The sequence below is a fragment of the Perca flavescens genome, chromosome 1, assembly GCF_004354835.1.
Source record: "Perca flavescens isolate YP-PL-M2 chromosome 1, PFLA_1.0, whole genome shotgun sequence".
In the NCBI taxonomy this organism is placed as follows: Eukaryota; Metazoa; Chordata; class Actinopteri; order Perciformes; family Percidae; genus Perca; species Perca flavescens.
In genome coordinates, this window is record NC_041331.1 from 12,028,784 (window position 1) to 12,172,962 (window position 144,179).

Below are 144,179 nucleotides of genomic sequence, written 5' to 3' on the forward strand. Positions count from 1 at the left end.
GAGCCACGGTGAAACGTTTTTTCGTGTATATGGTTGAAATGACAATAAAACACTTGTTGAGTTGATCGTCTCACTGTCTGTCTGTAAAGGGCAGGCGTGGCTTGGGAGTGGCCTCATACAGCAGCAAAGTAAGTGCATTCTGGGATTTGGTGTCTTTCATCCATATGAGCCAAAAACACATTTTCTGTCTTATCTTGGCCTAGAAGGCACCACTTTCAATTTTTTTTTTCACATTTCTACTACATAAGTGACCCAATTTAAAGATATATTCAGCTTTCCAGCGGTGAAATTTCCCTTTAATTTCACAGGAAAAAACAGTTATTATTAGACGAGGAGCCTAGGATCAAAATAATGAAGTTACTGTCTGTGTCTGTGTCTGACCTGGGCTGGCACATGTTCACGTTAAAAAGCGTGTGCGTGCACAAACACACCACGGTCACGCGCAAAGTGTCCCGGTTTTAGCTCCAGGAAATCTGGTCACCCTACTGTTCTCCCGAGCTCATGTAGCTAGCTGTAATAATGGATATAGCTAATGGTTGTAATTCACCATGTGTTCTATTAATACGTCCATTGTATTATCTTATGAAGTTATGATACATCCGAAAGATGTATGTATGTTGTAAAGCCTGTTATGTGGATGTAACGTCATTAGTGTTTCCCAAACTGGCAGGGCTATCGGCTAGCTAGCTAGTTGCTAACATCAGGGTTAGCTAGCATGGCTATGGTATTAAGATCATGCCTACATAACGTTACAACAGACATAGTGATGACATCGCCTTGGTTCTCTCCTATGATACAGTACATCTGAGGGCTGTATGCTGTAAAGCTTGTAACGTGGATGAGAGATGAAGCCATGGATGAGCTCTGTTCACCAAACTGCAGGCTAACTGCTAGCGCTAGCTAGTAGCTAGCTAGCTAGTAGCACAACATAATGATTAAATCTCCTTGGTTGTCTAGCTAAATACATCTATCGTTTATTTAGCTCAGCATGTAAACGATCGGGAACAACGAAAACACAATGTTCAACGTTTTAGACAATGAAAACGGGGAGTTCATGAGTTTGCCACTTGTAAGAGACACGTGAGATAAGCTCATGAACGAGCATGTTTCTACCGGTTGCTACGACAACACAAACAAATTGTTGCTAGTGCGCGTGTCCACCGTGACGTCATAGGCCAAGAATGCGGAAAAGCCGAGCTCCATGTTGTCTTAATGCGCTTTTGAGCACTCTCATTGGAACGTACGGGGCTTCCCGCCGAACACTGTATCCAGTTCTCTTAATACATCCATGAGCTCCACCTACATGTCAACGGTCCAGTGAGTGAGTCAGAACTAGCAGCAATAAGGACAAGTAGCCTAGCCTATAGCGAGTGGTGGCGACCCACAAGAGTTAGAAGACCCACCGTCCTCTTTAAGATCGCAAGTTTGGGAATGTGAGCGGAAATGCATCTAACATGCTAACGCATATCCGACGCCATCACAAGCACTAACCTACAGTAGCTGAGAAGCTACAGGAGGTCGTGGCAGAGTGGAAACTAGAAAGGTATGCCTGTCGCACTTAATAGCAAGAATACTTTCTTTTATCTTTTGTGGGGGAAGGTCTCGCCTAAGTAGAATTTTGTTTTATGTAATTTTCACATTCATAAATAAGATGCTGTAGTTTTATAGCTGATTGTCTTATTTTTTTTTTACAAATCACAGATGGAGTCTGGAGATGATGTGGGGTGCTTATTGTTTACTGTTTACATGTTACTTTACATACTTCAGGCTGTTGCAGCTAGCTCAGGGGAGAGACTGTATGACACTAGGTGGTACAGCCTGAGACATCCACAATAAAAAAAAATTGCCTTCTGCATTTTTGTTTTGCTTTTCCCTCCATTGTACCGAACCAAACTTATATACTAATATATATATATATATTTTATTATATTTTATTATTCATTTCTGGATAAATAAACACCACTTTTAAACAATGCATTCCATTAAATGAGGTGATTATTCTAAGTGTTGTTTCTTCCAGTGCACCACTGAAACATGACTTGAATTAATCTTGAGGCTTTGTGAAACTGGAGAAAGTAGCATCCCTAGGGTGCCTGCTTTTAAACAGCCTGTTTATCGGAACATATTAAAAAGAAACACCTATTTATTTTTCACTGTGTTGTGACAATAAAGAGCACATAAAAAACAAAAGTAATGAGACAAAGTGAGTTGACTTTTTTTTTTTTTTACTCTGAACTCACTTCCCAGTGGAATTCCATGGTAATTATGATGATGGGGGTGTATAATCACTTTTTAAGTGGTTACTCACATCAGCATCAGTTACATTATTAAATGTCCATTAAAACATAGTTTTCATTTCAGACAGAGAAATGATTAATGGAAAAATTGACGAACAATAATCAAAGGCCAGTGGAGACTTTTGTGTTAAAAATTTGGTATCAGGCAGCCGTCTCCTGTGCCTTGGCCGTGTGGAAAGCAACAAACTTAAAATGAAAATTCCAAACCGGCAAGTGTCAGCAACATCTTTGTTATTAAACGTCGTCAAGGTAACATGTGATCTCGTGAAGTGCTGTCCCAATCCCATAATACCTATCTGAGCCCATGTGGCCTCACACACTCACTCACTTAGCACCTGAGATCAATTAAGTCTGTGAGTCTTTAGTCGTTAGTCCTCAGGGCTCACTTTGGGATCGAGCCATTGTGTCATTTCATGGTTGTGAATCTGTGTCCATTAGTCACTTCTAGATTAATGAGAAATAATTGTACCGAAGACTAACCCTTGCAGCATAGAGGTTTCAAGAACACTTCTGAAATTGAAGAGGTAAATATAGAAATGCCAATCCAATTTCCAGAGTGCTATTCCTTTTTCTGAAAGGTGTAATTATTGCATGAGGAAGTCAAGTGCATTTTAATCAGATGTAGACGTATTGATGCCTGAACATGTCAAAAGGGTATTTAGTTTGGAAGCTCAAATAACAAATGAACGTAATACCACTTCACGGACTGTTGATGATTTCACAGAGAAAGTGTGGTCCAAGGGAGAACTTCAAGTGGTCTTTTTCCATGTGTGGAATGGTGGCAGGAGTGCTGGTTAGCACAAAAAAAATAGTAATCTGATGAACCGATTCCTCAGACAAGAAAATGACTTTGTGACCCCTGTGGATGGTGAGAGAAAGCTTTTGCAAATTATAACATGCAGGCAGGAGTTTGTGTGCTGAGAAGAAACAGAGAGTAACAATTCAATTCCACCTACACTGGAGGGGTGTTAGGTCAAAGTTCAACCTGCAAGGATGGAAAACAAGCACTCGTGTTGGGAAAAAGTCAATTTACTTAGCTGTCAGACTGTGATATGGTCTTAAATTAGGCACTGGAATAAGACAGGGGGAGTAATAGTTAAATAAATAACACAGGACGTTGCATACCCACAGTAAAACATAAAGGTGCCCAGTATAATTGCGTCTTCGTCTTAACACTTACTAATAAATTGTCTTGTTTGTTTTTCTTTTATTTTGTTTTTCCCTGTTTTATATAACAAATGTTATTACTGTGTATATTTTGTCTTAGAGCTAACCAAGCGTGGGTTACCTCTACTTGTATGCTGTACCGTATTAGCTCAGTAGAGTATATGTATGTTGTGTCTCTGTTTTAACATATACTAATGAATTGTCCTGTTTTTCTTTTCTTTCGTCCTGTTTTACTCTGTTTTATATAGCAAATGTTACTAGTGTATATCTTTTGTCCTTTTTATTGTAATTCCTACCTGCCAAATGGACTACAGATGGAAATTAGCCTTTGGGCTACAATCTGGCACTTTTACGTGTACTGTTCATCAAATGTGCATTGTCCTGAAATAATAAATAAAATAAAAAAGTATATCATTGGAAGGAGTTTTAATTAGCTTACTTTTTCACTTGTCTTCTAATTTTTACAAAAGCCAACTCGCATCTTTTTTCTGCAGGCTTATTTTAGGATACGTAATACATGCCACCACATATACCTAACACCGGTTGGAGTTTGTGAGCTTCAATAATGATCTCAGCTCCTCTCATTTAACTGTCAAACAGCAGACAGTTGTATAGTCTGGGAGGAAAGTCCAGAATATCATTTCTGGAAATAGCTGTTCTTCTTATTCAGTATGCACAGAATATACAATATATTACAGCACCCCACATCTGATCTGAGGATATATCTCTCCTCCATGTCCCCTAATCTCGACTTAAACTAAAAGGTGACAGAGCCTTTGTTGCTGCTCCATGACGGTGGAACAAGCTGCCTTTAGATATCAAAGAAATCTGGCCTTTGTAACACACTAATCGCTCACTCTGTTATTGCTATAATTCTATATTTGTGAATTGCTGCTTATTGTTGTTATTGGGATGCTTTATTCTATGTATTTTGTTTCTGTTTTTATACAGCAACTTTGTGCTTCTTCGTATAGCACTTTGGTTTAGTTCAGCTTAAGCTGTGTTTAAATGTGCTCCATAAATAAACTGTACTTACTTACTTACTAAGGTCAGACAATGTACGTTTTTGAATGAATGCTTAAAGCTGCATTCATTTTTTCTTCGCCTTTTGGGGGCAGCAGAACCAGCTGCAAACACAACATCAACATATTATCCTGCAGTGTTTTGTTTCAGTACTGTAGTTGCAATGTGCATATCCTTTAATTCATAAAATAAACAAAAACAATGAATGTTAAAAAAATGTAATTACTGATCATGGGATCAGGGTTTTGCAAAATGGCCCATGATGTGTTGGCAAGTCGGCTACCCTGTGAATGCACCTTTGAGATGCATCAATATTAACTCTTGTAATTGAAAATAAAGGGAAGGAAGGCACAAGGACAAATGTTTGGCTGGTCAGCTAAAGGAGAGACCTTTTTTTTTTTCTTTTTTTTTACCGTTGTCCATCAGTGGTATGGAAGAAGTATTCAGATCCTTTACTTAAGTAAAAGTACTAATACCACACTGTAAAAAATACTCGGTTACATTAAGTTAAAGTCCTGCATTGTTCCCTAAGTAAAGGTATGTAAGTATCATCAAGAAAATGTACTTAAAGTATTAAAAGTAAAAAGTACTCAATGCAGAAAAATGCGCACATTTTAGAAAACTGTAAACGATAAAAACAGTTCTGTCAATAAACTAAGTGTTTAATTGGCTAATCATTTCAGCTGGATTTGTAGGTGTTTATTGCTGGGTAGTTTCATTCATACTAGTTTATACTACAATACTACAATAACAAATGTGTGGTAACTAATTTATCCATCCATCCATCCATCCATCTTCGTCCGCTTATCCGGTGTCGGGTCGCGGGGGGAGCAGCTCCAGCAGGGGACCCCAAACTTCCCTTTCCCGAGCAACATTAACCAGCTCCGACTGGGGGATCCCGAGGCGTTCCCAGGCCAGGTTGGAGATATAATCCCTCCACCTAGTCCTGGGTCTTCCCCGAGGCCTCCTCCCAGCTGGACGTGCCTGGAACACCTCCCTAGGGAGGCGCCCAGGGGGCATCCTTACCAGATGCCCGAACCACCTCAACTGGCTCCTTTCGACGCAGCGAGCAGCGGCTCTCTCCGAGCTCCTCACGGATGACTGAGCTTCTCACCCTATCTCTAAGGGAGACGCCAGCCACCCTCCTGAGGAAACCCATTTCGCCGCTTGTACCCTGGATCTCGTTCTTTCGGTCATGACCCAGCCTTCATGACCATAGGTGAGGGTAGGAACGAAAACTGACCGGTAGATCGAGAGCTTTGCCTTCTGGCTCAGCTCTCTTTTTCGCCACAACGGTGCGATAGATTGAATGCAATACCGCACCCGCTGCGCCCGATTCTCCGACCAATCTCCCGCTCCATTGTCCCCTCACTCGCGAACAAAACCCCAAGGTACTTGAACTCCTTCACTTGGGGTAAGGACTCATTCCCTACCTGGAGAAGGCATTCCATCGGTTTCCTGCTGAGAACCATGGCCTCCGATTTAGAGGTGCTGATCCTCATCCCAACCGCTTCACACACTCGGTTGCGAACCGATCCAGTGAGTGCTGAAGGTCGCAGGCCGATGATGCCATCAGGACCACATCATCTGCAAAGAGCAGCGATGAGATCCCCGCCCACCAAACTGCAACCCCTCCCCACCCCGACTACGCCTCGATATCCTGTCCATAAATATTACAAACAGGATTGGTGACAAAGCGCAGCCCTGGCGGAGGCCAACCCTCACCTGAAACGAGTCCGACTTACTACCGAGAACCCGGACACAGCTCTCACTTTGGTCATACAGAGATTGGATGGCCCTGAGTAGAGACCCCTCACCCCATACTCCCGCAGCACCTCCCACAGTATCTCCCGGGGACCCGGTCATACGCCTTCTCCAAATCCACAAAACACATGTAGACCGGTTGGGCATACTCCCAGGCTCCCTCCAGGATCCTTGCGAGAGTGAAGAGCTGGTCCGTTGTTCCACGACCAGGACGGAACCGCATTGTTCCTCCTCAACCCGAGGTTCGACTATCGGCCGAACCCTCCTTTCCAGCACCTTGGAGTAGACTTTACCAGGGAGGCTGAGAAGTGTGATACCCCTATAATTGGCACACACCCTCTGGTCCCCCTTTTAAAAAGAGGAACCACCACCCCAGTCTGCCACTCCTTTGGCACCGTCCCAGACTTCCACGCAATGTTGAAGAGGCGTGTCAACCAGGACAGCCCCTCCACACCCAGAGCCTTGAGCATTTCTGGACGGATCTCATCAATCCCGGGGCTTTGCCACTGTGTAGTTGTTTGACTACATCAGTGACTTCCGCCTGGGAAATCGACGACAATCCCCCGTTATCCTCCAGCTCTGCCTCTAACATAGAGGGCGATTAGTCGGATTCAGGAGTTCCTCAAAGTGCTCCCTCCACCGCCCTATTACCTCCTCAGTGGAGGTCAACAGTGTCCCATCCTTACTGTACACAGCTTGGATGGTTCCCCTTCCCCCCTCCTGAGGTGGCGAACAGTTTTCCAGAAACACTTTGGTGCCGACCGAAAGTCCTTCTCCATGTCTTCTCCAAACTTCTCCCACACCCGCTGCTTTGCCTCTTTTCACGGCAGAGGCTGCAGCCCTTCGGCCCTTCGGTACCCTGCAACTGCCTCCGGAGTCCTCCGAGATAACATATCCCGGAAGGACTCCTTCTTCAGTCGGACGGCTTCCCTGACCACTGGTGTCCACCACGGTGTTCGTGGGGTTACCGCCCCTTGAGGCACCTAAGATCCTAAGACCACAGCTCCTCGCCGCAGCTTCAGCAATGGAAACTTTGAACATTGTCCACTCGGGTTCAATGCCCCCAGCCTCCACAGGGATGCACGAAAAGCTCCGCCCGGAGGTGTGAGTTGAAAGTCTGTCGGACAGGGGCCTCCTCCAGACGTTCCCAATTTACCCGCACTACACGTTTGGGCTTACCAGGTCTGTCCAGAGTCTTCCCCACCCCTGACCCAACTCACCACCAGATGGTGATCGGTTGACAGCTCTGCCCCTCTCTTCACCCGAAAGTGTCCAAAACATACGGCCTCAGATCAGATGAAACGATTATGAAATCGATCATTGACCTTCGGCCTAGGGTGCTCTGGTACCAGGTACACTTATGAGCATCCCTATGTTCGAACATGGTGTTCAAGTTATAGACAATCCATGACTAGCACAGAAGTCCAACAACAAACAACCACTCTGGTTTAGATCAGGGAGGCCGTTCCTCCCAATCACGCCTCTCCAGGTGTCTCCATCATTGCCCACGTGTGCGTTGAAGTCCCCCAGCAGAACAATGGAGTCCCCCACTGGAGCCCCATGCAGGACTCCAGTCAAGGTCTCCAAGAAGGCCGAATACTCCGAACTCCTGTTTGGTGCATATGCACAAACAACAGTCAGAGTTTTCCCCACAACCCGCAGGCGTGGGGAGGCGACCCTCTCGTCCACCGGGTAAACTCCAACACAGCGCGCCAGCCGGGGCTTGTGAGTATCCCCACACCCGCCCGGCGCCTCACACCCTGGGCAACTCCGGAGAAGAAAAGAGTCCAACCCCTATCCAGGAGTATGGTTCCAGAACCGAGACTGTGCGTAGAGGTAAGCCCCACCAGATCTAACCGTAGCGCTCCACCTCCCGCACCAGTTTCGGCTCCTTCCCCACAGAGAGGTGACGTTCCACGTCCCCAGAGCCAGCGTCTGCCGCCCGGGTCTGGTCCGCCGAGGCCCCTGACCTTCACTGCCACCCATGTGGCATCGCACCCGACCCCAACGGTTCCTCCCACAGGTGGTGGGCCCATGGGCTGGAGAGATGGGAGCCACGTCGCTTGTTCGGGCTGTGCCCGGCCGGGCTCGTGGCAAACCCGGCCACCAGGCGCTCGCCCGACGAGCCCGCCGTGCCTGGGCCTGGCTCCAGACGGGGCCCCGGCTTCCTCCGGGCAGGGTCACTCCATCTCTACCTTGCTTCTTCATTGGGGTTTTTGAACCATTCTTTGTCTGGCCCCTCACCTGAGACCACTTTGCCTTGGGAGACCCTACCAGGAGCACAAAGCTCCAGACAACACAGCCCTCAGGTTCACAGAGACACACAAACCTCTCCACCACGATAAGGTGATGGTTCACGGAGAAGTGAACAAAAAAGTAACTAATTTAGAGGAGTAAAAAGTACAACATTTCTCTCTGAAATGTAGTAGAGTAGAAGTAGAAAGTGGCAAGAAAAGAAAAGACTCCCATTAAAGTACAAGTACCTAAAATGTGTACTTAAGTACAGTACTTGACTTCGCCGCATGATGCTCCCTTTTCTGGCTAAACTCAACATCCACGGCCCCTGAAAGGACTGTCATTTGGCCTGTAGCCGGCTCACAGTCACCTATTGGCGGCTGAACAACTGCTGCTGGTAGCTGGTGTCCTGGAGCTCTGATTTTATCGTTCTATCGTACTATAGACTGTTTACGTTACATCGCTTTACTTAGTTTAAAATAGTTCTATGGTAAAGGTATATAATATATGGTCTATTAATGAAGTAGCATTGATCACTTTGTGGGGGGAATACATTTTGTCCCCACCATGGATTAAAATAATTCAGCCCAGGCAGGGACCAGAAAGGGGGAAATCCCATGAAAATCGCACCCTGAGATAATGTACCTAGTAACATTCCACCACTGATATGGTGGTACACATGTTTCTTTCTTACAATTGTTTTCTTCTTTTCTTTTTACAACATCTGAAAATCATGTGGTTTATAATAATACTTGATATACTCTTTTCAGTATACTTTTCAAGTATGACATCTAGTGGCAATACAACATGTCCAAAGGACATCCAGCTCACAGAAAAAAAAAGAAAAACCAAGCTATTAAGACAATTCTCTGCTTCTAAATCATGTCTTGGGGTTTAGGCAAAAGGTCTGTTGGTTCCAGATGCAGAACATGGTTATTTTCTTTAAATTGTGACAAGAATTAACACACTGTCCAGATTAACTAAACATCTGACCTCTAACCCCCCTCTGAGACCTGTTACTGTACAGTCCTGCTATTTTCATAATGCCCTTATCGTTAGCTAAGCTTGGCAAGGTGTAAAGCCTCCCTGGCTTTTGAACCATTGTGCACTTAAACCGGTTGCATCCAAACCAAGAGTTTTAAAGAATTGCTGCATTTAAATTGACTAGTGTTGACATTTGAATACAGACATCACTACTGCAAGCCTTCTTCTCTTAATGTATCCATTCATGTTTATGTTTACAGAAATAGATACATAAGCATGGAACATTCATTATATAGACTTATGTCACTACTGTGACACAGGATTTAAGCTCTACAGTAAATGGTGTGATATAGCTAAGCTAATGTGTTGGCAACTTGTTAGTGCTAACTTGGCATGGTGTTTGCAGATGTTTAGCTCTGCATGTGTCATCTGATAAATCTGCTGCCTCTCTGGCAGTGAGGAATTTTGGCTCCTCTCCATGTTTTATCATGGGGAGGCAGCGCCGACAGAAAGTCTGAAGAAGAAGGTGAAACCGCATTCACACATTTCCACATTGAATTAATGTGGAAAAGAAGTAGGGGAATGAACCATCACAACAAAGATCAGTTCTTATTATGGATCACTAATACAGATATCTTTTTACAGTTTGGGGACTGGTGTGCCTTTTGAAAACGTGTATAGGGAGAATGACACTTAGTTAACTGTAGCACTGCAATGGTGTAACCTGTGAGTTGGAGTAGCTGCATGGAGAGGGATGCCTAAGAAGAAACAGAGATACTGGCAGAATATAAAAAATGTGAGTCATCCATGAAAGGCAGACTAGCATGTACTATTCAAGAAATTCTTTTAAAATTCCCCAGATCTCTCTTTCTTCACTATTCTGGGTCTTAAGTTTGCAGAGTCTTCAGACCTTTCTACTCGCACAGACAGACAGACAGACAGACAACATAAATGTTTCCTTTTGATGTGAACACAGATAAACAGTTTAGAGAGAGATTTCAAGGACATTCTAAGAAAGTATACAAATACATACACAGTATAGGATGCACCTTAACAATACTTACTGACTCAAAATATTACACCCTACAAATTATGGGGTTTTCATTATCAACCACTAACAAGTCAAATATGAATGCACTACTTATGTATAAAATCATACAGTGACAGTGACTATAGTCATATTTCCATATCTTTTCAATTAGAAATCACTGTTTGAAAGCAATACTGTTGGGAAAAAGTCGTAAAGACCTCCTCTTAAATTCCCATAGGATTAGGTCTCATAATGCTTATAATGGTCTAGAAGTTCTAAAATCTTAAACATCCTTTAATTGGATGTTTTAACAGAAGTCTTCATGAACACTTGTCAAATAGCTTCTTAGGTGGTCAAATGAGTCTTGTATTAGAGAGACATGCTGTACGATTGCACAAGAACTGTGTTCAGGTACTTGGAAATGAGCTCCATCATGTTATCTTCTACATACAGGAGCTGCTCATTACTCTGCGGCAGCTGAGCGGAAACAAATGCAATCTGTATGTAAATGCATGCGCACAACACTGCCTGTAGGTAATAGCTTATCTTCTCTGTGCTTACGCCATGTTCACATCATATCAGAGGACGTCAAAGAAAGGGACGACATCTCACTGCTGCAACTTGGAAGCATTCAAGTGTTTAACTTCTTGAAAGGTTCACATTTTAAATACTTAGCATCTGTGGACTGCATTTGGACTGTATCTCTGAACTCAAATAAAGCAGAGTTACTCCAACAGAAATCACTGGAAATTACTGTGAACATAGCCCAGTAAGCATGATAATCTCCAGCTGAAAGAAAAATCCATCAAAAGCATACACAATTTGGATTTGGATTTTTATCTCTACACACTCAAAAATAGAGGTACCAGTTTGTACCTAAATCGGTACAAATGCTTGTCGCAGGGGAGGTACCCTTTTGAGAGACAATTGTGTACCTTTCAGTGGTGGTCCATTTATGTACCTTATCAAACTGTACCAGTTTAAGTACAGTTGTGTACCCTGCAAGACATAAATGTACCTTTTAATCTATAAGGTACAGCAATGTACCTCATTGAAAGGGTACTTTTCTGTACTATATAATAGTACCCCCCCAGTGACAAGCTATTCTGGACTTTAAGGAGACAAAAATGTACCAGAATTGTCTACACAATAATTGCTTCTTTACCATTTATTAACATCAATGAAAATATGTTTTCAGATAAACATGGCAGCATTTAAGTTGTAAAAATGTTAATTCATCAATTCAATATAGTTACATATAAAATGAATCAATGTAAATGCATAACATAACAAGATGTAAAGATTGCAGTCACATTAACCATAAGGCAGAAAACCTCAAAGTAACACACATATTTAGATAGAACATATTTAAACAGAAACCTCAAGGAAACATACAGTCTATCATCAACTAAATGTGTCGAGAACTTGAAGGTCTACTCATTTCCTGGACTGAGCAGAATCCAGTCATTGTCAACTGTGACATGGTAAGCATGGAAGTGATTGTAATAATAAAAGTAAGGATATAACAGTTTTCCACACAACACCCAACAAGTCTCAACATTCAAAATGGACTTAATTTTCAAGAATAAAAAGGGGTGGCTTCAGTGTGTACATGACCTACTACAAAAACATCCTCAAGGGCCTATTTGACACCATTGACAGATCTTTGAAAAAACACAATAAAAAATGTAGGTCATCAACAATATCATGTTGGACAGAGAGGGAGAGATTACTTTTTTCGGTACACTTGAGAATGAAACTAAATAAATGGTCTCTTGAATTTTCAAGCAAAGTGTCTATACTTGGTGGTGTGGGCTGTTCAACTGCGTGTGTGCGTTCAACTAGTTCTTCAAAATGTTCTTCAGTTACTTCGGAGCAATCAGAAATGTTGCGTTTGTGTTTTCGATAAACATGCCGCCTAAAAGATTGATACTTGGAAAAAGCAGACTGGCAGTTACTTATCCCACAGCTTATGTTGAAATGAGGGTCGTGTGCATGTACAAGTCCAATATGATGAATCAGTTTTCTAAGAGTAAAGGTCCTCTTTGAGCATTTTGTACACTGATGCAGTCCAAGCATGATCAGTGAAGAAGGTTGACACTTCGAGTTACAGTTACCGGCAGAGATTTGTCTCCATCCCCGTGATGTTTGCGATGCGTCTCTGGAGAAAGGTCAGTGTCTTTTTCAAGTATCCAGGATATGCCATGTTGAAGACAAAGTACATGCAGAAGGCTGCAATGAAGACCTCATCCACCGAAGTGCAAGAACAAACCTCAGTTCCCTCGACATTGACCACACTCTGGCACTGTCTGGAGAGGGCATATTTCAACCCTTGTGCTTTCAGTTGAACGGTTGGATATGGAGTTTGAGGATAATTCTACATAAGAGAAAAAATTGTTAGCATACATAACAAGATCGATATGATAAAGTGTGCACAGTGATCTAAAAGAACATTAACTTATGGCTAGTGGCTATGCAGGACACAAGGTATTTACCTGTCCAAGGATAATGAAATCCTCAATCTTCTCCTTGAATATGGATGGCAAGAGAAGTCAATTCCTAGGTCATACAGATTTTACAATTTTAATGCATTTCAACGAATGTTGGTTGATACTAATAACCTGCCAATTCCCATAGACAGGCTACAGCATGTAACTTCATGTTCAGTACATTAACAAACTAAAATGTATTAGCTTTTAAAATTAATGTAAGAAATAAACAAATTAAACATCATTAAGAAGATAATGTTGCATTATACACCCACTATGTGCCACAAACAGATTAACACACTAGACAGGTATAACAGCCCTCTAGCAGTATTATTAGTGAGGATGGGATTGAGCAAAAATTCCATGGGAGAAAATAGTGCCTAATTTGAACTATTTTATAAACCTTGATACTTAAATTTAAAAATGTAACATCTCAAAAACAAAATGAGTATTAAAGCTGCAAGCAGCGTTGGGCGGGATTTTTTGCCAGACCTGATGTGCCTGCCAAATTTGGCGAGTTATTGAGCAGGTTTAGGGGGTCAAATTGAGGCGCAGAGGCAGTAGAATAATTAAAAAAACAAAACACAAGAACAATAGGGTCTTTGCCTCAAAATTAACTAGTTGTATGGGCTCAAATCAGTACCTTTAATATCCTCAGCCAAGGCATCCTCTCTTGCTTCCATGTAGTTTTTTCAGTGGCGAATCCTTGACAAGTTTCAGCATATTTGGGAGAATAGATGTGAAGTTCTCACTGATGCGGTGGCATATGTTGACTGGAGAGGGGTGCATGGCATAAACCTCATCGCACAAACCTCATCGCACAACTGAGATTTTAAAAAGAAAAATAGGGGACAGAAAGGCATATTTTATTTAAGTATTAAGTATATAAACAACCTTTGTCAACACTTTGATGTATGTATTGGTATTTACTTGCAAAGGTTTAATTGCATTAAAGTGCACAAGTGTAGTTGTCATCAACTCGAGTAAAATGTTATCTTCACTGCACCTGGTTCACTCCGTGCATGTGTTATCGTGTGGGTGTGTACCAGGGTGACAATGTGACAAGTTTGCATGCGTGCATCTTGTGGAAAATTATAAAAACTATACATATTATGTTTTTATCTTTAAAAAACGATTTATGATATTACGGTATGATATTTGGAAAGGAACACTTACATTGTACACTGTGACAGCAGATCATACAGAGCCTTCTGGTTCTTGTGGACCGGTTCTTTAGCATCTAAGCGGCTCTGGACATCTTGTAGGAATTGTGGAATGGAAATGACTGCAGGCAGTCTGTGGCAACTAGATTCCAAACTGCAAAACAGCAGAAGAACAGCTTTATCAGATTAGGACAACACCACCTCAGTGCAAGATAAAAAGAGAAAGAGAAATGGTGATAAAAATAGCATTATTACCTCTGGTTTGCTGGGACACAGGAGCTTCACACGTTTGTTGTTCTGGGTTGACCACTTCCAAAGTAAGGGTGACCTTCTTCTAGCGGTGTGTGAAGTGTATATTTTCTCTGAGTCTGCAGTCTACGGTCTCTCCATCCACATCATTGTCTGAAATGTAAATGAAAAAGCTATTAAAAGAAGCACTGAAACTCTGGACATACAGATAGTGACTGACACAATTCAAAAAAAAAAAAAAAAAAAAAAAAAAAAAACTTTTTGCAACTCGCTGTGATGTGGTTTGTAAATACATTTAAAAAAAAACTCTTTATATAATCATATCTCAGCAGCTGTCTTGTTATTAACATTATATCTCCAGCAACTGTTTTACTCTTTCAAATAATCAACGAACTACAGAACTTTTTAGTACGTTATTTTTCTACTTCTTCTCATTATCATCACTAATTATTATTAATATTGTTTAAAGTGAGCCTCTTATCGTTTAACAGAAAAATACATCATACAAACAGCAACTTTTGCAGCCTCGTCAGTCTGATGGCGAGTTATCACTTTTCTGTCATCACTAACATCCTGTTAATAACCAAAGCTCTGAGGCTTTACATTTGTTCTATATGTTAGAATACAAGATTTCAGCATCAAGCTACAATCAGGCTACATTCATGATTTTGTACAGTCAAACTAACCAAACACTTCTTATTGATCATCATTATAAAGTTTCGGCCGTTCCTGTAACCATGGTAACTCACGGAGCCAGAGGGGAGGGAAAGACGCTGAATGAAGCCGTTTACACAGACACACCCCAGACAAAGTCCAGACTATAGCTAGTTGTTATTTCACACATGTAGCCCACAACAGGTTACTCTCGGTGTCAGACGAGTTATCACGTGTTGACTAAAGTCAAAAACTAATTGATAACGTAGCAGCGCGACGAGTCCTTGCTAGCTAAGCAGCTAAACTTTAGCGCCGCTCCGTGTGTGGGTCACTACACTGTCATTGGTCAGGCGCGCACACGCTGTAAACAAGTCTATTGGCTGTAGAGTGTGACAATCTCAATCAATAAAAATCAGCCAACACTTTTTTATTCTCCTCCATCTACATTGATCTCATAACATAAGTCGCCTCTGTGAACTCTGAATGACGGAAATCCGTCGTAGCGACGGACAACTTTACCGTGTGTAAAACAGTCAGAGTACAGCAGGTGTCCCGCAGTTGGGGTCCGACTTTAAGTGAAAACACAGTGACGCACCGGATGCAAAATGTTTTTAACTGTAAATAAAAGTGCACTCCTGTAGTAAAGCAGAAGGAGGTCTTGAAGTCCTAGATTTCAGTGACACTGTGAACACCTTTAAAATTAATTGGTTAAAAAGATGTCTTAAAAACCCTGAGTCAATTTGGTACTTTATCCCAAATTACATTTTTAACAAAATTGGGGGGCTTTCCTTCATTTTAAAATGTAATTTTATGCCAAATAAATTGCCAATTAAATTATCAAAATTCCATCAGCAAGCCCTTTTAGCTTGGAATTTTCGCACAATTTTTCGCCGCACAAGACATTCTTCTGGAACAATTGTAACATAGTCATTAGGAACAAATCCTTATTTTTTCCTAATTGGTTCCATAGAGATTTAAACCACAATCTTAATCTTTTCGATGAATCTGGTGATATGCTGTCCTATGAACAATTTATGAATGTACACAATTTTCCAATTCCTTTCAGAGAATTTAATTCCTTAACTCGTGCAATCCCAAATGGTTTAATTCTACTTATAAAAAATTACTTAACCTATGATGCACATGTTATATCACAGCCTTTACTATCATTGGATGGAATTGAAGTAACACACATAAAATGTAACAATAAGCATATTCGCCAAATTTTCCAGAGAAAGAATGCTGTTGTACCAAGGGGCAAGTTTGTGTGGAGTTCCAAAATTATAAACATAAATTGGAGAAAGGCTTGGCTTCTACCGTATAAGTATTGTGTTTCTAACAAAGCTAAGGAAGTACACCTCAAAATTTTACATAACATATACCCTACTAATCACCTTGTTGCTAGATTTACTGACATTGACTCCTCCTGTACATTTTGTAAACATAGTAGTGAAACAATATCTCACCTTTTTTTTGATTGTGAAATTTCCAAAAGATTTTGGACAGATTTGGAGTCTTACTTTTTTTGAACCCACCAACTCTATCTACTCCTTTAATCTTAAAGATATTATCTGTTTCTACAATAATTCAGATAATGGTGCTCTTGAGTATCTTATAAATTTTGTTATTTTGTATGCAAAATTCTATATTCACAAGCAGAAATTTTCTAACTCTTCTCCTAACTTTGTACCTTTTCTCATAGAATTTAAATCTCTACTGAAGTCACTTAGAACGTTGGATAACAAAAAAAGTATTAAAATTGTAGATACTGTAGAGCTGTTTTTCCCTGAAACCTCTGACTAAATTGATGTCTTCCTGTAAATTTTTTTTTGTTTTGTTTATATTGTGTATATGTATGTATGTGTGTATGCATGTATACTGTATATATGTATATATATATATATATATATGTGTGTGTAAGTGTGTGTGTATATGTATGTATGTCTATATGTGTAATTTTTATCTCTCCCTTTGTATTGCTTCGTTTGTTTCTATACATGTATTTTTTAAAATATTTTTTTTTTTTACAAGTTTGTAAACTTGTTGTTCACGTGCTATCAATGCTTACCTGTTTTTTGTAAAAAAAAAAAAAAAAAAAAAAAAAAAAAAAGTAAATAAAAGTGCACAGTTTCAAGCCTGCTTCAGACAATGCTGAGTTTACTGACTAACTATTAAAAACCAGGATGTGTTGCATGAACTATCTTAACCTACTCAGCACTAATATTCCCGCACATTTTCTGCTGTGTGATGCGTTAAGCGGCAGATAAAAGGCTGCTACTTGGAGAGAAAATTAATTAAGCCAATTCAAAAGATTAAATGTGACAAAGGTTTTTTTTTCCTTTTACATTTGTTTTTACCACAGTATTAAACTGTGATGTTCATGTTTTGCTGTAATAAAAATGGAAACATGAATAAATAAACACCAAATTAGATAAACACAAGTGAATAAGATAAATACCAAATAATAACTTGTATACTTCAGAGTGTTTTCGCGGGCGTTGGTGATTTCTTTTGTTTGTTGGAGCTATGAGCGGGAGACCATGTACCTTTGCTAGCTTGACATTAGCATGGCTAATAACGTTAGCTGACTTAATTATGTGAGCTAACTAATATTTTCATAACTACATTTACTTACTACGTTTTTGGCAGTTCAAGAGACAGTATTGTATAGCTTACAGTTAAGTGAATTAACGTTTGTGATATCAGAACAAACTTAGCTAGCTAGCTAGCTAACTAGCTAACTACTGATAGCTCTGATGTTAGCTAACTACATTTTCGTCTTTGGTGATAGTTATGAAGTTCAAACTTTACTTACCTCTAAATTTTGGAGCATCCTCCTCTGAAATTTCGATTCCTCCTTCCACCACCAACTTCTGTAAAAGTTCCTCTGTGGACAGACCCCTGAGCGACATACTGAATGATGAACGGACTCCTGTCTGTCCTGCTCAGCAGCACTAGTTTGACGTCTCTGGTATTAGTTCGCCGCTGTTGCTGGGCAACCAGTGTGCTATCTTGGGGAACTATATTTCGGCGGAAGAATTAGGATTTGTTTTCAGTAAATAATCACATTTTATGTTACTGTGTGTTTATTTCCTGAACTATTACTAGGTTGTTTACAGTAACCGTTTTAGCAACCGTTTAATAAGAGCTGACTGAACCGTAATTTACCGTGATTTTAGAAGACAGTTCAGGTGGGTAATGGGACCCATTTATCTGCACAGGAAATTATCTGTCTGTCTTCAGAAATGCAGGGACAATGTATTAAGCTGAACAGTGATGGCAGGTTAAAGCATCTTTTTGCCACTTGTTCTCTTGTGATCTTCTGGGTGGCACTGATGAGGGACATCCGGATACGGCCTTAAAACTTCTCCTTCCTTTTGCCTCCACATACTTGTGTGAGGCGGGCTTTTCCAAACTGAATGAGCTCACAACAAAACACCACGTTCAAATGAGGCTGTAAATCCAAAACTGAGCTGAGAATTCAACAGATTTGTAGAACAAAGTAGTCTCATGTTTCACATTGAGCTAAAACTTAGCATAAATGCAGTCTTTGTAGAAATGATGCCAATAATAAGAGGCTAACAACAACAATATAACAATAATAATAATAATAATAGTTCTAAATACCTCAACTATAACTGCTAATAGGCCTATAATACTACAATTACTTCAATGCTGCATGTACCCCTTCAAATGGTACAAATTTGTTCTTTAAAAACATAAAACCATTAAGAGAGCAAAACCCTACAAAAACTCATTAAACTTTAACTTAGCTCTGGAGAGCTTATTCCCCAGAGTCCTTATGTTTTTTCGCCCTGCAGTTTTTCTTGGATTAGGGTGGCACCTAAATCATGGTTGCAGCTGTCGCCGTGGTCCTGCTCTGCACCCTGCTATGCCCTGCTACACCCTGCTAAGCTCTGCAGTGCCCTGCTATGTCCTGCTATGCCCTGCAGTGCCCCGCTACACCCTGTAACGTCCTGCAGTGCCCTGCTACGACCATTAATTACTACAACTTCTATTTCTAGTCATAGTTCCATTATCTTTATTGTGACTATTATCGCCACTGTTCATCACACCCCCAATCGGTACCGTCAGACACGCCTACCAAGAGCCTGGGTCTGTCCGAGGTTTCTCCCTAAAAGGAAGTTTTCCTCACCACCAAAGGTTTCTCCCTAAAAGGAGTTTTTCCTCGCCACTGTCACACTAAATGATTACTCCTGGGGGAATTACTGGAATTGTTGGGTCTTTGTAAATTATAGAGTGTGGTCTAGACCTACTCTATCTGTAAAGTGTCTTGAGATAACTCTCGTTATGATTTGATACTATAAATAAAATTGAATTGAATTGAATTAAAAAGCCTATTTTAATGCCAGCTACAGCTATTTTCTTTTGATCCTATGTTTAGTTACTGAGTTATGACTCACATCATGCAGTATCTTTGCCTCACATTTAATTCTCCCACACCCCTGTGGGAAGGTTTTGTCCTGTGGTGTGTCTTTGTCTGTTGGAAAACATTTTGTGCAATATCCTGATGGTTTCAATGCCGTCCATTTAGAGAGGAGTGCAGTAAATATTTAATTCCCCAAACTCCCTCTGTAATGTTAATCCTTCCGAATGGGGCTTAAGTTGAAACTGGATAAAATTGTGTATTTTTATTTGATTTTTTTTATTTGGCCTTGGTTAACCATTGTATCAACATAATTTCAATGACTACATTTAATTATGTATGCTGCACACTGAAATAAAGTAATTATGCTTTAACCCTTGTTTTGTCCTTCGGGTCACGGGGACCCGAAGGACAACACAAGGGTTATAAAAAACTAGACTATATAAAGGTTAGTTACCGAAATTATCTTCGACTGTTGCATTGGTTAACTTTATTTACTGTCTGATGCTTGTGTTGACTTGCGTCAACAATTTTAAACACCAACTAGAAGAAAACATGTTAGGCGCCAACAAATTACTACAAATATTATCCTACTTGGAATTACCACCTTTTCACAGTCAGCAGGTTGTACTCACAGTAAATCCAATATGACAACACTGCAGCAATAGGTCCTCTTAACTTGCAATTCACTGCATCCCTCAAGTTCTCTATGTGCCTCACTGATGTAGTATGAACTAAGGATTTGTTTTTTTGGCTCTCTCTGTAGCTGTTCTGAGAGCTCTCTCCATACTGTAAAGTGTGGGATTTGTGATGGCCTTGTTATCTGAACAAAAGTGTGGAGTCTATCAACAATTTTTCTGCAGGAAAAGTAAATTTTAACAATACAAGTGTTACCAATTCCCTGCACATGTTTTTTTTTTTTTTCTTCATTCTTTATCTTTAGACGTTCCATGGTTGAAAGGTATTGTGTTTAAATATATATACAGTATATATGTATACAAATATATGGTCAGTTGGTGATTTAAAGGGGGATACTAGCACCCTTGATAGCAAACCAGACCACAAAGTATGCCCCTTGTTTACCTGCTCTGAAATATCAATAGCCTAACTGTGTTGTATGTTGATAAATCCATGGCACTGTCCATGGTGCTGAAGTAGCAGACATATTTGTAATTGTGACTTTTTCTCTGAGTTTTGTCTTAATATAATATAATATTCTCTAAACTATATAGCTAGCTTTAATGGTATTAGCAAAATAGTCTTTCATGAGGCGGTTCGCTAGTTGCAGGTGAACTAAATGAACCAGGTCCATCCCTACTGTTAAATAACAAATCACCTACTGGATACAATATAATTTATTACATTTTGTGCAATATGTTGGATTTAACTTGTTCAGTTAAGTACAGAGTATGCTAAAATCTGAATGAGTATTTGTATTTATTGTGTGTATTTATTGTAATGAATTGTTGCTTTTTTGTGACTGTTTGAGATTTGAAACTTTTAATTATCCTATCAGTTTATAGTACCAAGATAGCCATTAGCTGTTTGAGGCTAATGTGCTGCTGCTACAACATTCTGGGTAGGGGTTACACTTTACTTGAAGGTATCTACATAAGAGTGACATGACATTGTCATGAACGTGTCATAAACATTATAAACAAATCATACACGTTTATGACATAACGCTTCATTTAGTAAGCGTCATTCGGTTTTTGTCATGACAAGTTATGGTTATGGTTATGGTTAGAGTTAGGGTTAGGGTTCATGTGTCATGACTTTATCATGACAGTGTCATGTATTCATGACAGTGTCATGTCACTCTTATTTAGATACTTTCAAGTAAAGTGTTACCTGGGTAGGTAACTGTTAATTTACTGTTGGGCTACCTGTTATGTGTTTTATTCTTTTTACTATGATTCTTGTGGACTCTGTTGTATAAAAAAAAGTTTAGGTTTGTTTCTGTCAAAAAAAAATGACAGCATATTTTTTGTTCTGATCTTATGACCACCTTCCTCTCTTTGATACTCTCAGGAAGTCCCTCTTTCAAGTGATAATTCTCTTCTGCGAGTGCATGTAAGATGTTGTAGGAGTGGATTTATTAGACTAACAAAACAGTGAACCTCGAGAGAAATTAATATGAAATTGATTTAAATAAATCTTATTATCGGGGAATGCATTCAAGCTGCAAGAAAATGCAAAGAGGTGGCGGTGATTTAAATTGTTGCCAGCAGAAATGCTATTTTAGCATAATTTGTCAAATCAGAATGGAGGCACTTAATAACTTTGCTCTGAAAAATATGACCTGACAATCAAATTAATTTAATGTGCAAGGAAACAGATATGTGTGCTTGGGAATACCTTAGGTTTAAATCAGCATCTGCATTACATTCAAAGTACCAGTCAGTTTTATCACTGGGCTGCAGGCTTTCTTTCTCTGATCCAGAAATGGCTGCTTTACCCTTATAAATATGAAGGTTCACAAAGTGGTATTACATACTGAATTAGCAAACATGAATATTATGTGTCAGAACTACAGGAACTTCTGCACCTTGTGACACGGTGTCATACATCAACTGTAGCTTTGAAAGTGGTTATTGAAGAAAACCATTATGAAGTAAACCAGTGCATATCCTAGAGCACAGAGTAACTGGGAAATATAGACGGAAGATCAAACCACTTAAGGTGAAGCATAACAGACATGTGGAGGTTAGCTGGTTGATTTACTGATTTAATGCAGCGTTACATACTGTAGGGCAAACCACACCCATGTACAGAATGCTTGTAATGCTTACACAACTGAGAAAGGGAATTTCATTAAAACAACCAGTGTAATGAGTCAATCGTGATAATAATGTGGAGTATGTGGATGTTTTTCTTATGCTATACTTATGGATGTGGTCTGAAATTAAGTACATTGAATTGACATCATTCCTGCTGTAATTCATATGGACAAAAGCTCTGTATTGATGTCGGGGGATATTTGTATTGATGCAGTACGTTACAGTAATACATTAATATTAACCTGCCATGTTGATTCTTCGAGCACTGATCTAGAAAAGGCTGATCTTCTACATATCACTTTCATGCCATGGCTACATTGTTTGTACATGCATTCATGCATAATTATTCATTTGAACAAACATTTCCAAGTAGTAACATGCATAAAATATATCCATCATCAAGTCAGATGGGCTCAGGTTTTTAAAAAGATAATTTCCCACAATGTGATGTATGGGATGAAAACAATGCAAATAAGAATATATCAAGAGAGAACAAACAATTCAAGATCAGAAGCCACAGCTCATGTACTGTGTGTGAGTGTGTGTGTGCCTGTGTGTGTGTGCCTGTGTGTGTGTATGATATACATATGCAGCCCATGCTGAACAGATCACATTAAACATAATCTTGGGAAGGAAACAACAGACAAGGAATCTGTAGGTACAGTTGATGTAACGTGTAAACTTGGTCTTTTAAATCTGTGGCACACTTGGCAGTTAAGGCCACTACAGACAATGTCCTGTCAGTGAGAGTGAAGTCTGCCCTGCAGGAAGGCTTACATTTCGCTCGATTTTCAAAGAGGAAGTAAATCAGGGACATGTTGGGATGTAAGCCATGGAATTAAAACAGATTGAGACTGATGTGATGCATTTATTGTGGGTTATTGAGTTATATACAGTATGACTTCTGTGACTACTACATTTAGCAGTAGATCTTAAAGATAGTCTGGTAATTTATACATTTCCTTTTTTCACACAAAAGCCTTGAAAAATAAGCCACATTTAATGTTTCCATTGTGTTTGTATTATATTTACAATGTACCCAAACGTAGTTTCATTCTCACATGTTTTCTTTCTCACTGTTCCTTAAGTTCCCTAATGTTCACATTGATCATAACATCCAGGAGAGAAAATATTCCTTTTCTTTCCGACTCTTTTAAAATGATCCCTTAATGCTTCGACACTGATTAGAAATGTTTTTTTACAGACATGCTGAGCAAAAGAAAAGTATCCAGACTCAATCTGAGTGCTGCAGTACCCTAAAGTATAAGAGAGAGCAGCATCAGACATCAACAGCTCCAACAAGTAATCCATGGAGAGTAAAGACGTGACACGAGAGACCTTCTGATTCCGTACAGGACTGTCTTAATAGCAGCAGAAATGCAGGCGGAATAAAAGACAATGACTCGTGTAGAACAAATTGGCTGCGTTCCTGTTCCTCCTTCGTGATTTTCACTTAGATGTGAATGTTTTTGTTGAATTAAATTGATCTGCCATATGCATTTATGTCAGAGGAAATTATTTTCAAAGTTTTCTTTTCCTTCTGAACAGCAGCCACATTACCATAATGCGTGCTGGACTGTTTCCATAGAAACCGTCTTACTGAAATTCCCTGTGTGTTTTTTTTCATACATACCATCTGAGTTTTGTTTATTAAAGGTAAAAAACACTGGCAAAGCAAATTTTAGTCAATGAAGGAACAGTAATTAACTGTAATGACGCATTTCATATTTGATTATTATGAACATAATGTATGCTGAATTCTAACACATATTAGTATTTTTAGGCATGGCTATCTCTATTTTGGCCAGATATACAGTATATGTAAACCATGGCCTGTAGACAATAGTCGCATGGGGCATTAGGCATGACATTGGACAACACATTTATTTTTCAGAGGTCAATGTCTTACTAAATTTCAAACCTGACATGTTTTATTTCTTGCATGGTTCTTATCCAAACAAACCAAGTTACAGAGAAAACACTCCATAGTTCCCATGATAAAGGCTAAGGATTACTATATATGATTTTTTGTGTTTGTTTTATTGTCGTCTTTTTTTTTTTTTTTGTCAAATATGTTTGACAAATGAGAAATTCCTATTGAAGAACCACATATTCTGGCACTGATCAGTTTGAAGTTGGAACTATGCTGAGAGTTTTTCACCCCGTTCTACGTCACGGGCGTGATTAGATCACGTACTTACACATGGAAGTGAAGTAACGTAATAAATGTGAAATTTGAACCCAAACCATGATTTTTTTCTAAACCTAAACAAGTAGTTTTGTTGCCTAAACCTAACCAAACTGTGACCGTTTCCCGTTAACCACGTATTTAAAACAACAAGCGTTACGTTGTACGTATGAGGAACGGTTGATCTCCTGCCAGTAGGAGCTATGGGTCATATAAAAAGGTAGAAACAAACATCCTATGTGGTCGTATGGGTTGGAGGACTTGTTGTTCATATTGTAGATATGTGTAAAACATTGCTAAGTGCCAAGTGATCTATTTAAGTGTGCTAAATCCAGGTGTTGGGAGGGAAGGTTAAAAATAACAATTTTTGGGGCTTTTATTACATTCCATTAGAGCAGCTGGAGAATGACAGCAAACGGGGATAGAGAGACAGGCGGGGCAGCAAAGTGCCGCAGATCGGTTTCGATCCTGTGCCGCTGCCAAGGACTCAGCCTACATGGTGCGACGATTTGCATATTCAAAGTTTGATGCAAACTGCTTTCTCTGTGCACCTGTTTCACGTTTATGTTCTGCAACCTGTGTTTTGCAAGATAGAAATGGGCCACATTTTATGGAATTGTGATGAAATATGCAGCGTTTGACCTCCTAGACCTGGCAGTCCAAACAGTGTGCTCATTTCAAGCTAAATCAATGTGACTGGCCTCCAATGTGAATGTTGATACACTTACTAAATTAAGTGGAACCCAAAACATTTATATTTATGGTGCTCCACCTCCTACAAATGAAAGAATGCAAAAAGGATGCAAGGTAAGAAATACATCCACATTGTCATATACCTTTGGGAACATTTTTGTTGGAGTATATGTATAGGGCAGGCTATAGAACTCGCTAATCCAGGTTTGGTTTGTTCTTAAAAAAGTAAACTGCTCTAAGACATGTTATGTAATGGAGAGAGAAGTTCATATTACGTTTAATTAATTCTGTGGCAAAAGTGGCCATGCTGGATTCTGCCCAAAGGACTCTGTACTGTCTGTGAGTTTCCTTTGCTGGCAAAGGAGTCTGAGAGAATTATCTGTCTGACAAATATCCGAATATGTGAATTTTTTTTTTCATTTCATACATTGACATTCACAGCTTTAGGTGTAAGTAATATCTCCTAGATTAAACACCTATTAAATCTTTAAAAACTGAGTTGTTGGCTGCTCACAATGCATTTCCTTAATGCAACTCCAGACATAATACAGACACAGTTGATCCTAGACCAGAAGACTTGTAAACAGGACGTGTTCAACATGTCAGGCAAATTAAATAGAATTTAATAATTTCCCGTATTAGACTACATGTAAGACACTTGGTTCTCTTGTGCCTTGCTGAAATATCTTATGCATAAAAAAGGCTAGGAATCGGGAAAGATGTTTAAGAGAAATTCTGTTTGATATGTGCCTCGGCAAAGATAAGAGAATTAAAGAAGTTGGAGATAAGTAATTTAATTTCTCTGCCACCTCGGTGGGAAAGATAAGGGCATAATGGAGAGGGGGAAAAGGAAACCGAAGGAAAAGGCCAAGCTTTTAGCCTGCATGAAAAGATTGCTGCTGGTCAATAATTAAAACTCATTTCCGAGATGAGAAATGCAGCTTCAAGTTAGAGTCTGATGCTAGTAGTAAGTACGGATCATTTTTGTGTGTCTATTATGTCCTAGTTTATCAACATCAGTATTGCTATGTTCTTGCCAAAAGATACACAGACGGAAATTTTAGTCCGAAAGAGACAACTCTAATTAGAGTTGCATGTGGACTGTAATATTAATTAAATCTTATCAGCTGCCTATGTGACTAATTTAAAGTGGGATCATCTGTGTTCTCTTCCACTGAAGACAACAAACAAGGGAACGAAATAAAAAGTGAATTTTTGGCTCGGTTTGGCTGCTGGAGTGTTTTTTCACTCTGTGTCTTTTGGCCACAAGCACACAATACACACGTTTCCTGACTGACAACAAGCAGCAACTCAGTGTGACAGTTCGGACAGACTGATTTCCAAACTCACTAGAAACTCCGGTTTCTATTGTTTTCCTCCAGACCCTCTCTTCTCAGTTCCCATCTCTCTACATTCACAAAGTTATACAACTTAAAATTGTCACACTCAACTCGAGCAGACATCTCTTTATCTCAAATTGCATTGCCTACAGCAAAAATCTGCTTGTGACTTTGTCTCCACTGGCATATCTCCATTGATTTTGTTTGCATTTCCTCCTCTATATATCATTTTGTGCTGCAATCCAACTGAATGGCAGATGGCTTTACATTTGCTTTGGACAGTGGGGCCTGTGTTGGGATTAGAGTGCGGATCAGGCCGCATTTTTCTGTTAGAGCCCGGCCCGCGTCCGACACAGTTAAAATCAAATTTTTTTCTCATACTAATGACACAATGTACGTTTGTTTGTGTGGAAAGCCCGCTTTTTTTAAGCAACTGTAGGAAGGCATTCGTAAATGTCAACGGATGAGCGCATCAGCGCACACGGGGCATCAAGCGCACGCCACAGCTACATAAACAAATTTCCGCACACAGGAAGACGGATGTTAGGGCAATATTTTTAATTTATTTTAATCACAAAAATGAACCTTCGCATGAAGTGAAACAGGCCGATTGGCTACCTACATAATAAGCTGTTTTAAATTTAAAATGTTCAATGCTTTATCGCGCTGATGTGACCTAGCCCGACCCGAACCCAAAACATAATTTCTAAATATCTGTCTGAACTCAGCCCGGCACATCGGGTACCATCGGGTCCCACTGGGTCCCGTCGGGCTTGGGTCGGGTATCCATCCTCTAGTTGGGATGAATGCTAGTCCGACCAAGTTCAGACCCACATTTTTATTTATCTTCTTTTACCAGTTTTTGCAGGTTTTTACGATTTAAGTGTTATTTACATTTTCCACTGAAATCTAAAAAATAAATACTAAATTAAACTGAATTGTAAAATTGTGCTTTTGCACATTACGCCTAAGGAGAAATATGTAATTTTTTAAGTTAGGTTTGGTCACATATAGTGGGATTGTGTTGAACCATGGTCTGTATTACAAATCAATTTAAGATAACTATGCCATTGCTCCCCTTGAGAGGACACACTGTATTGAAAGCAACAAGACATTCCGTGGAGGTTGTGCAGCAGCTTCAAAACCTATAACAAAATCAGATTTACAAGGGAGGAGTAGTCCCGATTTGACATTTACAGCAGTCAGTTTTCCTGTTTTTGAACAGTATAATACAAGTAAATGAAACAGCAATTTGCCAGCACTGATCAAACCAGACACCATAGTCATATCCTCAGAAAGTCGGAGGGATCAAACAGTAATTTCTTTCTATAAGATAAAATAGACTTTATTAATCCCGCACTGGGGAAATATAGGGAGATTCTAAATCATGTTATAGCTGTTGTTACATCACTGAGGTGTGACATTTCAGAAAAAGAAAAATTCTTCACTCATCTCACAGTAATAAATGTTTGTCTGTATGCCTTAAGCCAGCAACAAACATCTACAAGATTGAATCAATGGGGAAGAAAGAGATTGTCGGCTTAAAAAAGAGGCCAGGTAAACCGCAGTTAGATTTCCCATTGGGCGAGAAAGGATAAACTCCCTGGGATTACTTACCCCATTTTTTAAGTCAAGGTTTGCCCAGCAATCGACCCAGTGCCACACAACCTCCTCCTAAGAATGATTACCTGCAAAGGAAAAGCGGACCTACTTACAGTACGTACCACATGCCACCTGTTTTGCTTCCCCTTGCGCTAACAATAACAGGATAGTGAAATGAGGAATTGCCTCATCATATCTGTAGAAAAAAGCATACATATCGACAGCTCAGTGTTTTGTCTCTGGCTATCTGAATGGAGTGCACTACTATCTTGTCAAGAGCTTTTACATAATGTTAACTAAAAAAACATTATCTATATATGTCATCTATATTTTTCGGCAGCTCTCTTAGATTGACCAGATCTAAACTTCAACAATAAAAGTATACTTTTGTGTTCTTTCCATGTTAAGGTTTCTAGTAAGGGCAAGCTGTGGGCAGTGATTATAAAAAATCGGACATGGAAAGTAAAAGTGAACGGTAGAAAATGACTGCTACATGTGCATTGCAAGGTCAACAAATGTGAGTGAAGCGATCGCTGAATGATTATTATACACAGTAAGCTTTCTCTTGGATTAGTCGACCTAATAGACTTCTTTCAGCAGACAAGGTAGTTTAGGGAATACATTTAGGTAGGGTCGTATTCATTTATAAAACGTGGCAAACTGTCTTTTTTTTTTAAATGCAGCAGATCAAATGGTGCGTGGTCAATTAATTGTTGTTCCTTGTCCTCTGCTGCTGAAAAGCAAAGAACATTTGTAAAGTAATGCAAAATGAATGATCTAGCCACACCAATTTATAACAGCACTGAAGGGCAATGAAAGTAATTTACTGAGCTGATCTTTGCCATGGTCACTTTCCACTTAGAGGATTTTGTTGGACAGGTGTGAACCTGATAACAATTGAATCCTCCGCAACTGCTGTTGAGTGATATATACTTTTTTCCACAGCAACTAAGCAGAGTGTGACAGATGGAATTGTAGGAAAAAGGGGTCTGGAACAGCTTGCTGCCGCACACTCACATTCTCTCTCTCTCTCTCTCTCTCTCTCTCTCTCTCTCTCTCTCTCTCTCTCTCTCTCTCTCTCACACACACACACAAGCACTCACACACACACACACACACACACACACATACATTGCATGCTTGGTAGGAAGTCTTGAAACTGTCTGCTGCTTGCCCATGAAATAAGCTGCTCCCACACTGTTCCACCATGTGCTTTAATTTTGGGCTTCAGTGGTCAGAACTTCATTTTGTGACCTGCTTTTTCTCAGCTGAACTTCAGAGGTGAGTTTTTTTTTTTTCCCAAACTCACTTTTTATGTGTCTTTTGAAAGTAAATAAGAAAATTCTACTGATGTCTACTTCCTAATTACGGCCTGAAGCATAATCAAAATACTGAATTAATGCAGTACACTAACATCCAGACAATAATCAGTAGAAGTTATACTGATATCGACGTGAGCGTGTGTAAGTGTTTTCCTGTCAAAGTGTATTGTAAAAAAAAGGGGTAGAGTTTATTGTTTTTATACCCAATGTCTCAATATTTATGAGCTTATAATTACGTAATGGCACAGGATGTGCTTTGAGATAATGGGTCCATAAAGACTGCATGACTGTGACTCCAACCCCTTTTGTTACTATTTACCAACCATTTTAGGATTTTAAAACCAATACACAGTTTTGGTGATATTTGGTTTTAACATTTATTAGACCTGTAGATTTGATTACAAATCATTTTCACGGCATACTAACAATAAGAGTTAATATTTTTTGCTGTCTAACATATAAGGGGGGTAGGGGGGATAAAATCATATTCGATAGTTTGAATGAACCTCATATCCGGCCATGGATCAGCTGCAGCTGGCAATACAATGATTCTGGCTCTGCTGAAATTTTTTCCAGGAACTCGGCACCGGGCCAGTGCCATATCTTGACGTGCTCTGTGCCTCCGCCTGCCAAGATTGTGTCTTGTAAAATATGCATAGTACAGGTGTCGCTTGTTTGCCTACTGCATGTTGAATATGCTGCTTGGACACACGCAGGGTGACCTCCAGCCTGATTTCACAAGCTCCTCAACTTGCATTGCTTCCCACACAGTAGCTTACCGACAACCTACTATACTGGCTCCATCACAGGTCGGATTGTAAATCATAAACTGCAGCCATCAAAGTTTAGTTTATCAGCAATCCTGCTAATGAAATCACTGAATAGCTGCAAGCGTTTACTCAGCAAATACAGACAGAACAGTATGCTGGGTTCATTTTAACCAGAGAACTATACTGAGGAAAACCCTCATTTGTTTTCCTAATAAATTATCACCGAATTAGACCTGGACCTTGATAAGATTATAAAATCCGTCAATAAATCTAATTATTCAACTCATTCACTTCAAATCAAATACATTTAGTGTTCTGTATACTTTCCAAAATATGTCATAGACTTTTTGCTTCTTTTGATCTGAATGCATTTTCTTAGCTTTTGGAAGAAATGAGGGGAGAATTGCTTTGGTGCAATATACCGTAGTAATCTGAATCAGAATCAGCTTTAATGGCCAAGTAAGTGTGAAAACATACAGTACAGTGCATTAGACTCCGGCTTGTTGTTGCTCTCTACATACACAGAAATAGAAATACAGCTAAAAACAAGGACAACAAAGCTGAGCAAGGTAAGCATTAAGATTTTGATGCCATGTACAGAGATAAGTTTGTATATAAAAAAGTGTATATATATACATATCCACATGGGTATGCATACACAAACGTATAAACACATTTAAACAAACAGATCTATGAGGATTATAAACAGTAAGACAATAGGGCGATGCAAAAGTGCAAATGGTGCTGGAATAGATAAAGAATTATTAATACAACAGTTTGATTATATATCTCAGGTAGGTGGATATGACAGTATATATAATGTGTATTTGACAGATATTTACATGTTTAAATTGTTGAAATTTATTTTGCACAGTCCCCCACAGTAAAGCACTTAATGTCGCCCGTACAGTCCATGAATAAAATGTGTTTCAGGCCTCTGTTGTTTTCTTATCTCTACATCAAGGCCACCCATACAAATGCGTGTACCTATAGTGGAGTAAAAATCAGACTTAGTGAGTGATACCATAGACGTACAGAATTCCATACAATCTATATGACAAAATTGATTGCAAAGCTGTAATGATGTACGCAGAGCTGCTGACTGCTGGCTGAAATGAAATTAGTCTCGCTGTCCAGAATTCCCACCCCCTCCGCTCTCAGTCAAGAGCCCATTAGTAAACCAGTGACAGACTCCATTCTGTTCCAGAAATATATAGCCCTTCACTGACCTTGTTTGATTACATCGCTGCTCACCATTTCTCTTTTGTGTGTCCAAGAAAGAACCTCCTTAGTCAAGTTTCTTACCCAAGTATCTGCTCCTGGATTGATTTCTGGGTCACTTTCCTCATCATTAGCATCAAGTGTGAGAGGGTTTTCTAAGAAAACCCATCAAAATGGATAGGTTAGTTTTTTAACTACACTTTAAGAGGACAATAAAGGAGATTCTTTACTGCCCTATAGCACCGAATGACCACAATACGGCTTTGAGGAGCTGATAGTGTTATTGATCAATACCGTGACCCTCTGACACAATTAAAAATCCCGCCTGGGTTTGAGTGACACTGAGTTATTTGGTGTTAATTATGTATCAGACTCAGATGAGAGGAACCAAGATGAGAAGAACCAAGATGAGAGGATGTTTTTCACCTTTTGGGATAAGAATTGCTCAGCACAGCAAATAAAAAGATGACATTTTAATGTGTGTAAGTTCAGATGATTAATCATGAAAAAACATATCCGGTAGTTTAATCACTTATACGAAATGATGGATGTAGAACATAGTTGGAAACCCCATTTGTCAAGCCTTCACACACTTAGATCCATATTCTCTCAGCTTGTTCTTCAGATCCGCACACATCACTGAAAAAGAACCAAGCATCTTCAGCGTGACAAGATGGCGAGATGGGAGATATGTCCACTAATCTTGTCTCTGTGACAGTTCCTGAATGGTGAAGGGGTGGAAAACAGGATAAAAGAAGAGACTCTGATATCGCTTTCCCTGCTCAGTCATCAGTGTCACATTTCACCAGGCAATAAATGAGATCCCTGGCAGTTCACTTGAGCCAGCACCTCGGCTCTCTGTGCTCATCGATGATAACAAAGAGCGGAGTAAACTGGCCATTTTGTCTGAGACAGGTGGCTGAGTGGCATGCTTGATTTATCTTTGTGCTTGGGTTGACGCTGAAAGAAAGAGACTCTGTTTCCAGAAGCCTTGGAAAGAACAGTTGTACCGTGTGGATACCAAACACTCTGAGGTTACATATCAAAGATGGTGACTATCATATAATGAGGTGGAAAACAGAAAGGAGGAGTTCCAGTCTATTCAACAGTAGCATCATATCTTTTCTTGAGGTTTGAGAATTTTGCCTAAAGCTGTTTCCAAATCACCTTAAAGGTGCTGCAGGTAGGATTGGGAAGATCCAGTATTTAGCCAAAAAATTTGACTCAGTCCCTCCCCCCTTTCTGCTAAAGCCCAAAACATTCTCCTAAGCCCCTCCCCCCACAAGGGAGAATGGATGTGTGTGCATGAGCAGTGAGTGACGCGCAGTTAGACACCCCCCCCGGCCCTGATTGGTGCATCTGAACAGGGAGCTGTGGAATCACACTATAGGCTGTAGGTATACTGTATTTTTTCTATCTTTTTTGTATTTAAAGAGTGTTTTGTAAGATGCTAAAATCTGCTGCTGGAAATCTAATTTCCTTGCGGGAGTCATCCCAAAGGGATCAATAAAGAGAAGTCTAAGTCTAAGGTGGTGCCAGGGGAGCCAGATTATTATTTTTGTTAATTACCTGCTTCATGTAGTTCTACTCGAACAAAGGGTCAGTTTCAGCAAATATGACAGAAAGTTAGTTTTTTTTTGTCATTCACATTTTTATTGCCTTTTTTCAGAAACAAGAACAATAGCTATCTCTCTCTCTAAGCAAGAACGAGAAAGATAACAATGAGCGAGAAAAATAAATAAAATAAATACAAATAAAATAAAAATAAAAAATAATAATAACAACATATGAAATACACATACACAGGGTAAATATTGGTCTAATTCGTCTCCATACCTTACACATATCATCACACCATTAGCCCACATGATGAGTATTCTATCAATCTCATACTAATACCAGTCATCTCTCAGACATCTTAGCAGTGACTTGTACATATATTGAAATCATTCAGTCAAATTCTCCCCCATTAAGTATGCAATATCGCATTCATATAGGGGCCCCATATTTTCCAAAATACCTCCTGTCTGTTGTTCATATTAAAAATGAATTGTTCGTAGCTGGCCATTTTGGTCATTTCTCCACATCATTCATTGAAAGGGATGATGTGTTTAGTTTTCCAATGCCTTAGTACAATTCTACAACCTGTGATAAGGGCCAGTCTGCACCATAGAGTCTGTTGAACTGACAGGTCCACCCCTGCTGGTATTATGCCTAATATACAAAGTGGCGGGTTTTGTATCAAGTCTGATTGTAATACTTTATTAATGAATGTTATAATATGCTCCCATAAGTTTGTCATCATTTGACGTTCATATAACATAGCATCAATGTGCCTCTGTGTCTTTCGCATCTCCAGCATATATCTGAATCCAAATCTCACCATTTTACAGGGAGTCCAGTAACCTCTAAGAATGATCCTATACGTAACCAATCAAGTCTGAACTTCCCTTGACGTTTTATACCAGGACCCCACAACTTCCTCCCATGTCTCATCAGCTATCCCAACCTTCGGATCCTCCTCCCATGCTCTCTTAAGGCCACTGAGTCTCGGTGGGTGAGCCTGTCACATAAGACCATAAAATCTAGACGCGCCGCCCCCAACCAGCTGGCTGCCCTGAAGTCTTTCCTGTATCACAGTATAAGATGTTAGGTGAAATTTTCTTTGTATAGACATTATACAGCTTCTCAGCTGAAGATATTTCCAAAACTCTTTCTTAGGAATGTTAAGAAAGTTAGTTTTATAAGTCTTACCTACTGCACCTTTAAACCATTTTCCTTGTGAGATGCTTGTGCTTTATTAGCCCTTTTTAAAAAGCATCTTACTTGACAGCCTCAACTTCACTTTTAATCTCACTGTTCAGCTAAAGAATAAGTGCAAACCTCTAACCAGCTATACAAAATCAAATTATAATCATGCAAATATGCATACACCTTTTCAATCTAAATGATTTAAATGAACACTGACTCTGCTGTAGGGTTGTGAATATTTAAAGGAAAAAAACAACAGGCTATGTAATCATCTACTGCCCAAATGCAGTACAGGAAACAAACATAATCATCTGGTAAATGTTAGCTGCTAAAGCCAATATTCACTCATCCTTCAGACTAAATATTAGATGAGAGCCTAAAACCTTTTCTAATCAACATCAATAGGTAAAGCAATTTGGCCTTGAATTACACACCACCGTGGAAACTTTGTAACGGGGTCATTCATTTACATTTTTGAACTCCTAAAGTAATGACCTATACCAGGGTAAACAGACAGATCCCAATGACAAACAAACAGGGCCATGTTTGCGCTGCAAGCTGAGCAGCTGTGATAATTCTTCTCTCTTAGCTTGTCATCTGAATAGATAACAGCATATGCATACATTACACGTTTACAACCACAAAGTGTATGGTTGATGCCAGTATGATAAGCAGTGTGATATACTATTTATCCCTGTACTGAACATGTTCTGCCTTTTGTCTCCCTCCAATGAAGTCAGCGGTCAGCTGCAGGAGGCTAATGGGCATGTATGCTAATGTTGGCTATCCAACTATGATATAAATTGGCATATTTATTTCAGAACTAAACTGTGAAAGCATATATTCCAGCTTGAGTTAAAAGCATCACAGTTTACTACACCACAGCATTGAGGCATTCTCAGATTAGGTGTAAATCCATTTTCAGACCGACATCAGCAGCACATGGAAAACGCTGCCTTCTCAATCATTTCAATGAGACTAGTGTGTTAGTGAGGGCTCTGGGAAAAAAATAGAAATAATAATCTGGTTCTTTAGGTGAAGTTGAACCTTGCTCATTTTTCACCGTGAATGTGGCAGCCTTTAGTTTTCTAAACACTGGGAAAATATGCTTGTGTTAGCCACATATGTTTTTTTTAATTTTTTTAAGATCATTTTTTTTGGGGTATTTAGGCCTTATTTGATAGGACATCTTAAGACATGAAAGGGGAGAGAGTGGGGGAATTACATGCAGGAAAAGGGCCGCAGGTCGGAGCAGAACCTGCAGCCGTTGCGGCGAGGACTGAGCCTTTGTATATGGGGTGCACGTTCAACCAGGTGTGCTAACCAGGTGCCCCAATATTAACTAGGGGTGGGAATCACCAGAGGCCTCACAATATGATATTATCGCGATACTTATGTTACGATACAATATTATTGCGATTTTAAATATATGCAATATTCTGTGATATATTGCAATGTATTACTTTTTTTCCAACTTCAGATTTAGTTAGCATCTGTTTTTGTTTTTTTTTGTTCATCTCTCTTTGATTTTATTGCTGCAAAATGGAATTGTCAAGTAGACAATCTGACCAACACATACTGTATATTATAAAAGTTTGATGCTTGGCGTCTGTGTATCCACACTATTGCCACAGAAAATATTGCGATGCTATGCTGTATCGATTTTTTCTCCCACCGCTAATATTAACCACATATGCTAATGTTACCATTTATCTTACTGCATTGGGGAGGTCTGGGTGGGTAGAAGAACACAGCTAGCAATTTATCTTAAATAAATTTTATCAATGAAGATAAATAGAATTGCACTTACCAGCAGTAGTGTCAATTTCGTTCCACAAGCATGAATGACATCTGTTGTGTAAAGAGAGAGCTGGATGCAGCGCAGCGAGTAAGCCTAATATTAAGCAATACATTTTTAATAATTGTAAAACTTTTTCAGAACGTAGAAAACATTTTTTGGAAGTGGCATGACATCCTCTCAAGTAAAGTCTGTGGGCATGTGTAGGATGCACAATTTGGAAGCGAACAAAGAGAAACAATTGTTTTGGCATATGCGGTGGTTGAGCAACTTATAATGGAGTAAATGACCTCCATTTTGGAGTCCAATGTCCAGTTCTAATAATGCATATGTACTAGAGATGGATGTCCACCTTCACCTCACCTTTCTACTTTTTTCTCAGGCATCATTTGGCAGTGGAAAGTGAACAATAGTGGAAAAATAGTCACAAACCCTAACATGATCCTACGTCAGCAGTCACCATTTATTTGTAAAAATGTTGATCCAAAACTATATTGACAGAAAATGCTGCAATCATTGATAGTGCAAGAGGTCCATTTGTAAGAAGGATATCTGAATGTCAAACTGATGGATGATAAGGCCTAGTGTTAGTTCGTTGGAAATGTAAAAATACAATGGCAACATATATCACACCAACTGCAGAGGCTCCATTCAGAAATGCACCTGTGGTGTCTGAGATATCACACAATATGAATACATATTGTATTTATTATATTATCAACCTTTGCAACCAGATAAGTTCTGTTTTCATTGTTCTTGAAAAAAGAAACTTCAATAAGAACTTGATCTGCTGATACAGTATGTGTGACAGTCATCTGTATTCATCTACTTTAACAATATTTAAGTCCAAACTCATAAATTGCACCACTGACTGCTCTGCCATCTTTATTTCCTTCATTCCACTCATCACTGATGGGCTGATGACAGTAGGGCAGATTGTTTTTTGACCGCCTCATCAATCACATGCCCAATGATACTGTGAGTTTGCACATTAAGGAATATACACACGCTTGGATAATGTTAATGTGCAATATAATTCACAAGTAGCTGGTGTTATCTAAGATTATTGCTTGACATAGAGATATATTTCACAGATTTGTGCAAGGTAAGTTTAAATGCCATGCCATGCTGTTTGTGCAATGGAGCCTGCCTGGTGCATGTATTTAAATTCACAAGTACCTTTGATTTCTTTCTATATGTTGCTACAAAATGCATTACTGATTTTGTGTTTTATACAGCAAAAAGCTTTGAAAAACTACTTTTAAATGGACACCTATTGTTTATTCTGAAACAACATACTGCAGCTGTATTTTCAGTCTGTAGAGAGATTCAAGTCAGCCAGACATCACTGAACATACTCAGGGATATTCCACTGCTAGTTTGATGGAAGGAGAAGAATTAAATGCACTTGACATGTTCATTCTAGCAAAAGAATCTGTCGCCCAAACAGCTTGCCTCTTCCCTCTGTTTGTAATGATTTTGTGGCTGTCACTGGAGTTCTCTTGCAGAAGTATCCTTGAATTCTGGCAAGCTGAAAAACTCTTTTTTAGCTACTATTTAAAAATGACAGATATTCCATTCAGCCAGTCGAAACTCTGCATAGGAGGCGGAAGCAAAGTGGCCACGGACCAATATGAATGTTTTTTTTTTAACCAAACTAGCAGTATGGCTTAAGGGATGACAACTATTGGATGGATTGAAATGAGATTTGTGATAGACATTCACGTTCTGTACAGGGTGGAAATACTTTGGTGATTCTCTGACTTTTTATCTACCACCATGAGATTGACATTTGACTTGGTTCTTACTGAAATGCCTCAACAACAATTGGATGGATCTCCACATGACATTTGGTATACATAAATTCAAAGTGCCCAAAGGAACATTACTAATGACGATTGTCACCTCCTGACCAGCAGGTCAAAGTTTTCACTCATCCAGTGAAATAGCTCCTATCATCTAGATGGATTGAAAGGTGGTACAAACATTCATGTTCTCCTCAGGATGAATTGTAATACTTTTGGTAACATATTCTATGCTTTGGTTTATGGCCGAATATCTGTTAACCTAATTTCCATCAGCCTTAAATACAAAGTTAGCATTTTCATTGTCAGCATGATGGTTTGCTGTCAGCAGTTTGTTCAGGCACCTCTGTGCCTAGGTACAGTCTCACAGAGCTGCCTCCCAGTGTGGCTTTACACTCTCATTTTTATATGTTGGATAACCTGTGAGTAAATCAGAAATGTAAGCCACTGTGGAGTGGATTACACTACTGCAGTCTACAAGACTAACTGCAAAATTAATATCAAAGATGATGGAGGTCGGATTTTTCATAATCAAAAACACAAGTACACATAAAATATTCCTAGGATCAATAGCCTAATTCCAATTTTCTACAAATCAGCCATATGCTAGATGTCAGTTTTCAGGGTAACATAACAGGATGTAGTATTTTTGTTTTTTTTGTTTTTAAACAAACGTAATGCCATTAAAATTATCTCACCTGGGTCTATTACAAGTTACCTTCTGACACCAAAGAAAGCTAATTTTCATTGAAACTCCTAATAAAAGTAAGTCATATTTAAAAGCCTGTGAAGCACGGCACATCAGAGGGAGCAGCCATATGGCTCAGATCAAAACCTCCCCTCGACTGAAAAGAAAACTCTGCTAATGAAACGCTTCCCGATTAATTCAGCCACTCTAATTAGACGGGAATTTATTCCACATCAATATTTCACTATGTCAGCAGAAATGCCGCTTTGGCCATGAGATAATGGAGAATACAGCTTCTTTTTACCAGCCAACCCCCACTGCCCCATCACACTATATACACACAAACACACATATTACACACACACACACACACACACAAACTAACACATGCACACACACTATAAATGTGAGTGCACACACAGGCACGGCCGACCCACTTATTTAATCATTTGTCTTTTCACACTGATAAGGTATTTTCCCTGGTGCCAGATTTTGAGGGATGGAGTGATGTAAGAGGTGAAAAGTCAAAAGTTGACCAAAGAGGCTATTTAAAGCCCAAATGTAGATAGATACACCCTCTGAATGATTGCAAACATGAAATTAAGAATATTATGACTTCTAATTTTAATTACAATTCACCTTACATCTTTTGGCCTACAAAATAATACATGTTTTGAGCATGGACCCTGCTGTCCTGCCCCCTGCTGCTGCGCCTGAGCCTGTCCTATGTTTCAACCCTGCCCCCTCCCCGGGACACCGGCCAGGGGCCGCACCATGATCAGTTTATGGCCCCACAAGTTTAACATCCTCTGTTTGTTTCACTATGTCACTACTTATTATCCTGCCTACCTTGAATATTCAATTCAGTTCAATTCAATTTTATTTATAGTATCAAATCATAACAAGAGTTATCTCAGGACACTTAGTACAGATAGAGTAGGTCTAGACCACACTATATAATTTACAAAGACCCAACAATTACAGTAATTCCCCCAAGAGCAAGCATTTAGTGTGAAATTGGCGAGGAAAAACTCCTTTTAGGAAGAAACCTCGGGTGGTGAGAAAAATTTCCTTTAGGGAGAAACCACAGACAGACCCAGGTTCTTGGTGGGCGGTGTCTGACGGTGCCGGTTAGGGGTGTGATGAACAGCGGCAATAATAGTCACAATAAAGATACTGGAACAATGACCAGAAATAGTAGTAGTAGTAGTTCATGGCATAATATCTCTTCCTTTTTTCTTCGCCATTACTGAGTAGCCATCTTTGTTACAAACAAACATCAGCTTGTCATGTCACAACATTAGCCTAATCCAAATTCAACCTCCCAGACCAATATAAATCTGAATCTAAAAATTGTCTTAATGTCTGTATTTTTTATTACCATCCAAATGTCCTATATCTTCCTGTAATGTTTTATTGTACCAATTGTACTTTTTTGGGATGTTATTGCATTAATACAATTATTTACATGCATTCACATGAAATTCAACATTTATGTTCATGTTATAAGATTATTCAACATGTTACCTGCATGTAGTGATGGCAAAATGAAGCTTTGTGAACCATTTTCTCTTTTTTCTGAGCCCATTAGATGGGGCTCTCTCTTCAACAAAGGGTTGAAAACACACTGAATTGCCATTCCTTTAACCTTTTTCTTTGAACAGAGAGCGCCATCTAGTGAGCTCAGAAAATAAAGAATATGGTTCACGAAGCTTCATTTGACCATCATTACCTGCATGAGGTAAAACATCTTCACGAATGGCACAATAAACCATCTGCTGTCTCGTCAATGTGCATTCAAGAATTGTACATTTTAAATATGTCTGTGTAGGTTCTTGACAGTCGCAATAGGGTTAATGTTGATGGGTATTTTTAATAAGTGTGGGTAATAAGGCTTGTTGACGATGGTCATTGTTGATTATATTGTGTCAACTTTGTAGGCTGATATGCCCTAATTCCTACCTTATTTAGGTTACTTTGACCCTGCTCTCCATGCACCTTGTACTGGTATTTATTTGTTACGGTTGTGTTCCAGTTGGACTGTGTGTAGAACTTGTTTTGTATTTATGTGTCTTGTATGTGTTTATACCTGCTGCACACCTAATCGCCCTTCGGGGACACAAATAAAGTTGAATTTGAAGTTGAAGGCTGGGTTTATGACTTATTTGGGCCAGCTATTGTAATTGCTTCTTTCTTTGTTCAGAACCATGGCATTCATCATGGCAATCAACACTCCCATCATTCACTGAGAAAATAAAGTGGTCCACTGATTGCAACCCTTGTTTCCTGGTGGTTTTTAGCTCAAGTTAGAACCTTATTACAAATGGTCCTTTGAGCTGGAGTTGAACAAGCGATCTAAGGACCATTTGTAATGGTATGGTTTGCTTTACCAACCACCCACTCTCTCCTCAAGAGGCATGGATGTGGTTAAGAGGGCAAACACTCTTAAACACAAAACTCACCCCTGACTGCAAACCGCAGAAAAGACCACAGACAGAATGCTCTTCAGTTCCTTATTTACAACACTGAAAGAAAAAAAATGGAACAAAAACAATCTACGGATATAAATTTATAAAGTGATGATTTCCGTTCTATTAAAGTGCTCATATTATAATCATTTTCAGGTTCATATTTGTATTTAGAGGTTGTAGCAGAATAGGTTTACATGGTTTAATAAAAAACACCATATTTTTGTTGTACTGCAGCTCCTCTTTTCACCCTGTGTGTTGAGCTCTCTGTTTTAGCTACAGAGTGAGGCATCACACTTCTGTCCCATCTTTGTTGTTAGTCGCACATGCACAGTACCTAGGCAAGCACTGCTAGCTTGTCAGTTGCAGAGTATGAGGTTTTGCCATGCTAGCAGCAGCTAGAGAGAGAGCATTATAACGTATGTACATGTTACAAAATGACGCGTGTTCGTCACGGAAGTAAAGGCTGGACTACAATAGAGCTGTTTGGAGCAGTTTGTGAACAGTGTTTTCTCTGGAAGATGGTAGTGCCTTTGGGCTTTTTCACTTTGTAAACCTATAACATGCCCAAAAAGATATGTAACACAAAATAGGAAAGGGGAAAAGCCAAAAAGCATAATATGAGCACTTTAAGTAAAAGTAACAACTTGCTATCACTTGGACTTTGAAATAATGTATGTTTTATGCGGTGCATAACCTCGCCGGTGTAGAGAAGAGGAGTCACAGACAGGAAAGCAGGAAAATGAAGCAGGAAAGTGTTGAAGGGGAAATGAATAGAAGAGATAAACAGCAAATTAAGTGTGTGTGTGGGGGGGGAGGAGCTGCCTGTACTATAACTCCGCCCAAGTACTATATTCTTCCGCCTGAGAATATAGTTCCTGGTTTGTTTACAGTTAGAAGACGGCTGTGTCTCATGTTACGTTGTTTTTTGTACACGCTGTGACTCTATAAATCACAACATGTAAATAGGAACATGTTGGCATTATTTTGTCACTTATTCGGAGCAGTAGGATTGCTGGAACCAGTCACCTGCATGTTCTGCGCTGGCCTGATGCTGCTGGAGCCGTCAGACAGCGTTACAGCACGCACGGAGATGAGAAGGGTATGTATCGACTTGTCTAACTCTGGAGGTTACGGTGAATAAGCTAAATTCCCAATAAGTCGGCGTGTTCCTTTAAATTCACCATATGTGTGTAATAGAAAACAGTGAATTACCCTTTAGAACTGGGGTGGGCAATTCATTTTCCCAAGGGGCCACATGAGAAACAGGGACTGTTGTGGAGGGCCGGACCAATAGGCTAAACTCAATTCTGCTCAAAATTAATTTTATTTCAGGCGGCACGTTCTCAAAACGGCTCTTTTTTCTCCGGGCGTATTAGTGCAGCAGACACCACCAAACACTCTTTAATAAACTCCCCTTCAGAAAATGGCTTTTAGTGCTTTGGCGATTTTGTGTGATATCACAAATCTGGTCTTGACGCTTGATAAAAAAAAAAAAAAAAAAGCCTGCTCCTTTAACACAGCGATCTGTTCTCCACAAACTAAGCACAGAGCTTTACCTTTGACTTCAGTAAATAAATACTTAGAAGTCCATGAAGTTTGGTTAAAAACTCGGCACTCTGTATTAACCTTTATTTCTTTTCCATGAGCTGACATTTCTTAGGGATAACAACTCATTCACGTCCATGCTAACGTCTCTCATGAGCTCAGTTTGCGGCTCGCCGACACAGGGGTCTTGAATAAAATTAAAAAAGCACACGAGGGGAGAGATTCCGATTTATTTTACTGCTACACAGGAGTCCTATTATTGATCAAGCACAAACTGCTCATTCACCTCACTACCAGCACATTCTAGTGTGGTGTGAGAACAATTTTAAACAAACCAGATAATTAACCAAGCCCTTGGGCAGCGGTGCAGGGGAGTGGAAACACGAGCGTGCAGTACACAACCACTTTAGCTTCATTAGCACTGTTGTAGCCAGTGAGTCACTCTGGGAGCTAGTCTGCCGGCGACCTTCATAGTGCACTCATATGCACATTGTGTGCCCTGTTCAATTCTACGGGATGAAGTAGTTTAACTGAATTCACTAAAAATGATTGGCTGAACAGATCAGAAAATTAAAAAAAATACCCCCAAACTTTAGTACATTAGTCTTTTCCATTTCCACTTTAAGACTGAAATCCTGAATTTTTCAAGAGAAAGAAATTTTATTTCTGCTGATCAATGACATGCATAGCTCTTAAATCACATATAAATGAGAGATTTGTATTTTCCAAAAAAAAACGTATTTTCAGTTCAGAAGGATAACGTCTTTCTGCTATCAAAAATAATTCCATTGTGTTGCTGCATAACTTTATTAAACTCCTAACTGTGTTGACTTTCAAAAGCTAGGAGAAACTCGTGTACTATGACAAACTCAGAAAGAGTCGTCTTTAAGGATTTTAAAACTGCAATAACTGATTTGTTTGGTCATTTGGGGCAGTTGGTGTGCAAACACAACACTGACTTACTGTGTACTCACTTTTTAAGTCAATATGATTAACTAACTTGTTAATAGTGATTCACATGTCCGGCCGACAGAGCAAATTTGGAGTTGTGTTTGTGTTCATTCTGAACGTGGTCCAAAATGTACTCTACTTTTAATTCTGCTTGGTGTGAAGAATGTACAACACAAAGCATAGAAACCAAACAACCATGTGGAAGCTGAGAGAGAAGGAGGCAGACAAACTTTAATTTAGTCCAATAGTCTGAATGTGTCAGTAATAGACTGGCAACCTTTTGTGCTTCAATGTGGGCTGTATCCTGCAGAGGCAACGCGGGTATGGATGGAGTGTATCAGTTAAATAATATCAATATAGAAAGTCCACTCATGATAGGCACTAGAGGTGGCTAGCTCACCCAGTAGAGTGTTTGCCCCATGTCAACTGAATAAATCACAGCATCCCTGGTTCCAATCCACCCCGTTTTTTCTGCATGTCGCTCCATGTTCCTGTCAATTAAAGGCTGTAAAAGAATCTTCAAAACAAAAAGAAAAAAACAGAAATGAAGCAAATGATAAAAACAGCAGCCAGGGAAAACTAAGTCTCTCAGTTAAAACCCAACCATGGCCTTTCTGTGTGGATGCCCTGTGTTTGTTCATGTCCTTCATCGCTCCAAGGACGTGCAGTTCATGTAAGAGTGAAACTGTTATGCAATGTTATGTGTTTGTGTTGTCTGTGTGAGTCTGTGTCATATTGTTTGACTGGTGACCTATCCGGAGTGTTTATCTGTTTTTTTACTGCACGCTGGGGTAGGCTCCTGCCCTCCACATGAATGAATAGGAGTATGGAGAGAACGGATGGATTGCTGGAAAGCCTTTCTGAACCAAATGGCAGCACCGTTGTCATCATGCAGCTCCACAGAATGACTGCTGCTCCTCACTGAAGGATGAGTCATCATACTTGTCTCGTTCTCTGATGACAGGGGTTTGGAGTCTGCCAGCCTCCTTGACAAAGCCAGCATGTCAGTCTGACAGTTACAAATAGTACATCTGCATATGAAGCCTGTATTTCCTGTCGCAGGGCTGAGAGGACGATGGCCAGCTTATACTGAATAGTTAAAGGGATTCTTAATAGCTCGATGGTGCTATTTAATTCTGAGAGGATAGCTCATTCATGTTTTATGGGTCTTAGTTCTTTAGGAGGATGTCCTCCTTTCTTGGCTCTAAGTCTTGCAAGGATGGGATGTTTTATGTGCCATGATGGCCAAAGAAGTGTCCCCTCAATTATGTGCCTTTCACTCCAATTCTCACCGCAGGGAGTGGCTTTAGACCCACTGAAAAGAAACAATCGTGGTGACGTAATCCTGTCCAACTCAGACACCTCAAACATGCATTAGGAAATGTGAGGTTAGATAGTTCCTAATAAATATGTGGACATATTGTATAAAAAGGGAAGAAAATCCAACCTTGATATTTAGTCAGTGTGAAAGGAACAAAAATCAGTAGCTTTTGTCACAAGGCAGAAGTGTTTTTTAATGCATGATGTGTGTTATTTTATTTTGCATGTTTGTATCTGCATGTTCTAAGTTTGTTTTCTGTGTTTTATCATGTATTGTTTTTAACAGTGACTTTTTCTATTGCCTTGAACTACACACCCACCATGGCATCCAGTGATTATCCCAACGAGCAGCAGGTGTGCAGGACCATTTAAAAGCAGGTGTTGAGCTGAACCCAGAGACAAGAACAACAGCAGATCACAGAGAGACGACAGGAGAAGAACCCAGTGGTGCGCAGCGGTGAGGGGGTGGTGGACGATGGACCTGGGAAGCAGTGCTATACGCCTGCCTGTGGGCCGATATGAGGACCAGGTGCGTTGTGGTCAGCACTGGCTTCTCACCCTGAAACTTTTCTAAGGGTGTAATGTGACCAGGAAGTCATGGGGGACGAGGCAGATGAAGGCCAGCAAGAAGTGACACCTTGGTGGCAGGGACCACGGGGTATAGCAGTGCTCACACACACACACACACACACACACACACCCCACAAGGGAAATAGAAAGAAGGAAAAGCACAGAGGCACGGTTGATGCAAGGAGGAGGGCAGAAACCCAAGGAAGCTGCAGAACAATGGAAAAGCAACGTGGTAGCTGGCATAGTTTCCTGGGCGAGGCTGTGAGTAATAGTGGACCAGCTGGGGAGAGTCATTTTTGGGGTGAACAATATCCAGCCCTAGCCTCGTGAGACCGTCCTGATCTCGCGAGCTCCAGTTTTCCACTCTCAGATCAGTCTGGCATCTTGAGGCAGAGAAAATTTGGAGCCGTTAGCCAAACGACCGGGCCAATCAGCGTTGGTTTTGAGGTGGGTTAGGTGGTGATAGACGGATGGTTTATCCAATCAGCTAACCAGTATTTTCAGACAGCGGTAGCCCCAATTCTGTTAGCCGCTCGCTAATGCTTTTTTTCTCTTGGATCCTTCTTTTGGAATATGGTCTGGGAACCTGAAATGGTGCCATTTTATTCCTAAATTCTCGTTACACAAACGGCAAATATCCTTTACCGACATGTTGCTTGCATGCTGAGCTAACGAGCTATGCTTTGCCTGCAGCAGCAGGGGCGGGCTTGTGGTTGTATTTTCATACGCTTCGTGGATCTGATAGGTTGATTTGGCCCGTCTATCGCTAACATAGGTGATAAACAGATGGTTCAATCAGCTAACCAGTATTTCCGCCCCTTCCCAAAAGTTCTCCAACGGAAAGTTCCCAGATGGATGTGCCGAGCAAATGCGAAGCAATCCATCTGGCGGAGTCAGGTTAATCCAGCCCGTCGTCACCCAAAAAAGGACCATATGTGTTGATTATGCAAGCAAACTCAAAACTACCCACAATTGCGTCTCGTAGTAATAATCGCGAGAGAAAACGAGGTGACAAAGTAGGCCTATAAGAGTGCCAACTTCTGTGTGAGGAGGAAGGTTGGGGTGGTTGTGGTTGCGGTGATGGTGGATGGGTCACACAAACACAGGCCTTTCACTCCGGAGACTGGGTTTTGTGTCCAGAGTGAAACCAAAAGTCAACTGTCATTTTGACGTCAACGGAGTTTTAGGCTGTGATACAAGTGTCCCGTTACGTCCTCGTTTTAGTAGTATTACATGACTCATTTTAAGCCAATCCCTGATGTTTTACTAAACCTAAGTAGTTGTGTGGCCTAAACATAACTAGTTCTGTTTTACAAAGTATACGTGTTAAACTTTGCCCGTTAAATTAAATAGAATGGTCACCTGATCAAACTGCCACCACGCGGCAGTCTTGAAAATCTACCTATAATGTTCAGGTATGAGGATGTGTGGACCATATCAGTCACGTCTGACTAAAGGTTTTTCTCTTTTTCCTAACATGACATACAAGTGTTGGGGATTAGGAAGGTATAGATTCAGTTATTAGCAATGTATCAAATAGGTTTTATCAATAAATAGTTATGAATATGTGAATTAATAACTGAACTGTGTAAAAATTCTCATAGGTGGTGTTCACTGTGAAAATACAGACCTTAATTTGATTAATTTATCTCAGTTAGTTAGTTAGTTAGTTAGTTAGTTAGTTAGTTAGTGAACGAGAAGGGTGAAATTCAAGCACGGACTTGTTCAACCAGCTGAAATGTTTTCACAGTTAAGTTATTGGTCCCTGATTCCAGGGTGGTGCCACATTTTGATTGTTTGTCAAGTTGGTGAAGTTATTAATACATATTCATAACTTTATTGATAAAACATATTTGATAAATTGCTAATAATTGAATCTGTAACTTCCTAATCACAAGAAAATGGGGGGGGGAAATACACATACCCATCTTTAACGGTCTGAATGCTAACTACTTCAGCTAATCAAAACCAAACAACCTTACAGTTGGTGAAAATAACTATTTGCACTGATTCAGTATACAAAATGGGTTGGTGAGCTACAGACTGGCAAGTACTTTAACCAAGGTGCAGACAGTGGCTGTGAAATTGTACTCTCCTTTCACCGGAGTTTGTTTTCAATGATAAAACCTAGATCTGGTCATTAAAAAATTGAGCATCCACGTCAGTTCTGGCAGGCCGAGTAGTCAAGACGCTGCTAACCGCTACTGGCCAACAACTCGCTTGCATCAGCTGAGCTGCAACAGCGGATCTGCATCAGCGCATCAGCTGGTCAACTCCCCTCGCTGCTAAATGTCTACACTCAAACAGGGCGCCCTACTTACAGTTTTTTCCAACTGCTTACACACGTTTTCAAAACTATGGCCCTCATTTATCAACCTAACGTAGAAACCAGCGCAGATATGAGCGCAGAAATCATCTTACGACAGGCTTCACGTGGGATTCATGAAAAGTTCGTATCACACCAATCCGAGCGTAAGAATGGTCGTACATTGATAAATGCGGCGGCTGGAAACGATTGTCATTTAAATATCACGCCCAAATATATTCTGGGTTTTGAGGCCTCGCCCCTACAATTTACGACATGGCGAGGCGTAATCCGGCTGAGAAGCGGAACTTTTCAGAGGTGGAGATTGAAACCCTGATATCTCCGGTTCATTTGCACTAACGTGTGTACTATTTGGCAGCCTGAAAACTGGTATTAAAGGCTGTAGAAAGAATGCGGGATGAAAAGAGATCACTGATGCGGTCAACAGTGTTGCCGTAGTAAATCGGACTCCAGCTGAAGTTTAGTCTATTTAATTTATACATCCTTGACAGTGACACATTTTCTATAGTCCATATAGTAATATAAAAGCTTCTATTGCAATCTATTAGGCCTACATGTAGGTGTACCTATAATTAAATAAACACACGGTAGCACACGGAGTATATGCAGTGTCTTTTATTTTACTCGTGTTCGTCGGAACGAGGCAAAAGCTGAGGGAGAGCGCGTGTCCTCCGCCCCCCCACCCGTGCTGGACCCTGTCTCCTGACAGCAGAGGGGCTGGAAAAACAAGCCAAAATAACTCTGTCAATGGCAGAAATAAATCATTCACTTGAAAGAGAAACAAAAACCTGAAGAATAAATAAAAATGTTGTGCATCGTCATGTTTCCTGTATTGAATATCATTGCCAAACGTAACACTATAGGCTACCTTTTAAAAAGTGAGGAATAATATCCTGTCTCCTTCATATAGCCCTCAGTTGGTGGCTGTTCTGGACACTGCTCTCTGGGCATCGGGTCATCTGGCTCCATCGCTACATTTATGGCACTGTGTCTTCCTGTGCGATGTTGTGCAGAACCCCCCAGGCTAAAACAATGTTGCAGACCGGCGCATAGAGGTCTTCTAAAAGAGCCAGATCTGCCATTACTGATACGTGATCAACTGATGACTTCTCTTTCTCCTGTTAAACTGATGCTGCACCGCAAGTCCACACTGACTCAAAAACTTGCGTACACGAGTTCAGACCAGACGTGAGATTTGATCGCAGCCTACGCTCACGTCCAAATTGATAAATGCCGAGCTTTGCGTAGGAATCGGCGTACGCCCGTCATACGCCTGTTTTAAGTCGTACGCACGTTTCATAAATGAGGGCCTATGTCTCCTTTTTTCAAAACTCTACACACAATTCCTAAAACTGTACACACAAAATGCTAAATGCCTCACATCTCCTTCAAAATGAAACGCTGCATTCAAAATACCATAAACACATTTAAAAATGAAGCATTTGCATCAAATGGCAAACACTTTTTTCATAATAGTAAATATATGGATATACCATGTACACACTGTTGTTCTAAATCTAAAGCTCTTTTGTCTTTCAAAGGCTTATATGTACATTTACAATGTTCTAGAGAGAAAGTAATCTGCTGAATGTGGTTGAAAAGTGCACCTGTAAAAAACAATGTAATGTTACAGTAAAACAGAAAATATTGATTGGGCAAAACATCACGTTAGTAGAGTAGCACAGTGTTGTTTACAGTAGCATGAAACAAGAACACAAAAGTATAAACATACATAAACCGAAGGTATCATTTTTATAAGTGTGTGTGTGTGTGTGTGTGTGTGTGTGTTTGTGCCTGCTTGTGTGTCGGGGGGGGGGGGGTGTGTGGGGGGGAACAGAATTGTATGCACTTTGTGCAAAACAGTCTGATTTGTAATGCTGTAATAGTCATTAGATAGTTGCATGCAGTATGGACGCCACTATAAAGCTACTCAAGATGGGCTTCTCTCCCTGATCTCATCAGAGATGGCTCTCCTTCTTACTCTCCTTCCCTCCTCCTCCTCGTTGTTATCCCCTGTCTCTTCCTTCTAATCCTCTTACTCTCTGTCTATTGTTTGCATCCATTGTTCAAAACTGGTAATCTGACCTTGGACCTTTTGTATAGGCCTATACTAAAGCAATGATTGGTTAGTGTTCAGTTATGACATAATGTGTTTGCGAGTGTGTGTGTGCCCTGGTAAATAAGTATAGCATTTTGATTGGCTATGTTTAGAAATGGATAGCAAGTCACTTCATGTTAGATTTTTGTGTCTTAGGTAAAGAATTGTGTGTAATGTTTTGAAAAAAGTGTTTTATGCAATTGAAAGATGAGTGAAAGGCTGAGAAATAGCTTATGGTTTTGAAGATTTGCTGGGTAGTTTTGCTCTTTGAGTGAGAGGTTTCAAAAATCGTGTGACATGAAAAGATTTTGTGTGTAAGCGGTTGGAAAAAACTGTAAAGCTGCTTTAGTTTGCTCCGAACTGCTTGCTGCTCGCATCTATGCTACCCATCTCCTCCCCTGCTCCACCTTGTTGTTTAACCCTTGGGTGGTCCTTCGGGTCCCGAAGGACCACCCAAGGGTTAATACAACACCTTAGTGCTCGTTTGTACAGCATTTTGGTCAGCTTAAACTGTGTTTAAATGTGCTCTAGAAATAAACTTTACTTACTTACTTTACAAGAAACATGGTTTAGAGAGCAATTCTCAACAAAGTAAACAGAAATGCATAACCACCGGGACCCGAAGGACAACACAAGGTGTATAACGTGGCATTTGCTATGTCATTGTTGCTGCTCTGTTCATATGGGGGAATAGTTTCCCAGTTTCTCCCAGTCTTAAACTGTGTGAGTGTCCCCTAATGCTGCTGCTGCTGCTGTCCCGGTGCTCGTGAAAGGTCAGGGGACTCCTCTGAACAGAGTCATTCCGCCAAATTTAATTTGTAATTTATTAAATAAAATTTCCTAAAGCATTTTTATTGTCTGAGTTGTTCTTGACTTTAATGGAACATAAATATTATCCCTACATCAGAAGATGCTGCTTTGACCCATGAAATACATAAATGTACTGTTGTACTATTTAACATGTTATCTATTCAAGGGCACACATGCACTGCAGCTATTCAAAACCTGTACTAAATCAATCTGTTTTCTTCAAAGCCTACTACAAGACTCCAATTGTAAGGAAAGAATTCATAAGCAGTACCTCCTGCTCTTTCTTTTTCCTAGACAGCAAGAAAGCTGAGCTTGTTACAACCACAGGGAGATCAAAGAACTAAAAGCGGTATAGCTGGAAAACCTACTTCGGTCCACAAAAGCGGATTATATGTGTTTGAAATGAAGCTGCCCTGTGGACTGTACCACCCAGCTCACCCTCGCTGGCCTAATATCCATTCACCCAACAGATAGGTGAAGTTGATTTTGTAGTGTAAGGGCTAAGGAAATATTAGAAATGTGGGTGTCTTCTGGGATTATTTGTCTAAAATGCCAATAATCAAAACATCCCTGGTGCATTTATTTCACGTCACGCACATCTCTTGCCACATTTCCGCTTTTTCATCACTGTTTAATAAAAACAGTGCAAAAGCAGACATATTGTAAGTTTCAGAAACAGTAGTCATTGAGCAGATTTAATGAACGTTATTATAGACTAAGGGTTAGATTTAACTAACAATGTTTTCATCTTGTTGTAGGTGATCAAGGACTGCTTTTCTGAGGCAGGAAAAAGGGCAATAGTATAAATGAGAATAGATTGGTGTATGATTATTAAAAAAAACAATCATGTCATACAGGCCTACTGCTGTTGTGGTGGTGGTGTTGAGGTGTTTCATTGCTGGTTTAAAACACTATTTCCCATTATATATTGTTTCATTCAGTACTAAAAAAAAAAAAAAAGATTATGCTGATCGTCGATGCAACTACAATATGTCTTTGCTTTGTTAGGTGTTAGTCTAAGTTCATAATCCTGCAGGCAGCCACACAATCAACATTTATTATTTGCTGCCACCTACTGTCTTGAGCCTTTGGTACAGTAATATATTAATGAAATGTGACTGCCTGCTGCCTTCTACAGTATGTAATGTATAAAAAAAAAAAAAAAAAAAAAAAAAGAATGAATTAATAAAAAAGACATTTTGATTATTTTTAACATTAACATTAACAATATACTGGATATTTAACTTTTTAAGTATGACACTAGCATGAAAAATAACTTTTTTTGAGAAAAGATTAGTGAAGGTCTCATTGGGTTCAATAGAACACACATAATTACAGATGATGGGTTAATTAGGTTCCACTATATTTTACAGTACACTAAGAAGAACAAATAAGCCATACATTGTATCAAGTTAGACCATCAAATTATGTGGTTTTTATCTGCTATATCAGCTGTATGAACATGAGACCATCCACTAGTTTGAGTAGGCTATATAGACATTAAAATATGTTTCTCTATGCTGCAGCATGTAGTAGGCGCTACGAAACACTGAGATTTTGGTTATTAATTAAGGAAATGGTTTGTCGGCTGATCAGTCTCTGCAAAGCACAGCAACGGATTTGTTCCAAACTTTATGTTTACTGGGCTTTTGATTTTTTTTCCACTGTAATATACAATTACTTGAATCATACTCCGATCTTTCAGTGTACTCCGGCTTTGCCCCACCCATTCACTGTAGAAATGTATTTTGTTTCATGTTTTGTTCTAATGCAATGTCACATTACTGGTTTGCTTACTTCGACAGTATCCTGCTGAAACGCCCACTACCATGGACAAAGGATGGGACGGCCCCAGACATGCACGTGTGAATGACACTGGATATTTTCAGTTTGGTGAACAAGTCAGTTTTAATAGTTCGGACAGCTGTTTATGGATATCACATGTGCCGACGTGGACATTGACTCTGGAAATGTTAGGTTCATTTAGCTAGAACCTCAATGGCTCTATCTGTCAATCATCAGCAGTGGCAAATGGGAATCAACATGGCATTTCTGAACTTGTTGTTCATTTCTGATAAGAGTCACCTAAGCTCATCATACTCAGATCTTTCAGTACACTGCACCCATTACACTGCATATGTTTAATGTTAGCCTTTTCTTGATTTGATTTTTTGCAAAGTCATGCTACCAGTTTGCTTACTTCTGACAGGGAGTGATTTGTTCTTTGGTAGGGTGAGAAGCACCAGTTTTTCATCTGAGTTACAGTGTAATCATTCCACCCCAACCTTCCAATCATTGGCGTAGTTCAATATACATATGAAGTGTGATTATATTTCCTGTGCATGAAAAGATTTAAAATGTGTTGCTGTCTCTGGGCATATTTGGTCACGTTGTACTAATGAAGAGATTACCTGAAGATACTTGTTCCAGCTCAACCTTAGTACCAGGTTCAGGTTTAGGTTACTTTATTACCTTAGGTAAATTTGTTGCGCAGTTAAAACAGGGCATCCACTGCACACAGTTTCAGACACCACAGACAACATACAATGGGACAATAAATAACAATACAATGGGACAATAAATACAGCAGTTAAAATGCTCCCGTGCTAATCAAGATGCTACAATATCTAATAAATACCGATACTATATATAATGAATACTGAACACACTGCACTACTGTGATGGGTTTAAAGCGATGCAAACAACCCAGAGATCAGCCTCTGCAAAGCATACAGATTTGTTCCAAACATTTTTTTTCAAAAACTTTAGATTTTTGACTCTGCTATGTGCACTTTATTTGAATCAACTCAGATCTGTTAGTGCACTCAGGTTTTGGTGCACTCATTTACCGTAGAAATGTAATGTTTGTATCTTTTACAATCTTTCGTATCTTTTGTTCTCATGCAATGTCATATTACTGGTTACCCTACTTCTGTCAGGGAGTGGTTTGTTCTTTGGGTGAGGTGCAGGGAGTTTTTTCTTGAACAAATGATGGTGTGCCAATGCTAAAACACAAATGTCAGATGCTTAACTGTTGAGTTAACCAGGGTGGCTCTCTGAATTTAAAAGGTGTATAGTAACATATTGATTGTTCCCCCTGTGGAAATGACAGTACATCGTCATGATTAAGTGTGGAGCTTAAAGAAATGTAAGACTAAAGAAATAAAGAAATAAGAGAAAATAAAAACGTGTTTGCCAAGTGCTGTGACAAACAACTTAATGATATACTATTTACCACTACTTGTCCTTTGTGTTGCTCTCTAGTTTTCTAATATATCACTTCTACCACACACTCCTTTGATTAAAGTCTGATTAAATTCAGAGTGTGATGTGATAATGTGGTTTGGGCTGAACGGTTTGACTTTTGCAATGATGATTTGGATTTAAATCTCATCTTTTTTTTTTTAAACCTATGATACTGTGCATCACTGATACATTGCTGTGCTTCCAACCTGTAGAATTTCTATTAGTGCAAAGCAGGAAAATAAATACATGATATCAAATCACCTGTCAAAAGTATGCAATAACAGTGGGAATATTCACATCAGGTTTCATATAGTGTGAACTGTTTGCTAAAATGAAATTCAAAGCAGCTATAGTAACAATGGATCAAATGACTGTGTAGTTGTTCGACAACTAGCCTCGCTCAGTAATAAGCTACCTTGTTAGCCTAGCTCACTTGCTCTGTATTTTATTATTACTGGACAAAGATTGTGCACATACAAGTCTTGATCAACGGAAGTACATTTCCAAGATAAAGACATCCAGCACATCAGGCTTTGCCCCTCCGCTTTTGCTCTCTGTGTGTTGCCGTTCTCAAAATCCCATCGCTACAGGAAACAACACCAGCTTTCGAGTTAGCAAGCTACAAGCTGAAAATGGCAAGTTGAAAAACAATTCCATTTTTCATGAAGGCAGACCTACTTGGATCTTTCGGTGTACGATTGTTAAGATTTACAAAGAATATGTTTACAGCATTTACTCTCTAACTGGGATGTTTTGGGACAGATTGGCCGGGACTGCTATGGACAAAGTACACACGGCGATACACTATTAAGAGCAAATTACATTTAACTATGTATCCAGCTTTTTATATATATATATATATATATATATATATATATATATATATATATATATATATATATATATATATATATAGCTAACATTACAGTATTATGTGAACAGTTTCTTTTGCGGGGTGCAAATGTTCCAACAAAGCAAGATCCTTACCGAGACCATTTTGCAGAGCAACCAGGGTCTGGAACTTAGCACCCCCCCCCCCTCCCGCCCAGGGTGATTGTGATTGGTTTAAAGAAATGCAAACAACCCACAGCTGGCTTTTTAATGCCTGCCTAATCTGCACTTTATGTAGCCTATTGTATTCTGTTTTCTTGTATTTTATTGTCTGTGAAACTGTATGTTGTCTTGCACGCTTATGCTTTTCTTGGCCACGTTGTCGTTCCAAATGAGAACCTGTTCTCAAGGGCCTACCTGGTTAAATAAATAAAATAAAATAAACAGCGATGTGGAGTAAGGTCTGGCAATGCTGAACTGTAGAATACGCCTGTATGAGCAAATAAATAGTCATCTAAAATAACTGATCCAAACAAATGCAAATAGACCTCAATTGCATGTTCCTGTCTTTATTAAGCTAGAGTGCACTCTGAGACCTCCAGGTACCTCCTCCTGCAAGATTTTCTGAAATGTTAGAGCAAAAGATATATGGGCCAAACCCTTTAATGTATTGTACTGTATTGTATTATTGATATATACTATTATAATATTCTCCCATGGTTTGTCCCATGCACTTGTTCTCTGACAGGGCAAATTGTGCATACCAGGAAATGTATGTCAAACAAGCCTGTGCTGTTTCCTAATGGGAGGGGACAAACAGAGGTAAAAAGGCAAGACATTTCCTTGTAGACATTCTCCATGCTGGACTCAAATATAGAGCAACCTCCGACAACATAAGGTATGAAACCTTTTTAACCATACATCATACCCATCGAGAAAATAATTAACACTGTGTTAAATATTTTTTTGGCAAAACCACAAATAGATTAGTTACTAGATTAAAAAAAAAAAGGGGGAAAATGCAACAGTTAAATTATAGCTCACAATCTGCAGGCTGAAACATGTAGGCTAGATCTGGGAACTAGTCTGAATAATGATAGCTCAGAAATAGTTTTTTGTTAGACAGACTTATTTTAGGACTTTATTTTAACCTTTGCAATAGCCTACATTTATTGATGCACTATCTCTTTAAACATTTTTTATGGGGGGGGGGGGGGAAGTAATCACGTTAAAGAGGACTTCCGGCTTGGGTGTCTACTTTCAAGATAAAAGTGAGGAGGCAATTAAAAACGTTTTATTTATTTTTATTTGAGTTCAACAACCATTTAGTGAAAGAAATGATTTATCATTGTTGTGGAGAATACAGATGAAATGATATTGAAATATTTGTGCTGCACAGTCAGTGTAAAGATTAGACGAATGAATGGGCAAAAATGAATCTCTTCATTTTGACCACGACCCTGTCAACATAAGTTGCCTTGCTACTGCTGAACTGCCCCAGCAAACGAGAAATATGCGTTCCCAAAATGCAAAAGTATAGCCTAATCAGTTTTCATATCATATAAGTTTTGTTGTGTCTACAACATATACTATGTACCATAGGGTGAAAGGGCAGAGTAGCATGCGTTTTTACTTAAATTTGGTGAAATAAGTGTACGCTTGGCCTCGCTTTACATATCCCCTAGTTTAATATAATGCAATGTTGCATAAAGCTTTGATTTGGGCTTACATTTGTGGCGATTAGATTTTATTCTGAAAGAACAGACCGGAAGTCGTATTGTTATTGCCGTAAGCGGAACACAGTCGTCATGTTTGTATCGTATAGGTAGCATCGCTGCTGGTCTGTAGCTACATATTAGCTCATGTAAATGCTGCAGTTTTTTTTTACCCAGGCTGCTCCTCTTTCTCTTTAATCATGAACAGGACACAGCTGAAGCGGTCCAGTATATTGAGGATGGCTCTAGCCGGTTCGGAAACAATGGACGGACATGGAGAGACTTTCATATTCCGTGCTGTCAGAATAGGAGCTGTGGTTGCACTGTACTGGTTCATTTCAATAACTATGGTGTTCCTTAATAATTACCTGCTGGACAACCGAGACCTGGACGCGCCGTTATTTGTTACTTTCTATCAGTGTTTGGTGACTGTTGGACTGTGCTGGCTCATGCAGCTGCTGTCCAAGTTGTGCCCGGGACTCATCGACTTCCCCTCGGTCAAACTCGACCTGAAGACGTCACGAGAGGTCCTGCCGCTGTCCATTGTGTTCATTTCCATGATCACCTTCAACAACCTGTGCCTGAAACATGTCGGAGTGGCTTTCTACACGGTCGGTCGTTCACTCAGCACAGTGTTTAATGTGCTCTTATCGTACGTTATCCTAAAACAAACCACGTCATACCAAGCCATAGTGTGCTGTGGGATCATTCTAGGTATGTTAACTTTCCTTTCTATTCTGGATGTGAATTGTAAAGCAGCATTTTCTCTTATACAAATTGTAAATTATTTGTCACACTTGCATTTGAAAGTATTCTTATATAATTTGCTGAAATAGGTCTATAGCTTAAAATACATCCTCCACTCATATCACATCAGTTCAACTCTCTCAACTAATATAAGCATGACCAAAAGAGCAAGTTTCAACATATCTCTACATTTTGTAGTGAAATGCTTTGTTGACCCCTCCAGTACCGTGTGTGCTTGACATAATAAATACTAAAATTACAATGTATACATAAAAAGATAATATAATATTTGCAAATGTTAAATACGGTGCAACTATGAAATGGATCCTGGTGAAGAGTGAAGGCAATAGTCAACAACATCAGATGTGTAGTCTATCAGGAGCCCTGGCAGTGACCTCATTCAGGATTTGGATGGCCTGAGGGAAGTAGCACCTCCTTTAGCCTCTCTGTTTGGGCCTTATGCCATTACACCTATGTGATCCATGAACACCTCATTTCAAAACCATGGACATTAATATAGTGCTATAACAGCTTCCTCTCCTGTGGAACATGGTTCCCATTCAGCCGCAACAGCATTAGTGTGGTGGAACACTAATGTTGGGGCGATAAGGCCGGGCTAGCAGTGACCATTCCTGTTCATCCTAAACATGTTAGATGGTGTGTGCAGGACAGTCAAGTTCTTCTACACCAAACTCAGAAGTTTTTTGTAATGAATCTGGCTTTGTGTCATTTTCATGTTGGAAATAGGAAAGGGCCTTCCCCAAACCTTTGCAATGAAGTCGAAGGGCCCTGTTTTGCACCCGGCGCAGCGCAGCACAAAGCCTGATGACATGTCTTTGTTAGTTTAAAGGTGTGGACACACAAGGCCGACGGCCGACCGTTGACAGATAAGCCAGTCGAAATGATCAGTCTCCCCGCGTTGGTCCAAAAACTACCACAGAACACACCAAAAAGACGAGACGTAATACATCTCTATAACAGCAGGCGGCGCTAATCTTTATTGTTGCCCAAGAAATGAAAACCGGAAGCTGATTGGACGAACGCGCCACACGGGTTTGTTTTCTCCGGAAATTCAAAGCCAGACTGTGATGGCGGCCGTTCAGAATACGATCTCATATTTTACTAAAATAGTTCACTGAAACATGTTTCTGAAAACGTTAAATAGGAATGGAGAAATAGGCCATGCAGTTGCCTAATCTGTCTTCATTTCAGCTCAACAAAGGTCAGTTTAAAAGATTTTAGTCAGATTTTGAGAGACTCTAGTCACCTGATTCCGCTGGCCATTTCCGTGTGAGTCCCGACTGCCCTGCTGCCGACCGAACATGTCAGGTCGGCCAAAATGAACGCCGACAGCCCCTCAGACGGACGACGGCACGGGACACACCGAACAGATTTGAGTCACCGACCTCGCCAGACTGTTCCACGGCCGATAATCAGGCCCGTGTGTCCCGGGCTTTAGTTTAAGACCGACGCAGTTGTCAATTTCCCGTCCAGCGTCCGCGTCGTTTAAATAGCAAATGCACTTGCGCCCATCTTTGCGCCCATGGGCGTGGTGGTCTTACAGGGAGGTGTGTTCAGGTGAATTCGTGGCGTGTTGCTGTCTTGAGGCAGCGGGAAGTGATCGCGCCATTGACCAACAAAAACCTGGTCTAAAGTCAATAACGCAGCTTTTCATTGTTATTTGAACAGCGCATTAGTGAAATGCGCCTACGGTCGTGCACAGCGTGCGCACACAATGCTTGTTACACACACACACACACACACACACACACACACACACACACAGGGAAGCGCAGCAGCACACAAACATGCAAAAGATCACAAATAAAAAAATTTTACGGTGCAAATCCGCCATCATAATAGAAATTCGCCAAGATACAAACGCGCCTGGCTTTTAAAGGGAATGGGAGATGACACTGATTGGTTTATTGCATGTTACGCCCAAAACACACCTATGTATTAATGAAGACACTAAGTCGTTGAACCATGGACCCTTTTTTCCACCGTAAAACTAGCAAAAGTGGATTTGGACACGCCCTAAACGCACCTGTGCCTCGCGCTTCACGCTCTGCGCTGAGATCGTCAAAATAGGGCCCAAGTGTGCCATTGCCTAATCTATCATTGTATGCTGTAGCATCAAACTCTCCCTTAATCAACTTTCAACTTTATTATTCCGAAGGGAAATTTGATCTGCAGTGGGCATCAAATCACATCAAGACCCATGAAAAACAAAACATACCACTGAAATGTAAACAATATTTATTGGAGCCCAAATTAATTGGAGCCAAACAATGAAATGCAGACCCAAAACAAAAGAACACAGGATTGTGTGGACAGGTTTGGTTTTGCTTTTATTAGCAATTAATGAATTGATTTAAGCAATTTAATCAGCAATTTGAGGATGTGACTTTTGGCTCTGGGGGGAAAAAAAGAATTTCTGGAGCCCTAGTTTCAAATAGTATTTCAATTTTTGGCTGAAAATCTGAAATAAATTTAGAGAAATATAACAAATATTAATTTGCATGACTTTGAAAATACCAGTAGAAAGATATTGAAACATGTCAGTGCTGAAATTCAGCTGACAGCAGCTTGGCTGCTCTGTTGTCCGAAATGCTTTGTTGTGTACTGTAAAATCACAGTGCTACAATGTGGCCATGCTTCTCAGGTGGATTCTGGCTTGGTGTGGACCAGGAAGGCGTGGCGGGGTCCCTCTCCTGGTCAGGTGTCTTCTTTGGGGTGGTGGCCAGCGCTTGTGTCTCTCTAAACGCCATCTACACCAAGAAGGTGATGCCAGCGGTGGACGGAAACATCTGGAAACTGTCCTACTACAACAACATTAATGCCTGCGTCCTCTTCCTCCCGCTCATTCTCCTGTTTGGAGAGTTGGGCCATCTCGCCCGCTTCAGCCTCCTGACTGACTTCAGGTTTTGGGGCATGATGACACTCGGAGGAGTGTTTGGTTTCGCCATTGGCTACGTCACAGGCCTCCAGATCAAGTATACCAGTCCACTCACGCACAACGTCTCAGGGACAGCAAAGGCCTGTGCGCAGACTGTTATTGCAGTTGTGTACAACTCGTCCAGTAAAAGCCTGCTGTGGTGGACCAGTAACCTGTTGGTTCTTTGTGGCTCGTCAGCCTACACTTGGGTCAAAAGTCTAGAAATGAAAAAGCCTTCACCTCACAGAGACCTTCCAGACTCAGCCAAGGAAAAACTGCTGCCAGGGGAAAAAGGCAGCTTGGGAGTGTAACAATTGTAACTAGGCTGAGAAACTTTTTTTTTTTTTTTTTTTTTATACACGTGGGGTGAGAGTATGAAATAATGTAACATTTAGGACATGACTGATTAATGTTTGAGGTGATTATGCAGACATGGAATCAGTGATTTTGGTTAGGTTTAATAGTCTTTGGGTTTTACACAGTTGCACTTGAAGCCTGAAGAAATTGTGTGTGTGTGTATATATATATATATATATATATATATATATATATATATATATATATATATATATATATATATATATATATATTATTATTTTTTATTTTATTTTTTATTATTATTTTTTATTTAAAGCTATTCACATGCATTTGGGACAGTGTAACAATTCTTATAAAATGAAATGACTAAGTAATATAATAATGTGTCTTTTATGGTTCAGTCTACGTGTCTAAGTGAAGAAAAACAAAATCATGTTTTTATTCATAGGCAGGGTTTTTCCAACATAGAGACATTTTTGGCGCCCCTCCTCCCCAAAGAGGTTTCAGCCAGAGCCAAAAGAAAATCACCAGCACAAAAACATCGGGAGGAGTAGACGCTGCTGATATCGTGGCATCAGTATTGAATTGAGACATATTTATAACTGGATATGGTTGTTGTTTTTTTCCCAAGAGGATTTGGGCACCCACCAACTCTGCCCGGGTACAGTACGAAGTGTTCAAACTTTTGGCTTCAAGTGAACTCTGATATGGGCCCGGGTCCCTAATGTAAAATAACCTTCACTACATTATATTCCATTGTATTTCATTATATTTTGAATTGTCACCTGCCTCCTGAGTTTTGTGTTTTCCTTTAGATAAATAAAGATGGTTCCACCATAAATTGGTGCATAAAAATGTATCAGAATCCAGGAAATGAAGTGTTTGGCGCTCAATATTTGCTGGGGAAGACCCTCAGACCCCAGCTTGATGTGTACCCCCCCCCAGCAATGTACAATCGCACCACAAGTGAGAAGCCTATGTTTGCTCTTGTCATTCCCTCTTAACATTTGGCAGTTCATACCCGGTTCCTCTTTACGAGCCTGAACATGCCATTGTGTTTCTTCAAAACTAGCTTTTCTAAATTGCTGTAGGATTTGAATTGAACAAAAACACAGCCAGGGTGCTTATATAACAGAAAACATTAAAGATGGTGTACAATTCAATTGTTTCCAAGCTTTCTTATTAAAAGGGAACATTATGGTTTCACTGTTAAACAATGACATAGTCATAGGGGGTTATTTGTATTTATAAGTGTGATAGGTTGGCATTCCAGCCCCCCTCACAAAGGACCATTCTGAGCCAGGAAAAACCCTGATATGGAGGGTATATTTAGTACTTTGATTGAAGTATTGGTGTCACAGCGAAATAGAAACTTTTTTTTTTATAGATATTGTTTCAGTTATGTATTTAATTATATGAACATGAAATGTGTGTTAGCGGGGGTGTGCAACATACCAGTGTATGTCACTATCTTGTTAAGGTTTTTAAGGTAGTCGCTGGCTGATAACAAGTCTGCTTTCTCAAATATGAACACAGCCAAGACAGAAGGATCTGTAATATCCTGTAGTTAGGTAACTTAGGTAACCTAACCTAGGTAAACAGAGACCTTGAGTCAGTGGGACTGACATACGATAGGCCTTTTTATCTCCAAAGAAAGAACTCCTTAAGCATTTTTTACAGTCATACACTTGTACATCTTTTGCTACAGCGCAATATGTTTCTGAGCTGGTCAAATTGTAAATTGTAAACCCAGGCGATGGCATAAGGTCTATGAAAATAAATTTGCATTTCTAAACAAAAGTAAAACTAACTAAAAGAGAGCCCTATGGACTATCTACTACTCAGTTTATTTACATGTCAGCAATGTACAATCGCACCACAAGTGAGAAGCCTATGTTTGCTCTTGTCTTTCACTCTTAACATTTGGCAGTTCATATCCGGTTCCTCTTTACGAGCCTGAACATGCCATTGTGTTTCTTCAAAACTAGCTTTTCTAAATGTCTTTTGATTGCTGTAGGATTTGAATTGAACAAAAACACAGCCAGGGTGCTTATATAACAGAAAACATTAAAGATGGTGTACAATTCAACTGTTTCCAAGCTTTCTTATTAAAAGGGAACATTATGGTTTCACTGTTAAACAATGACATAGTCATAGGGGGTTATTTGTATTTATAAGTGTGATAGGTTGGCATTCCTGTTAAATACAATATGGATGGTTTACATACATATTTTGTGTCGATCTATATTCTCTAAATCTAAATGCAGTTTAAAATGTAGAGACTGTATTTTATCTTCAAATGTAATCTCATGATAACTCTGGAAGCAGAACAAATGTAGCAAAGTCTGAGCATTGACACCATTATCTGTCTTATACTTATGTGTGAGGGTTTGTGAGAAGTTAATGGAGCTGGTGGTTGTTATTTTTGGCATGCTGGGAGTTGAAACTAGACATTGACACACAATGCAGTCATATGTGGGCCTTGATAGGGCAATACCGTGTTAAGTAGTCTGCTTCAAGCACAAAATCACGAAGCATCTCCACACAGACCAATGGGTCGCAGTTATTCAGGCGACCAATGCTTGGCACATGGAACAGTTGACCATACATTGTCTCTTGATAAGTGAGCGTAAGTGAATATTTTCAAACCTCCTGAAGTTGATGTTTGATATGAAGGCGGAAGAATAAAGTAATCAATCCTAAATGAGAGCATTGTTAATGTGTTTATGACCTCCATTATCCAGAGCATTAAGGAAGGTAAATAGCCTTAAACCTGCTGAAATAAATACATAATGTATTAACAAAATAAATAGACATACTTCTAAGTTACTCTATGTAAATCATTCCATTTTTAGGTCACCAGTAACACGAGGAACAAAACTAGTACATTGTTGAGGATGGCTATCTACCAGAAAACTACTAATACTAGTGTTTGAATCACGCAGCAACATCCTCCAGCAAGTGGTAATGCAAAGCAATGGTATAATTAAGAAAACAAGAAACATAATTTTGCCTTTAATTGTTTGAGAATAAAATCCAAAGAGTTTGTATGACATATGTGTGTTCCTTTAACTGGGACTATCAAAATAAACATAAATAGATAATTACTGTATAAAAGCAGCATGTTAAAAAATGACAAACGGCAAATTGAATGATATATTCTAATATTTCAAAATTGTTACATTACAAAACGTATTCTTTAGTTATTTAATGGAGGTAGGAGGGTTAGTGGATGTTGGAGCTGGGTTGGATGAAAGTCTCTGGGCTCCAAATGGAATATTTCTCTGAGCAACAGGGTTGCTAAAAATAGCTGACAGAGCACCAAGGGCAATTACATGTACCAAAAAACACTGGTCTCTGATGTCAAGAACTCATTTCAACAGTGAATGTGGCCTTGTGACACCAATGAAAGTTTTATAACTTGTCATAATGTGGAACACATAATCCTCCACCCGTCATCTTTCTCTCTCATGTCTGGTCTGGTCAGGTTCAACATGACACGACGAGGCGAAATCTTCAGTAGTGATTGACAGTTCAAAGGCTGCAAGTATAGTTAGTAGTCACTTATGTTTCTTTATACTATCTTTATATCTGTCAGCTCAAAGTGATGGTCGAAATGTGGTTGATGCAAGAGTTTATTACTACTGGGATATTTTTTGTTAAAAATCATGACTCCAGTATCTTCTTGCTCGGTGTAGAAACACATTCTCGATGCAAATGCAAATAAAGTTGCATACTTTGGGCCCTATCTTGCACTCAGCTCAATTGCCTTTGTACACCGACGCACAGCGGACTTTTCCCTCCACAGACGCACGTCGGGAAATTAGGGAATGTATTTGCTAGTGATGGTCAAATGAAGCTTCGCGAACCAGTGTCTTTACTTTCTGAGCTCACTAGATGCCACTCTCTGTTCAAAGAAAAAGGTTAAATGAATGAATGGCAATTCAATGGGTTTTCAAACCCTTTGTTGAACAGAGTGCGCCATCTAGTGAGCTCAGAAAGTAAAGACACTGGTTCGCGAAGCTTCATTTGACCATCACTAGTATTTGCGCTCCTGGGGGCGGTTCAGCGAAAAGAGGAGGCGTGTTCAGGCGCAAATGTTCCCTAGTGCTAATTTGCAGTTTCAGAAAACAATTCCGCCACAGACCAGGAAACACCTATTCTAAAGTCAGTGGCGCATTATTCAGATGCTATTTAAGGGGACCATTTTTGCAAACCATATAAAAAAAAATGCGCCTCAGGAGTTTGGATAGGTCATGTCGCAGCATTCTTTGTGGCTTGTGTTTTACACAACATTTCCATGAATCATGGATGTGTTGATGACATAAATGAGGAAATATTAGAGGATTTAAGGAGACGTGATGTTGAACTACGGCGGGATTGGACACTCCGGCGGGATCTGAACACAAAGCAGGCGAAAGGAAACGGACATCGGCGAGAAGCCATGCATCGGGTGGAACAGGGCCGGTTCTAGCCCTTTGTTTGCCCTAGGCGAGTTTTGCGCCCCCCACCCCAGATGTCCACAGCAATAGAGTAGCAACGTATGTTCATTTTAGTAGTTTCTAGCTTCCATGTAAGTTAGATGGCACAAACATTTGGTCTAATTATAACTGGTCTGGCAACCCAAAGACCAATGTTTTGTTTCCAGATTTGTGTGCATGGTGACTTATGATGGGGGGTCCTGGGGGTCCACCTCCTGAACATTTTGAGCATTAAATACTTCATTTCCTGCATTCTGGTGAATATGTATGCACTTATTTTTCTTCACCTTTTTCTGAATCAATTTATGCTGGAAATATCTTTATCTAAAGGGGAAACATAGATTAAAATCCAAATATAAAAACATAATGGAATATATTGCAGTAATGCAATCAGGCTGTCTGTATTGCTTTCATCTATTTATTCTCCTTTGGATCGATGTTTCTAGTTATATCTGAGTCAGCACACGTAGCCTAGGCAACATTTACTTTTCCCACTTTTGCTGCTTTTGTTGAGGAAGTAACCTCCTTAAATGTGCATATGACAATTATTCACCTGAATGATTCATGAATTCATTTTAATGAGTTAATAAACCCCTGGACTGTAATATTTCAGATGTGTTTGAGCAAGATTTCTGCTCATGTCCAAAACTTTGTGCACATTCAAAATATATCTCATCTGTGTTCTCTGAGGTTTGGAGGAGTCGTGATATTTTGAGAAAAATTAAGTGATAATACAATAGGCTATTACAAGAATAAAGTCACTATATAACTCAAAAAAATAATTCATCTGCACCAGGCACGGATTTAGGATGCAGAGGCCCCTGGGCACAAAATCTTGGAGGCCCCCCCTCCACCCTCTCAGAACTTATGGCCCAAACTCACACAGCATCTACATTTTTAGAAACAGTAAAAGTAAGCTGTGGGTTTTTCTTTAGTTTAAAACAAAACCACTTTCTCCAACTCCATTTCTTGTGATGTTAATTGTGACTATAAATATCTATAAAACAAAGGACAACATTGAAACTATCACAGAACAAAATCAACATAATTTATTGCAATAAAGCAGATTAAAATCTATGAAAATACAGCCTAAAGAGCTGACTTTGGAAAAACAGCTGATTGTTGAGCACCTCTTTTACTCTCTCTCACTGTCTCTGAAAATAGGTTGCGTATAACTTATATATACGTATAGGCCTATACAGCTCACTCTCAGCGTGAAATGTACATCTCAAAGTTAAGTTGCACAACTTAATGTATGGCAACTATTTTATTCTATGTCATAATTTCCTGATATGTAATGACACCTGACAATGTATCGCCATTACCGATGTTGTTCAGCTCTACATCTCCACCAAATCCATCACCACTAACTCACTCCACTTTGACCATTGGCCTCAGTGAAATTAAATCATGGATGCAAACCAACTTTCTCAAACTTAACTGTGACAAATCATCGGTCCCAAATTCCTCTTCAAAACATCGCACAACCATAGTCTGCTGTGCATTACGTGATTGCTCTGTTGATACGGTAGATCTCAGACCTCCTGACAGACACAGAGCCCCGTTTGGGACGCTGGTCTCTGAATGAGACAGTTTAGGGAAGTGGCTGTAGGCTACGCTGCTCTACATGGGAGGTGGAAACACAATACTACGCAGAAATATGGACACATTACAAGCCGCTGCTCGTCTCTATTTTTACGGCGAGAGTCAGGTCTGCTTCAGAGCTCCGTGTGTTTGAGTCTGACCCATAGACTGGAAACGTTGCGTAATGAAAGGTTGACAAGTAAACGTGTGGCTGAGGGGGCGCCTTAGGATGATCATGTTTAATAAACACGGTTTATTTCGCTTGTCGTTCTAATTCTATTATTAATGGGAAGTAGACCTAAGGGCGACACGTCGCCCCCAACTCATTTGACACCCTAGGCGATCGCCTAGGTCGCCTATAGCAATCGCCGGCCCTGCGGCGGAATTTCCTGCAGCACCGGAGCAATCCCGGAAGTGGAACGCCGTGGATATAGACTAGAGGTTTTTGACTTGAAACATGTTCGTTATGCAGCAAAATATCACGGGCCAAAGTTGGGTATCCACAATTCTTTTTTGCTTGACCATGTACTCTTCAATGTGATTCAAAATTAGATTTTAGTTCGTCAGCCACATACTGTATGTACAGCGAGGAAATTATTCATGTTGACTTGTGGATACTATGGGACATGTCAAAATGAAAGAAAACATAAGCCTGTACTCAATTCTTCGAGCACCTTTGGCACTATTTAGAGATTACATTTTTTGACAAATCTGCAATTTCATATACTGTATTCTCCCCCCATCCCTCATGCGTGTTTTGCTCACATTCAGTCAATCGTGACATATTGTCACACTAGTTGCAAACCATAAAACAGCATACAGATAAAGATAAAGAAAGCTTGTATAGAAAACGCAAACATCTAGCAAGCTAATGCCCACATTTCTTTTAGTGAATATTGAACTTATTGTTTCATGTCTGCTAGATGTGTAAAGAGGCAAAAGCTTTGCTGATATATCAGCTTCATCAACATAGCGAGATTATGTAATGTCAAGGTTATGTTACCATACAATTATTTTTGAAATCTTCTGCCCTCTAGTGGTCACAAATGTTTAAAGAAAAGTCTAACAGAGAAGCTTTTGGTTATTGCTCTAGGCCTGGGGCTGATCAACAATAAAATAAAAAATGTCTCTCCAAAGCGTCACATTTTCCTGAGCTAATAAAAACAACCCTGATATCAGCTTTGTGATAGTTATCCTTTTCAGATAATCCAATAGGTATATGGTTTATTTAGTTTAAGAGGTAGGAGATATTTCTAAACTCACAAAGGAACAAGTTATCCTTTATGTTTTAAAGTTTCTGGAAAATTCATCCTCACCAGATTTGATGATATGTAAGATAAGAGCTACATGATGTCGATCACTATTAATATATATGTATTGTACAATGCTATGACCAGACTATATACACATTTTTACAGTAATTAGCAATATATAACATATCTTACAAATTTACATTTTAAAATCCACACTCATCTATCATAATATCAGAATAAAATACAAGATAATGATTTTCTCAAATATCACAAAACGTAACAACAGCCTTTATGAACAGCAAACAACAGTTGAAGTCATTTAAAAGGATCAGACTCATATTTGCTTCCCTGCTGTAATCTAGAAAATGAGAACAGATATGGAAACATGGAAAATGCTACAGTTGGGAAAGGCTTAGGTAATGGAAAAGCAACCTTGGGCATGCAACTGGTTGTGACGATCCTGTCAGCCTCATTGCTCCTGGCAAATCTGTGGAGCCTGACATCATAAACATGTCATTTCATAGAGAGGACATCTGTTATCTGTCTTCTAAGAAGTTGTGAAATTGTCATGTCCTGCATGACAGCTGTTGTATGATGAAGCATCAGTAAACACATTTGGCTTGATACACCTGCAGATAGGTTTGTTATTTTTAATCAAGTATTTGGAAAAAAGAATGAGGGGGATTCACGTCTGTTCTTTCCTTGAAACCTCTCTCAGTAAACTGACAGATGGATTCTTTCTCCCTCTGGATGTCCTTCATCACCCTTCGCTGTTTTCCTCATTAGCATGTTTTTATTCCCCTCAAATGCCCTTTCCACTTCCTTTGCCAACAAGTATTTTACCCTGTTACTATTCAGCACGCAGCACTCATTCTGGACTTACAACGAGAGCAGATAAACAGGATTTATTTGGAGACCTAGCACTGATTTGAGCTGAACAATTTCAAAGCAAATAAATAATGCTACTAGTGCTACTTTCTTAGGACGTTTTTGGAAGTTTATTGCTGTGAGATTGGCAGCCAACATGCTCACTTTCCTCAGAAGGAAAGTGCCCAAGTCAACTATTCTGGATCCCAAACTCTGCTACCTCCTCCTCAATCTCTGTTTTAGTGTAACAGCTTGGCCACAGGGTAAGTAAAAAGGCATTTCTTGCCGTGTTTATCGAATGTTGTTCTTACAGTACATACTATTGGAGAGTCTTTATATCACATGGCTTTCTTTGTGAAAAAGATTGTTTTACATGTAACAAGAAATAAGCCTATTGACTTAATTGCTGACTATCTGTGGAGTTATTTTATGACGATGAGTCGCTTCTGCCGCTAAGATTTTTCTCAGTTCATGTTACAGACTCTCTGTGCCTCAGTGAAATAATGACACTTATCCTGGTATAGCTCGTATACAGCCCCTGCCAATTAATATAGATATTGGACACATTAGTGAGGGTTTGATATCTGGGAGGCTTTTACATTTTATTTAGCACAGAAATCCATAACTATTGAGGGGTAGAAGACCTGGGATGATGACACTTTGTTCAAGATCACATAATAGAAACATACACTAAAGGGAAGTGTTTGTACTTCTGCTTTGTTCACCACATTTGTAGAAATGCTCTAATTTTTCACGTTATCTTGTCTACTTAGAACCATAAAAGGTTCTATGGTCTTAGGTTTCAGTAGGTCCATGTCAAGTTTGATGCCACTGTCCTTTGTTTCGACAACAGGGGACAACTGCCCAAGCTCTGAGTGGAGCGTCATGTGCCGTCCATGTTGTGAGTACCACCTGATCCAGTGTCGGTGTCCCTCAAAAGGGTCAAGGGTCGGCTACACTGTTCCCTGCTGCCGCAATGTTCTGGATCAGTGTGACCCCTGTATCATTCACCCAGGTACACTGTCATTGTCGCTTATAGGTATTCTTTTATCTGTGATAATCTGCGAGGTTGCTTATTTTGTCTCTTGTTCTTCCATCTCTACTCGTGCTCCCTACCCAGTTCTTCTTCTGTTATTTCCATCTTTCATAGACATAAACTCCTTAACTTCCTGTATATTAGATAATATTTCCTAGGAAAATCCTACCAGACCCTGGGTGTTTGAAACGTTATGGTTTTATTCGGCTGTGACTAAAAGTTGCGTATTGACTTTACAATGTTTCGGATTATTGCTTTAATGTTAGTCCTAACTACTTTCTGCTTCTGTCCATGCAAGGATGCAGTCTGTTTGAGAACTGTAAAACCTGCCACAATGGAACGTGGAAAGCCAATGACAACTTCTTCGTCAATGGAAAGTATTGTACAGAGTGTCGCCAAGGCTGGAGTGGAGGGGACTGTAGAAGTGAGTTGGATTGTTGTAATGCAGTATTGATGTAAGGCCTTACTCTGCCACAGAATCGGCCCAATATTCGGAATCTAATTGCTGACATGAGAAAACTTGGGGACACACGGTGCATACAGTACGTTTCAGAAATACTCATTTATACAATTAGTGTTAATGTGTGCGGATGTGTTCTTCTATACTATTTATATAACTCTTTGACTGAATGCTTGGTTTTCTTTTTAGATTACATACAGTAGAGAATATAGCGTTATCTGAATAGTCAACGTATGAATAATAACTTAAGTGTCATTCGCGAGATCCTCATTCCACTTATTGACAGAGCTCCTAAAGATTGACTAATAAACCCTTTTAGTTTCTATGACTATACGGAAATACACAATTAATTGATGGAACACAACATGTTAGGCTGTAATCATAATCAACTCTGTGGTCCACTGTTTTCAGGTTACTGTACCCAAATTTGTAATACGCCATAAGGACACTTGGTGGCAGCAACGCTTTTTTTGTTTGGTTTTAGCCAAGATACAAATAGTCAGCTGTTAGTATCCAGTTGTAGTTTACATTCAATAAAATACTGATATATTGCTAAAGATTGAAAACATAATTATGAGCATTGTGCTACAGCAGCTACCATACCCAAATAAGTTCAAATGTGCACTGGTACATCCCACAGCAACATGCTGCTATTAATAGAGAAAAGTTACATGCTTGCCAATCCCCTATTCTCTCATGGTATTTTTCCATTGCTATTTTTTTTTTATGGCCATGGGGAAATTGTCACTTGGATGCCATTCTGTCATGTACTTTAAGTTTGACATGCACAAACGAAGGCATTGAGCCATTGTGCAGCTTCTGTTGTCCTACATAACCTGTTTAGAGTCTGTATAGAGCCAAGTGGCAATGCATTCCAATTAAATATGCTGCATAATTTCAATAATGCTTTGCCATGGGGTGTGTACAAAAATGTTTGTGAACATTAAAATATTTCAAAACCTCTGAATATTATATGCCAACTCAAACGCTAATTTCAATTTCCTCAGCTGGTCCAGCGAGTAATGGCAGCAATCAATTTGTAGAGTTTGAAACATCTTGTTTTGATTTGTTATTCCACTGATGTACACACATGCCAGCATGACTACCAACATGATGTTTACAAATCATGGTTTTTGAAGTGGCTGGTTGGAACCCATCATCTCATAAATGTTTTGGAAGTGATCTGCCCTCCTACACAGCATGTCACATTACTAGATCCTGCTTGCAACCGTAAAAATATTCAGTGCTACTGTGATCTACACACATTTGATGAGAATGTGAATGCACTAAGTGAAAGTGATTGCAGTTCTCTTGTGGGTAGCATGCGGAGGCGTCATTCAGCGGGCCCAGGGTGTCATAGCCATGGAGAGTTACCCGACAAACGCCCGGTGTGAATGGACAGTGCAAGTGGAGAGGGACAGCACCATCGAGCTGAGGTGGGTCACTATTTTCAAAGCTTGAAAAAAGAAAGAAAGAAACGTGCATGGAACATGGAAAGTTAATCAACGTCTGAAACAGAAGAAAATGGTCTTTATTTGTGACGGGACCACAAGTTATATTGTTATTAAAGGGACTTCAGGTGATAAATAGTGAGAAAAGCAATTGACATTTTACTTTCTGTGCGAAGGAGTAATGAACTGAGAGTTGAGAATAGGTTAGAGCTAGGATTTGTATTAGGCTAAAGTCAAGGATGCTACTTCTTTCATCTGGTGTTACTGTATGCCTGGGTGCAATACAAAAAGTCTCCATGGCACATGATTTATGTTATACGCAGTGTATCACAAAAAACAGCTAAAGGATTTAGCTGGATTAGTGTGATGAGGATAACCTGACATAGAAGATGTGTGTTTTATCCAGTGCAGTTGACTCTCAATCCTGCTTTTTGAAACAGGCCAACAGGTTTTATTGATGTGCGCTGGATACTACTTTAGCTCAGGTCATTATCACTCTGCCAGCTGAAGTTGAAGAAAACAGTTGTAAAAGGGTTTGCACCTTTAAATCTAGGCTTATCAAGAAATAGTTCTGGTGCATGTAGCCAAAATTAAACTGTTGCATCTCATGGGAAAATTCCATACAAACTGTTAAATGTTCAAAAAGACGTTCAGTCATAGAACCACCATCGGCACAACTCAGCTGATGGTAAAAGCAGAGTGGGTAGATAGCCATGCATGAGCCCACATAACAGAAGACTGATGCTAGGTCTTTTGAATTGGATTGAAAAATATTTTAAACATCATTTCTGTTTGTTTATGATGCAGGTTTTCGCTGCTTAGTCTGGAGTCTGACCATAACTGTCGTTCTGACTATGTGGAGGTGCGCGACGGCAGCGACCTGAGCTCCCCTGTGATTGGCCGGTTTTGTGGGGATCAGCTGCCCTCTCCAATAAAAAGCTCTGGGAACCTCTTGCACATCCTGTTCACCTCAGATGGCTACAGCAACTTTGACGGCTTTGTTCTTACTTTTCAGGAAAGTTCAGGCAGGTACAATTATTGTTACTAATGTGAATGCTACTTACATAAGACACTATAACAGAAACACTCACCAGTATAATGCAATCTAATGCAACTGCCTAAAAATAAATACTCCCTTTTAAAAGCTCAAGGTGTGATACTCTGCTCTCCATCCATTCGTGCAGCGCCTCTCTTTGATTGCATACACCATCTTTGCTCCAGGAGCTTTTTCTTTCCTATGCTGTGTGAGCAGCAGCGATGTGAGACAGACAGTCAGCGACACAGATTAATCATACTCATCCCTCTCCATTTGCCCTCTTTGAAGCAAATTATGCATCTAACTTGCATCCCATTTATCCAGTCTTTCACCTCGAGGATATTAACTCTTTCCAGTTAACCTGATCATAGGGGTACTGCAACCCACTTGGTACTGCCACAATTGTTGGAACTGTTTGGGCCTTCCTTAGCAATATTTCTGTCAAGATTACTTCAATAAATCAAAGAGGGATTAAATTATTTTAGCGTGCAATGAATTATGGAGGGTTAGGGGGTTGGTGCACCTCCGATTCCAAAAGGTTAATGTTATTGCATATCACTCTCCAGTCAAAAACAAACTAGTTGTGGGGTCTACGAGGGCAGTGTCATAGGGCCATTATTGTGTGAATGCTGATTCAGCGAATGCTTTCAGGTGCTCACGGTGAGGTCATTTTATTGATACCACATATTGTTTAGGCTTTTTTCAGGCTTCTTCAATGGAAAGTTTACCAGGGCTATTTCAGTTAATCTCAGATAGATGTTCTTTGACTGTTTTTTATGACTTTTTCGACATACTATGCTATGACTTTTTTCAACAAACTTTATTGTAACTGTTTTATCACTTGTCTCAACATTGTTTAGGGTGACTTTTATATGACTCTTTTCGAAATACTATACTTTGACTTTTTCCGACATACTTTGACTTTTTCATAACTTTTTTTTCTATATTATGACTTATTTTGACAAACTATATTATGACTTTTTATATTTTTTTCAACATTCTATGCTATGACTTTTTTTATGACTTTTTTTCTGCATGCTACTGTGAATTTTTTCAACATACTTTACAAGGACCTTTTTATCACTTTTCTTTACACAGGTGATACTGCAATGCTATTATCATCTGAAAGATAGAATTTCTCTCAAAAATATGTTCTATAAGATTTTAGACAACAATTATCTTTGCGTCTTTGAATGCTGTTACGTTCTGGTACAGTAGTTCCCCACGACATATCAAAACAACACTTATTACCTATCCACACACATCTTAACTTTTTCGAAATCTCAGAAATGAAAAAAAATTCTAAATTGTTAGATCTCACTAAGATAACTATAAATAATACACTGGTTGCTTATCCCATAACTCTTTTTATCTCATCAGGGATTGCCATAATTATGCAGTTAGAGGTAACTCAATTATTTTCTTTTTAAGGCAAAAAATATTTTTTTACATATATACAGTACTTTTGAACAGCAACACAATATCTGAAACAACTGCAGAAAGAGGATTTCCATCTGTGATCAGTTTAGAATTAAATAAACGGTTAAAAATGTAACCCGTGTATCTATATTACGTTTTGCATTGCAGTGGAAGTTTGTCTTTCATTTATTACCAATAAAATGTCTACAATTTCAGCCATCAAGAATCCAGTGTGTGCACCTCCAGAACAACCGGTGAATGGAAATTGGATGCCTGTATATGGACCAAAGCAGGAGCTTGTATCTGCAAACTACCGGTGCCATCCACCTTTTACGCTGATCGGCTCCCAGCAGAGGATTTGCCAGCCTAATAGCACGTGGAGTGGCACAGTTCCCACATGTATTAAAGGTATTTTTCCTACCTTATTAGCTTCTGGTCTTTATTTATAATGTTTGTGCAGTATAAAAGCCACATACTGCATGTCTTGTGGGAGTTGGTTTCTTTTCTCTTTCAAAAACATACTCATACAGGCCAAACAAGCAGAGGCCGGTGTTCCCGTCCACCCAAATTGCTCAATGGCTACCACAGACCTGCTACTGACACAGCTGGGGGTGCAAAGGCCATTGAGTTTTTCTGTAAAAATTCCTTCATTCTGAGTGGAAACCATCAGATTACCTGCCTCTCTAATGGATCCTGGAGTAGCAGGCCGCCCCAGTGTGTGAGAGGTAGCTGTTTTCAAAAATACATTTGGGTTGGGAACACACGGTTACACATACAAAGTGGGCTATTTCCCACATTGTTACTATGTGAGGACGGTACAAAATGTTTCCAACATACAGTTAATCTTACTATCCCAAAGATAGTTTTATCCCACAGCCCAATTTACATATCCTCACAAAAAGTAACAATTTAGCAATAAGAGCAGTATGATTAATGTATAGTTAACATGGCCATTTGTTTGTAAAGATGAAGCAGTAATGTTTTTGATTTTTTTTTTATAATGAATACGTTTGTTATATTATATGCATGTAAATTTTCCTATTAACTCAGAAGAACTTAACCTTCTGCTCCCAATTATTTATGTTACTGAAATCAAACTGTGTATGCAATGGAGGCTCCGAAAGTGATTATTGTGTACTAAGTAGTCACCTGCTTGATTTTGCCCCTACAGCATGTCGAGAGCCCAGCGTTTCTGGACTTGTCCGACAAATTGTTCTGAAGCCCCATCTGACATTAAGGTAGCCACTAAGATACTGTGTGTATTTACATGAAAGCTACCATGTGTAGACTTGTCACGCAAGCAGCATTTTAGTTTGTGTTCTTATCCCTTCATTTTCCATCTAGCAATACCAAGTTTAACTGTGCAATACAGATCGATGTTGAAGCAATTTATAGGATTAAACTGAACAGGTGACCTGTGATGAGTTTGTATTGTTCTCTAAAATAAAATCAGGCACCTCTAAGTAAAACTTGGGGGTTCATTATTGAACAAAAAATAAATTAAAAAAAATAGCACAAGATCCACTTACAGGAAATTAGAAATGGAGTTTGCGCCCTGCGCTTATGAAGGCGACAAGATGTGTTTGAAAGCTCTGAAAAAATTCCAGTAAGTGGACCTTGAGTGGACCTTTCCTTTAAGTATGCATTACTTATGTTTTAAAAGTGCTATTAAGACAGTGTTCTTCTTTTTCACAGAGATAATCCAGATCAAAGAATCTCTCATCTCTCATCCAGGTTCAACATGCCAGATTTTTTTCCAGCTGGTTTTATTCCACTCATATTGGATAAACGGTCAAAAAAAGACAACACCGCCTTTGTGGAGCTTCCTCGTGGCCTCCATCCAGTCCACACAATCATTGAGTACAAGTGTGCTTCCCCACTCTACCGCCACACAGGAAGTTCCCAACGCACCTGTCTAAAGTCTGGCAGGTGGAGTGGTCGCCATGTTTCCTGCACACCAGGTTAGAGCAGCAGCAACAGCTTGTGAAGTGAAACCTGAGTTTCTTAAAGACAAAAACCAACAGATACTTATGTTCTACTTAAAAAAAGGTAAATAATATATTTAAACAGCTGCCCTTGGTCTGGTTTGGCCAATACCTAGTGGCTAATGTTAGCAAATGTTAGCTAATTTTAGAGAGAGATTGCTCCATAGGTTAACTAAAGGTCCCGATACACCAAGCAAACAGTCTCAACCACCAACCGTCAGCCTAGTCTGTGAGGTGTGTCCCGCAACGTTGGTCTTCATCTGTTTTTGGGGCCGCCGGCGGTTGTCGGCGTCGGCTGAACAGCCAATTCATCTGATTGGCTGTTTAGCTTGGAAACAACTATAATATAACTATTTTTGCACTTGTCAATAAGATGGCAAACGTAGCATACAACGAGATATACGAGATATACGAGATAACTGCTTGCTTAGGCATATTTATTCCAACATAACATGTCTTTCTCTACATACCTATTACAAAACACATTACAAAATAAACTAAAGTTTAATAAACTAATATCCTACACCGTGATATTTAATATAAAGACCGTAATAGACCTCTCTATGCACCCTCTGCACCGCTAAATAATTAGCCCCATAGCAAGCAAGCAAGCTAGCTTACCAGCCAGCCAGCCAGCCTCTAAATTACTGAAATATAAGAACTTAATGTTTAATTCACACGCTCTTGTCAAATCTAAGGAAATCACATTGCTATCACCAGATGAGTAACATGTTTGTTTGGCTTATTTTACGGTAACCAGTGTATGATGAAGACATGTTGGGTGGAGGAAATTAGCAAGCTAACGTTAGCTATCGAGCCAGTAGTGTGCCATGTGGTTTTTCCGCTCCGCTCCCACTGTAGAGAGACTTCTTTGCCGAGAGAACGTACGACGGCCCGGGAGAGGCACAGTCCAGTTAGCAATCTCCCGGTATCGCTGTCTTTCCCTAGTGTTGTGGAATGATGAATACATTACTGCCGCGTGCTGGTATGGGTGGTATGGGGAGTTATTTCATTGCACGCATGCGCAAAACGTACATGGTACTTGGCCGTTCTCTTAATACATCCATGAGTCTGTGTGGTGTGTTCCAGTGCTAATTTTTGGCACAGACAAAGGCGACGAGTGCTGACGAGAGGCAACGCCACAGGTGTCCGTCTTCGGTGGTAGTCGGTGGCCGTTTGGCTTGGTGTGTCAGGGCCTTAATATTAAAGGTCCCATGACATGGTGCTCTTTGGATACTTTTATATAGGCCTTAGTGGTCCCCTAATACTGTATAGGAAGTCTCTTTCCCATAACTCAGCCTTGGTGCAGAATTACAGCAACTAGAGCCACTCCCACAATGAACTTTCCTTAGGATGTGCCATTTCTGTGTCTGTAGTTACTTAGGAGGAGAGAGAGGGGGGCAACGTGGCGGTTGGGGGTGTGGCCTTGACCAACTGCCACTTTGCTCGTTTGAAAGCCATGATATCTCTCTCTCTCTCATGGGTGGGCCAAATTCTCTGGGCGTGCAAAGCAGAGAAAGGGGAGGTAACCTTGCTCCTTATGACCTCACAAGGAGCAAGATTCCAGATCGGCCCATCTGAGCTTTCATTTTCTCAAAGGCAGAGCAGGATACCCAGGGCTCGGTTTACACCTATCACCATTTCTAGCCACTGGGGGACCATAGGCAGGCTGGGGGAACTCATATTAATGTTAAAAAAAACTCATAAAGTGAAATTTTCATTGCCATGGGAGCTTTAAACTGGTGATTTGAAGACTCTTGAGTGTGAATGTTCATTATTGATCTTGGAAATTGTAGATTGACCAAAATATCTTAATTTAGTTGCAGTTCTCAGCCAATCTCAATGAAAAGATTGATACCACTCTTATGTCTGCATGGTAAATAAGAAGCTATCTTAGCTTAGCATGAAGACTGGAAACAGGGGGAAACAGCTATAGCCTTAGTAAGCCTCTGCTCTGTCCAAAGGTAGGCCTAATCTACTCATCTTACTCTTGGCCAGACAACTAATATAGGGTGACCAGATTTCCCAGAACTAAAACCGGGACACTTTGCGCGTGACCGTAGTGCTCGTGCACGCACATGCTTTTTAACGTGAACATGTGCCAGGCCAGGTCAGACATAGACACAGACAGATTAGACACAATTTTGCCAACAGCACACATAGGCCTACTGCTTACAACATAATGGGGTATCTCAGTTAATATTCATGAATTTTCTTGGTATGTAGCCTACATAACTAAGAAATAATATTAAAAGACACTGAGTGAGTTTCGTGGGGGACCAACTTTATTTTTCAGAATTAAAGCATTCTTTTGGAAAATGCACCCACTAAACTTGTGAAAAGGTATTTTTCATTGCATGGCACTAAACAAATTATTTGGAACTGCTGCCACAGGCTTGAACTAAAGTTATGGTAACACTTTATGGGAAGGGTACATGAATTATGAATTAATGCATGAATTAATTCATGATTTGTGCATTACTTCATTCCTTTATATCTTATGAATCATCAGGAATTGACATGAGTTCAATAACCTGATTTGCCTTACATCACTTTGATTATTTGGAATGGTTTTGTGTAGGGGTGCAACAGATCATAAAACTCACAGTTGGATCGGATCACGGTTATGAGTCACAAATCGGATCAATTTTCGGATCAGCACAAAAAAAGGGGGGAATTTAAATGATTTATTAAATATGTAATAACAATCACTTTTAACAATAACTTCTTTCACCAGTAAATTGCTGTTAAACAACAAAAACAGATGAGAAAAGTGTATTTTACAATAACTGTGAATGCACCACAAGTTTTACTAGTTTTATTTTATATGTGTTATTTTTCCAACAGCAGTGACCAAGTGCTAGCTAGTTTGTGTCTTTTAGCTCATAGCTTTAATGGCAGACTGTTGTATGTCCCGCTGTTGGAATCCTCTACAATACAGTCACACTTTTACACCGTTTAACCGGGACAATTTCATAGTGGTTGGTGTAAACCGGGACATTTTAGCGTCCCGACAGGCTTTTGTCGGGACTCGGGACAAGCAACTTAAAATCGGGACTGTCCCGGTCCAACCAGGAGGTCTGGTCACCCTAAACTAATAAGCTAATTTTCCAAAATGCAGGACCTTTAAAGGAGAAATCCGGCTGATTTTTACCTGAATCTTGATTGCTAGATGTCACCAAGTACTGTCGATAGGAGAGCAAAAACAACCAAACTGGAGTTGCTGCAGCTAATGGCCAGAGCTCCCAGTTAGCTAAAATGCCAGTTGTGGGGGCATGTTCAGACATTGTGAAGAAACCATTTAAATTCAAAGTTTGTACTGTCACCTACCTCTTCTTCCACTTCACCAAAAGTCCAGAAGAGTCAGGTTCTGCCTTCGCAACGAAAACTTGAAGTTTATTTTCCCCTCAAAAAATAGGTAATTGAGCACTTTAGTGGTTATGACCATATCAGTGACTATGTAACTACATGGAAACGGTCCAAATGATGCCTGTGGCGTGCACAGTAATAGCGTTACTGAAGGCTAGCTCTAGTGTCGCACTGAAGTCCCGTGGGAATTCAGTTGTTGCAGGAAATGGTAAACAGTAGTGTGCAGATCGGAGCGTAGTGTGTGAAGAGTGAAGATTGGAGGTGTTCACAAGTGAAGAAGAAACGTTATAACCACTACAGTGTTCAATTACCTTTTTTTTAGGGCGGAATAAACCTTTTTCTTCGCGAGACATGACCGCCATTGATCGACTCTTCTGGGCTTAAAGTGAAGCGACTGATGGAAAAAGAGGTAGGTGACAGTACAAACTTTGAATTTAAACAGTTTCTTCACAATGTCTGAGTTGAAAATACATATTGTTGTCACGTAAGGGCCCTGTTCATGTTGCACAGACATTTTAATTGCATTTTGTGTCTGTTAAGAGGCACAAAGGCACTCTTTAGAACATGCCCCCACAACTGGCATTTCTGGGAGCTCTGGCCATTGGCTGCAGCAACTCCAGTTTGCTAGCACCAATTTTGGTCTTTTTTTTTTTTTTTCCTATCGACTGTACTCTGTGACATCTAGCGATCAAGAATTGGGTAAAAATCGGCCGGATTTGTCCTTTAATACTTCAGCACGTTTTCCATGTAAAGGAAAATGTAGGAAAAATATGTTTACCCTTACCCGATTAATATACCTTGAATTTATATGAAAGGTTTTAACCAATATTACATTTTTGACACACTCTTTCTCCTCTCTGATTGTTACTTTCCAACAGTTTGTGGCAAATTAGACACATCCAGTCGACACAACCTCACAGACACACTGTGGCCTTGGCATGCAGCCATCTATATCCGGTCACCTCCAGATCATACTGCCAGCACCCACAGGCCCCGTGGAGTAACCATGTCTATCCAGCAGGGGGCCTCAGAGGAATCCACATTCTGGTACCTTGCCTGCAGCGGGGCTCTGCTCACCCAGCGTGGCGTCCTGGTGGCAGCTCAGTGTGTGGTAGACAACGACAAGCAGCAGACCCTTCACCCAGCACATGTGAAGGTTGTCATAGGCATGCAGTACCAGACATCTAAGAACCGGCTGAAAAGGCGGCATCACCACAGGGTACAATGTAGTCGTCTACTAGTCAGAAAACACAAGTGAAAATCCATCAGACATTTTATATTGTTTAACTTGGCTAAATTAGTTTAAAGGCTAAGGGATTTCTTATATGTTTTTCTTAGAATGTGTAAGGTCCTTAACTGCCAGCTGAATTAATTATTTAAATCATACGTGTCAAACTCAATGCCCGCGGGCCAAACCCGGCCCCTCGCAAATTTTGATCCGGCCCACGAATACATTTATATTTACAATAAATTATGGCCCGCCTTGTTGTGCGCCAAACCAAAAGGATGGGAAACAGTTTTTCAGACTGTAATTACACAAAACTCAAAGCAGAATTTGGCAGATTTGCAGACTTTGAGACTCATAAATTCCCTCAGACCCGAGTCGGGTAGCCTTTTAAAAATGTAATCATAATAATTGTTTGCTTGATTAAACTCCATGATGGCTAGGCAACATTTTTCCTGACTTTGTTTTTAGGGCTTTATGTGGACCAAACTGTAAGTGAGAAAGCTATTTGAGACATGAAATAATATAGTCAAAGGTATTTGATTCTTTCGACTATATAAAAGCATGTCAATAAACTCTACACGTCTGGCCCTTGATGTGATTCTCATTTTTCAATGTGGCCCTTAGTGAGATAGAGTTTCACATCGCTGATTTAAATGTTGGTAAACTTTGGCTGAAGTATAGATGTCTAAAACAGTTTTCAACCACAGTAGTCCCATTTTTGACCTTGCGATTACCAAAACCAATGCTTATTATGGTCTTTTTATTTTCAGGTCATACAGTGCACAAAAGTTTCCAATGACTGCAAAATCTACCAAACAGCAGATGCAGTGATAAAGTACTAAGCAAGGAATATTCATTAAATAAATACAATCTTCTGGATAGGTTATTGTTTGTAAATGGAACAGGAAGAAATCCTTTGGCATTTAGATGTGCACTTAAAGTTTTACCGGGATACAACAATATTTGATTTGGATTTGAAATCTTTGCGCATCTTGACGCGTATTATCTAATCTTCCAACAACAAACAAAAGTTGGCACTTTTTTTATTGACATCAGGCTTTCTCAGGTATTCTAGCTTCTTATTTTCATCCATTTTCACAGACTCTCTCTCTCTCTCTCTGCCTGCCCCAACAGGTTTCAGACATTTTAGTCCATCCAGATTTTTACTCTGCCCCCGACTCCAATGTGGCTGTGCTCAAGCTAAAAGACAAGGTCAAGATCAGTGAGCATGTGTTTCCAGTGTGTCTACCCAAAATGCAAGGTGGAGAGGTGACCGCACAGGAGGCTTACACTGCAAGGTGGAGTTTACCAAACGATCACAGGCACCTGAGCCGCTTCACTCCCCCGAGCCAGACAAGACTTGTTGAGTTGGGTGATGTCGTTCAGTGCGAAAGAGAATTTGCTCAAGGAGGAGCGCATACCACGGTGATCAGTGACAATACACTGTGTGTCATTAGGAAGCCGTCCAGCCCTGAAAGCCCTTGTCCTAATGTGATTCCAGGGATCACAACCATGCCAGCTGTGTTTGTTTCCACAAGTGGTGCCTTGTTGGGTCGCGAGGAGACTCAGGGAGCCTCCAGCACAGGCTGGCAGCTTCTTGGTTTAGAGAGCTTCAGCTATATGGAAGAGAACTGCCACCAAGAGACTTACACAGTTCAGACACGTATAGCCAACTTCCGAGACTGGATAGAGAAAAACATCCAGTAGATTTTTTTCTTCGTCAATATATCACGAGAAGGTGATTTTCTCAGCTTAAATCTGAAATTCATTTATTTCCAGTTTTTTAAAATCTCTCAGTGGAAATGATGGAGATGGAGCAGATAGTAATAACACATTTGCGGTGATAATTCTGTACCTGCTGTCTGTGTTAATATCATGTAAGAACTGTTTTCCTGGCTCTACTTGGATCTCGTATGTGTGCATGTATTTGGGCTCCTCCACTTCAAACAACTCGACGTGAGCTGGTTAAGAAATACACCCACATACTCATGATCTTTGAATGTTACCTTATCATATTTGTGAGGTGTATTTTTCACAATCTTGAAGATAAAGACTGCGCTATGAAAAGAAAAAAATAAAGAAAAATCCACCAGATGCCATTTTGAGTCTTTGATGAAGTGCAATCAACCCAGCTAGAACAATTTTACATTGAGTTAATGACGTTATCGCTGGCAAGAAAGAATTCTATATGTCTAGATTCAAACTGAAAACCCAAAGTTGTTTTTTATTTTCTCCTTTCATTTCTGCTTCAGTCCTTTACTTTTGCATTATTATGTCCTTATGTCCTAGTTTGTAGTTACTATTGCTATCATGAATATAATATGACATAATATAATATAATAAAAAAACGTATTCATATATTCAAAAGTAAGTTTCATATTCAAAAATTGCTTAGTAGCCAAGTTCCTGTGTCCATTCTGCTGTTTGATGAATGTGGAGCACAGTACCTTTGTGTCTGCACCGTGTTTGCATGTGAGGCTATGCATCCCGAGTTTCTATGCAGACTGTCCAACGTGCTGTCATTGAAAAACACACTGAGAGGATTTGCTAAACTTAGCTCTTACTCCTGAGACGCAGGCACCCGCTGTGCTCTCTTCGGCTTTGCGCAAGACACTTTTTAAGCCCAGCCAATTAAACAATGAGCAGCTCAGTCGGTTGCAAACTGTAACATAGCAGTTGATGATTGTATTTATATTATCAACCCGATGACAGATCAAATACAGAAGTCAAGAAAATACATTTGACTGCAATTGTAAACCCATTAGTGACTCTACTGCACATCCCAACATCATAGAAAGAGCCACACAAGTAAACACATGCAAATGATAGTTAATGCATTGTTAATACAAATACATTCTCAACTTTTTATAATTTTTCTGCATTTGAGTTGACATTATGGGCTTGGGCCTTAATTTTTTTGCACTAGCAGAGGTAGGTCTCCAGCTTACCGTATGGGGTCATGATGCTTAAAATGGGGTGAAAGTCTGCTAATCTATTACTCTTTAACTGAGCGAACACCCCACCCACACCTGAGAGGAGGAAACCCCCACCCCTCTGTCTGTGCATCAGTGTGCACGTGCAGGGCGTTTGTTGCAAGAGGGAGGTGCAAGCATTTCCATACATCAGAGCAGGAGAGGAGGAACCTGCTGCAACACTTGTATGCTTTCTCTCCAACAACTCTACAAATCTTGATGCTGCTTTAATTCAAGGAAATTAACATTAACTCCAATCAGGAAAGCCAACAAATTTAAGACAAGACTTCCACAGGTGAGCATTTTCCATTTCAAGATGCTAGACAATTATACTATCTGTACATGTATCTAACTGGAAAACAGGTCATTACAAGTAATACAAATGTAAAGCAAAACAATTTGGCCTGTGATTTCCCTCAAGGAGACCCAAGCTTCTTCCTCTGTAGCGTCATTCGTCGTCCTTAAGATGGTTGCTTGGTTAGACATACACTGTATAGTAGGCTATGAAGCTATTAGGGTGGAGTTGTTGCAATGTTGCTAGTGCTGTGGCATACCTGAATGTAATGGTTGGTGTTGCCTTTTATCATTTTTATCAGCCTAAAATGCTAGAAACCCATAAACTGTTAGTGAATTTAAATATTAATGACGCCACATCTCAGGACATGAACAAGTCAACCCGTGCATTTAATGGAAGTGACAGTGTTTCTTAAAGCAATGCAAAGCCGCTGGCCTTGGGCCACATGTGCATCATTAGAGATATGGTATTCTGTGAGATTCACTCCCACTACACCCCCCAACACGACACAAGGCTGCAAGAGGATGAAGTTCAAAAGAATAGCCCGAAGAGTTATACCGTAAATCCTAAGTAAAATTAGCTACATGGGTTGCATATCAGACAGTTTCTTAATTTGTATGCTTGTTGTTAGGGAACTTGACTACAGACATAATCAAATCCACATAGCGTAAACGTAATAATGATTTTAGAAAAATTTCAATTTGCAGCATAAAATATTATTTTTCAGTATGCAGGAATTTGTAACACAGCCAAGAGAAGTCCTTTAAAAAAAAAAAATGTTGAAGGAAAAGGGTCCCTCGTATTCAATTGTGCATCAAAGAAACTTTCAAGCATCACATCAGCGAAAAATCGCTGGAGGCCCTGAGGAGAAATAGCCTTCCATGAGCTCCCCAGAAAGCCTCATTTGAGAAATGTAGAGGGAGCTCGAATATCGTATATTTTGGTGCCACTGTTTTTTTTCGGTGTGGATATGTTTTCCTGTATATTTAGGTTCCTGAAATAAATAATAGGCTAAAAGTAAAGCACTTGTCAACATACGTGTTTATTGAAGCATAATGCACAGTTTTCCATAATTTGTTCATTCCTGCTGTAGCCATCCATGCGTGTGGGCGTACTCACGTTGCCTACTGTTTGATTGTGTATTTGCTTTGCTGCGTTTCCTACGGAATGTTTTTACTGTGCGGCGAGCATTGGGTGTTGTGTTTAGAGAAGCGGTTGGAAAGGTTATCTTGCTATGTTTAGTTAGACCAACATTTGAGGCTGTGGGTTCATAATTGTCATGCAGTGCAGCCTAGGTCTGGTCTGTTTCACAAAGTAACGCAAACCATTGCCTGTCCACTGTGCGTTGGCATTTAATTATTTCTCTGTGGAGAGCAATAAAATTAAACATTGCAATGGTAAATATGTTTTCTGTTTCTTTGTGGTCCCAGGCTAAATATTCTCTATTAAAATGTGTTGATAGTATATTTTTGCATGTAGGAAGTCGCATTCATGTATGCATGTGTTTAATACCCTCTCACCCCCTATCCCCTAGAAAGCAATGGTAGAACACTGTATAGCATGCAGCAACTCAAAGGTCCTGTCCCAAAAGTTGCCAGCATGCCAAACTTTCCAAACTTTAAACAAACCTGGATGTATTGAGGCTGGCTTGCTAGCTAACAAGACACAACATGTAAACACGATTTTGGAGCTGTTTAAAGATGGATTTTTCTTTATTTGGGTCAATGGTAACTGGTTCCCATTGCTTCCAGCTAAGCTAAGCTAGTGACTTTCTGGAACAATGGTTTGAATGCACAGAGATGTAAATTGATATCAATCTTCTCACCTTACTCCCTGTAAGACAGCAACCTAACATATCATCCTAGCTGCATAATTCAAGGGACAAGGAGACTTTGTGAAACGAGTCTGCGTGAAAACGGCATTTCCTTTTCAACTTCATTCCCAAGTGGAGGGCATGATGGCAGAGCAAGTCAAGAGCTCCTTATCCATCCAAAAGTTTTTAATTGTACATTTCCTGCATCAGTAAGAGCAGTTAACTCTCATAATCAGGAGCTGGTGCTCAGCTCTGGCTCAGATCCAACTGAAATCTCTGCTCTTACAAGACAGATGTAATTAAAATCATTAGTGAATCATGATGATCAGCCGTGCATCATGCCTCTATGACCCAAAAAAGGGTTGCCATTAGTGGCAACACTCACTGTATAGCCTTCCCTGATATGTGCATCCACTGCGTTGCATTTTTGCATGTATTTTATATTGTTGAAATACATTATTATTATCATAATTGTTATTTATATTCTTATTAACATCTTTATTTACAGTCTGAGCCACCTACTGAAAAAAGTATACATTTTCCCTAAAGCTTTCCATATGTTTAACATTTCAAACAAGATTGATTTCTGTAATGTGATTTAAACATGTTAATTGGTATATACATTCCTAATTTAGTACAGTTGAATGTATACCCCCATCCCCTCGGCCTGGCATCAATCGATATCAATTCATGTTGGTTTTTTTCAGAGTATTCCAGATAGTGTTTGTGATTCATTCATTCATTCGTTTACTGATTCATTCAGTGAGGTTGATGTCTGATGAGTGTAGAGGGAATCCAAGGAAACGCTCTTTAAAGATTCTCATCTGTGATTTGTAGACATGTTGTAACTATTCTGCTGTGTGTTCATGGGCAGCAAGGAGGTCTGCTATTCTGGCTGTTCAACATTTCAAAACGTTTGGGGTTTTCATAGGAAAGAATAATAAATATATCACACACTGCGAAACGTAACAGCCCTATTTTAATCAAGCACCACCACAATGAATTTGTATTTTTGCCTAATTAGTCTGAAAATACCCAGAACTTGAATGATTTGTCATGATTTTGAGATCTTGAGTGTAAAAAAGTTGTGCTTTTTTATCTAATGAAAAACCCAATATCACATGCAACAGTACTTCCAGGGAAAATGAAATGTCAAACAACCATCATGAGTCATTACTTCTGCATGGTCCTATAAAACTTATATAATAAATATTTCTTTTGTAAAAGTGTCAAGACGACCGATTAACTGCGCTATAGACTTCAACTAGCGCTTGAATTCTTGAAACAATTCTTCACATCACATCACCTCATTTGCAATTTTCTCACTTGCTCTATAAAGAAAAGACGAGCTCCATGTGTTAATATTGACGTAATGGTTTGCATGAAGAATAATTGCAGTGTTTAATTTAGCAGTCACTGAAGGAACATTTGATGTTTCTGTAATTATTTTCATAATGTCACGAACCCCTGAACTGAAATTTCTGTGTGTGGGGGGTTGCAGTGCAAGTAATGGCTGTTAAACCTGGAAACTGCATTCAAATCCGATAATTGGCTATCAATATCAGACAATTGATGAAAACTGTTTTAGAATCCAAACACGAATGGCAACTTTCCTAATTGTCAAAGTTTGGTTATATTTTCAGTCTCCAGAGATAATACCCATCTAGTTTTGCAAAAATTTGTTTTTCCCCTGCAGCCGATGGAGTTTTCTAAACCTGTAAAGCATATAATATTTATCTGACAGCATGAAATCCCTAAAAGCGTTGACAGTTTGACACTTTGGCACATGGAACCATCAGAGTAGCCCATTAATCCTCTTTGTTTTCGGCCCATTGAATTATCACTATTTTACTGACTGACTGAACCCCTATTGTGGTATCCTAAAGAGACTAAATCTCTGCAGTTAATGGACTTTCCACATCTACAGTAACCAGGAGTCTCTGTTATGTAACAGCAGTTAGAGCATACTGGGTTTTGTATTCTTTTTAACATGTATTTACAGTATGTAGAAGGTGTAAACACCTATAAAGGTACAATGGGAACAGTTGTGGTGTGTGATTCCTGTGAAGATATATTTAACATAAATAAATACAGGAATAACTTATTATATTTGGGACACTATCACTGACAAAAGTTCTGAGGCTTATAAGTGTTTCTCAGAAACAGAAAACAAGAACTGGCTGCTATGCCCCTCTGGTCATGCACGGTAATTAGCTTAACTCCAGGTTAAGATAGATGACCTGTACATCTGAGAACTAATTTTCCTGCCCTTTTATACTGTACCTGTTTCACTGTACCAGTTATTTTAACATGACTAAGATTTTGGTTAAAATAAAGTTTTTATTGAGGAGGGCTGTGCCCTTTCTGTTCTTTATTGTTTACATGCATTAATTATTTGAACTGAACCCACTATAGCAATACTGCCAGTATAGCATTTGCTGCTGAATTGATCGTTTATTCCGTAGTTTTTTATGTAGTGATGAGTGTATATACATTATATACAGTGGTGTAGTGGTAGTTGATGTGGTGGGTGTACTACTAGGTAGATGAGTAGGTTACAGAGGAGGAAGTGGGTATGGCTTTTTGGCTGATTATACTGTAAACTACCAGAAAAAGAGGTGGATATACCACTGTGTACACTAGTGAGTATATATTATTTTCCCGCTGGCAGCAGAAAGAGATTTTAGTCAGTGTCGATATTTACAGTTTTTACTGCAGTGTCTGTCTGAATGTGCTTGAAGCCATGGGCTGAAGGAGAACCTAGACAACACAAACATGGGTATTCTCTAAATGTTTTTTTTTCCTTTGTTCGTTCTCAAAAAAAATCCTGTCAATGCAAAAAAACAATTGAAGCGCTATCAGGAGCACACCAACCCTACATGCAGCGTAACCCCAATCTTGCAAATAAGAAGAAGCCCACTAACTAGAAGTCTGACGAACTTGTCCAAAACCAGCTGCGTTGGCGTCGAGGTCTGTGTCATGGCAGTGCTGGATTATGTAGCAGTGACATCCGTAGCGGTTCTACGGAAGAGTTATTGTACAACTATGTTTAAATATGTAGAAAAAAAGTCCTGGTAGCAAGCCTGTTACCAGTACTATTTTGGCCATGTCTGCCATTGCAAAGAAATATTGCCTCATTTATGATGCCTCACAAAGGAAATAATTGCCCACACTCTGACAAGCCAAAAACTCTGTTTTCCCTGTTTACACTAAAACACACAAAAAGTGTTTCCAAAAGTCTTCACCCTGTCCTGAGTTTTCCAAAAGCTACTTTTACAGTGACCTAAAACGCAGAAAATAAAAAGCTAAATAATAATAAAAAAAAACATATATGTGTTGTATTAAGTTTTGGAACGGATCAAAATTTTGGAGTGGACACACAGCATTTTTCACCGTCATTAACATTGCAAGATAGGGCATGGCTTTGGCAGAGGTCTGCGCTCCCCAAGTGTCCTTCCAATTTTTTAAATGGATTTAGTTATATCTTTGTCTTGTCTCATGACCTTGTAATACGTTTTGTTAGTTTTGGGGCTACATATCAGTGATACTCATGAGTAGGATTTGTGGCGATTGGGACTTTGTAGAGCAGAGATGTGTGCAACAGTTAAGTGTGTGAAGAAGTTTCACACAGACGTTTGCACACCCTGAATCACAGATTAACATTGCTGACTTGTTTCTGTTGCTCGGTGTTATTTTGAAACCACTATATTATTTGATTGCCACAAAGTGATCCACTGTCAATATCACTATATAACCAAAGCACCTAAAGGATGAGACCTTTGTTTTATGATTTGTGGAAATGTGTTCTAAAATATCACAGTTGTATTCTTGTTCTTGACTGTGTCTGATCCATCTCAGTGTGTATGTGTGCTGGATTAGGATGGCTCAGAACAGATTAGTTAATTATAGACACCTGCTGTCTAAGTGTGGTGTGCGTTGTCAGGTGTTGCAGCATGAGGTCGACTTGATGCTGAGGGGAGAAAAGGCAGTGCTGGCTGTGGAATTGCGTGGACAAATACTTTGCCACGCGCTCTTAGATTGTCTTTCTTCTCCCTGCCTAAGCTCTGAGAGTAGCACAGCAATGGGCAATCTTCACACACTTCACGGATATAAAGTGTCACCTCCTCAACAAACATCCAGAAACTCTGCAAACTGCAGGGATAATATGCCTATTTGCTACAGCAGCTATTTGGTCTTTTAATGGTCGATCACCCTGCAATCATACAGCTGGCATTCAATTCTTCCTTGATTCTGGCCAAGCAATTCTTTGATTGCAACATTTTCCAAAGATTCCTAAAACGACACATATGACCGTTCTATTTACTGCAGCACGGTGGCGGTTTAGTCATGTGACCGAAATCATGTGACTGTTCTATTTAATGTAACAGGCCAAGTTTTAAACATGTACTATATGTTGTGAAACTGAACTATTTCAATAGTCATCATGACCATGACCTATATTGAGAGACCAAAGAGGGACATGATGACAATAGAACAAGATAGTCACCTTGATAATCATCTTTTCCACATAAAAAGTCCCAACTTAACATTTAAGAATAAATGCTGCCATGGCAACACCATCACAATGACTGCATGTACCATAGCAGTTTCACACTGTGAAACTTCATAAGATAAGCCGCGGTCTCAGGAAGAGTATAATAATACGGAGACCACTCAATGACTAAGCACCATCAACAGCTCCACCACTGCAAATACCTCAAATCAGATCAAGATTTAATGCTGGCAGAGCGGGAAAACACTCAGGGTCACATTATTGGAATACAACAAAAACACAATGTATACGTAAAATCATGAAGAGTTTATATTTGCTTTTTATTTACCTTCATCCAAATTATCAAGTCATCTCAAGCAATCCAATGTAGTTTAAGCTGAGGAACAGAACTGCTAGAAGCCACTTGAATGCAGAAGCCTCCAGTAAAATAAATATAGTTATAGTAATAAATATGAAATAATATCCAAATATAAGCCATAATTGATGTCTCGTTTGAATATTTGCTACTACCACCAAGCTCTGCACTCAAAACTGTGTAGAGGAAACAGCTGCAATCAGATTTTTTCTGTTTTGCTCTCAATTAAGCTTTTATTTTGCTAAAAGAGTTCTTTTTTTGCAGCTTAATTCGGAAGTTATTGTTTATTTTAAAAAAGTTATTAAGAACCTGACATTAAACCTTAAAGGACAAATCCGGCGCAAAATGAACCTAGGGGTTAATAACACGTGTACCGAGTTCGACCGTTCTCTGGGATATGTTTTCATGCTAATAGAATGTGACCAGTTTTATCGCAAACCGCTAATTAGCTTATAACGCTAGTCGTCGGGGCACGGGTTAAGTAAAAAGAAATCGCTATTTCTATACCACTAACAACGCTCAAAATAGCACCATAGCATAATAAGGATCCCTACATGTAAACCAAAGCATTGAGAACTTTGTAAGTGTACAGACAGTTTATTAAAAACATGTTTTTTCCCAAGATGGCGCCTGCCTATATACGTGAACGGTACTGTTTTTATAAACTATCTTTTTAATAAACTGTCTGTACACTTACAAATTTCTCAATGCTTTGGTTTACGTGTACGGACGACTAGTTTTATAAGGTAATTAGCAGTTTGCGATAAAACTGGTCATATTTGATTAGCATTAAAACAAATCCCAGACAACAGTCAAACTCGTTACACGTGCTATCAACCCCTAGGTTCATTTTGAGCCGGATTTGTACTTTAAATGTGTGCCTTTCTCTTTACTGGCTCACATATTAATGAAGCATGTAAATAAACCCCTTTAACATTACAAATAATCACTTAGTTTGCAAGAAGCTAAGTCATGTTTTGAAGACCATTTTATCATGTATGTCTTGCACACGAGTAGTACTTAATCATTTTCAAATTCCCCACATAGCTGCACAGATGAATGGTACACATTTGATCAGCCATTATAAAGTGTGTTACCTGACTCCGATTAATAACAAGAAAGCCACATAAGACACAATATATGTATAGGCAAGGTGGTAAAGCTCATGACAACATTTTTTTGAAAGGGCTGTACAAAATAAAAGCTATGCAAACCATGCATGTTGTGGCTATTACTAAATGTCTGTACTTAAAGGGGTGATAGAATGGGGTAATAGAATGCAAAACCGTCGTTTTTTTTACCTTGTCAGTTGAATAACGACAGGTTGGTGGGTAAATAGGACATACATAGAAGTTCAAAATCCCATTGACACCCCTTTACTACGAAAATCTCATATTTTGAAACTGCCACTGAAAACAGGCGAATCTCAACAAAGCTAGAAGTTGACGTCAACATCCCAGGACCTGTACCTTTGTCAGCCCATGGGTGTATTAAGAGAACGGTCATGCCCCAACATTTACATAGGCTACACAACTGACCTGAGATCAGTTAGTCTTCTGAATCTAGGTTGCACAGATCTCTGCTATTCCATTACAAAATTCACTTCTGAAACTTTTTTATGCGAGAAATCAACTATGTAAAGCTCAAATATGGGCCGTTTTACAAAAATGGATGGCTAATTGCAATTTTTGTCCGACTGTGTGTCGGAGTTCAGCGGCCGGTGCTGCCTGGGTTGCTACATCGCCGCCCTGCCTGTCCTTCACAGACCCCGGCCTGCTGTGAGCTCGATTGAGCTCTGTCACGGCCGGCAGCCCGCGGTGCTCAATACCCGCGCAAACTCACCCTTTCTGGGTGACTGGACTATCAAACGCTGCTGCCCTGACAGAGCTCCAGGGCCTGCAGCTCGCTGTTCTCCCTCCCCTCTTCCTGCTAAATGGCCGGTGTGTGACTGAGAGCGCGGTCAGCGAGCTTGTTACGCCCGCAATCTCTAACCGCAGGTTCCAGTTAATCTTATAATGGATATGTGTGTTGAGTTATTTATCTAATGATTGGGGAAATAAACGCCTCTTGTCCGCGAGTCTCATTGATAGAGCCACGGTGAGCTGGAGTCCATCAATGACAGCTAGCTAGCCTCCTCCTAACGAGACCTCTGAAATTCAGAAAAATGCATTAAATTGAAATCCAAAATCGGACAAGTGTTAGCTAAACTTTGTAAGACCTTGGGTAATCTGTAATATACATGCCGTGATGAAATTCAAACTGTAAATATACTATAGTTATGCCGAAAGTGTAGCTAGGTAGCCGCAATATTTTCCCATTGTATTGAATGGGACACATAGCTAGCTAGCAGCTCCTCCTAACAAGACCCCTGACGTTCACAAAAATGCCTTAAATTGAAATCTGACACAACGGTTAGCTTTATAAGACCTTGGGCTAGATGTTATATAGGTGGCATGACGAAATTCAAACTGTAAATATACTATATTTATGCCGAAAGTGTAGCTAGCTAGCCGCGATATTTTCCCATTGTATTTAATGGGACACATAGCTAGCTAGCTAGCTGCTCCTCCTAACAATTCAAATTGGATTGTTAGCTTTTGTTAGCTTTGTAAGACCTTGGGATAGCTGTGATATAAGTGCCGTGACGAAATTCAAACTGTACATATATTATAGTTATGCCGGCAGCCGGCCGTGGAGCCCCGGTAGTGCAGTATCCACAAAGGGTGACTTTGCCCTGGGTATGAAGCCCAGCAGGCTGCCGCTTTCTTGTCAGACTGTGTGGAGCGCCTAAAGTCCGACACGTCTTACCAAATTTGCAATTAGCCATCAATTTTCGTAAAACGGCCCATATTTGAGCTTTATGTAGTTGATTTCCCGCATTAGAAAAGTCTCAGAAGTGAATTTGGTAACGAAACATTGCAGTGTCTGGAATATGGGATTCTGTTGCGTCTCTAATGTGTGTGTATGGGGATTCACTCAACCAATCAGCGCGCAGCTCATCTAAATATTCATGAGCATACCATATTTGGAAGAAAAGCTCTTGTTACAAATAGGACCAAAACACAGGGATGCATAAGGGCCAATAAAATATCAACCAGGCAAATTTCAGCCCAACCAATGTTACATACCCTATTAGGAGACCTTAAGGAACAGTGTAAAATACCCTATATAGTCATTCTATCACCCCTTTAAGTTCTGCAGTTGCAAACATGTGGACGCTTAAAAAATTGCCCTGATGAATATGCATTGATTTGTTTATTCTCTAAGTTATGAAATCTAATGAAATAAGCTGTTTAAAATAACCCAACACAATTTGTGTGTTTAGTAAAGTACGACTAATCAAAGATCACAACTATAAACATTTATTTCTACTCATTCAGGACCTCCTGATACTTCATTTTCTTTGGAGGTCCAAAGCAACGCAAATCACTCTTGCTGGAAGGAGAAGTAAACAAATAAAACCAAGCTGAAAAAAAGAAAAAGAAAAGACAGCAACAAGGATTTTCGCTCCCGTGCTAATCTTAGCAGGTTGACTCCACCCTTCGTGTCTGGCAGACTCCTGTCAGACCTCCAGGATAGTCAGTTTACCTTTACACACCTCCCTGAATCTGTGATTGTGGATATACATCCAACGCTGAGGAAGAAGTGATCTGCAGATTTTTAAGGACCAAAGAGCCCTTCCTAAAGGGACAAAAAATACTTGTTGGAGGTTCTTACTGGATTTACTAATGCATGAGCCATGACTGTTATATTCTTCACCGACGCAGACGGCTGTGTAGTAGCTCTGCACTAATACAATTTCAATCCAAATCAACATACAAAACAACTGGTAAGCATTATAATTAGCATGTAATGATGTGGTAGCAATTTATGAAATTGTATCAAAATCAAAATAATATCCTGCAGCTCCTGTGCAGCTTTCCTGTGAAAGCCGAATGATGCATCAATGATGCAATAGTAGATATTGTCTATTGTGTCTATAAAATAACTGCCATAAGGGTAAACTTATGTCAGTTTTACGTCTGTAGTAATCATGTTGGCGATATATTGATAGAGGAAGTAAGACGTTTTTTCAGATTTCCTTATCATTGCTCTTTAAAGAGAGCGCATACATTCCGTCATGTTCTGCCCTTTGACCCTTTTGCTTCAGCCTCACAACCAGAGATCTTTAGAAAATAAATTACCAGCTTTCATTGAAAAATATATAATATATCCTTTGTTTGGTACGAAAACTACCTCACATTGCTTATTCAGGAATATTCTTTGGAGTTAAATGATTTGTCCAATGCTTTTGGAGTATATAGCTGTAGAAAAACAAAGAGAAATTTAAGTGAACACTGAATTTTGGTGTTCAAATTAGTAATATACTGCCTAACGGTCGTCAGGGGGGTATTGGTGACACCTTGACTTTTCCTGGGAAGCGCGTTTTCTGTTGTATAACTCGATCACTTGAGGTGCTAATTTTATCCTCTTTAAAAGGCTTAAGGTTTATTAATGCTAGAGCACAGTGCATCAGACAGGCGTAATTGACTTGGCAGTTGTTCTGTCCTCACCATATATGTTCCCTGTTAACTTTGATGTCTGGTACAGAAGCTCATTCAAATATTTAATTCTCAAACATGTTATTGAATGTGGGAAGAAGAGTGCATTATGTTTCTATAGTGCCTATAATCAAAGCTTTGCAGCCCATCTGTACTGTGTATTGTCCTGAAGGGAAGTTTGTTTGTTGGAGGAAGCTTTTCACATAATTCACCACCTTTGCTGAAAGAAACTTCAGTATTTTTCTGTTGGGTTTTCTGCCAGCATTAATAGTCCAGGTGTTAAAGTCATGAAGGTCAAGAGCGTCCAAATGACACGGGCATTCACCGTTACATAACTGTGCACGTCTGTGCTCTACAGAGGATTTAAAGGCTGCACAGGGGAAAGCTGATCTTTAAGTCAAAGAGGCTTTACGGCAGACCACAACAAACCCGGCATACTTGTTGCTTCAGTGAGATGATGAGGCAGTAAGAACAAGGACTGGATCGTAGGATGGACAGGATCATCATTTGAAATCAACATCTCTAAAATGAAATGCTGGAAACTAATAGAAAACATCAAGCCAAATCACTGACTACATAACATACACACACATACTGTATGTGTATATCGTTGTTGTGGGGTGAAAACCTTGTATGTTCAAAACCATTGTTTTTTGGGAAATGGAAAAAATTTGAAAACATTTTATTGAGCTATTTACCTTAGACAAAGTCTGACGAAATTGCCTCGTGACTGCTTAAATAGTTGTAAAACCCACAGAGAGACGTAAAGACTGACCAATAGCATTGATTTATTAAAAAAAAATAAAAATGATGAAATATGGAGATACAAGGTTTCTGCCCGGCGGCGACAATATATGAAGTATATTTGCTTGTGAAAAAAAAAAAAATTACAGCAGACTTCGTTGCTCTCATATTTAATTCAACACAGAAATAGAATATCTCAAATTATCTATGCATGACTATGCATAGACATCGGACAGAAGCAACAGCAACAGAAGCAGAGGGGAGGATATGACTAACAGCTTGTGTTCTGTTTATTCAATTTGAGTAAAACTGCGATAATTTATTTAAAATGCAGATTAATAAACAGGCTCTTTATTGATTCGGTGCTAATTGTTTGAGAATGTCAGTCACTACTTACGAAAGGCCATCTGCAAGCTTTTCACAACTTTGCATGCATTTAGAATGCAAAGTATGCAGAATAAATTGAATTGAATCAGGTCTGCATGTGCCCTCATTAATTACTCAATGACAAGTGAACACTTTTTTTGATATACTGTAGTAATCTTGAATGCAATATTGTTAATTCAATCACTCATGCAAATTGTTTTGTAGCACTGTAACTCAATGCTATCATAACTCCATTTTGTGTTGGGGCCCCCTTTTCTCCCCAGTTTTGGAACCACCAAAACCTTGTGTGTTGCCAACTTGTCACTGCTATCTCTACTGTTGGTATGGTGAGGGTATTAGACAGACATATGTCTCCTGCAGTGCTCAACTTTTTTTCACCTGCCAGTGAGGAGCTGCTGAAAAGGAGGGACTAATATGTGGGAGGTTCACTTTACTCCCACTTTACTCCCTTTACACCCTTACCTGTGCAGGCGACAACATTGTGATCCCTCACTGGCTTCCCACCGAAACACATTGCCAATGATGTATGCTTGCACAACCAAGACGGACGTTCCTAACTGGGGATGTAACTATACACTCAACTCACGATTCGATACGATTCACTATTTTAAGTTGACGATACGAATTTCTCAGGATTTTTTTGACGGAATGAGCTGCAGACAAATGACTGAAAATATTAATTTATTTATATAAACTGTGCAAAATGACAGATGTGTCCTCTTATCAAAAGTGCAACTGAAATTGTATTTAATATTAAATAACAAATATTAAACACAAAAAAATAAGAATTAGAATTTTAGAACAAATCCCACATCAAAATAACTGAATAAATAAAATATCTCTTCAAATAATTAAACTAAGAAGATGTATTGATGTCTGAAGTCAAACAAGTGAAATCTACAGTAGATTACGCCCTAGGCTGATTTTTTTTTTTCTCAACCGGTTGTAGTCTTCACATATTTAGATCTATTTTTGACCAATTCACGGTGCATTGTTACATCCCTCTTCCGAACGTTTCATGCTCAGTAATCATGGAATATTTCTACTAATACAGTAGGTCCCACTAGAGTCTTAATCCTAGTGTAATACAACCTCTATTTTTTAACCTCCTTCAACATTGTCTTCGCTTAACTGCAACTAAACATCATTTTGATTACTAACCATGTCTGCTCCTTTGTAATGTATATCGTAGATAAATTCATCATCAGTCAGTAATTAACACCAGCTCTTCTTTATTCTTTTTGTTCTTTCAGTGCCAACAAAATGCAGAAGCAAGTGGAGGTCAGGATGGATGAGACCCAAATGGAGCCTATAGTGGATGCTCCAGAGGGTTGGTGTAGCAGTTTTTGCGATAAAGTCATGAAGAACATGGTTCTCACTCTCACAATCCTGGGTACGTTTTTGGTCTGGCTACTTTCATTGACCATTTATCCATTTGCTACCCCCACTCAGGGGTGGCTGGAGCCTTTCCCAGCATACATTGGATAATCCACCCACCCATACACATATTGCGAAAACTTCATCAAACTTCACTCAGGAACGCCCCCCAGTCTTTCAAACCCAGGACCTTCTTGCTGAGAGGCAATAGTGCTTCACAGCTTCTGTCTCTATCTTAAAAGCATTTTTAAAGAAATTAATGATATTCGCTCTCTGGGTTCATACTAGATTTAAATCCCACTGTGATACACTGAAGTGCCGTACTTTAATATTTCATTTGAATGTACCAGAGGCAAACTAAACAAGGGAAAGGTTGTCTTCAGTATTGTTTTAAATTCGTTTTTTTTCTATGCTACATCTGTTGACAGAAGTTATATTTTCGTGGTGTCATTTATTTTTTAAAGGGTGAAACATAATCGCCTTATGAAGACAAAAGTTATATTCCTTACACAAGGATTGCAGTACTAATAGGTGACACCATGGCACTGTGACTCTCAGATGAGTTAGAGGCATAGTTAGTATCTCATGGCTCAGATTCACCTGGCTTTGTGTTTGATTTGTGTTTTTTCGCCGGCTCAGGTGTGTTTCTGGGTTCCATTGCTGGAATGCTGCTGCGGCACGTATCGCCTCTCCCTCCGGATGTTATTATGATCATCGCCTTCCCTGGAGAGATCCTGATGAGGATGCTGAAGATGCTTATACTGCCTCTGGTTGTTTCCAGTCTGGTCACAGGTGGGTGAGGTACAGTAGCTGCTGCAAATGTTCTGCTCAATTTGCTGACATCTGTCATAAAATGAGGTTACATGGTGCGACTTGTTGCTACCTGAGAGAGGAGAGAGTGGGCAGTTTTTTTGTTGTTGCATTTTGTGTATAACCAAAAGTGTGGAGGATGGGAGCTACGGTTCTTTTGCACTAGTACAAGATATTATTGTTTTTTTCCATACTTTCCAAACTATTTTTATTATGCTTTCCAGCTGTGTTCATGTGCATCTAGATCACTGTAGACCTGTTTTAACAAACTTGATTCAGTTGTTATATGTTTTTTGTCTGAAATACCTGTGGTCATAACTCCACACGTCAAATCACTTAGAAGATACTGTACAACTTAGATTTTTGGACTCTGGCCCTAAGATGCACAAGTGATATTTGAAATATTGTCTGCCGTACAGTGTGCGGACACATTCACAATATTGCCTCTCCACAACCTTGAGAGTGCACATAACGTCTAGTAAGCCTTCCTTACCAAACTCAGTTACCCTCAGTAAACACTTAATGTTTTAAACAGGGGCGGAGCGATTGAGTGGCTTCTGGGGCTTCAGCCCTAAATGTTTTCTCAAAAGCCACGCATCTTTTACATTTTTAAAATAACTTCAACTTTGTGTCATTTCCCCTCAGTGTCTCTGACTGGACTGGCAAATCAATGCAGCAAAAGTTCTATTACTGGGAAAATATCACCAATCATTCTTTGAACACAACTAAAAACGTTCAAGATTAGTAATGCTGTTTAAGCCATATCTATCTTATGAACCTTAAAAATAGTATCATCAGACAGTTTATGCGTCTTTTCAGGTGGAACTAGTGAAATTTAGTTGTCCTAAACATTTGTAGTGTTCTGTTCTCAGAATGATGAAGACAGTTGGAAAGAAATTAGATACAAAACAGGATGATTCTGTTTTTTGGCAAATGTCATATTTTTCCTAAATGACGTTTAGATTTTTAGGCATTTTATTGCCAAATGGTTTGAAAAATAGTGCAAATATAGCTGCCGTAAATGGAACACAACCCCAGACCCACTGAGACATCTCACTTTGAAAGCAAGTCATGACATTTTTGGGTATAGAATTAGTTATTCCAATATATTTGCACAATATGTCCTCACAGCGAGAACAGTAAAAACCACAACACTTGTCCAAATGAGGTAAGCCTTATGTGTGGAGGCTTCACTGACCGGAAGGACATTAGTAAGTTTGCAGTTTGGTGAGGGGAGCTGGTCAATTTAATTGTGATGTTTTAATCTTAGTTAATTCTTAACCACCTAGAGAACAGTTCAGATTTACTACGTATAAATGCCTAGATTATACATGTATTAACTCAAACAAAATCTAACTTTACCACTATCTGTTGAAGAGAGGAATTGCATCTTTTTTATATTGGACACTTACTTTATTTTCTTGTAAAACATACTATGCCAACAGGACTAGCCGGTTTGGATGCCAAATCCAGCGGCCGCTTAGGCACCAGGGCCATGGTGTACTACATGTCGACGACGGTGATCGCAGCCGTCCTCGGAGTGATCCTGGTGCTGCTCATCCATCCCGGAAACCCCAAACTGAAGGCTAATCTTGGACATGGAAAGAAGAACGACGAGGTGTCCAGCGTGGACGCTTTCTTCGATCTCATCCGAAATCTTTTCCCAGAGAACTTGGTGCAGGCCTGCTTTCAGCAGGTAGGAGTCTCACCCACCACATAACCTCTGCTTCATAAGTCAGTTGCTCCAACTGTTTGTTCTTTTCTTTGCTTCTTGTCCAGATCCAAACAGTAATCACCAAAGTACCAGTGCCCACTAACAGAACTAAAGCACCTCCACAGTTCACAGTTAAAAGGTCGCTTCAGTTCAAGGGTGGGATGAACGTCCTGGGTAGGTAAAAAGTCTAAAAAAACACAACCACTAAAGAACTGAAAAGAAATAGCAGTTGTTGAAGAAAAACACAAGTTTTTTTTCATCCTCCACCAACATCGAGCCAAAAACAAAACCTCCTTCGTGGATGTAATAATTGATTCCATTTTCCTTTTTACCACTATATATCACTTAAGTTCTTTTAATTTTTAGAATATTATCTTTTTCATATTATTAAAAACACATACCGAACAAATTTATATTTCCATATGGCTTTCAATGAGTGATTCACTCTCATTCCATGCTATTAATTTTCTGTAAGACTAAGTCAACATCACTGTATTCTTACAGGTTTGATTGGATTCTTTGTCGCTTTTGGAGTTATTATGGGGAAAATGGGAGAAAAGGCCAAGCTGATGTTGGAGTTTTTCAATGTGCTGAATGAGATTGTTATGAGGCTTGTTGGCGCAATTATGTGGTAAGTGTTTTCCACTTCAGGCATCCCTCCACTCAATGACACTGCCAAATCATTCCCTCTGGTTTTTGCTTCGACAAAAATGATATATACACAGAGTATCCCACAGCTAACGTTAACTATGTATCAATATATTCAAAATACTAATGATATACCTGCAGACATACACGTAAATAACATAATAATCCTAATTTTAACATATCCTGTGTCTATCTTTAGGTACTCCCCTTTTGGTATTGCCTGCCTCATCTGTGGAAAGATCATCTCCATTGCAGACTTGGAGGTGGTTGCGAGGCAGCTGGGGATGTATATGGTCACTGTGATAGTGGGTCTAATCATCCATGGAGGCATCTTCCTTCCGCTGATTTATTTTGTGATAGTAAGACAAAACCCCTTCACGTTCTTCATGGGAATATTCCAAGCTTGGGTCACGGCACTTGGAACAGCATCGAGGTATGAGGGATTTCTGTCTCCGTTCCTGTTTTATATTCTAGGATTCAGACTGTCTGACCTGAGACGTATGACTCTAATTCCAATTTCCTCTCCAGTGTGCTGCATGTTTTTGGGAATACTCTAATTTTCCTCTTCCTCCATGGGTTTCTGTGTGTGTGCTTACATAGCAAAAGTAACCTTTATTTCAAATGGTAAGGATAAAGTAATCTTGCCAGCAATGGCTTCTAACTTTGCCATGTGGGATAACTTTCCTGTACTTAATAAGGTGAGCTCAGTCCTTTAAAGTTCCGGCCTGCTCACTGCTCTGCCATCAGCGAGAGACTTAGTATAACGCAATAACATACATAACAACTGCTGAGTCACAACTGCTGTTTTCTCTGTAAGAACTATTAAAATTGCATAACTTGTGAAATAAAACTCACAAAAAGCTTTGTATAGTCTATTTTATGTAACAAATTAACAATGAATAAATCACTATTGTTCAGAGGGGATTAAAGTCTGTATGAACAATAGTGTTATTAAGTTTAAAAACTATTGGAACATCAAGGGTGACCCACTCTGATTCATTTTCAACAGAAAATCTATAAGTTGTTAAGTCCCTTATTTAGTTTTTAGTGCCAAATTGGGTGCAGAGTTTGCAAACTGCATTTTGTTCGTGACTAACTTAACCTAACAAAGCAATTCTTCCTGTTTTATTTGCAACAGTGCTGGTACCTTGCCTGTCACGTTCCGATGCTTAGAGGAGAACCTGGGCATCGACAAGAGAGTAACACGCTTTGTCCTCCCAGTGGGGGCCACCATCAACATGGACGGCACGGCGCTTTATGAGGCTGTGGCTGCCATCTTCATCGCTCAGATGAATGGGATCAACCTCGACTGGGGCCAGATTATTACTGTCAGGTGAGAACGTGGCTACGGATTCAGATATGACAACACATTTGCAAGGTAAACTTTTGGTAATGAATTAGCCAAATTCTCAATCAAATCTGCCTGAGCAAAGGAATGAAAGTAATGTTAATTCAAATATTATATTCTTCTGTATATACTAACAAGTCCTCCAAACCATATACTCTAATATGACCCACCAAAGCGTTTAATAAATTAGCGCTCCTAGTGGTGGCAGGAAATCCAACCCACAGGAGAGTTTTCCGTCCTCGTCTCTAAACCAGAGAAAAAAACGGTCATGGTTTCAAACATGTTGTTAACGTTGTGAAACGGTCGCAGTTTGGTTAGGTTGAGGCACAAAAACTACTTAGTTAAGTTTAGAAAAAGATCGTTGTTTGGTTTCAAATCGTTACGTTGCTTCGTCTCCGGTCACGCCCGCTGTGCAGAATGTGGCGTAGTTCCTTTTGTTCCGTTAAATTAAAAGAAAACTTGTCGTTTACTCTTATTTTCAAACAGGACATGAACCCCGGTCTCCTGGGTGAAAGTCCTGTGTTTGTTTGACCCATCCACCATCCCAACCTGCGTCTTACACTCCGTCACCTTACTTCCTGCTTTGCTCCCGACATATTTACTGCTGCTGCTAGAGGAAGCTGCCACTATAAACGTAAATGTGAGTGGTAATTGCTGCTGGAACGAACAACTTGTGGGCGTTTTTCAGGGGAGGACAGTCTCGTAAATACTGGTGAAACATGCGTAGGCCTACATTGAATTTTTTTTTAAATATAGTCAACCTCGTTAACATTTTTAGTTCATTTCACATAAAGAAGACTACACTATAGTTTTGGAGTTATAGTACCATTGTGGATATGTTTCTTACAATCTGTCTCACAAACAACTTAATGAAGATAATTTACTTGATTATCATTAGGCACTGTGGAGTCATATACTTTGATTGATTAGTCCTTTCAAATATTGAATTTGTTGTCAAACCAGTTTGATTAGAATCACGGTAACTGCATGTTATAGCAAGTACATAGCGGAGCAGAGGAATGTTGGAGCCTTACCGCATGTGGTTAGTCCTCCTGCTGAGAGTTTGAATTTGCTTTCTATTTAGTATGACAGCCACCCTGGCCAGTGTTGGAGCAGCCAGTATACCCAGTGCTGGACTTGTGACCATGCTTCTGATCCTCACAGCGGTGGGTCTGCCCACTCAGGACATCAGCCTCCTGGTCGCTGTCGACTGGCTGCTGTAAGTTCAACATCAACACAAATACAAATACTGAAAACATACAGACACATACCAACACGCACATGCAAGGGTTTCTTATCTTCAGGTTTGTTAAAGTAACTAAAGTGAGATCATTTCTGAATATATAATTTTCAAATAATGGTGACCACCCCAGTGCTAAATCTTTCATCATTTACTTCTGTGTTACTTTTAATGTGCACATTTACAATCCGATGCTTACATTGTTTGTTTTTACCGCCCCCCCCTCAAAAAAAAAAGCCCTGATTAAGACCAAATTAATATTTTCTTTCTTCAGAATATGTAGTCATCTCAAGAAAACAAGGAAAATGAGAAACCTATCATGCTCACTGGGTTTCTAATGCATAGCCGGTAACCATGGCAGCTTCAAAGAATAACTCTGCCCCTCATAGAACTTTTCCCAACAATCTGTTAAACTCTGAGCAAAACATTTCTGGTGACAGCTTGCTTTCTGTTGCTTTACAGTCTTAATGATGTAAATGGAATTCAATATAAATCCACCACAACCATCTTTTTTTCTTTTTTTTAAATACCTTTCACTTTTTAATGAGACATATACTGTATATATTTCATTTTCCATTTCTTTGGATTACTTTCCAGAGCAACACATGTTTTGCACAGTGTAGAGCTAAGCCACGAGTGGCCAAAGTAGCATCAAAACAGCTGCTTGACTTTAATCCGAGTGTGCAGTTTTCTACCGCTCTCTAACATACATTTTGAGGATGTAAAAATCTCAGGCTTTGATAACTAAGTCTTACTCTCCATACGCCCACTCATTCAGAAGCATAAATAACAACATACACTTAAAGTTAAAACAATTGGTAACACTTTACTTGAAGTTTTCTACATGTGACTACATGAGTGACATCACACTGTCATGAACACATGAACCCTAACCCTAACCATAACCATAACTTAGTCATGACAAAACCAAATCACACTTACTAAAAGAAGGGTCATGTCATAAACGTTTATGACTTGTTTATAATGTTTTATGACACGTTCCTGACAATGTCAATGTCACTCCTATGTAGAAAACTTCATGTAAAGTGTAACCAAACAATTTCATTCTTTCATTAATCATTTCAATCATGTCTTTCACACCACGTTCCTCTTCAACATGCAGGGATCGTTTCCGTACCTCGGTTAATGTGGTTGGTGACTCCTATGGAGCAGGTATCGTGTACCACCTTTCCAAGCACGAGCTGGACTCCTTCGACCAACAGGCCCGGATTGATGAACTTGAGATGACAAAGACACAATCCTTCTATGAAAATAACAGCAACCAGAATGTTTACACTAACCACAACTCAATCTTGATAGACGGCTGCAAGGTACATTTCACGTTAACGGACATAGAGACTTGTATGTAGAGAATCCTACCCCGCTCTGTCTGTGTGTTCGTCTTTCTTTTCCTTTTCCTTTTCCTTGTGTTTGTGTTTCTTTTCTAAGTGACTTCTTTTATTGGTGTATTTGTTTCTATGTGATCGTGAATAGTGCATGTCATATTTTCATTTAAGAAAATGTTTTTTTTTTTTTTAAAGGGGTGAAAAGCAAAATAAATATTTCTATATTTATTTATTCACCTGTTACTTCTATGAAAAAGCAGTTTTTGTGGTACCCGGGTTCAACAAAACCAAAGTTTGTTCTTTTTTTGAAATCATACTTTTGGTTTTTAGCATCTTCGAAAATGCTGTTTTACTCTCATGAAATCCAAATGAAAGTGTTTAATTTTAAGCATCAACCATTCCTAATGTGTTGTCTTGTACACAATTATATTTGACTTGTATTTTGTTGTGGTATGTTTTGATTTCATTAAGAAACTGTTCTTTTTTTGTCTACCTAATTGGACATGTATTTGTGGCAGCCCTGACCAAATTACAGTTTTCAATCATTGGCCATCTTTTGAAAGAGTTTTTGTAGCATAAAGACTGCTGTTTCACTATGTTTCATCCAAAGTGATGCATACATTCCTGAAATGCCAAAGATCCTCTCCTATCCACATTGTAGCTAAGAAACAAGAGCAAAAGTATTTTAGTGTACTAGTAGAATTTTGTTGATATTTCATTGTCTGTATAATGTCGCTTTTGCATGCTGATGCTAAAGTTGCATTCGGATTATTGATGACTGACTATTGTAATTCGTTTGGGCAGAGAATCCATTAAATACATGGCCAACTCTGAACTATAATTATCCTTGTTCTCATATAATCTTGTAACTGACCAACCACATCAGCAGCATCACTGTATCATTGTATCAGTGTATGTAGATGACATGTATTTCAGTGGTGGGGATTAACACATTAATTCTGCCCCAAAGTCAATTGCCTGAATGCAATGACCCAATGGCTTCTCTGCTCCCAACCGTTGACAGTTTGTTAATGACAGTGCCTTGGCCCCATAGTTAGATGATCTCGACAATTGCTTACAGGTCACCATGGGCAAAAATGGCAACACTGCAGGGTTCTCTCTTGTTGAGGAGGGACCATGGAAATGCGAGTGAAGCAGATCCAGTGCTGCTGCGCCTTACCCTGAGGTCCAACAGCTTTTACTTTCTGCCGACACGACTATAAAAATCAACAAAAAAACCATCACAAAAAAACGAAGAAAAAGTGAAGAGTCGGACGGTCTTTTTCTTTCAGTTACCCATCCGGGTAGCTACTGGAGCAGACTACAGATGACTCCCCAAGTTGTATTAGATCTTGCATTTGCACTAAATAGACACAAACTGTAATGAACTGGTGCATTTCATGCACTTTCTACAGAAGAATAAATCGTTCGGTTGACTACACTCAGGGCCTTACTTAGCTTCCTGTTCTGTCAACGAGAACAACAAGAACTATTCAACCTTGTGCAACATCTCATTTTTCTTTTGTATGGAAGCATTTTCTTCGTAGCTTAAAGGGCAGAGAGATGATGTGTGGATGATGGCCTTGCCAGTCACATTTAAAACAAGGACCAAGTAAGAGAAGATGTAAAGGTTGGTGTAAATGAGTCAGAACAAATGTTACAGATCAGCTTTCATTACTGAATGGTTTGTGACTATCAATGTGTATTTGTGTATTTCTGTATTCTGTGATGCTCTTTGTTCTCATAAAATGCCCATGGACACTGGACCAAAGGTTCAAAATAATGCAAACTGGGTTTATGAAAACAGAACAGTGCTTCCGGTGGCATTATGATACGTGATGGTTAAACGCTGCGTTACCTTTGGCTGTTTGACTTATGGGATTACATCTTGATGTCACACACACCTGGCCAAGCCTAAGAAGCAAAGCTTAGGAATTAGAACATAAGAGCAGAGGGTGTGACCTCTAAATGTTGCAACAAAGAGTGCAGGGTGTGTGGCAGAGAGCTGTAAGGCAGAAATAGTATGTGAAGGGCGCCCCTGCAGTTATTTTTTTTTTTTGTATGTATGTTCTTTATGTGTGAAGCACTGAGTTTCTGTTTGTAGTCAAAACGTATGCCTGTGTACTGGGATTTCTGTGTGTTCATGTGTGTTTCTGAGAGGAAGAGAAGGCTTAACAGGGAAGAACGTTGGAGGTTCAACAAGAGGGAAAAAAAGGGTGGGCGTCTCTCAAACTCTCAGCAGGCTAGTGCATTGCTCTGTTTTCTTTCAAACTGTTTATTTCTTTGCTATATTGACAACCTTGCCTTGACGATGTCAACTGCAGAGTGCAGTTAGTGTGATGACTAACACATTTCCGGAAAAAGGTTACCACTATTCAATTCAATAGAATATTGGGACTCACATTTTAGTAGAAGAAGTAAATATTCTCCACCTACCAGCTTTACTACACTCAAAGCGAGGACGGCTGGGCCTTCCTCACAAGATATCACGTAGATTTTGCAGAATGTAGTTTTTACACTGCGGATTTACATAAATAAGAAATAAAAAGCTTGTAATTACATGTATGAGTTAAGTAGCTGTGACGTCTGTTTAGCAAGTGCACCCTAAATTCTGCCTCCAGCCCTCGCATAAATCTGAAGCCGTGACAACAAGGTCATTGGATGTTGGCTGAACGTGTTTTTGAGTTTATCCCCACGTAGCAACCAAGCAGTAGTTGAGTGTGGTTCAAACCAAGGTTAAAACAGGATAATTGATTTCTTTTTTTCATATAAGCGACGGCTTATATATTCATGTTTAAAGTGCCTCCTTGCACTTTGTGTATATACTCTTCTTAGATAAAGTGTATAATGTATAGGATTTGACATTTTATGTCATCTATCAGACTTGTTTTTGCTATGCTAAAAGTTTCTATAAAGACTATAACTATTAACATATGCAATAATGTTAGTACAATGTTAATTTTCCTTTCATGGGCCACTCGTCCCAATAGGTTGTGAATTTAGGGTTATTTATTTACATACAACGCATTCAAGTGATCTGTTTTTTAAAGAAACTACTGAGCATCAAATGTATGTCAAAGAAGAAAAGTCCAATATTTCTCCCCTCTTTGCTGAGTTAATGTTGTTACTTATTATTTAAGGGTTATAAGCACATTAAGGCAGTTTTGTGCAAGCCATCCAGTGTTTGGCTCAAGCACCACCTTCCTCTAAAATGGAGTCTTCCTCAGTTATCAGCATACCCTGATTCATGTCAAAATCCTGTTATCGATTAATTCATCACATCACTTTTCCATCTATTGCATTTGTTGTTGGGCCTTGATCTTAAAAGGAATATGTTCTTAGACGACTGGCCTAGTGAAGCAGGTGTTTTCTATGAGCAGGTGAAATTGTACAATCTTTAGATAATAAAACATATATTTTCTATCTTTCTTTTTGATTCAATGCACATATCGGTCCAAGAATGTATTCAATGTTGTCCTTGTGTCTGTTCCTTGTGATGCAGAACGTTCTTTTGACTTTGACTAAATGCAAGCAGGATTGAATGCACTCGTACTAAATAAACAATAACAGAGCACAAACAATATTTGACAGGCAAATGGACTAAAAGTGTGTCAATGTTTAAATACTTGTGTGTAAATATTAATGGGAGCAAATAAATGTTTATTGATGAGTTGCCGTTGTGTTTATTTCTCAGATGATGGTGGGTGGGATACAGCATATGAACATACAATAGCTGCATGTTACAAGTGCTGTGTAGGTTAGTTAGTGGGCTGAGCACGGTTTAGTACTTTAAAGGTGCTCTAAGCGACGTCACGCGTCTTTTAGGCTACAACATTTTTTGTCACATACAGCAAACATCTCCTCACTATCCGCTAGCTGCCTGCCCCCTGAACACACTGTAAAAAAAACGCGGTCTCTGTAGACAGCCTAGGCTCCACAAACGGCAACAAAAACAAACTGTGCCAACCTGCACCACGAAACATAACAAACAGTGTTCCACCCAATAACCGACAAGAAGGATTTAGGGGGTGGGGGTAGGGGGGTTAGTGCGCAGAAGGGAGGGGGAGGGGACGGGATGAGGATGAGGAGGAGGGAGGGGCGAGCAAGCCTCCGTTTTGTTTGACAATACTTCGAACAACAACAAGAAGTGACGTCACCCAACATTGCTTAGAGCACCTTTAATGAATGTGGGCTAAGTGTAGCTTCATATAATTTACAATCGACAACATAGCCATCAATAATGATAAGTGATTTTAAATACAACAAAGACACCTTAAAAAGACATTTCCCCCAGACTGCACACAGAATCATGTTCATGTATCCACTTAGAGTTAAAAAAAAAAAAATCATTCAAGACATTCATTATTTACAATAATAAAAAACAGGAAATAAAACACTGTGAGATTTTGTTTGAAATAAATGGCATTTGTGATTCTTACCCAACCAGTTTTGGATTTTACACTTAATACAAGAGCAGATATGGCAATACATTCATCAACCAAAATATTAGTTTCAAAGTAAAGCTATTATAAGAGTTCTTGAAATTCAGCAGGAAAAGCCAGATCATGGTTGTGGTTCACACTGGGCTCAGAGCTGTGAAAGTCCACAGAAAACTTTTGCTCAACAGCCCCGACAGTTTTGTTCCTCGGATCAAAACACAGTCTTGTGGTTCTGTGATGAGTCTCAAAGCCTCAAATTAGCCAGAGGGTCTGTTTCTGAACCTCAGTGTGATGAATCTTTCTCTGGAATCACATCCAGGGGGATGACTGTGTAATCTCCTGCCTTTCCATTCACCAAGAGCTCGTCTTTGTGCAGGAATGTCTCCATCTCTAGCCCCCTCTGCTGGTTTGAGAAGTTAGTTTTGGTCTCGATCTGGGATGCATGGCGTGGTCCACTCCATCTGCGCAAAAAAAGGAACAATGAGCATTTCATTCTACATTCACAAAAATATTAGTCAAAAGTAGTGTCCTTCTTTTCTTATTTTAAAGTCTTACTTGTCTCTGGTAGCGATGGCAACAAAGACCATTACCAGTGCTGCAAAACCAACCATTAAAGCAAGGATCATGATCCAACCTGGAGATATGAGAGAGTAGGAGTTAATAAGATGGACTGTCTTAAGCCAGAGTTTAATCATGCAGAAATCCGGTTTATTAAATGCCATTTTTTTTCTGGACTCACCTGGCGTACTGTGTTCTTTGTTCTGGGGTGTCAGAACATTGTCTTGATCAACTTTGAGTGGTTTTTGAACTAAGAACAGATAATCAGAGGCTTAAAATCTTGCATAGGCAACCGATAATCATGATTGTGAGTGAAGCCTATATCTAACTTAATAACTATTGGGACATGTATAGGATATTTACCATCTTTGAGTACTGCATGCTGCACAGCTCTTAGTCTTTCTCCAGTACTGCTTGACACTGTACTGAACTCCAGTCCTGATTCTTCGCCTGATCCTTCACTTCCGGCAAACGTTACTGGAGCCTTTGGTCGGATAAAAGCTGCCGTGGAGGTTGATGATGCAGTGCTAGTGTCTGTGTTGGAGCTAGACGTCGTACTGGAGGTTGTAGTAGAGTACTGGCCAAGCATTTCTCCATCTCCAGACCCTAAATCAGAAATCTGGGTGCTCAGGAAGTCAATGGTGGAGACAGCAGGGTAAGTAGTTTGAGAGACTGAGATGTGGTCTGGGGTTACGCTTGACCGGGCTTTACTTGGCACTGATGAAGAGGTAAAGCTAGACTGATGGCTTCGACTGGTGGCTGGATCTGGACTGGAGTGGACAGTGTCCCTTGGCAACACTGTGGAGGCAGAGCTCTGAACGTGTGAAACACTCAGAGTTGTGGTTGCAAACTGGATGAACATGGATGTCTTGTCGTTGGTGTCCCCCGCAGCACTGCCTTCAATCATGTCCCTCTCATTGGAGTCAGAGGACGGCTGCTGGGTGGATGCCTTAACGCTTGTGTTTCTTTTGGGTGATTCAGTTGTGAGCAACCTGATGAAATAGGGTTCGACGAGGTAGCCTTCTGTCACGGCCTCTTTGAAAACGTCATCCTCATCTTTGGTGGGGATCTGGGTTACAGCTAAGGACAAGGGGAGACAGAAACATCCACAGGTCACTTTGAGTGTTTAACGTACCAACCCTGACACGAGCCTTTTTGATGTATTACAAAATCATCACACAGAGCTTAACTGCTTCTCTTCAAATGTAAATGGACTGTTCTTATATAGCGCTTTTCTAGTCTCAACGACTACTCAAAGCGCACATAGAACAGGAACCATTCACACACATTCGTACACTGTGGCCGAGGTAACTTGGGGTTCGGTGTCTCGCCCAAGGACACTTCGACATGGGACTGCAGGGCCAAGGAACGAACCACCAACCTTCTGATTGGCAGGCAACCGCTCTACCACTGAGGCACAGCCGCCCCTTCAAATTCTTGTATAAACTTGTGTCGGGTTCTTCTTAGATGAGGTGTGTTAAGGGACAGTAATAATTTACTTGGGTGACTAATGGTCTATGAGTGGGTTGGCAAAGGAGTGGCAACCTCATCAAAGCATCAGTTTCACAAGAGCTTACAACAATTTTGACACACCCGGTACAATAAAGTAACCCATGACTGTTATTTTGCCCTATTTATGTTGGAAGGAAGCCCTTGTCAGGTTTTTGTGCCAATAAGAAAGCAGAAGCAACAGGACAAATTGGGCTATGTACTGTGTAATTAATGAACATTTTCATTTCTTTATATTTCATAGAATACCATAACATTTAATGCTATTTTAATAGTAATATTTTAATAGTTCTCAGGGCTCGAATCCGACCTGGGATAATTTTCTGCACATCTTCTCCCTCTCTCTCCCCTTTCTCACCTAGCTGGAAAAGCCCTAAAAGAGTAAAGAGTATAACAATATACTGTATATGCAAATTTGTTTGGGATAACTTTATTTTTTTTCTTATCTATGCCCCATTATTAATCACTTCATGACCCGTCAGATTTCTGTTGCGACCTTTAGGAGGGGGGGCTCCCCCTAGGTTGGGGACCACTGACTTAAGCTGAGGTATAAAGTTGTTATCACCTCGAGTAGCTACAGCAGTAAAATGCTACTTCTACATTGATACAAGAGTATTAACAATATAACAATATAACATATTTTTCTACAGAATAAGTACTTTAACGTTGGCTACTTTAAATACATTTACTGAAAACACTTCTGTACAATTACTGAAGCGTTTATTCATTCTTTAGCTTAGCACGTTAAACACTTGACTTGTACTTGTAATGGAGTATTTTTAAATTGTGATATTGTCAGACAAATCAAACATATCCACTCTCCATTTCGGCCCAGTCATGTTCAGCTCTGGTGTTCCCTATGAAGTTACCCATTTGCACAAACTTGTGTAACAGCTATTTGCTGATCTTTGGTTTCCCCTTACTTCAGACTTTAATGGAGCAGCTCAGAACATTTTACAAAGATCTCTGTGTGTAATCTAGAGGTGCCAGTGAAAGCCGTGCACCGACGATGAAATACTACCCTGGAATTCTTACAGAAAGAGTTAGACCTGAAACATGAAGAGCATCTGGATGCTGACTCATGGGGTAAGAAAAAGGACACAATGGGAATGAAATTTCAGAAGTCTGTATAATATAGAATAATGTCTGTGTTTGTCAGACTGCAAAACCCATGACTATGGCCTCCAAAGTTTGCAAGTGGAAGAATGTAATTTTGCCAAATAATTTTACTGACCACATGTTACAGCTGAGGATATGCAGAAAAATAAAATCTACCTGGATTTGGATTGGAATTTTACAGTTTACTCCTAAATGACAAAATCACAAGGCTAATAAAATCACATATACTCAGCTAAAATAGAAAGTGTTGGTGTTTAAGAAAGACACACTGCGAAAAAACTGACAAACAGATGAGATAAGAAGAACTCTTTCACTTACTGTTAACAGGTGTTGAGTGGACAACAGCGAGAAGTCCAAGAATGACCCCAAAAACAAGATTCCTCATCATCATACCAGAAACTTGTGAAGGAGCCATTGACTGATGTTGACCGTTAGCGAGTCGGAACTATTTGGAACACAGAACTGATGAAGCCTTTTATATACAGCAGCAGGTAGGTGTTTCATCAGGACGACAATGGCTGGCGACACACAAACACTCACAGGAGGGTTGGCACACGTGTGCACACACCCTCTTCCCCACTACGGTGTACATTTTAGGACTTCCTCAACCCACACACTTTCTCACGCCTTTTTCTCCCTCTTCCTCAAACACAACAGACACACACTCTTTAAAATGAATAAGGAAGTTAATTGGTTTTCAGATACTTGTTCCTGGAAGATGACAAACAATAGAAAAGATGGCGTCAGTTATTTAGGACAGAGTTTCTCGATCACATCAACTGTGAGGACAGCTGTCCATCATGCACCAGGGTGAGTTTAACCAATGACAAAGAATCAGACAGCTCAGAATGCTGAAAGAAAAGATGTTAGGAGTAGGCACAGGAACGGGTTGAAGAGTCAAAGTTGCAGCTCATGCCATGTGCCAGCCAGTCCTCCACCATCATCCCTGTTCCCCAAAAAACAACACAGATCACATACTGAATAACCTATATCGGCGACGTTTCATTTCCACCATTGTTCAAGTGCAGAAATTCTGACGGATGCCCCTAATTTCCGGCCGGATATCCGCCACCTTCCTCGCATTCTAAATTCCGGTCGATTTATGAGGACTATAGCTAACTGCTCCTCAGATCTCTGCAGGGTAAATCAAGACAGCTAGCTAGACTATCTGTCCGATCTGAGTTTCCTGTTGCACGACTAAGACAACTATTGAACACGTTTCACCAAAACAAGTTCCTTACCGAGGCTATTTTGCCAAGGCACTGGTATTGTGTCCGTTGTTTAGCACTTCTCAAGATAATTGTGATTGGTTTAAAGAAATGGCAATAAACCAGAGCACATTTTTTTCTCCCATTTCCCAAAATGCTGTGTAGAAGGTCTGGCATTGCGACACTACATACTGAATGACGGACCCGTTGCTATATAAATCCAGGATAACTGATAAAGCGAGGCTTGACCTAGTCTAATCTGTGCATCCTGGCTTGGTGCGTTTCACGAAGGCCAAGCCAGGCTGAGGAGGAGCGACTAGGTCGAGGCAGCCTGAACTAATTCAGATAGATGCGCGTCCACGGCTTTCCTCAAAAGACCGCGAGGTTGATCACAGATTTACTGATGCCAAAATGGAGAATACGCATTGTACATACTTTATACAGAGTGAACAGCAGCTTCTTGTGGAAGTATGACGACGTGAAACACATTATTTGAATAAAAAGAAAATAACACGGCCGCTGTACTGAAACAGCGAGAGAAAGCGTAGCAGACGATCACGGACCGACTGAATGCGTAAGCAGCCTAAATATCTACATTAACTGACCACTGCTCTGGATGGAAACCGTCATAATCCTACCATTCAATGATTAGGCTACTAATCATTTGCACAAATTAACAATTGTACTCTTTGCCTTAAAAGTAAGCAGAAGATAATGTTACTCAGGAAATTTACCATGAAGATCCATTTTCTATAACGCTAGAATATGAAGCGTATATCTCTTTCACTCTGTTCCTCCCTCTCTCTCATTGGCTAAAATATTAATTTCCTAAGTCATATTAACTTCCCCTACTCGCTTTTAATGCAAAGTGTACAGGTGTTCGTTTTTGCAAATGACAAGTGACACATTGAATGGTTTCATTTAAGAGCAGTAGTTCATAAATGTATATTTTTAGACTATCATTTAGTCTGTCCGCTATTATCTGTCACGCTTTTTCTCGCGTTTTTTTTATTTTTTATAGAGGACGAGTTTCCTTCTCTACATATGCCTTGCTCCCTGGTATATATGGACATAGAAAACAAAGACACTGAAGTATTGGACTGTAAAATCTAGAAACTATAAAGATAATTAAGTGATAAATTCCATGCACACTGTAAACATGAATGGAACAGAGTGTATTCATCTGTTATTTCCCCCCAGGCAAAATTTAAGGTCAAAAACCATCGTTGTTACATGAATGTACAGTAGCCTACATCACTAGATAGTTACTGGTCCAGTGAACTACGGCTATAATTTGGGAGGATTGTACAATTAGGATATGTTCTTAAAATTGTACAATCCTCCCAAATTATAGTCCCAGTTTACTGGACAACACAAATTGTGTGTTAAGAATGCCAAATACAATGCAAGAAGTACAAACATGATCCTTATTGTTAAAGAGTAAAAAAAGAAATTATAAACTAAAATAATTTAAGGTGCATTGGGGAACTATAGAAATGTACAGCATTGTATGTATTGCCCTTAGTAACAGACTTCATTTAAAACTCATTTGAAATTGTATTAGCCTTTTCTAATTAACTCAACAACTGCCATAATATAATCATCAAACTTCTTACAACAATGTGAACAGCAGTCTTCATACAGCAATATAACAGTAACAATGAAACATTTATAATTATAAAAAAATAATAATGGTCACAACTTTAAATAATAACAGTACTTAAATGAACAGCAATATGCACCTGTTGTATTTTAATCCAGGCTGATAACAAAAGGGTAAAACCACTGCTGAGTGAACAGAAAAGGTTCCAGGATTAAATAAATCCTGGCTATTAGCCTGGTCAGGACCAGGCTAGCTGCCCAGAATAAATCTCCATGGTGATTTATGTGCCTCTGCTTTCGTGAAACCGAGTCAAGGCTAAATTTATCCAGGATAACCAGGAAATCCCGGCTTAATCCCTTATCTTGGTTTTGTGAAACAGGCCCCATGACAAACATAAAATATTAAATGCACAACAACAACAACAACAACAACATTCCACATCACACATCAATGGAAAACAAGGTACAGCTGCCACACTGAACCAGAAGCTATAAACAAGCTACTAAACATTAGAAACAGCACAGTAAATGCATACAGTACATGTTAAATGCTGTACTTACTGAGACAAGTAAAAATGTAATGGAATAAATAAATAATTGATCAACCCAAGCTTATCCAGCTATCTAACACAGATACACATAAATCAGCAGTTAAAGAAGTAAATTAAGTTTAAGTTAAATTAAGCTTCTCAATTGCCACAGGGATAAAAGAAGCCCTGGCATGCCTTGTTCCTGTTCTAGGTATTTTAAAACGGCGACCAGAGGGCCAGAGACCAAACTCCTTAAAAAGTGGGTGGTTAGGGCAGTTGAGAATTTGTTGAGCCTTGCAGGAGACACGCTTACAATATTTATTTATTACAACATTCCTCAGATATATGTTGTACGTGACCAGACTCAAACCCAAAAAAAACTGTGGACCTCAGAAAAAATGGAAGCAAATAAAGTTGGATGTAAACTTAAAGTATTAAAATAAAAGTATGGTTGTAATATCTGACTGGTTAAAGTCTCATACGCCCAGTAGAATATGTATCCATACATGCAGGTGCACTTGACCAGTAACATGATGCAAATAAAAAAGTCAAAAGGGATGAGCAAAATTTCAATATGCTTTGATTTTGATTTTCTATTTCATACAACAAATAATCTAAAATCACTAGAAAAAAAGAAACGAAAAATATTTCTTATTCTGAGACCTCATGTTGTAATTTCCAAGGCAACAGCGTCGGTGTACCAGTGTTGCTTTTAGCCCAGGCTAAAATGGTTTTGGAATCCTACTCTTATGATGCTTGAGGGGACTTTTAAAGAGCCCCTATTATGCATTTTTTTTTTTTTTGTCTTTTTCACATTTCACTCCAAATGGAGTTTTTCTATCCCACAGACAGCACTTTCTCAACTGCCTGAAAACGGCTTGCCCACATTTCTGTTTGAAATTGCTCAATTAATGATGTCATTGATTGAGAAGGCCAGCCCAGTTTTCATATTTGCTGCCCATAGGTGCTGCCTGAGCAAGCACAGCCCACCCAGTGGCTTGTTTGAATTTGGTTGACCAATCACAACAGAGTGGGCCAGATCAGACCAATCAGAGCAGACTGGGCTTTTCAGGAAGGCGGGCCAAGAGCTCAGACAGAATAGGCTCGTTCGAGATGAACTGTGCCTTGTCTGTAAAGTGGACGAGAGCAGGCGGCAGCAGCAGGGGGGCGGTGACAAAAAGCAGCGGTCAAGTTTACAGCCGTATCAAGCAGCCTTTAGTCTAAACAGGAAGTCACAGAAACACTCACATCCCGTTATCCTTGATCTTGTGAGGTTATCGCTGCTCACGTGTCAGAGCAAGTCGGGATCAAGTCGGACACAAATCTAACCGGAATGCATTGTCCACCTGCGGAGCTGGCGTGACCCGCACTAGCTAGTTAGCCTGGGAAACGGACGAATGACAAAAGACGCTGTTGCCTTGGAAATGACAACATCCAGTCTCAGAATATGAAAAAAACAGTCCTTTCTTTCTTTCTGTTTTCTAGGGATTTTATTTTTTTGTTATGTGAAATAATTTTGAAATAATAATACATTTCTCTTATCTCCTTTTTGACCATGAAAAGGAAAAAACCTGTATTTCAATTTTCAAATTTGTATTTTAGTTATCATTTTAGTAGTTTTTTTTAAATAACCCTTCACAAAAAAAATGACCAAAGACCAAAAGATACAAGGACCCTTCAACCATAGAAATAAATTTAATGATTTAATAATGTCTCGTTTCAAAATTTTCCCACGCACGTTTAGACTTCACCAAGGATTTCGCCACACGCTCAGCTCAGTAGGATCTCCCCACAGGCAGTGTGTAATGTATACAGTGACTGTTGTGAATGGATGCGTCACTGCAGACCTTTGGACTTGAGCCGTCTGGCTTGTTCATGAATTGGAGACAATTGTCATGAATTGATCAGAGTGCGTGTGGGTGAGCACTTGCCCAGTCTTGCACTCCACACCCAGAAAAGGCTCATTTCAAGTGATGATGCATGACAGGAATACCCTGAAGGCTGAAGGGCAAATCTTGCATTCACAAGTGTACAATAGTCAACTTTCCCTGGCTGGGCACTGCTAATGATTGAGTATTCAAATCATTCTCACGGTGTGGTTGTCTAGTAAGTGGGGAGGTAACAGAAGGTCAAAACATTATATTATTGAAGAAGTTGAGTCAAAATGTAGCAAAGGCAATTTATTTTTTAATCAAAACGCTTTGTCAAATGCTTTTAATATAGATCCAAAAAGCCAAACCTTTAAATGATTATCCCTTAAACAATATGATTGCCCTTTGAATACTTGAGTTATAACAAAATATGCATTTTTTATAGAAATTCTAGACAGGATTTTGGGGCAGTAAAATAACGTCAGTAGTTTTGGTAAAAGGCTGGGATTTAAATTTGAAGGCTAACTGGCTATTTATTTCATCATCCTGCAAACTTCATTGGCATTTCCAACTAACATGAAGGTGAATTAATAATGACTGAATTCTCATTTTTAATGTTTTCCTTTACGTTTAGAGATATTTTTACTCAGTGCAGTATTTCACTTTGGTAATAAATTTTGTTATTTTTCAAAAGCAAGCCTTGATACGAAGCCGACAATATGTGGGCCCTAGTGTCAGGGTTTTTCTTCAGAATTGCAAGTGCATTTGAATTTTGAAAAGTGAAACAGAATTTCAAAAACATGGTCTGAACACAAGCACTTCTGGCCAAATGCCTCACACCAGAGGAAAATTCAAGGAGATCAATATTACTATTCTTATTTTTTTTAGCATTACCAGATTTTCTACAACTCTAAAACATGACACGGGATTCTCTCTGTGTTCATGTACAATTGAATGTGTGAATGGATAAACATTAGCAAAGCATATATAATGCTTTATACATTATAGGAAACACTGTTATATATATATATATATATATATATATATATATATATATATATATATATATATATATATATATATAAAAACAGTTTTACCTCTATGTTGATATCCGGCCCGCCACAATAAAATTTCTGCTGCCAAGGTATCAGATGCACAACAGGGTTTCCGCTATGTAAACCGTGCACCGCCGCAAATTCAGCTGTTTATGAAAAGTCATAAAGTTGTAATTACACAACTCTGCAGAGCCGTGTGCTCTACTGAACTCAAGCAAACTGTCATCCGCTTTCTCTCCCCTTTAGGGTGAGCAACTGGAACAGTGACAGGATGTCATCACTTGCGAAGGCATGGCAACCAAAGAAACAGCAGTGCAAGTACTACTTGTCACTCAATCTTAGGCAAAGTGACAAACAGCGACGAAAGCTGCAACATGAAATCCGCACTCATGCAGGTCCCGTGAAATATGACAGCTACAGTTTATTGGAAAATAGCATTTTGGACACTGAATTTTATGAATTTACTGTTTATCAGACCCCAGATAAGACAAAAAACTAACGTTAGCTGGTCGCCAAATGTCACAACCAGGTTCCTAGCAGTCTGGATGGGAACTACCACAGAGTTGTCAATTGTTATAGTCAGGTCCTGGATAGGAGAGCACTTACCTGGAAGGAAATGAAGCTCAGTCTTGTCCAGGTTGAGTTTCAGATGGTGTGTGGACATCCAAGAAGAAATGTCAGTCAGACAGGCCGAGATGTGTGCTGCTACTTGCGTTTCAGACTCCGGAAAGGAGAGAATTAGTTGGGTGTCATCTGCGTAGCTGTGATAAGAAAAGCCGTGCGAGTGAATGACCCGAGAGAGTTGGTGTAGAGAGAAAAGAGGAGTGAACCTAGGACTAATCCCTGAGGAACCCCAGTTTTGAGTGGGCAAGGTTCTGAGATAAAGCCTCTCCAAGTTACCCGGTAGGTTCGGTCTGCCAGGTAAGATGTGAGCAAAGAGAGCACAGAGCCTGAGACACCCAGATCCTGGAGTGTCGAAAGGAGGATCTGGTGGTTCACTTTGTCAAAGACAGCAGAAAGGTCCAGAAGGATGACGATGGAAGAGAAAGAGGTTGCTCTAGCGATGTGGAGCTACTCAGTGAAAGCAAGGAGGGCAGTTTCTGTTGAGTGGCCAGCCTTGAAGCCAGACTGGTGGCAATCAAGAAGGTTGCTCTGGTGGAGATAAGTAGAGAGTTGATTATAAATGGCACACTCAAGAGTTTGGGATAAAAATGGAAAAAGGGAGACGGGACTGACGTGTAATTCAAGTTAAGTCAAAAGACTCCCTCCCTAATTCTCTCCACCTCGCTGTTATCTCATGTTTCTTGGCAGACACTATTGTTCCCGTCTCCAAAGTCCCAAGGCAACCGAGCCCGGTGACCTGTGCACTGCAGCTTTCACATCCATTACCACCATGAATAATATCAGCCCTTATCACTGCTATTCTACCATGGACAAATATCCATTTCAGTTTGCAAATTTCTGCATCGGATTCAGACAAACATAAAAGCGGTGCTCATTGCCGCCTCAAAACAGTATTGTATATTGCTTGACGACAATCCAATTTTCCAATCAGTGAAATGTGAAAATGATTTAAACAGGGAGGACAGTAAAATATTTTTATTTACAAGGAAATATTACATTCCATGCAAGTTTGGGAAGTATATGCACCATGTAATCTAAAATTCAATGCATATTTTTATTTCCAGTCACTGATGTGATTAGTCTTTATTTAAAAAGTGTCACAACCCGGCTCCTAGGCTGGGGTCGTCACAAAAGTCCTCTCCGATACAAAAAAGTCATACTTTGATTGTGACATTAGTTTGCATGTTTTATATCAGTTGCACACATGGAGAAGCTTACCACACTTAAACTAATATGCTTCTTCTCTCCCCTTTCACCTTTCTTAAGGAACCAAAATCAATGGTTTTGCCTGAAATCAGTTAGGTTATAATTGTAATTAGGGCACTGATTAAGTCACATGTTAAAGGTATACTATGCAATAACAATGTATAGACTCATACAAAAGTAATCAATCTAAATCAGCACTTATGACCCACTAGAGGTGTGTGTTGGTGTCTGTATCTCCAGAGACCCTGCCCTATGCCTGTATTTTCTCTTTTCTTCTCATTTTGGAGAGTCAGGATGCTTCTGGACGTCAACAAAGAGGTAAAGAAAAATGTGTTATTTCTCTGAAGGTACCTTTCCATTAACTTCTCAGACACTTAATTTAACCATGTGAGCCTGTCAGTGGCAAAAACAAGCTTTTTTAGTGGACGTACATTGGATTACATTGCAGCCAGTTTTGTGGCTGCAGGCTGTCATATAGACGAGCACTTTCACCAACATCTGCCAGACGACTGATCAAAAATGGGAACCTCCACATGATACTTACAGTTACCCTTGGGCCTTTCCGATAGGACTTGGACTTTTTTCAACAGGAAACAAAACCAAACTGTGAGAAGGAGTGGCTGTATTGAGCTATTGTGAACCAAACAACAGATAGGCGTACATACAGTACAATACATAAGCCTGCACACACGCACACACACACACACTGCTGGCCAAACAGCACGCTACTTTAATTTTGATAAAACTCATGCAGACAATCTAACTTGCAAAAAATATAAAAATATATAAAGTTTTAATAATAGGCAACGTTTCGATACTGGATCATCTTCAGACAAAAAGCACCATTCAATAAAAATGTGACTGTGAACAGAAATAATACAGCACATTGTAGTTTCTGTATTTGTTACCAACAATTAATATGCAGTTAAATTGGGGAAAATGTGAAAAATTGCATGGCAGGTTTAAGGTGTGCGCCCTTGAATTTTCTGCCTGTGCCCCTAAAATTGCTCCTAGTAAAAAAGCCTCTGGTACATTATAGGCTACATACATACATGCAGTAGATGCTGATATATGTTCAGACTAAATGAACACTTTAACATTCATGACTTGCTTTGAATAACATCTCATATGTGGTGTTTGCATTTATGGGTTGCATTTCATATGCAGGAGCCTACACATCTTCATATGACAGCTGGCTATTTGATTTCGGTATGGGCTCAACTTCTATAGATTTAGAGAAAGAAGGGAAACAGGGGGCTCTGTCATTAGAGGCAAAGATTAGCCTACTACTTGTATGTTGATAAGAAATCATGGTAAATACTCCAACATTCTTTTCTCTACCATACACTCTTGCACTACTTCCTTGGCTGTGCCGCATATGTGCAGTATACCATAACACTAAATATATGTTGTAAGTTATGTTATGTTCAATGTTATTTATTTAATTAAGGAACAATAATTTCTCAACTGTTGTCGGGCTTCATAAATAATACAATATAAGCCTCGAGCTCAATATGCGCTACACAGAAGACTTCCTCAACAAGCCTCACCGGCCTCAGCACAGTATGTAACTACAAATCCCATCCGGCAATGTATCCTGTTTGGATGTCGCATATTGATGACGTAGTGTTAGCAGATTTTGGGTTAGATAATGTTAGCTGGTTTGGCATCGTATAATTTAACCACAGACTGACTTCGCAGCAAAAGTAAGGTAAGAAGTTGTGGTTTTTATGCATGTTTTACTGGTCGTAAGAGTAGTCACGCTACCGTCGCCATGGCGCGACACGAGTTTGCAAGCTTAACTAACCTATTTTCAAAGTTAGTCTAACTGCTGCAGGTTATCTAGCTAACGTTACAGCTGTTATATCGTTCGACGAGGCAAAATTAACGCAAGCTGCACAGACCTTAACCTGAATTTGTAGCATATTAACTTAGCTAGGTAACGACTCAACCTTTTCATGCTCCGTAACTGAGACAGCAGTAACGTTAATGCACGCTGTCTGACTCCTCTTTTGGTTAAATACATTTGCGTAATTCAGTCTTTAGTGACACCTGTTGCTTATCATCCAACTATGCGTGCGGACATGTCACTGTTAGGCCTACAGTATTTCCAGACAACAGAGTTTTATAACTGGAAACGGTCTTTAGTTGTACTAAACAGGACGTGGGAGAGCAACCTTAAAGTTTATCTTATCATTATTATTTTTCTATGGCTGCAGCAACTATAGAGACTTGAGTCACAAACTGTAACGTGAGTAAGTTAACTTGGCTAAACATCTGGCCATATGTTGTAGTCAAATGACATACCAGTGGTGTAGTCTAATGTATTGTAGTGGGTATACTGTACGGGCCAAGATGGGGGGCCATATCATACTTGGGGGTATGGGTGTCCTCCCCCAGGAACATTTTGAGCGTCAAAGACTTCATTTCCTGCATTCTGACACACTTGTATGCACCAATTTACGGTGGAAATACCTTTTAATTAGCCTATGCCAGGGATCTTCAACAGGGGGTCCGGGGCCCCTAGGGGGTCCTCAGAGTCAGTGCAGGGGGGCCTCCAAATTATTGTTCATTTTTGAAAGTTTAAAAAAAAAAATTACAAAGTCTTAACATGAATCCAACATATTATTAGCGAACATAAATCCCAACTGCTTACTGGCCTATAGGTAAGTTAGTCACTAAGGGCCATCCACATACAGTTTACTGTGCTACATGTATGTTTAACATGAAAACATGATTTATAAAATCATGTCAACAATTAGTAGGCTATTTTAATAGCTTAGTATTCTATGCAAAAAGGTATAAAGGCTTTAGGCCACCCTACACATTATTGTAGGCCCAGTTTATTATGCAACTTAATTTTATACAATACATGTAGTAGGGGGGTCCGTGCTCTGGCTCTCTTTCAGTTAAGGGGTCCTTGGCTTAAAAAACGTTGAAGACCCCTGGCCTATGCAAAGAAAAAAACCCCGATGACTATTCAAAATATATCAAAATAATAATGCAAAGTATGTTGTTACATGTCATTGCGCATTGTAAGTGGGTATATGGAAGTCCTGGAGCTTTCTTAGTGGGTATACTACCTGCGTATCACGTAGACTACACAACTACACGTCTACACGTCAGACGTATAATGACTGCTACACAGGTTATATTTCAGTAGGGTCCATTTGTTTTAAGTCTTGTTAAAATTCTGTAATTTTTAACTGTTTTGGTTCAACCTGAAACAGTGCTCATTGTGAATGCCTATGCATTTGCCACGTGTACCATGTGGCATTTAAACAAAAAACATCAAGTTAAATGGCAAATTTGCAGCATGTTGCCTATTTATTGAGTAATAATATCTAATCAACTAAAAACAATATCAGTTTGTATATGTAACGTAAGGTTCTATTCCAAACCAGCACCAAGACTACAGCAAATAATTTTACTGATAAACACACAACTGGAAACAGTGGCACATATAATGATCTCTTGTAGTTTTTTGTTGTGCGATGAGCAATACTGTGTCGTATGAGCAATATCAACTTGCGTACTCATACGACACAGTATTGCTCATCCAAGTAGGAATACGTGCTGACATGTAGCCTACATTTCCGGAGTTTGTAGCAGGAAATGGTCTTAAGTTGTGAAAAACTTCCCCAATAAGTCATGACCACAAATGTAAAAAGGGGATTCTCTAGGTCTGTAAATTATTATTATATACATTATATATTTGTGGTGAAATGAAAAGTTTGCTCAACAGAAGTGTATGAGTGAGTGAACCAATCATTACCAAAATGTTTGTCTTATCATATAATTGTTTTAATTGATTTTTAGGGACAACTAACTATTATTTATATTATCAATTAATCATCTTATTTTCTTAATTAGTATTTTGTTATATCAAATGTCAGAAAATAGTGAAACATGACACTAATTCCTAAAGCCCAGGGTGACCTCTTCAAATTGCTTGTTTTGTCTGATCAACAGGAAAAGCTAAAGCTTTTCAAAACCGCAGATATATCAGAATTATAATCTTTGAATGGCCAAGTAAGTGTGAACACATAGGACTTTGACTCTGCCTGTTGCTCTCAAAGTGTACACAGAATAGAAATATGGCTAAAAACAAGGACATCAAAGCTGAATGAGGTAAACATAAACATTTGACTACTATGTACAGATATAAGTTTATAAAAAAGTGTATGTACACACTGCCACGGTACTTGGTGCTGGAATAAATAACGAAATATTAATATAAAACAGGTTGCTTTATATCTGAGCTAGGATATGACAGCATAGTGTATATTTGAGAGATAGTTACATTTAAAAATGTAACTATGTATCTAAGATTTAAAATGCCTAAAGAAAAGTGAAATACAATACACATTGTTACATGCATTTCCTTTATACGTAGTCTAGGCCTATCTATTAACTATGTAATAATGAAATAATGGTACAAAAGGACACTTATATTAGGCTAGGTCTTGCCTTACAGTCATTTTCTGAAATTCAGCAATTTGCTGTCAGAACAAAAGTGACAGTTGACTCTCCGTAGTACAGAATTGCACTGCAAAACTCATCCATCCTGTAGCCTCACATTCAACCCTTCATGTAATGCTAGCTATCTAGCTTGCAGACATATTAACATTAGCTTCACCATTAAACAAGTCAGTGTTTACTGTAAGCTAACCCAAGCCAACTGACACAATAATTAGCTATCAACATTTACTGAGGATTAAGTGTTTGTTCGTACAACCTCCTAAATGTACAGTCAGTGCTTGTGTACATGCAGCCAGCTAGCCCACAGGGAACCGTTCTAATGTGAAAGGCTGTCTGTTAGGGCTGTTGAAATGAATCATTGCTTCGATGCATCGCGATGCGGACCTAGACAATTCTGCATCGATGCAGTGACAGCATTGTGAAATCGATTTGAATCGTTCACAGGATAATCGGAATCAAATCGTGAGAGCAGTGAAGATTCACACCCCTACTGTCTGTCATTTAGGCTACATTGTCTGGCAGCTTGATTTGTCTTTAGCTTGCATTGTCTTTAGCTTGCATTGTCATGTTTATGTAAATAAACTTAGTCTTTTTCAGACTTTAACGAGCTAAGTTAGCATTGCTGTTCAAGCTGAGTTAGCATCACTGTTCAAGCAAATTGCAAGCGCACTGCAACAATGATGCTGAAAACATAAATGGAAGTTATTTGACGACAAAGTCCTAACAATATCAACTTACCCGGAGGAACATCAAGTAGATTCTACCAACCGTCTCTGTTCGACAAGTCTTCTTCATGTAGTTTAACAGAGGTTGGCATCTATAACTGTTGCTTTACCGCCATCTACTGGAGAGCGTTTGGATCGTCACTTGAGACAGAAATTGTTTGTGACCACCACAGCGTGGAAAACAGTCTCAAAAGTACCCACAGAAAAAGGAGATTTACAAATATATTCACATTGAAAAATACTAAGTGCATTTACAAATGATGAAATAAGAGTTACAAATTAGACGCACGGACACAAACGCGCATTTGCGGATACAAATTGCTCTGCATTCATTTGTGAATTGCATTTTACAAGTTGCAAATTACTTATGAGACTGTTTTAGCACCATATGGTTCCACCCTTCCAAGCTGTGATTTTTTTGTTATGGCAGAGTGCAGATCTCAAGGTGTGTCTCCCTCTCCCTTCCCAAACAAAGAAGCGTGGATCTCACTCAATAGTCCCTCTGGGTAGGTAGGCTATATTTGGTGATATTTGTGTTTTGATAAAACAGCACCCCCTCTGGCGCGTCAGTATCTATCATAGACTGTCTATTAGGGTTGTCCCGGACTAAAAATGTACATAGTCGAATCAGAATCACCAAGTTGTTCCTATCGTCAACTGAGGTGGCGGTACACAGTAAAAAGTGACGGTACTCATGGACAACACAACTTGCATCTTACTTTTTTGATAACATCTTTTTCGATTTCAAAGTGCACCCACACTTTTGATTTTCTTTTCCAAGACATTTTCAGTTAAAGGTTTAAATCCCTGCCGCCAAGATGCTCTTCCATCGCTCACAGATAAGGTAACTTAAATCATGGAGCGGTTGAATTTATTCACGCAAAAAAAATTATTAAAAGTTGCTTTCTTTTTAACTTATAATTTACAGCATTATTTGTTATTTATATCATAATAGGCTGTATATTAACTTGTTAGGAGAAAACAGTTAGTTCTATGTAAAATAATATAGCCAAAATGGCATGATCCTAGTTTGATAAGAACTCTGCGAAGATTTGACTGTGAGATTGGCAGTCGAATCAGGCTCCTTAGATCGAAGCATTGAATATTCGACTGTTCATGGTCCCCCCCCTACTGTCTGTTGTAACAGCTCAGATGGAGAGTGTTACTGCAGCACGGGAGAGGGCAAGACTCTGCTTGCAAAACCATAACCCATAAAATGATAAGAAATTCAGATGAAGTTCTGTAAAAGGTTGATGAGGGAAAAGCTGCTGATTTCAGGAAGACACCACAGTAACTGAAGAAAGCACGTGTTGTGTTGAAGTGGTTTTTCTAAAGAGACTGTCACTCTCGCCGGACTGCTTTTCCTTTCTGTCCATTGTACATTAATGAGAAACACGGTGGTGTCTGGGGACAAGAGGGGTGAATACTTGGATAAAATTAAATTAATGCTTTAACACCTTTAACATGTGCTCTTTATTGGATTATAGATTATAGGTAGAGTGTTGGTAGCTCTTATAAGAGCCGGGTTTGTTTTTCTGCTGAGGAGTCTGCTGATAAAGGCACCAGCTCAGAGCAGGACTGTGCAGGCAGCCGAGTTCGTGACCTACTTTAATCTTTTCTTTTTCTTTTGTTGACTTCATCCTTCTGTACGTCCTCATGAAAACTAATGACGGTGTTTTGCATTTAGTGTTGGCAGGGTCTGTGTTGCTGTCTGCTGGACAACATTGACATGCAATGTTCCGTTTCTGTATCGTGATTTTATTGATTCATTCATATTAAGACAAACATAAAAGCCATGTGTGTTGTATTTCACTTCATTTCTTTGTATGATTTGTTTTTATTTAGGCATTTTAAATCTTACACAGTTAATTTGAACTATATCCTGTTTAAACTGACACCCTAATCGCAACAAAATGAAAATCGACTTTGCTACCTCATTTGCTTTTTTTTCCACATTGAACTATCTACTTAGCAATCAATTCCAAAATGTTTTTACTTGTTTTTTCTTGACGATATATGGGCTAAGCCAAAAGTGTGTATTTTTATGCTGATAAAACCTAAATATGTAACTGAGAATTATGTTGTGTGTGTGTGTGTGTGTATGTATGTATGTGTATATATATATATATATATATATATATATATATATATATATATATATATATATATATATATATATATAATTTTTTTAAAAGGCAAAGCTCTCTATGTGCTCAGTTAAGATCTGTTGAAACTGGACGATATGTTAATGTGGAAGAGAAAAAATGGATCCATCTGATGTGTTGTTTAAATCCTATATAAAATGAGTTTACTTTTGTTTTCTACTGTACTTTCTGTTGTGAACAGCGTGATTCCTTGTTTAGCAAGATAAAAACAGATATTGATTTTGTAAATTATTATGGATGATGTTCAAAGACTGAGATGGCTGTTCACATGTGAAACATATAAATTAGCCAGTTATCTTGAGAAAGACTGGGAGAAGAGAAAAAAAAAAACATTTTACCGAGATGATTTGTAGATATTTGTTTGTATTTGGTTTTGGTATTTTTTCATTTATTTTAAATTTTTGTCTTTTTGTTTTCTGTTATTCATGTATTTCTTCACATGATTTGTGTGCGAGACCGGACGATGTCAGAAGGTAAATAGTGACTTGTCTTGTAAACCCAAAAGGGATATGCCAAATGTTTGGAATGACGCAGAAACTAACTGTATCTTATTGTTAAAAATCTTGTTGATAAAAATTGCCATAGCTTTAAGGTTTTCCATTGTGTAATCGTTCGTATCTAGAAAGTCAAATCAATAGTGGCATCTAAGATTTTTTTTTTAACCGCGCTGCCTATCTGCCCTTCTTTGGAAACCGTGGCTACTCCCTAACTGGTGTGTGGGAGGAGAAGGAAGGAGAGGAATTATTGAAAACTGTAAATCAGTTCTCGCTTATTCTTCTTTGTGTTTTCTCAACTATCTTATGCCAACAGGGAATAAATCAAAATAAGGAAGTAAGACCCTGACAGAATGCGGTTTCATTGTGACTTAAGAGCACTACGTCTGTCTCAAATGACACTAGAATCAATGTTATGGCAACCATTTCCCACACATCTTCTCTCGGCATTGTGAATTGTCTCTAAATGTGCTCAATCATTTTCTCGCAGGAGATGTCATCTCTGTGTGGCACCAGCAGCAGCTGTCAAGATGCAGGTCAAGAGGCCACAGAGAAACAGGCAAGCATGACATGACACACAAACACTTGGAAATGCATTTGTATGAAATGATGCCTTGGAAACACAGCTGAACTTACTGACAGATGTCTGCCAAAGTGACAAACTACAGTATATATTGTAGGCTTTTAGGAAGCCTGCAACTCATTTTATAATCATGTATGCATTGGTAATATTTAATAATAAGATTAGACTAGAAAATTCCGTAAGAAATTTTGACAGTGTGCCTACTACTTAGTGCACAGAACATGTGTGTGAATGCTGAATAGCTAAATTGTCAAAGCTAAACTGGATTAATAGCTTAAATCTGTAAGAAGTAGAAGTAGTGAGAAAATAGTTGAAAAGTATGAATGGTTTTAATTAACATGCATTTCATTAAAAAGTTGAATAACACCACTAATGTATAAAAGATGTGGAATAGTTAAAGGTTTTTTAGAAAAGCTGACGTTGAACTGAAATGTAGAACACTGTGAGGTCTGAAATTATAAATAAAGTATGGAAGACTTACAAATGCTCTGAGAAACCTTGATAAAATTGTTTGAAAAATTTCAAATGCATTGCACAGCACTGCTGGAAAAACTTGAAATGTAAAATTGTCAGTTCGAAGCTGAACTACATTACCTTGATAAGCTAAGAGCTGAAATACATTGCTAGAAAAGCTGGAAGCTAAACTGTAATACTGTCAAAAGTGGAAGTTCAAATAATTTGACAAAAAAAGCTGAAAGTATAAATACTTTGTATTATTATGCGACATATTCATTGCATAGAACAAACAAGCATGACCCTAAAGAGCTGAGAGGTGAATATGTTGCCTGAAAAGAAGGGGGCTGTAGTGTGTGTGTGTGTGTGTGTGTGTGTGTGTGTGTGTGTGTGTGTGTGTGTGTGTGTGTGTGTGTGTGTGTGTGTGTGTGTGTGTGTGTGTGTGTGTGTGTGTGTGTGTGTGTGTGTGTGTGTGTGAGAGACAGAAGTGTCTGACTACATTATCGATCTCAACACGTGACTTTTTGTCTTTGCGACTCGAGAAAAAGGATGCGTTCAGGATGTCTGTTGTTTCGGGGTAGGCTACAGAAATCATTGGCTCCTGTTATCTAAAGGTTTGTCAGTGCCATGGCTCAATATTTAAAAGATTTTGACAATGTGGATGAGGTTGTTATAATTGGATGGCCGGCCATATTTATTTGAGCCAGAGAAGGCTATGTACGGGTGAAGTATACGGGTGAAGTATACGGATGAAGAGCGGACGAAGGGAGAGAGAGGGGCTGCAATAGGCTATAATACATCCATGGTTTTGTGTTATCTAAAAGATTTTAAATTAAAACAAAGGTTCGTATTTGCTCATGTCCCACAGCCATGTTGATTAGAAGGGGAAATCCTCTGACGTGGTGACACAGTATTGTGTGATCACTGAACACATCCAGACCACCGATGTCTGGCAGCAACAGGTTCCACTCCTGAAAACATATTCTTTGGGCATATAGGGGCACAGCACCCATGGGAGCACTACCAATATCCCGAGCCCCGCAGCCTTCCATTCACTGCTTCACCCTTCTCCTCTCTCTCTCTCTCTCTCTCTCTTCGTCCGTTAACATTGTACTCTGGCTCAAATGAATACAGGCGGCCATCCAATTATAACGGCCTCATCCACATTGTCGAAACCATTTAAATATTGAGCCATGGCACTGACAAGCTTTTATATAACAGGAGCCTTTCATTTCTGTAGCCTACTCCGAAACAACAGACATCCTGAACGACTTTTTCTCGAGTTGCGTTCCACTCGCCACAGCGCTGTCTTCGGACAAAAAGTCGCGTCATGAGATCAATAATGTTTTCAGACACTTTAAGTAACAATCTGAACCTGTCAGTAGCAAAAAAAAAAAACTGGTTACATTGAAGCTCGGTTTGTGCCGGCCCATCATTGTGATCCCGCTCAATTCTGAACCAAATTCAAAGATTTTTGGTCACATCGGTCTATTAGACACAAATGCATAGGGAAATGGGGTCCCCTAGTAGTAACCCCTTAAATATGTGAGAAGAATTCCAATATATACTAAGCAATTAAAGAAGTTCAAATGGGAGTTTTACAGCAGACTTAAATGAGCTTGAGTGTACTCAAAAGAAGTCAAGTTTTCCTTAAAGTGTCTTTGTTGGAATAAGGATAAAACATCAGATGAGCCTGCAGAGTTGATCTATAATAACTTTTATTTAGGGTTAGCCGTGTGTGTGTGAGTGAGAGTGTGAGAGTCAGCGAGTGACTGTGTAAATTAACCGTAATGTTTTGTTATTGTTCATATAGTCTTGCTTTGCCAGATCGTTCTCCAAAGCGCGCTGAAGGAGCGTCTGGCTACTCCACATAGCATTAGGGGATGGAAGGAAAGCGTGCTCTGGTTTAATGGCATTTCTTTAAACAAATCAGAATTGTCATGGACGGTGCTAAACTCCGCACAGAGCCTCGAGAGAAAACTCCGATTGGACAGCTAGTCGAGCTAGCTGTCTCAGTTTACCATGCAGAAATCTGAGGAGCAGTTAACCATAGTCCTCAAAATCCACCAAATTTAAAATTCCAACACAAAGAAAGCAGAAAGAAATGGAAAATACATGGATCCGGCGGAATTTCCTGCAGCACCGGAGCAATCCCGGAAGTGGAACGAAGGATGTAGACTAATGTTCATATTATTGTCTGTAGTTGCAATTTGACGGTCTGCGAAAGTGCTGTGAAATGACCCCATTGTGAGTGCCAGAAGGCCTTTTGTGAATGTATTGATATAACATTTATGTGGATAAACTTAAAAATGTGGGCATATCAGCGATTTAAAAAAAAAAAAAAAAAAAAAAAGTGGTCCGCTGTGCCTTTTGCTTGGAAATGTCAAGGATGTTTAACATGGGCAGCGAATGTCTTAGTTAGCAACGATTAGCTTTGATTAGCTCTGATTAGTGGTTAGCTCCAGTCAGCTCTGGTTAGCTAGCTAGCTCCGTTATTAAGATATGGAGCGGAGGAGACTGCCGCAGAGAGGGGTAACAACCAGACTGATAAATTATGTCCGGGGAGCTTTCACAGCAGCGTGGCCGCGTTGTTTCTACTGTTGCTACTACTAACGTAACGATTGCCTCTCTGAGCAAGTGCAACGTTGACGCTGTCATGCACGCGGCACGCAACTTCATGACGGGAGGGGCTGGAGGCAGCTGGTCTGTGTGCGCTGTAAAAAAATACACCGTTGATTGGAAAGAAAATGATTTCGGATTTTATCTACCTGTAGTTGTACATTTCTTGAGAGGTGCACATCAGGCAAAGGCGTAGGTCGGTATCTCCAAGTACCTATGTACCTACCCACGGCGTAGATTTAACGCAGGAGCGTGAATCAAGCTTAAGGGGTAGATATGACTATGCTACAATACAGTATGAACAGTAAGTAAGTAATTCACTAAGATGTTTGCAGTAAATGGCAATAAATGGCAAAAGTGAGCGTTCATACAGACACAAACAGCTGGAAGTATGATATGAAAATGGTTTCTATACAATAGATCAGATATATAGAGTATAGACATTGGTGTACATATTAATTTGTACAGTATGCCCATCAGTATAAATATGTACGGATATGCATATATAATACTGGTAAGTGTATGTACAGTAGTGTTGCGTAAGAAGTAAGTATGATGAAGCAGCTAGAGGCCGAGACAGTCATAGTGCGGTCATAGACTGGGGTGAGAGATGTCCGCCGACATCGCTTTGTGCTGGACAGCCTCTGGTATGAGACAGAGCAGTTGCCATACCATACTGTGATGCAGTTGGTAAAAATGCTCTCGATTGGTGCAGCGCTAGAAGTTCACCAGATTATGAGGAGGCAGATGGACTTTCTTCAGTCTCAAAAGCACAGTGCATGCACACATTTTAAATACATGGATGGTGTTAGTCTGTATTTTTGTTATTGTCAACAAAGACCAAAATCAACAATGCGTTAGTCCGTCTCTCAATACTTTCTGACTTACCTAACCTGTTTACACATATGGTGAGGATCGCAGTATTGCAAGAGGGTGGTGTATGTGAGATTGAGTCAAAACTATTTGTGTGTGTGCATGGTAATTAAGGAACAGGTCATTCAGTAGAATGATGTGGTCATTGATGTATTTTTATTTTCGACAATGAAGCGCTATGGCACAGAAGAATAATCAGACTGGACAATACTTAATAATTTATTATAATATTTTATTTGATAGAGCACCTTTTACAGACAGTCACCAAGTGCTTCACACAATAAACATTTGTTAAAATACAGTAGGATCCAAAACTGAAAATAAACAAGCAAAAACAAATACAATACCAATGAAGGTAAACGATTAAAAGACTGAAAACCCCAAATTACAAACCTGAGACAAAAGCGAGTGGAGACAAGTGTGTCTTCAGCTGCTTTCTAAAAGCGTCAACCGAGACTGCAGAACGCAAGTTAATAGGAAGGGCGTTCCACAGAGTCGGAGCTCCCACTTCAAAGGAACGGTCACCTTTTAGATGACGTGGGACCACCAGTAATCCCTGGTCAGAAGACCTGAGTGACCTGTTAGTAGTGTACGGATGGAACAGGTCAGAGATATAAACAGCCGCCTGACCATGCAATGCTTTATATGTAAGAACAATAACTTTAAAGGGATGGTTCTGAGTAATTTCACCCTAGGGTCCTTTGCACCATGACCTCGAGCCAAACACCTCGAGTCGAACATTGGGCGAGTTAGCACTATCAGCTGAATGGCTTAGTGCAGGCGCTAATAGAACCAAATGTGTATCTCGTAAATTACCCCACTAATAATGCCCGGAATGGTACCAAACTTCTACAGTAGTACAAATAGGTTCTGTACTCATAAAACAAGGCGAGCTCCAGCACAGAGCACGACATCTATTGCTGGAAGAGGCTACCGGTAAAGTAGTGAAGAAGGAGCAAGAAGCGAGAGAACAGCAGAAGAGATCAACGAAATGGTAGAGTTTGAGGTTAGCATCGAACGCGACGATGAGTGTATCAATTTCGAAGGTCGCCCGTATCTATTCGAACCTGAATACGCGGATGAGGAGCTACAACTAATGGAGGAGAATCTGAGAGCTAGCTAGCTAGCAGCAGAGAGTAGAAGCCATCAGGCAAGTGTTATTTAAATAAACTCCTGGTGTACTTACAAACTTTCCAATGCCTCGAGTACAAAACCTATTTGTACTACTGTAGAAGTCTGGTACCATTCCGGGCATTATTAGTGGGGTAATTTACGATAGATACACCTTTGGTTCCATTAGCGCCTGCACTAAGCCATTTGGCTGATAGCGCTAACTCGCCCAATGTTCTACCAAGGGAAAAAAGCTTCTGGGAGGCTGTTTGGCTCGAGATCATGGTGCAAAGGACCCAAGGGTGAAATTACTCTGAACCATCCCTGGGTCCTGGGAAGACTTGCTGAGACAGGTGAAAACGGAGTTGCAGTAATCAAGCCGGAATGATATGAAACCAGGAATGATCATCTCAAGTTCACATTATGAAACCACACCTTAAGCAGTGTTTCTCAGTTGAAAGAAACGTGTGCGTCTTATAGGGCTTTGACTTTTGCCCAAAAATCATATTCGAAGTTTGTTTGTTTATTAATATTCGAATATATTTGAATATTTATTAATAATATTTTGACCATTTAAATGCCTTCAGTTTAAAAAAATAAATAAATTAAAAGTCAGACCCTGGATTAAACACAAACCCTATGCTTTCGACAGGAAGTTTGGAGCTTTCACCGTAGCCTACGTAAAGTGGTTTGATGTTTATACTCGTGTGCTGGTGTGTGCGTCGAGCCAGTGTGTGTGGGCGGTGTTGCCAACTTAGCGACTTTTTTTCACAAAAGCGACTAGCGACAAATCTGGCGACTTTCTGTAAAATAAAAAAAAGAGTCTCCAGTATTGTCCAGCGAGCACGCAATGTATTTCTCTCCTGTGGCTGCCGAAACAGTCACCTCTCTCTTCTGTTGTGTGACTGAGGAACAGCCCCGCCCTCCCCTCTCTCTCCTCATGTGCAGCAGCACTGAGCAGGCAGGTAGAAAGGGGAGAATGGACAGGATGCGGGGCCGGTGTAGGTAGGAGAGACGGCGGAACGCGACGGGAGAAAGACGCCGCTGAGCTGGCCTGGCCCTGGGCAAGCCAGCCTTCTTTGAGAATTAGGGGGGAATGCAACGCTACCAAGCCACGGCCGAGAGACGTGCGTCGCTGCGACTTGTATTTACATTTTGAAATGCGTGAAAAAGCCTCGGGATCTGAACTGAAAACAACGTTTACAAGCAAACGCATTTACAAAAAATAATGCCCATAACAGGTTTGAATATTAAGGGCTGGCTAATATTCGTTCGAATATCATTATTTTTTTTAATATTCGAATGATATTCGAATAACGAAGTTTGGAGTCAAAGCCCTAGCGTCTTAGTGATTTTATATGTTGGTCAAGAAACACATTATGATCAAACATAATGCCAAGATTTCGGAGTTTGGACTGCACAGCTGAAGAAAGGGACCCCAAAAGCTGAACAACCTTGGAGGCTGTAGTATCGGGAGCAACAATAAGGACTTCGGTCTTATCTTCATTAAGCTGCAAGAAATTGTTTGCCATCCAGTCCTTAATGCAAGACAAAAATTTTGAGCAGTACTGACGCTGACACTTCAGTGTTAGTGGGATCAAGTTATTGTTGGTTGTAATTTTATCTGGGATTTGTTGACAATAAGACACATGTAGCCTACAATAACACCAAACAGTTCCTTAAATTCAGTCAGGCATTCAACAGCAAATAAAATGTATGCATTGGTTATACTAAATAACAGTTTGCTGTTTTCCGTTACAGTAACACAGTACTGGTACAGCAATGCCATCAACATAAAAAGCATAGTGCTTATACATTTAACCATGTGCCTTTAAAGTTGAATGACTTCTATTCACACTGATGTATGCTAAGATTGTTAAACTTGATCTACGATAACTTACAGGAGAAGGAGCATCCTCGCGTTCTCATCCCGGAGTTATGCCGACTCTTCTACCAGCTGGGATGGGTGACGGGGACGGGCGGAGGGATCAGTCTGAGACGAGGGTTCGTATGTACATTCATTTCTTGCAGAATACTGTGAAGGATCAGAAATGACACGCCTTCATTTAACTCTTCTGTTTGCATATCTTTGACAATCATGCCAAAAATTGAATCCTGTTGTGGGGATTTTATTTTCCGACATTTGTATGCTGACAAAAGTGCAGCGAGGCTGATGTGAGGTCAGTTAAATCAGTTTTGACAATGTTTGCAAATCTAGGGTGAAGACAGAAGGTCACAGTGTTGCCAAAATGAAACAGAATTCAAACTGAAGGCTTTGACAGGTTATTACGAACATCTTTGAACTGTGGTGTTTTGGATGGCAGCTACAAGGAAAGCGCCACCCATCAGCAAATCCCTGTTTGAAATGGGGAATGGCAGACATTTATTTCAGCCAACAGGGGAGCTTGATGGAACTTCAGATAAAACCAAATTAGATTTAGTGACTGCCACTCCATCTATGCTGGTATTTCATTCAGATAGAAACAAATTGTAAGTCTTCAATGATTGACAGGAGAATTTCCTTTCATCTTGTTATATTATTATATACCTTTTTAGATTTTGATAGAAAATAAGCAGTTCTAAGCTCCACTGCAATACTTAATCATTCTTCAAAATTGATGTTTTCGTCAGATTGAGGACAATTTTCTGGTTTTCAGTTTTTTATGAAGTTGAAAAACAGGAAACATCAAGTCCCAAATGTCTTGGGGCACCAACATCATCTACATGGTCTACTAAATGAGAACTATTCCCATGTATCCATATTGTGGCTGTTTACAGTTTATAAATTGTTGCTTGGATTGTTCAGCTTAGGAACCTAAAAGCTGTTATTACTCATTTACTTTAGATAAAAGAAAGTGGATGGAAATATGTAATGCAATCTAGACAGTATTGTCATTTTACACAAACTTCTAATAAGTGTATTTTTTTTGTTCTTCTATTTATTGCTTTGGTTTGACTCAGATATGACTCAGAGCCTGAGGCAGCCTCTCCAAACATTGCACACAAAAATCAATAGGCTACTCCATTATCTGTTGTCTTTATTGCTAGATTGAAAAAAACAAAACAAGTACAATGGCTTTATCCTCTACATTCTATGGGGGTCGTTACGGCTCTCAATGTTTAAGCAAGAAATGTGATCATGAAAGATTATGACGGGATCAAATGAGGCTGTTTGTTTAACTCTGAAAATCAGTCGAAGTCTTCACTTTTTATAATTTTTTCCATTGGGTCTTTTGGTCCAGGCTGTAGAATGAAACATTTTCCATCATTGACTTATTTCTTGGTTAAGGAAACGTGATATGTTGAAACATTATTTACATTACAGTTCAAAGGGCATTCCGAGTATAACAATGGACACTAAGACACAAAAATGTTAGATTTAAAAAAAGAAAAAAAGGATGACTCTAGCAATAACTACAGGAAGTCTATGGAAAACTGTTATAAAAATGATTACTTAAAATAACTGCCCAGGGAAATGGGTTCTTTGTGGATGGCTGGAAAAGCTTTAGTGAGTGTTTCTTATGGACTGCTCCTTACATAACACCATACCATTTTCTGTAAGGCAAAGACACAATAACCTGAGAAGACTCCTATTATTTGTAGAGGTCGACCGATTCATCGGTTTTGCCGATTAATCGGCACCGATAGTTGATTGGTGGAACTATCGTTATCGGCAAAAATCCATGCCGATAGTTTTTCCTGGTTGCATCCGTTGCTGGAGCGGCTGAGAAGAGCACGCTGTCATTCATTACACATTACACGAGAGCTGAGAAGGGTCTGCTGGCATCATGCATTACAATAGCTGCCTCTAGAGGCGAAATAAAAGGGTTACTGCGCGCTGCACGGAGAGCACATGCTGTGCGGAGAAGGCTGACATCAGATGCACGTTTAAGGCATCGACAGCAAAAAGGTTTGTTATATCATTATAAAGTTATTCATTTGTTGAATAGATGCTGCATTAGTAAAGAAAAACAGCACAACAGTATGTTTGTTTGTTTGTTTGCTTGCTTTTGAGGCTGAGATGACGCTAAACATTAGCAGTAGGCTAACTAACCTCAAGCGGTTAAAACACTGACAAAAATGAACGCAAGTCTGACCCAAATTGTCCACGATCCGTCTAGTGGCTGCCGCTGGAGAATTGAGATGTGTAGAATTGACAGCGCATTCATTTTAAAATCTTCAGCGGAGGAGCATTAACAACTGCCCGAAAGCACAGTACTAGCCTCATATGGTGGAGCGAGATAGAGAGATACTGGAGAGAGAGAGAGCGTTATATGGTAGAGAGATACTGGAGAGAGAGAGAGCGTTATATGGTGGAGAGACATAGAGAGAGACTGGAGAGAGAGAGCGTTATATGGTGGAGAGACATAGAGAGAGACTGGAGAGAGAGAGCGTTATATGGTGGAGAGACATAGAGAGAGACTGAAGAGAGGGAGCGTTATATGGTGGAGAGACATATAGTTCGTCTCAAATTGCGCACTTCCCATAGTGCACTAAGGGAAGTGCACTTCGTACACTATGTACTTACTTGCATAGTGCGTAAAATTTGACGGGGGAGTATTGTCTCAAATCGCGCACTGCCTTATGTACTTACCGGAAGTGACGATCAAAACATCTCAGTCCTTCTTCTGTGAAATTGTGAATTATACCCAGGGCAGAGCATTCTCACCACCTGTTGTCACCATACATTTCTGCCTTGTTCATCAAAATGAATGTGATTGTTTTTATTGTTGCCCTCTGTTTTATGCAACCGTAAACATCCAGGTATGATGATATTCATGCTTTTGCTCTTAATTCATTGTAAAAAAATAAAAATAACCAAAAATGGCCATTTTGAGTTATTTAGCAAAATTGGAGCAATTAAAATTGTGTCCAACTGACATATAACGTTAACATAGAAAATAGTCATATTATATGTTTATATAAAGGGTGTTTATTGCAATAGCTATTAATTACAGTGAAAATACAAGATTGAAAGCAGAGGCAACACAATAGACATTTAAATAGATCCTATTGTTCTATTCATTGCTGGCCTGTATTTTGATGGGTAAAGTGATTTGAGGGTGGACTTCAGACTCTACAGCAGGATCCTTTAACGGTACATCCTCGGTACAGCGTGGGACCCGTCATCGAGGCCCTTGTCTTCCTCTTTTGGCTCGCCAGCGGTACATCTGATCGTGGTTTAGCCAGAGCCTTTGCACCGTGCTGTCCACAAGACCAGCAGGGAAATCTTCTCTCTCCTCCCCCAGGTCGTTCTCCTTCCAGCAGAGGAGGACTTCCCTCAAGTTGGCAGCATTGTCCGTGTCCCTAACGATTATATAAGTCAGATCAGGACAGAAACTGCACTGTTAATATGATATAACAGAGCATACATTAACGTACTGTAACATTACTACTAACGTTGGCAGCTTAATGTATATTTACCAGATCACACATCTAACTCTAAAATCGTCTGCAGTGAGGACGATAGTTTAAAAACAACAACCGTATACCACAACACATGTAACGTTAGCTAGGTTATAACTGATTTGCCAGGGGTTAAACCAAAGAGCATAGCTAGAAGTACCGGTAACTTCGCCGCTGTTAGCTAGCTAAGGTTAGCTAAAGCTAGCTTAATAGCACGTCAAATTACGATGCAAATAAACGTTATAATTCGCGGTAAAAAAAATCATCACTGACTGCAAAATTAACCACACATACATAAACAGGTTGCGTATATGTTAAACAAGTATAGCAAAAAGACTAATGTTGAACTTACATTTGGGTCTCGCTGTCGCGTATTCGGCCGCCATTATCGAAAGTTTTTCACCTTTTGTTAGCTCCGCCCCTTCCACTATGTAGCCAAGATGGCGACAGTTGAGTGTGGAAAGTATCCAACGATCCACACTCAACTTTTTCACCGTTATGAGTTCATCATCCGGGTACTTGTAGTGCACTGCATTTACCACACTTCGACGAGTGAAATTTTGAGTGCACTCAAATAGTTAGTATAAGTACAGAAGTGCGCAATTTGGGACACACCAATAGAGAGTGAGTGAAGAGAGGGAGCGCCGGCGCTAGAACAAAGCCGTGAATCAGAGAAATAAAACGTGTTTCCGCCGATTCATCTCTAGAAATGCGACTGTAGCGAGCATGTCACTATCACTAACGTTATCACATTTATATTTACACGCAACACATATATCCAGCTTCAAAAAAGTCTAAAAGTCGGAAGTTAGAATGAATGCATTGTGCAAAGAGTGGTTGCTATGGAGACGATACACAGTGTTGAGTTCCGTTGCTCTGATTGGTTGTAGGTCTATCCAATGACTGCAGAGGCATTTTTTTTCCTGATTCGGTTGGAACACGCCCCATAATCACAGCCCAATGGAGCGGTTTCAGACTCACATTCTGACTAGAATCTGAGTAGGACCACGTCAGGCTAGGTCTAAACCGTTCTACAGAGAAGAATGGCGTCATTGTTTTGAGATTTGGCATACATTTGGGCCTTTTTTGAAGAAATGTAAATAGTTTGTCCTTTTTTATATGAATTATAATGCTCATTATGTTTATTTTTGCACTGGATGACTCCGAATATGTAGGAGAACTGTTTTAGACAACACACATGCTTGTGTAGCATTGCTATGGGTGTAATATCAATAAATATTACATTATTTTGATTATTGGCAAAAGCGTCTGGACTTTTTTTGAAAAAAAGTATGTATTTTGTCAACTGTTTTATCCAGTATCAATTCTAAATACTATCTGTCGATTAATCGGTTATCGGCAAATACGGCCCAACCTAACTATCGGTATCTGTAAAATCCACTATCGGTCGACCTCTAATTATTTGTATAACATGCAAGGCCCTCGTCCTTCTGCTCCATATTAAAACATACCATGCTGTTTGTTGTATAACTCATAGAGAGCAGATCTACATCGCACCATCAGGCGTCCAGAAAGAGAGAATACAGGTAAGCAGTTTGCAGTATCGTTCTGCTCAGTACAAATAATCAAGAGTTCAGATTGAGCAGCATTAATTCAGAAAAGGATTTGTGTGTTCACACTTGTTTAATGTTTGTGTTACTCAGCCAGAAGACATGTTTGTGTGTGACATGGAGGAGAGGGACATCAGCTGTCCACCTGCCTGGAAGAAGTTAAAGAAGAGCCAGTGTACACCACTTTTCATGAATGCCTATACTATGAGAGGTGAGTAATTCTTATTACATTCGTACACAATACCACCCATACTAACCACCGTTTGCAGTCAGTCAGTGATAGAACGGATCAGTAATCCCAATACCCCCCAATTATCCTTTTTTAATTAATTCAGTGATATACTTGTTTTGTCTGTGTCAGAGTCCAATCCAACTTTTACTATTGCACAAAGAAAGAAGTAGCAAAACAGACAAATTACTTTAAAAATAAATATTATTGTTTCTATCTTTATTTATGTGAAGGGCTGAATGGAATTAGAAAAGTGGATAAGTTTTCCTGAATGTTGTGATTATGTTCGCTAAAGGTGGTAAAAACCATTTTGTCATTCAAAATGATGTAACAAGTAGCCATGGAAACAACATTGTAAAATCATTAATAGACGCCAAATATTCTCCTCCGGTCTTGTTTCTTTTATTTAGCAGCTACATTTCACAAACATTTTATTCAATAAACATGGTTTATAAAATTATTTTCTGAGGAAAAAATGTTGAGACAAGTGTAAGGTTATTGTTCACAAAAAAAAAAGTTCTGGCATGGGGAAGCTGTGGTTTGTTGAAGTAATGCTTTAAGATAACATTCCAAAATATATAATGTTTTATAAAGAAGCAAACAAGGTTCCATAAGGCATTACAATTAAAGGTCAACATTTTTATGAAATACCTCAGCCAAAAAGTATGATTTTTATTTTACATCCTCTCTATTGTGGAATACCAGGTGAGAGTTTGCATCTTTTACAGATATAGAAGCCACCAAAAATAGAACTTGAACTAACCCAATTTAAATTGTACCAAATCATTTTAAAGCATAGAGCACCTTGATGTCTGATCATCATCTGTGGCATGCTTTCCCCTGCCTTGTTACAATAATAATTTGAGAAAGACCATACCAGTAGACAAAACTGAAAACCTGCTTTTCCTTTGCTAAAATACAGGGGCACAGGCAGTTATACACACCCACTCCAAGGCTGCTGTCATGGCAACACTGCTGTATCCTGGCAAAGAGTTCAGGATAACACACCAGGAGATGATCAAGGGGATTCGTAAGGGCACATCAGGCACTAACTATGGGTATGTAATCAAGCAGCAAGGATTAGTGAAGTCCAATGAGCTTCCAAGCATTTTTATTTTCAGTCAAGTGAAAGTTTATGAAGTCTTGGTTATGAAAGTATCTTGGCACTTGTAGTAGAAATCATAGCTGCAAAATGAAAAACATGGAACCCTTGTGTAGATCTGAGGAGTGTCTGCACTCCCCCTGGGCGGACACATTGGACTTAAGGCACAATCCTGCTTGATCTCATGTTTCTAATGAAACTGTTTTCGGGTTTCTATAACTTGAAATGTTGCTGTTAAACTGAGTTTCAGTAACATAACCTTGTAATTACACACTCAAAATCAGCTAGAACCCTCTCTCACAGCATATTAAAAAGGGCTGAGGGAGTTACAACTGTAGGAGTAGTTTCTCTTAAATACTTTAGCTTTGTTGTTTGAAGACACACCTGAGATAAGAAATACGTTTTTATCCTGAGGGAAATTGTTGTGCAGCAGTTGCAGTACACAGTGATAAAGAGCAAATAAGTTTGAATAAAAACTAAATACAAACAAAGGTTATCTATACAAACGAGGGTTATCTATAAGGTGCAAAAACGAAATGTACTGCACACAATGCCAGAAATGTAAACGGTCAACCGCAAGAATTGTAAAAGTTAACAATAAGGTGCAAATCCAAAATATCCACTTCGGTAAGGTAAACGTAAGGAACACAGATTTTGTATGAAAAGTGGCATACAACTATGTACAATTTTAAATCTTCGTACATGTAAGTGTATGGTTAGTCTCACATTGCCAGACCTTTCTTCACAGCGCTGTGGAGTAAGGTCAGGCTACACCACACATACATTCTGGGATAGGAGAAAAAGTTGAACGTCAAAAAGTAACGTTACCTGAAAACAGCGTGTAGTTTCTTTTTAGCATCTCACATTACACTTTCAGTCACTAACATTGTGCCAAAATATGAACAATAACGCCGCTGTCAACGGGCTTATCTTCTAATGTTAGCTACCAACCGTTACCTTGAAACCATCCAGCAAATAGACGGTACCATAGGGTGCCGTTACCTGAAACCAGTGATTTAACATCACCGCTCATTTTACATACAGTTTAACAACAAAACAAAATGCCGAGTGAACGTTACTAGCTACATTTTTCATGTTGGTTTTGAGCGGTATGCACCCCCACTAACCTGGAAAATGGTATTAAGACAGTAACGTTAATACAACGCGTCTGAGGAATACAGCGTCTCGTGCAACGGGGCAGAGGGGCCGTCACCGCAGCGTTAGCTAACTTTAGCTTCTTGTCTCATCTGGGATCTAATAAACAGTAAATTCATCAAATTCAGTGTCCGCAATACTATTTTCCAATAAACTGTAGCTGTCATATTTCACGGGACCCGCGTGAGTGCGGATTTCATGTCTGAGGAATACAGCGTCTCCTGCAACGTGAGTTAGAGGCAGAGGGACTGTCACCGCAGCGTTCACTAACGTTAGCTAACGTTAGCTTCTTGTCTCATCTGGGGTCTGATGAACCGTAAATTCATCAAATTCAGTGTCCCCAATGCTATTTTCCAATAAACTGTAGCTGTCATATTTCACGGGACCCGTGTGAGTGCGGATTTCATGTCGCGGCTTTCGTTGCGGTTTGTCACTTTGCCTAAGATTGTTGTTTATTTAGTTGCCATGACTTCACGAATGATGACGTCCTGTCACTGTTCCACTTGTTCAAGTGGGAGAGAGAGCGGATGACAGTTTGCTTGAGTTCAGTAGAGCCCACGGCTCTGCAGAGTCGTACAATTACGACTTTATGACTTTTCGTAAACGGCTGAAGGAGCGGCGGCGCGCGGTGTACATAGCGGAAACCCTGTTGTGCGTCTGCCCTATTTCTGATACCGTGGCAGCAGAAATTTTACTGTGGCGGGTAGGGCTGGGTACCGAACGTCGTTACTTTAATGGTATCGAAAGAAATGCTCAAATCCTATGAGTATCGAAAAATTCTTTATCTTTCGGTGCCAAATTTCGGATTACAAAAGCATCTGAGTGCGTAAGCGCAAGCTTATCTGTCCTCTCTGCATATTGACACAGATCGGAGCTCCGACCGACACACACACACACACACACACACACACACACACACACACACACACACAC

General features: G+C 39.5%; 4 protein-coding genes and 1 long non-coding RNA gene across 10 annotated transcripts in view; 4 read left to right on the forward strand and 1 right to left on the reverse strand.

Moving 5' to 3' along the window:
- Positions 1 to 11,663: 11,663 nt before the first annotated feature.
- On the reverse strand, positions 11,664 to 18,048 carry LOC114557304 (uncharacterized). Its single transcript, XR_003692787.1, has 6 exons — positions 17,871 to 18,048; positions 14,408 to 14,554; positions 14,166 to 14,306; positions 13,633 to 13,813; positions 12,996 to 13,059; positions 11,664 to 12,877 (listed from the first exon to the last, which is right to left on the reverse strand). It is a non-coding gene; the product is annotated as an uncharacterized LOC114557304 (long non-coding RNA).
- Positions 18,049 to 55,428: 37,380 nt separating this feature from the next.
- On the forward strand, positions 55,429 to 60,480 carry slc35c1 (solute carrier family 35 member C1). 2 transcript variants are annotated; one of them, XM_028581778.1, is made up of 3 exons: positions 55,429 to 55,466; positions 56,492 to 56,997; positions 59,696 to 60,480. In XM_028581778.1, exons 2-3 carry the CDS (start codon positions 56,523 to 56,525, stop codon positions 60,277 to 60,279), a joined length of 1,059 nt encoding a protein of 352 aa, XP_028437579.1. In that variant the 5' UTR covers positions 55,429 to 55,466; positions 56,492 to 56,522; the 3' UTR covers positions 60,280 to 60,480. The 2 variants fall into 2 exon arrangements, with proteins under 2 accessions (XP_028437579.1, XP_028437578.1); XM_028581777.1 differs by lacking the exon at positions 55,429 to 55,466 and having other exon boundaries at positions 56,367 to 56,997.
- A 7,947-nt stretch (positions 60,481 to 68,427) lies between these two features.
- Positions 68,428 to 82,276, forward strand: pamr1a (peptidase domain containing associated with muscle regeneration 1a). 3 transcript variants are annotated; one of them, XM_028587297.1, is made up of 11 exons: positions 68,428 to 68,734; positions 69,325 to 69,486; positions 69,806 to 69,931; positions 71,289 to 71,403; positions 72,226 to 72,443; positions 74,090 to 74,281; positions 74,404 to 74,598; positions 75,045 to 75,111; positions 75,569 to 75,834; positions 80,106 to 80,446; positions 81,590 to 82,276. In XM_028587297.1, exons 1-11 carry the CDS (start codon positions 68,629 to 68,631, stop codon positions 82,160 to 82,162), a joined length of 2,361 nt encoding a protein of 786 aa, XP_028443098.1. In that variant the 5' UTR covers positions 68,428 to 68,628; the 3' UTR covers positions 82,163 to 82,276. The 3 variants fall into 3 exon arrangements, with proteins under 3 accessions (XP_028443098.1, XP_028443107.1, XP_028443117.1); XM_028587306.1 differs by having other exon boundaries at positions 75,608 to 75,834; XM_028587316.1 differs by lacking the exon at positions 74,404 to 74,598.
- Positions 82,277 to 97,338: 15,062 nt separating this feature from the next.
- On the forward strand, positions 97,339 to 105,711 carry slc1a2a (solute carrier family 1 member 2a). Its single transcript, XM_028581561.1, has 10 exons — positions 97,339 to 97,468; positions 98,092 to 98,244; positions 99,708 to 99,958; positions 100,042 to 100,150; positions 100,481 to 100,607; positions 100,824 to 101,057; positions 101,763 to 101,957; positions 103,057 to 103,191; positions 104,336 to 104,543; positions 105,640 to 105,711. The coding sequence occupies exons 1-10, from the start codon at positions 97,339 to 97,341 to the stop codon at positions 105,709 to 105,711; spliced, it is 1,614 nt and encodes a 537-aa protein (XP_028437362.1).
- Positions 105,712 to 121,835: 16,124 nt separating this feature from the next.
- The window catches only part of apip (APAF1 interacting protein), a 26,083-nt gene continuing 3,739 nt past the window's right edge, over positions 121,836 to 144,179 (forward strand). Inside the window, exons 1-7 of one of the 3 annotated variants that reach the window (XM_028583906.1) lie at positions 121,836 to 121,990; positions 125,917 to 125,992; positions 128,636 to 128,704; positions 135,687 to 135,787; positions 140,688 to 140,736; positions 140,854 to 140,971; positions 141,912 to 142,047. In XM_028583906.1, coding sequence (XP_028439707.1) covers positions 128,639 to 128,704; positions 135,687 to 135,787; positions 140,688 to 140,736; positions 140,854 to 140,971; positions 141,912 to 142,047 — 470 coding nt within the window. In that variant the 5' untranslated portion in view covers positions 121,836 to 121,990; positions 125,917 to 125,992; positions 128,636 to 128,638. The remainder of the gene's footprint in view (positions 121,991 to 125,916; positions 125,993 to 128,635; positions 128,705 to 135,686; positions 135,788 to 140,687; positions 140,737 to 140,853; positions 140,972 to 141,911; positions 142,048 to 144,179) is intronic. The other 2 variants (XM_028583913.1, XM_028583905.1) reach the window with 2 other exon arrangements.

Coding starts and splice junctions, on each gene's coding strand:
- slc1a2a (XM_028581561.1), top strand. CDS start 97,339: ATGCAGAAGCAAGTGGAGGTCAGGATGGATGAGACCCAAATGGAGCCT. Junction 101,058..101,762: donor GCACTTGGAACAGCATCGAG/GTATGAGGGATT, acceptor TATTTGCAACAG/TGCTGGTACCTTGCCTGTCA. Junction 104,544..105,639: donor TCTTGATAGACGGCTGCAAG/GTACATTTCACG, acceptor AATTGCTTACAG/GTCACCATGGGCAAAAATGG.
- pamr1a (XM_028587297.1), top strand. CDS start 68,629: ATGCTCACTTTCCTCAGAAGGAAAGTGCCCAAGTCAACTATTCTGGAT. Junction 71,404..72,225: donor GACAGCACCATCGAGCTGAG/GTGGGTCACTAT, acceptor TTTATGATGCAG/GTTTTCGCTGCTTAGTCTGG. Junction 75,835..80,105: donor CCATGTTTCCTGCACACCAG/GTTAGAGCAGCA, acceptor ACTTTCCAACAG/TTTGTGGCAAATTAGACACA.
- slc35c1 (XM_028581777.1), top strand. CDS start 56,484: ATGAACAGGACACAGCTGAAGCGGTCCAGTATATTGAGGATGGCTCTA. Junction 56,998..59,695: donor GTGCTGTGGGATCATTCTAG/GTATGTTAACTT, acceptor CATGCTTCTCAG/GTGGATTCTGGCTTGGTGTG.